The sequence below is a fragment of the Arvicanthis niloticus genome, chromosome Y (assembly GCF_011762505.2).
Source record: "Arvicanthis niloticus isolate mArvNil1 chromosome Y, mArvNil1.pat.X, whole genome shotgun sequence".
NCBI lineage: Eukaryota > Metazoa > Chordata > Mammalia > Rodentia > Muridae > Arvicanthis > Arvicanthis niloticus.
In genome coordinates this window covers 7,251,040-7,395,218 of record NC_133431.1, presented here as the reverse complement: position 1 = coordinate 7,395,218, position 144,179 = coordinate 7,251,040, and the positions used below count along the sequence as shown (strand labels likewise).

The window sequence follows — 144,179 nt, the reverse complement described above, 5'->3', positions numbered from 1 at the left end:
CAACTGCACACAAGAAATATAGCTCAACATCGAGAATAAGCATTAATTCAAGGTAAAGGAATGTAAAAAGATATTCCAAGCAAATGGACCAAAGGAGCAAGCTGGTGTAGTCATCTTAAAATATAGCAAAATTGATATTAAACAATTAATCAAAAGAATCAGATAAAGACACTAGAAATTCCTTAAAGAAAAAAAATAATCACCAAAGATGACATTTCAAGTTTTAACATCTATGCCTTAAACACATGGTTGCTAACCTTCGTTAAAGAAAGTGTTTTAAACCTAAAATCACATAACACTCATTCACTTATATTCCAAGATTTAAATACCCCATTCTCACCAGTGGACAAACTCTCCAGACACACACCCCCCCAAAAAAGAGAAATATTCCAGCTCACTGACAACATGAACATGAGTCCAGCTGATACTTAGAGAACATTCTACCAAAATATAGGAGAATATGCCTTCTGCTCAGCACGTCATGAAACTTAGTTGTAAACTGAACACATATTCAGACACACTGCCAACCGCAATACATACAAGAAAATTGAAATAACACTATGAATCCTATCAGACCACCATGGATTATAGCTGTATATCAACAAAACCAGAAAGAACACAAAGCTTGAAACCTCATGTAACCTGAACACCTCACTACTGAATGAAAAACAGCTTAAGACAAACATAGAGGAAGACATTAGAGACTTTCTAGAATTCAGTACAAATGAATATGAAACATGTACAATTTTACAGAATACAAAGAAAATGAAACAGGTTCTAAGATGAAGGTTCATAGTACAAAATGCCTACATGAAAAATTTGGAGAGCTCTCATACTGGCAATTCAACAGCATGCTTTAAATTCTAGAACAGAAACAAGTGAGCAATGAAACAAAAAGGATTAGACATCAGTAAATTATCAAGTTGGGGGCTGAAATCAACAAAATAGAAAGAGAAGAATGCAAAAAAAATTAATGAAACATGGAATTGGTTCTTTGAGCCTTTTATTATTAGATAAGATAGTCAAACCCTTAATAAAGGATGGAAATATCCAAATTAATGCAATCTAAAATGAAAATGGGGACAAAATAATAGACAATGAAGAAATCTAAAGAATGGTAATGACATAGTTTTAAAAAGCCTCAACTTCATCTAACTGGAATTACTAAAAATAATGGAAATTTACAATGTAATGTTAACTAGTCCTATATTGCAATTTACAATTTAATACTAGCTAGCCTTGTATGGCAATTTACAGTTTAATGTTAACTAGTCCTATATTCCAAGTCCTATATTGCAATTTACAATTTAATGTTAAGTAAGTTAACATTAAATTGTAAATTTAAGGAAGAAGTAAAATTATCTTTATCTGCAGATGATATTATAGTAAGCACAAGTGAACTAAAACTTCCCAAAGGCAATCCCCAGAGCTGGTAAACACTTTCAGCAAAGTTGTTGGATACATGATTAACTAAAAAAGAAAAAGAAAAACCAGTGGCCTTTGTATGTACAAATGAGTTTACCAGTGTAAACAAAATAGACATTGTAAAGTTTGAACTGATGGTTGACGCTTGTCAAATTTTTTTCTACATAATGAACAACCTTGAGTAACTCAATGTGTGTTGAGTAAGATCATACAAATTAGTTGTAGTCACAGATTACTTTTGATACTATTGAAGGTGCTCAAAGACCATTGTAAAATACAAAGTCTTTAATAGATTGATTACTTACTAAAGAGTTTAGTCTTCTATAAAGATATCAGAAAGCACAAGACTTTGACACATTGACTTCATTTATAATATTTCTCTGCATTATGGCTTAATCTCATGGTTTCTATGACGACTGCCACATGCAAAGGCTTTACCACATTGCTTATTCAGTGTTTTTCTCCAGGATGTATTTTTCTATGTTCATAGATGACTATGTTGTGAAAACGTTTTATCTCATTGATTACATTTGTAAGATATGTCTTCAATATGTGTTCTGCAATGTATTCAAATATGTCTATAATATACAAATGTTGGGAAGAAGCAAAAGAAACTTGCTCTAAGGACTGCCTTTTTGTTACCTACCTCAATTTAATCATAAATTCAAACTAAGTTTTAGGTCATAGGGGACTTGTGTAGTTAACAATATTGACCAGCTTTCATCAATCATGTTTTGTTACCTAAAACATAACAACATTTCCTAACCATGATTTCTGTTACTCATGTTTTATTCCTCAAAATATAATGCATGTTCCTAACCACAAATGAACAAATGGATGTGATACAGTAGACCATAGAACCTATATTCTGTATCATTTGACATAAAGTAAAACAAACAAAAGAAAACATGATTGGGAGAAAAATGTAACTGTAACTTGGCACAGGACTTTGTGGTTTTGACTTTTGGAAGCTATATAACTTTCTGCTTCAGGGTGGGGCTGAGGCTGGGATATTGAAGCTGAGCTTCTGAGTGTAATTTTGTGGCCCTGATTTATCAGCAGTGACTTGATTACAATAAATTCTTATCATTGGCCTTGTCCTGTGTTTGAGTTGTGTCGGATCTCAGTGGATCCCATGACATAAAGGCTTTAGCACAGGATGTAACCACTGTCCAGTATGAATAGTTTCATAATGATAAAGACTACAGAGGTGTGCAATGCTTCATTATACTAAACATGTCCATTAGGACTCTGTGGGTGTGTCCTGAGTCACAGAGGGCATGTTTAAGTCTCAGTGGGCATGTCCTGAGACACAGAGTGCAGGTTTAGCACTCAGGAGGCAAGTCCAGAGTCACAGGGGGAATGTTTAAGACTAAGGGGGCATGTCCTGTGCCACAGGGGGCGTGCTTAGACTCTAGCATGTATTCTTTCATGATAATGAAGACTAGAGAATTGTGCACAGTCTTTACTGTATTAAATACACTCACAGGGTGTCTGTCTTAGTGTTCCATTGTTATGAAGAAAAATCATGAACAAGGCAACTCCTGTAAAAGCAACAGTTTAATTGGGACTGGCTGACACTTTCAGAGATTTAGTCCTTTTTCATCATAGCAGGAAGAAAGGCAGGTATGAAAGAAAACATGATGCTGGTGAAGAAGCTGAGAGTTCTGCATCTTGATCCAAAGGCAGCCAGGAAGAGATGGTCTGCCAGGGAGCTAGTAGAAGGGCCCATTCTGCACTGGGTGGAACGTCAAAGCCTTCAGTGATGCACTTCCTCCAAGGCCACATCTCATAATAACTTCCTCCCACTCCCTGAGCCAAGCATATTTATACTACCACATTCCACTGCCTGGTCCCCAGATTGTACAAACACACGAGTGTATGGGAACTATATTTTAAAATAGCATAATACAAAATATTTGAGGTTCAAATTAAAAAGTCCCATCATCTATAGAAGTCTCATAAATGTTAAAAGTCCAAATTTCAAAGTCTCTTCTGAGATTCATTCAATCATGTAACTATGATCCCCTATACTTTCAAAAAATAGCACATAATATCCATCCAAATTCACAGGATATAGGTCACCATTCCTAATCACCATTGTGTGGAAATACTGGACAAAAAGATGACCAAAAGCCAGCAAGGCAATCTTCAAACTCTGCATCTGCATGTCTGATGTCAAAGTGTTCTTCAGATCTCCAACTCCTTCCTGCCCTGCTCACTGCAGCACAATTCTTTCTCTTTGGCTGATTTTATTTCCTGAAAGTAGTTTTCCTGAGAAGGTATCCTACAGCTCTGGATCCTAAAACTCTTGAGGTCTGAAAAGTAACTTCAAAATTACAGCTTCTTGTTCCAGTATCTGGGATCCACAGATTATCTTCTGCGCTCCTCAAAAGAAGCTGGGTCTCTTTCCAGCTCATCCCTCTATAGTACACTAGGTTCTGCTTGACTCCACTCAACTGCTGCTGCTGTTCTTTCTGCTCATCCCACAGGACTGACATCATCAACATGCTGGGTTCTTCTGTGACAGTCTTGACTGCGTTCCTCTCATGCTCCCTTCATGGTGCGAAGCCTCAGCTGCGCTGCATGAAACATTCATGCCTTAAAACCAGTGCCACCTGGGTAAGTCTTACCCAGGACTGAGACAAGCTGCACCACAAGGTACAATCTTGGCTACCTCTGGAATATAACTTCTTCTCTCAGAAAACACTTAGCAGAAGATTTCACCTAAGTGATGCTGGTTTCTTCTTTGTCACCACTAATTTTCTAACTACAGCCAACCAGCATCAATTGTCTCAGTCGTCCCTTCTATTCTTTCCTCTAAAAGCATAGCCACATGGACAAAGCTTCTGAGTTCCTCTGCTTGCTGGCGCCCAAACATGGACCCTTCTATTACATCATCACCAGCTTTCTATTTTTCAACAACTTCACTGCCTAAGCTTCGCTGTTCTTGAACTAGCTCTGTAGATGAACTTTGAATTCAAAGATCTGCATGGCTCTGTCTTCTGAACGCTGGGTAATACGTGTGTAACACTTTGCCCATACCTAAGCTTTTTATTACATAAAACTTTTTCTGTACCAGGATGACTTGAATCAGAGATCTGCTTCATGTTCATCTCCTAGGATTTAAGGTGTGTACCACCATGCATGAACCTAAGAATATCATATATCCTTTTAGATTTTAAATTGAAAAAACAGTATAGTAATCACAATCTGTCAATTGTCAATTTGACACATACTTGTATCTCCTCATGTCCACATAAAAACAATAATCAGTTAATAATAATGCCTAACATTATACAATTCTCATTCATAAAACTTCACATCCATATGTTTAGGTCAATGGAATCTTGCCATAATATCACCATTTATTTAATACCACTGTGTATCTTTGATCACAGGATTTAGCTTCATTCAACTTTCTGGTGAGATTTTCTCTTTGAACCTAACATTTTATATTTTTTCTTTTCTAAGATTACTAAGCATGAACAAAACAATCACCATGAGAGTAAACAGAGTCTAAAGGCTATGCCTGGCTTTCCTGAGACTTCCTTTGTCAATGCAATAAACAAAATAAACCTCTTTACCTTCAGATGAGAGCAAAACACAGCAACATTCTTCAGAAAAACATTATAACAATTATATACAAAATTCAAACCACCCTTATTACATATATGTTCTACTAGGATGGCCCATGAAGTTCCACTTAATGCACGTACAAACCCTGAAGAGCCCCATACTCGGGAGACCCTCAAGTCTCAGGAAATCACGACCACCCAAAGATCACAAGAAACCATATCTGGATGCAATCAGCAGAGGCTTTATTAGGGAAGTTAGCCAGCGTCAAACTACAAGCTCTCTCTCTAGAACAAGGTTTGGCCCCCAAGTGGTGGTCTAAGCAGTCTTTTAAAGAGGAAAACCACAAACCAGGGGAGTGGGGAGGGGGTGAGGAGTTGCCAAGGATACATAACATAAGAATAAAGAAACATTCCAGAGAAACCCACACTGAATGGTTTACCATGTCACTGTGTCCCACCCTGTCATTTACCAACTATTTCAGATTAACTATCTTCACTTCTTCCAGCTATAGCCCCACCTAGGTGGCAGCATCTTTATCTGTAATCAGGAATGTGTCTTTCTGCCTTGGGCCCCTTCTACACATAGGTGGGCCTACTGCTTGAGGCTTGAGGAATGTAATTCATCCAGCAAGTGTCCTAGGGTATAAAGGCCTGAAATCTTATTTTTAGTTCCACGTTCTGGGACCTGCATTTTTCTGCTCAGGACTAAGGGCAAAGAAATCTACACATATTTCATAAAATGTCCTTTATAATTTTTCACTCTACAACCCAAAGTCTAAAAACCCACATTTCTTCCAACAAAAGCATGGTCAGGCCTACCAATAAGAATACTTAAGCCTGGGGTACCAACTTCTGTCTTAGATAGAATTTCCATTGCAAAGAAGAAACACTGTGACCAAGGCAACTGTGTTAAAGGCAAATAGTTAATTGGGTCTGTCTTACACTTTCACGTTTTTAGTTCATGACCAACATAGCAGGAAGAATGTCAGCATGCAGGCAGCCATGATGTTGGAGAAGGAGCTGAGGGTTTTCCATTTTCATGGAAGGCATCCAGAAAGAGACTGTCTTCCAGCTACGTGGTAGGAGAGTCTGTTTTTTATTGGCCGGAGCTCCAAAGACCACCACCCTAGGAGTTCACTTCCTTCAAAACAGTAATATCTACTCCCACAAGGCCAAACATACTAATATTGTCACTTCTTAGGAATAAGCATATTCAAATCACCACAGTTTATTTCTACTATAAATTCTTTCATGCATTTAAATATGATTATGACATGCAGACTCTTTACCACATTGATTACTCTCAGGAGGTCTCTCACTAGTATGTGTTGATGTTTGTATTCAGAGAATACTGTGGCATGTAAAGGATTTTCCAACTTGAGTACATTCACAAGATTTCTGTCCAATTTGTGGTCTTTTATGTCTTTGGAGACTACAGTGATACACACAGGTTTCTCCATGTTTGTTACATTTGTAAGGTTTCTCTAAAAATTGTGTTACTTGAAGTATTTGGAGAGGGCATTGTTATGCAAAGACTTTACCTCATTCATGGCATTCATGCAGTTTCTCTACAGTATGTGTTCTTTTATGTATCAGGCAATGCCTGTGCCATGCAAGGGCTTAGCACCTTGATGACACTGAGTCACTCTCTTGGATGTGTTCTATTATGTAGTCACAGATAAAAGTGAATCGTCAGTTTTTCCACTCATTACATTAATGAGGCTTCTCTCCAGTGTGATTTCTTTGTGTATGTGTAAAGAACTCTGACATGCAAAGGCTTTACCACATTGTCAAAACTCAAGCAGGTTTCTCTCTGGTATGTGATCTCTCCTGTCACTGCAGATGACTATGACTTGCAAATGTTTTACAACACTGATTACATTCATAAAGTTTCTCTCCAGTATGTGTTCTTTTATGATATTGGAGATGATGGGGTCTTGCAAAGGCTTTACCACATTGATTACATTCATATGGTTTCTCTCCAGTATGTGTTCTTTTATGTATTTGGAGATGACTTTGTTGGGTAAAGCATTTACCACATTGATTACAATCATAAGGTCTCTCTCCAGTATGTGTTCTTTTATGATATTGGAGATGATGGGGTCTTGCAAAGGCTTTACCACATTGATTACATTCATATGGTTTCTCTCCAGTATGTGTTCTTTTGTGTTTTTGGAGATTACTGTTACATGAAAAGACTTTACCACATTGATTACATTCATAAGGTCTCTCTCCAGTATGTGTTCTTTTATGATATTGGAGACTACTGTGACTTGAAAAGGCTTTACCACATTGATTACATTCATGGGGTTTCTCTCCAGTATGTGTTCTTTCATGGATTTGGAGATGACTTTGTTGTGTAAAGGCTTTACCACATTGATTACATTTATAAGGTTTCTCTCTAATATGTGTTCTTTTATGTATTTGGTGATTACTGTGACTTGAAAAGGCTTTAGTACATTGATTGCATTCATAAGGTTTCTCTCCGATATGTGTTTTTTTATGTCTTCGGAGATTACTGTGACTTGAAAAGGCTTTACCACATTGATTACATTCATAAGGTTTCTCTCCAGTATGTGTTTTTTCATGATATTGGAGATGACTGTGACTTGAAAAGGCTTTACAACTTTGGTTACATTCATAAGGTTTCTCTTCAATATAACTTTTTTCATGCCTGCAACAGTAATGGACACATGTGAAAGGTTTACATTTCATTAGCCTGATGAATCATTTTACCAATATGAATAAATTTTACAGTTGGTCTAATAAAGAACACTTAAATCTTAAGGTTTTATCACTTTGATGTTCATGGTTGTACTTCCTCACTGTGGGTTGCTTTACCTCTTTGAAAATACCTGTGACGGTAAGAATATTTATTACATGGCTCACATTTACAGAATACTTCATCTATATGAAATTTCTATATGATGTTTTTAACATGGTATAAGAAATATGGGATAACTCAGAGCATTAAAATACTGATTGAATTCTGAGTTTTTCCTACAGTGTACATCACACAACAGCAGCACTGTGAACCAAGGTTTAACAAAAGAATTTACATATTTCTAGTACCCAGAGAGATTTTGTGCAGTGTGACTTTGGGGATATTCCTAGTAAAGCAGAAAACCAATTAATTGCAAATGTCTATCATATTCAGAAAGTCTACCAAAGGCAGAATAGTACATATCTTCTCATTTTTCTGAAGTAGACAGAGGTAGGTTGTTCCTTTTAGTATCTCTATGCTCACAGGGTTTCATTCATTCTGACAGTTGATACACCCATTAAAAAGGAAGAACAAATGAAAGGTTTCCACATTGAATTCACACACATTGACTTTTTGTTCATTGTAGACATGATTAATGTTCCTCCACGACAACATTCTTGACTCTCATAAACTGACTGCACAATAAACTTAAAAGTTTCACTACAAGAATATGAGTATCACCAACTTTATCATGGTGTATTTGCTTATTAGAAGGTTATGGATACATGGTTATCACTATTCAATATTATGAGACTATACAAATTGGTAGTTCCATAATATGGTTTTAATGGAGGTACAAATCAAATAAAGGAATCATTTAAGGCATTGTTTTTTTCTCCTCTTTCTTATGGAATTGCCTTGCAAACACCAATCAGATAACTGACATTGAGGTACATAGTTTTTGGAGAATATTAAAATTATAGCTACAATAAATGGACTAATAGTTTACACACTTGCTTTCCTTTAAAGCTTCCAGATCATAGTAAAATTTTCTCACAGGCATATTTGTATTTGCTTAAATATTAAAATTACCTTTCATGACTTCTAGAAGTTTGAGGTTGTTGTTCTTCAAAATGATGGTCTTCCAAATTATAGCCTGAAACCAAGGTACCAGAAAATGAATGATATGGTATTGAAATTAGGCAAAATTCAAGTTACACTGAATTTTCACAGCAATGAACCTGATATATTCAACTCAATATTACTTGTTCTCTATTGAAATAAGAGATGATTGTCAGTAATACAGAAACATTTTTTTCTTTTACATTGAAAAGCAAAAGAAAATGCACAGACTGACCTATAGCAGTGAGGTTCCAGTAGGTCTCGAGCATCACATCTTTGTAAAGATTCTTCTGGGAAGGATCCAGCAAATTCCACTCTTCTGCAGTGAAGTTCACATGCACATCATCGAAACTCACAGCTTCCTAAAATATCACACACATGTGTACAACACAAAGCCTGATACTGACATCACTACAAAGTAAAGGTATGCTTCCTAGACAATATAATCATATAATTCACGCGATTTCTCCACTTATTTGCTGACACACAAATTATAATATAATCACCATGTCAGTTTAGAAGAAATTTGAAATATTGACACTTGTACCCTTCACAATGTGTTCACCTGTGTCATTCCTGAACACTTTGAATAGGATATAGGCTTGCAACACAAATAACAATTGAGAGAGATATGCAGGGGGAAACAGATCAACTGTACTGAGCACACATCTGAAAAGCTGTATGAACAATTACTAACCACAAAAGTGGTGGGCAAAGCTGCATATATTTGCTCATGTCTTTAATCACAGAGGTACAGGCAGCTTTCAACATTAGCAAGCATTCCCTCCTGAGCATAACCAACAGGTCAGTAAAAAAGGCAACACTCAGCCAAGGCTCTCTGCAAATCCATACATTAAACAATAACCCAGGAACAAAACTCCGACCCAAACAAGACAAACCCAAAAATCAGTACATAAATCAATAATCACTTCAAACCCAGAGAGCTAGACACCACAATTGGAATATTATAAATAACAATCAGGAAAGTATGTCACCAAGAAGTCCAAGCTATCCTATCACAGCAGGTCCTGAGAAATTCAAACATGCAACAGATAGGGTACAAAAGAGGTTGTTTGGGTGCAGGGAGATGAGTGAGAATATAGGGAAGGGATAGATATGCACAAGAGGACATGCAGACAGGCAGACAGACAGGGAGCAGAGAGAGAGACCTGAGAGTAGAGAAATAGAATAGAGAGGGTACTGTGCAGAGAACAGAGACAGGGAACAAACAGAGAGAGCTGTGTAGCTGGTGGTCCGTCTATATAAAGCACACATCACAATAGCAGCATGTGATGGAGGCAGGGAATGACTTAAGCAGTTGATAAGTCCCTGAGAGAAGAGCATTGAAATTGCGTGTGCACTGACAACTACAGAGACAAGGTTCACTCAGGGAACAGGAAAGAAAGAGAGGGTCTCAGACATTAAAGATGAATAAAACAAAATGGATACTTTGGTCAAAAATTGTAAAATCAAAAAGTTTCCTGGACCTAAACAACCAGGAATTCTGCAACATATGAGAAGGAAAAACTACAGATGATTGTAATAGAAAAAAAATTCAGCCCAAAGGTCTAGAAAATATTTTCAATGAAATCATAAAGGAAAATACTCCTAAACCAAAGAAGATGCCTGTTAATGTACAAGAAGCATCCATAAAACCCAACAGATTGGAGAAAAAAAGTCCCTTTACCACATAATAAAGAAACACTAAACGTAAAAAATAAAGCAACATAAAAAACTGAAACAAAAACTTAACAAAAATTAAACAAAGCAAGAACAAGTAATGTATGAAAGCAGATATGTTTGATTTATGCCTGTCTTCATTAAAAACAGGTTTTGTTTGTTTGTTTGTTTGTTTGTTTGTTTGTTTTTGAGACAGGGTTTCTCTGTGTAGCACTGGCTGTCCTAGAACTCACTCTGTAGACCAGGCTGGGTTCAAACTCAGAAATCAGCCTGCCTTTGCCTCCCAAGTGCTGGGATTAAAGGCGTGTGCCACCACTGCCCAGTTATGCCTGTCTTCTTAATGTATTCTATAAAAGACAAAAGGGTTTGAACACATGTGCTGCAGAGTCAGAGAAATCACTCATTTCTACAAGAAAGCAACTGGTCCAAATGTTTTGGGCAGATTCAGAATCAGCCATGACAGTGACTCAGAGGTCACCTCCTAATCTAACACATGAAGAGCATCACCAGGGACCTCACAGGTGGTCACATCTGGCTGATTCTTTCCATGTAGCCCCAGAGAGGACCCAGCACTCCATCTCCCACTGCTCACCCGCCTGCCCGTGCCCATTGTGGGCAGTGATCCTGTGCTCACCATGACTCGATTTCAGAGCTTCCCTGAGGTCTCCACACAGCACCCACAGCAGGGCTCAGAGCAGGACACAGAGAGCCACTTAAGACTGCACAGGAACAGTGAACTTGCAGACTGGAATCCAGAACAATCCGCCTCCTTGTCTGATTGGCAGGTCTGCTTGGAAGCATTGATGGGCCAGTGAGTCTTACCACTCCTCAAGGTTAAAGTGTGCTTTTGATCATGAAAGACAGCATTCAAACAACAAAACAAAAGCAGAGAATTAACACACGTGAGCATCAAGCAACAAAATAAAAACAGAGAGTTGAGTTCAGGCTCACTTATTTCTTGCCATATTTTCATTAACATGACTTACCTTTCTCGGTGCAGCAGATTCCAGTGGTGATCACCTTCATTTCACTTCTGAATTTTTGCCAGATCCTTCTTCCAGCAAGGTCCCTCACTGGGTCTCTCTTCTTCTCTCGAAGTCCCAAGTTCTAAGTTCCTAGTCTCTAGTGCCTCCAAGTTCCAAGTTACTTCTTCCAAGTTCTCTTCCAAGTGCCTGATACCTAATGCCTAATTCCTACTCCAAGTTGTACTCTCTGAAGTGTCTGATTCACTGCCATCTGCCTCTGCCTTTTATATGTCTCACTTATAAGCCATGCCTCTAAGTCACACCTTTAATCATGCCCTTAGGTCTTGTGTCTAAATCTGATCTCTAATTCACACTCTTAAGTCACACACCTTTAATCTCACACACCTTTAATCTAACACACCTTTAATCTTACACACCCAAGGAAAGTCCTGGGTATCTGAAGCAAGATGTTATCAGAGTGTGCTCAGCTGTTGTAGGCTATTGTAATATAAGTCTCATGTCAGGGTATATGGCTCAAGATGGCTGCAAAGCTTTCTTTCTAACCCCATCATGAGGCATTTTTTATTCTCCCAGAAGAACTGCAACTTGAGTTTTCATCACTAAAAAGCATCAGTGTTGTAGTCATAGTGAAAATTCAGATTTTTTTTGTTTTGTTTTCGAGACAGAGTTTCTCTGTATAGGCCTGGCTGTCCAGGAACTCACTCTGTAGACCAGGCTGGCCTCAAACTCAGAAATCCACCTGCCTCTGCCTCCAAGTGCTGGGATTAAAGGTGTATGCCACCACCACCTGGCTTGAAAATTCAGATTTTTTAATCGTTGAGCTTCCGACCTTCTTTGGGATTGTGGCATTTAGAGTTTTGCTTTTTTATGTTCAAGTCCTGCATTTTTCTGAAATCTTACCAAAATCATTGGGATTTAGACCCCTGAGCTATTAGACTGGAGTCCCTAAATTAGCCCCCTACTCCCACACAGTTTATAATAGTCTCCCAAGCCATAGCCTGACTGCAACTTCTTTTGGTTTCATTCCCTGAGACTGGTAAAGTCGCCCAGGAGCCTGTTTCCAAAGAAACTTGCCTATTTACTTAAAATTGGCTGAATTGGCTCATCTCTTTGGTGGAGAAAAAAAAATGAGAATCATCTTGGTGCAGAAATACAGGAAAAGTTGAGTCCCCAGCAGGTGGCCCGGATCCTTCCTGGTCACATGAGGATCAATTTCTCTCCCCCCCCTTTTTTTTCTTAACTGGAAACATCAAATTTTGGACTTGATAAGTAACCTGTCCTTAGCTTCTGCTTAATTCTGGGTCCAGGACCTCACTGGCTCTCTCTGCTGAGTCTCCAACGTGCCAGAGTTAACCCTCATCAGAACAAAGACTAAGTTTTGTTTTGGGGAACCTCTTATAAGATGTATTGAGGTTACTTCCCCTGCATAAACAGTCCTTTCTAGCACAGGGTATCAATTGGGACCCCAATCTCAGTCTCGAGAGCTCCAGCAAACTCTGGGAAGATGGGTACTACGGGATCCAAAATTGATACCTCTTGGATGTGTGCTGTGAAAATTATCCAAACTGGGGTTCTCTCAGAACTTGCCCTCCTAAACGCTGCCTGATCCTATTTTCATCTTTGGCTTGGTCCTAATGCACTATAGATCATTGGTCTATATGGCCACTAGAGGGCACAATAGACTTTAATGCTCAGTGGGTTGTTTGTTTGTTTGTTTGAACTGTGCTCCTGCCCCATTCTCTGTAGTCAGTGCTCAATGGCTCAATTCTTTTTCTTTTCTTTTTTTTTTTTTGTTTTTTTTTTTTTTTGTTTTTGTTTTTGTTTTTCGAGACAGGGTTTCTCTGTGTAGTCCTGGCTGTCCTGGAACTCACTTTGTAGACCAGGCTGGCCTCGAACTCAGAAATCCGCCTGCCTCTGCCTCCCAAGTGCTGGGATTAAAGGCGTGCACCACCACCACCCGGCTCAATGGCTCAATTCTTGTTGGCCAGGGTTACAACACCCGTGAATCCTCTTTTATCTGGGGATTTAGATCTGGAGTCATCTCCATGACTGAACCACAGGAGTCATTGCCCCACCCCTTCCTTGATCCCAATCTACTTCTGTCTTCTGAGACACAGGCCAAGGCCCAGCCTCTGCCCCCTTACCCTCTTCCTCTGTCTCTCTTCTCACTGTCCCTCCCTCTTCCTCATTGCTATAGGTTTCATTTGATAATCAACTGCCTCCTCTTTACCCATTATCTTCCTATCCTCTTCCCTCCTCAATGCTCACTCTGCCCTCTTCCTCTTCTACAACCCTACAACCCACACCCTGGTCTCTGTCCACACATTGGCTTGCCCCACAAGAATTCTCTCCTGTGGCATCTTACATGCAGGCCTTTGATCTCTGCTCACTGTATTCCAGGTGGCAAGAGCTGAGGGGCTTGTTAGAGTCCACATTCCTTTCTCCATGTAGGACCTCTTCCAGATTGAAAAATGGCTAGGTTCCTTCTCTGCCAAAACATCCACCTATATTAAAGAGTTCTGCTACCTTTGCCAGGCCTATAACCTAACTTAGCATGACCTTTATGCCATACAAGCTTCTGCCCTGACTCCTGAGGAATGTGGATGGGTTCAGGCAGCCACTAGGCAGTATGCAGACCAGACCCATCTAGTGGACAATACAGCCCCTGTGGGTAATGTGGCAGTGCCCATGAGAGAACACAACAGGAATTACCAGCCAGATTAAAATGACAACCTCAAGGTCTACTGCCTCCTTCAGGGTGTTGAATCAGTCCCAAAGAAATTTGTTGACTTTAATAAGCTCTGTGAAATCACACAACAAGCAGATGAAAATCCAGTCATTTTTCTAAATTGATTATGGGAAACTATGATCCGATATACCTAACTGGACTTTGTCTCTTCCTCAGTGGAAGCCACAGTTCTTGCTACTCCTTTTATTTCTCAGCCATGGCCAGATATTCGAAAAAAAGCTAAAATAGGCTGAGGATTGTCTCCAACCCCCCATGCAGGTGTTGGTAAAAATGGCTTTTAAATTCTTTAGCCCCTGGCTGATTCTTCCCAACATGATGGGCTACAGCAGACGGCTACACCCCAAGCCCAAGCCTTAGCAGCTGTTCTGAGGCCAACAGAGGGAACTAGGGAGGTCTGTATGCCCAATCCTTCTAGGGTCAAGCCTAAGTCAACTATGCCAGGGATGTGTTACAAGAGCAGCTGAGACGTACATGGGTATCTCAGCTGGTCAACCCAAGGCAGCCCACCAAGTCACACCCTGCCTGCTGGCAGCCTGGCTACTGGAAGTCAGAGCTCCCAGTTTTGGCTTGTCTTTTTTGCCCAGCCATGGAGGCCTAGCCCATCCCAGTGTAACACTACAGGTAGCTGGTAAGTCCATCTCATTTCTGGTGGACTGTGGGACTACTTTCTTTGTTTTAACTCTCCATTCAGGTCCATTGGTCCCATCACCCAACTCTGTTATGGGTTGGGGTGGCAGGGTGTTGATAGGAACCCCTCATTTCCACCTAAGATTCTGCCATTCCCCTGTCTTCTTGCAGGATGATTTATTTCACTGTCTTTTCTGGTCTTGCTTGACTGCCAGGTTCTTTTATTTGGCTGTGACACCCTTAGCTGTTTTATAGACACCCTCTCTCTGGACCCCACAACCTCTCCTGACTCCCATCTTCTTCTATCTCTAGTTGCCTCTCAGATCCCCACCTCAGACTGCCCTGTCCCTACCCTGTCAGATCTGGTTGACCCAGAAGTGTGCACACCAGTGATTGCTACCCACCACCAGCCTCTTCATCCACCTGAAGGACCTCTCTTCTTTCTTCCCCAGACCTCAGTTTTCCATCCCTGAAACCTACTACCAAAGTCTCAAGACTATCATTACCCACCTCCTACTTCCTCATAATTGTTACTGACTCCCATTGCTTAAGCCTTCTGGTGCTTACTGTTTAGTTCAGAATCTCTGCCTCATTAATGAGGTAAGTATCCCAACCACCCTGTGGTTACCAACCCTTACACCCTCCTCTCTAACATTCCTCCTACAACCTTACTGTTCTGGAACTAAAGGATACCTTGTCTTTTTTGTTTTTTGTTTTTTTTGTTTTTTGTTTTTTGTTTTTTTGTTTTTTGTTTTTTGTTTTTTGAGACAGAGTTTCTCTGTGTAGCCCTGGCTGTGCTGGAACTCACTCTGTAGACCGGGCTGGCTAAAAGATACCTTTTTTTACTGCCCCCCCCCCAACCTTGTAGGAAAAAGGGGCTGGGGAACCCAGGGTTCCTCCCGCCATGCTGTGTGCAGTTGGCTGGGAATGTCCTGGGTTCCTCCAACTGGAAGTTAGGCCCGGCTGCTCACTAAAGGCCTCTCCACAGTTCCTCACGGCATGGCCACAACACATGAGGAAGTCTTGGGGTTTCCAAAACGGGTTTATTGGCATGGCAGATGGTTGATGGATCTAGATACACACCCCATAAAACCCAGGGCAGACCTGAGTTAAATAGGGAAAGAGAGAGGGAGAGGGTTTGGGGAAGAATGCTTAATTGGCTCCACCCTCTCTCTTTCAGGTACCTCATTAGTATGTAAATCTCTCTAGGGCCTGGGGCCTGCTCACACCCTCTACCTGTGTCCTATGTGACTGAAGGGTGCAGGTTAAATAGACATTAGACTTCATGTCAGGCCCGACACACTCTGACTGATATTTTCACTTTGCCTAAACCAGGGAGGACCCTGATACATGGGCTGCAAGACAGTTCACATGGACAGTTCTCCCTCAAGGTTTCCTCATTCCCTCCCCCGCAAGCTTCGGCTCGAGAACTCTCCTCCTTAGACCTTAATCCTCACACACTTTATTATGTAGCTGACATTTTACTCTGCAATTCTTTGTCTCTGGCCATCCCCCAAACCCTGCTTTACTCCTAAACGATCTTCTTTCTCTGGGTGACCATGTCTCTCTGTCTAACGATCAGCTGTGCTCTCCAACTGTTATATACTTGGGCGTCCAACTCACCCCAGTGTCTAAGACCTTCACCTGAGACAGAGTCTGGACTTTGCTGAACTTGCATACCATGGCTGACTAGGTTCTATCATTCTTGGGTCTACTGGGATTCTTCAGACAATGAATCACCAGTTTTGCCAATACGGCTAAGCCATTATATCAGGACACTCATGGGGTCCCTCACCCACCCAGCCATGGTCTGTTTTCACTTCTCTTTACTGTGGGATGCCCTCTTACTGGGCCTTGCACTGGCCCTGCCAGACTCTACCTGCCCCATCACCTCTTTACAAATGAAAAGATACAGGTGGCCATAACTGCTTTACCTCAATTGTTGGGCCCTCTCATCAGGTCATAGTTTTTTTTTCTTTTGTCATCCAAACAACTAGGCCCCACCATATATTAATAGCAGCCATGTTTGGGACCCCTAGCATCATCAACAATGGAACTCACCCAGGAAGCTCTCAAGATCACCCTGTTCCAGCCCATCATGATATACTCTATCCATTGCCTTTCTGACCTGGGTCATTCCTCTCTTTCCCTCTTTGGACCCTTGAGAGTCCAAGCCTTTCATCTACATTTACTGTTCCTGGAAAACTCCCAAATTACTTTGGCCTCCACACCTGCCCTCAGCCTGGCAACCTTCCTGCATGTCCCATCATCCTGATACCCCTTCTCATTCCTGCTTAGGGGCAGTGGAGACCCTGTGCCCACCCCAGCCCAGTCTCCTAGAGCAACCTTTCACAGACCCTCCAACTCACCCTCTTTATGAACTCGAGCTCTCTCATAGACGATGATCATTGCCACTAAAACAGTTGAGGCAAACCACCTCCCTGTGGTGGCCTCTTCCCAAAAGGCTGAGTTAATTGCTTTAACCAGGGCACTGCAAACAGCCAAAAACCCAATGGGCTAACATGTATGCTTCTTAGTAGTTTATACCCACTACTCCCTTTGGAAGGAAAGGGGTTTTCTCACCACCAAGGGCACACTTATTGTCAATTGTTCCCTTATAGCAAAACTTTTGAAGCCTCTCCAACTCCCAAAGGAGGTGGTCATAATTCACTGCCAAGGGCAGCAGACCTCTCGAGACCCAGTGGCTTTGGGTTGTGCCAGAACTGACTCAGTCACTCCGGGTTTGGCTTCCAGCTCCTCTACATTGAAATGCACATCCTCTTTCTGACATATTCCTACAAAACTCAACACATCAATTGTAAGTGGGGATGAATTAGGTGACCCAATGTACCAAATTTTCTACAATTTGGGAGAAAAATCAGAAAATGATGTTTGTTGACTTGTGCGCTTAGTATTTCTGGAAAAATTGTTTGAAGAAAAGAATGAGTTATATGATAAAACTGAACAGCTGCAAATGCAAATAAACATTCTAAAGGTTTCTAAGTGTGCCCCCAAAGAGAATCTTCTCTCCTGTAGTCATAGAGCTCTAGTTGCAGGAAATCAGGCTGAAGCCATCACTTTATATTTTTGCTGAATTACAGGGAAAATTCAAGTCTCAGCATCAGAGGGTGTCAGCCGCTAAAGAAAGTAAGGGTGTTCTGAGTTCCAGGACAGCCAGGGCTACATAGAGAAACCATGTCTCGAAAAACCAGAAAAAAAAAATGGCAAAGACTGAGATCCTACAATGTGGGATGTGGATGTGTGGGTGGACCCTATTGAAGCTGAGAAGTAAATTAAAATAGAAAATAACATAAATTATAAAATAAAATATAAAATAAACAAATAAAATAAAAGTGTAAAACAAAATATAAAATATAATGTAAATGTAAATATAAAATGAGAAATAAAAATGAAATAAATAAAAATAAAACAAAATATAAAATATAAAATAAAACAAAATTTAAACTTTAAAATATATAAAAAAATAAAATGTAAAACATGAAACAAATTCAAAATATAACATAAATATAAATATAAAATACATCAAATATAAAATATAAAATATAAAATTTAATCCCTCAGAGTCTGATAAACCAGCAGTGATTTTCTCTGAAGAAAATGTCAGACAATACTGATGTTCCTCAAGGCCCACCAATAGTTTCTACAACCAGACTCAAGGCAAAACAAGCCCCTACAGGGAGGTGGGGTGGGGGGGCAGAAAGTGTAGTCCATGAGGAAATGTGCTATTCTACTAAGGAGGTTAATGAGTTTGCTGATTCATTCAAGCAGAAGTCTGGGGAATATGTGTGGGATAATGGTGGAGGGCAGATAAAACTAGATCAGGCTGAGTTTATTGACCTGGGCCCTCTGAGTGAAGATTAATATAGAAGTTTAATTAGTATAGAAATTTAATTAATATAGAAGTTTAATATAGAAGTTAATTAATTAGTTAAATAATTAATATAGAAGTTTAATTAATATAGAAGTTTAATTAATATAAAAGTTTAATATACAAGCTCACACAGTTAAAAAAAAGGAAAGAAAGAAAAGGTGTCAGAAGTTTGTTTGAATGATTGACTGAAACATTGATCAGAAGATGGCCTACTGAAAAGGAGTTGGACACACCTGATATGCCTTGGCTTAGTGTCGAGAAAGGGATTTTAAGGATCAGGGTAATTGCAATGCTAGAGTGGGTACGTTGTGGAAAACTTATTTCTCTACATTAGAAAAGCCTGAAATACGCTCTTCTTGAATCCTATAAGGAAAAAACTGGTGAGAGGGGCACCAGCACATTTGAAGTGTTTTGTTCTTGCCTTTTCCCTTGCACCAGATCTTAGGGTTGGAGATGCTGCTGTTCAATTAGATTAATTAAATGCAGTGGGCTTAATCGAGCCCTGAGGTAGCAAGGACCAGGTGGCAGCATTGAATCACTGGAGACAATGCCCCGGCCACGGGAATTCTATGAGACCCTAGGGAAGGTGTCGAAAGAATGATAGAACAAGAGACATGAAGAAGAAGCACAGGTCTGAATGTCTGATCAAGTGCTTGAATTTTATTGTTCAGGCTGCAGTTATAAAGGCAAGCAGGCAGGAGGGTCATCTGACAGTCAGGGTCCAGGGTCATCCCATAATTGCAGAGTTCTCTAAGCCCACAAGAATTCCTAGCCCTGCTGAGCAGTGGTGGCTCATGTTTTTATTCCCAGCACTCTAGAGGCAGAGGCAGGTGAATTTCTGAGTTTGAGTCCAGCCTGGTCTACAGAGTGAGTTCCAGGACAGCCAGGGCTATATAGAGAAACCCAGTCTCAAAAAACCAAAAAAAAAAAAAAAAGAATTCCTAGCCCAAATTACTTACATAAATATTTTCTCACAAGCAATAAGGCAATTAAAACATTTCTCAGCTCGAGTTGCTTATCTGATTAATATTTTCTCCCTGGCAGGAGCACAATGAAGTATTCCTTAACTCGAGTTATTTACCTAACTGAAATTTGCTCCCAGGCAGAAGGGAATATCGGCTCCCAGCAAGACAAGGTGAGTCATGGCTATCAGAATGGACAGCTTAGACAGAATGACGTTTATAATGACCTAGTCCATAATGGTCAGCACAAGAGAGGGGAAATAAATATATTTATTTATTTTATATTTTATTTATTATATATGTAATTATTATTTATTTATTATTTATTTATATATATTTATTATTTATATATTTATATATCTATTTATTCATTTATTTATTTTTGGGTTTTTTGAGACAGGGTTTCTCTGTGTAGCCCTGGCTGTCCTGGAACTCACTCTGTAGACCAGGCTGTCCTGGAACTCAGAAATCCGCCTCCCACTCCCTCCCAAGTGCTGGGATTAAAGGCGTGTGCCATCAATTATTTATCATTATTGGTTATCAATTAATATTGATGATTATTGATTACCATTTATTGATTATTGATTATTGATCAGCATTGATTATTGATCATTATTCCATCGCCGTGATCCCCCTGCCACCATTGCCCTGCAATTTATTTATTTATTTATTTATTTATTTATTCATTTATTCATTTATTCATTTATTCATTTATTCAATGTCTGCGTGTGCCCTGTCACTCTCTTCAGATGCACCAGAAGAGGGCATCAGATCTTATTACAGATGGTTGTGATCCACCATGTGGTGGCTGGGAACTAAACTCAGGTTGATCCACTCCACTGCTGCTGCTGTTCTTGGTGATCATCTCATGGCACTAGCATCTCCAATACACTGGGTTTTTCTGCTGCAACTCGGCTTCACCAATAGCCTCTCATAGGCTCTCTTCATGGTGCCAAGACTCAGCTCCTTGGCATGACCCCTTCAGTTCTGGGCCATCAACTGCAACTGAGGCTGCACCTTCACCAGTGGTCATCCCCCTGCCTCACATGGTCACTCATGGTCACAGATTCTCTGTGCTCTCAGAAAACACTTCCCAGAAGACTTCACTTCAGTGATGCTGGTCTCTTCCTAATCACCACAAATTTCTTAGCTCCAGCTAACAAGTATCAGTTTTCCCTGTAATCCCTTCTATTCTGAGCCACACAGCCCAAGCTGCTGAGTTCTACTGCTTGCTGGGGCCGGAACATTCCCCCATCCCCTTATTCTATTACCAGCTTTCTGTTTTCTGACTCCCTGTCTGCCTAAGCTCGGCTTTCCTGGAACTCACTCTGTAGCTTGACCTTGAACTCAGAGATCTGCAGGTGTTTCTCCTGAGCACTGGGACTAAAGGTGTGATCCACCAAGGTTGGATTTAAGTAGTGGACTAATTGTAACCAGGAGCTCTCATTTAAAAAAATCAGAAAATCCACAGATTGGGAGGTGAAATTCATAGTGTACATAAAACTACACAGAATCAACATTCAGAAAATATAAGTGCTTTGTAAGTCAGGAAGAAAGATCTAGGTAACTCATAAGTTATCAAAATAATAGTAGCCAACACGGAAGAAGAAACCAAGTAATGCACAAAATCTGTCTGGCTGAAATCAGAGGAAGGCAAAGGAAAACAGTGCACGCCTCAGGGTGCAAACAGGCAAAGCCCACTGGCATTAGAGCTTAACTATAGAGCCATCCATCTGCAGCAGGATAGAAACTGAAGTGACTAGTTTCACTATTATTGTGTTGTAGTTAATCTGTGGTTCCAAATCTAGCAGTGGGGAGCAGGAGAGATGGTCCAGTGATAAGAGCATGCCAATCAATAATCAATAATCAATGCCAATAAATGACCTTCAATCAATGTTAATCAATAATCAATAACCAGTGCAAATCAATAATCAATGCTAATCAATGACCAATAATGATCAATAATTGATGCCACATGCCTTTGATCCCAGCACTTGAGAGGCATAGGCAGAGAGATGACAATGAAGAAATAATGATCAATAAACAATACTAATCAATAATCAATAAACAATTCAAATTAGTAATTGATAACCAATACTAATAAATGACCTATGATCAAGCCTAATCAATAATCAAAAATCAATAATAATCAACAATCAATACTAATTAATGACTAATAATGATGCAAGTCTTAGGGTTTGTATTGCTATGGTGAAATACCATGGCAAAAGCAACTTGGGGAGGAAAAGGGTTCATTCAGCTGACATTTCCATGTCACTGTTCATCGTTAAAACCAGTCGGGATAGGAACTCATGCAGAGCAGGATCCTGGAGACAGAAGCAGACGTAGAGGCAGTGGAGGGATGCTGCTCACTGGCTCGCTCCCCATGGCTTCCTCAGCCTGCTTTCTTATAGAGCCCAGGATCACCAGCCCAGGTATCCCAGCACTCCCAATGGGCTGGACCCTCCTCCATCAATCTCTGATTAAGAAAATTAACTACAGGCTTTGTAAGAAAGAATTTTTAATTTTTTAAATTGATGACACATACCTTTAATCCCAGCACTTGGGAGGCACAGGCAGGGGGATGATGGTGATGGGATAATGATAAAAAAATCAATACTAATCAATAATCAACACCAATAAATAATCAATGCTAATCAATAATCAATAGCCAATACTAATCAATAACCAATACTGATAACAAATTGATGACACGTGACTTTAATCCCAAAAATTGGGAGGAACAAGCAGGGGGACGATGGTGATGGGATAAAGCTTAAAAATTAACACTAATCAATAATCAATACTAATCAATAATCAGCACCAATCAATAATCAATAATCGATGCTAATCAAAATAGGTGCTAATCAATAATCAATAGCCAGTGCTAATTGATAACCAATATTGATAAGAAATTGATGATGCATGCCTTTAATCCCAGCACTTGGGAGGCACAGGCAGGGGGATGATGCTGATGGGATAATGATCAATAACCAATGGTAATCAATAATCAATCAATGGTAATCAATAATTTATAAGCAATATTAATCAATAACCAATAATAACTCCTGACTCCTCAATTTCGCAGCTGTGTGCCGATAAAAAATTCACTCGTTCTTGCACAGGACCCAGGTTCAGTTCCCAGCACCCGCAATAGTGGCCCACAACCATCTGCAGCAGCCGTTCCAGAGGATCTGATGCCTTTTCCTGTTCTCTCTGGGAGCAATGTGTGCACACGGCAAAGCTTCATACATGTAACACAATAAACACTAAGACCGGTGATAGGCTGCAGGATGTAGATGAACCATCCAGACCCATCCACCACACCTGTATTCCTTTTTGGCACACAGCTGGGAAATTGAGGAGTCAGGAGTCATTATTGGTTATTGATTAGTGTTGCTTATCAATCATTGATCACCGTTGGCTGCTTATTTATTAGTATTGATTATTGATTAGTATTGATTATTTATTGGTATTGGTCATGGATTATTGATTAGTATTGCTTATAAATTATTGATTGCCATTGATTATTGATCAGCATTGGTTATTGATCATCAACCCATCACCATCATCTCCTCTCCCTGCCTTGCCTCCCAAGTGCTGGGATTAAAGGGATGCATCCTCAATTTTTTATGGTTATTGGTTATTGATTAGAATTGGCTATTGATTATTCATTAGCATTGAATTCTGCAGAGGTGGGTAGGAGCAAAGCAATGATTTTAAAAAGCCCCAGTTCACTCCTAAAATGAAGACAGTATTCAAGGATGCCGATGGTATAGGCTTGTGATAGAGAGCGGACATAAAATACCTAACGTATGTGCTTAATAAGTGACTTTCTTCCTTTCCTTTCTTTTCTTATCTTTTTCTTTCTTTTTTTTTCAGAAATGGTTTACCTGTGTCCCCCTGGCCGATCATTATTAATTTTTTATTAGTGCTGATTATTAATCATTGATTACCATTTATTGATTATTGATATTGATATTATTGATTATTGATCATTATTCCATCACTGTCATTCCCCTGCCTGTGTCCTGGAACTCACTCCTTAAACCAGGCTGGCCTTGAACTCACAGAAGTCTGTCTCCTTCTGTCTCTTGAATGCTGGAATTAGACGTACGTCACCACCACCTGGCAATAAACAATCATTTCTACATTATTTCTTGTTATATGAAGCTGATGCTTTGATTTTTAGAGACTTTGTCTCACAGATTTCTGTGTCATATTTTACTCTCACTCGATCAAGACGTTTTCATTTTTTTCTCTTTTCCCTCTCAACTCTTTTTTTCCTTTTCCATTTTATTGGATATTTTCTTTATTTACATTGCAAATGTTATCCCCTTTCCCAATTTCTCCCACCGGAAACTCCCTATCCCCTCCCCTCCCCCTGCTTCTATGAGAGTGTTCCCCCACCCACCCACTCATGTCTCCCCGCCCTCAAGGAGAGGCCCTTGATCCAGTTTTTCTTTTTAATCTTTGTTGAGTAAGAAAAAGATGTTTTATATAATGTTATATATCATATTTTACCTTCCTTTATTTTTATAATCTGTTACCTTCGGCTTTAATACTTTATTTTTTATTATTTATTTATTTATTTATTTATGGTTTTATTTATTTATTTATTTATTTATTTATTTATTTATTTATGGTTTTTTTGAGACAGGGTTTCTCTGTGTAGCCCTGGCTGTCCTGGAACTCACTCTGAAGACCAGGCTGGCCTCGAACTCAAAAATCCTTCTGCCTCTGCCTCCCGAGTGCTGGGATGGGCATGCACGACCACCTTGTTGGTTATCAATTAGTATTGATAATTAATTATTGATTACCATTTATTGATTATTGATTTTTTTTGGCTTTTTCGAGACAGGGTTTCTCTGTGTAGTCCTGGCTGTCCTGGAACTCACTCTGTAGACCAGGCTGGCCTCGAACTCAGAAATCCGCCTGCCTCTGCCTCCCAAGTGCTGAGATTAAAGGCATGCGCCACCACCGCCTGGCCGATTATTGATTATTAATTAGCATTGATTATTGATTGCTATTCCATTACCGTCATCCTCCTGCTTGTGTCTCCTGAGTGCTGGGATTAAAGGCGTGTGCCATCAATTATTGATCATTATTGGTTATCAATTAGTATTGATAATTATTGATCACCATTTATTGATTATTGATTAGCATTGTTTATTGACCGTTATTTCATCATCATCATCCCCTTGCCTGTGTCTCCCGAGTGCTGGGATTAAATGCATGCACCACCACTGCCCAGCGGCTTTAATACTTTAAAAAATCGCCTTTAAACCTGCTAATCTAAATTGCTACCATTTAGGAAAGCCCTCCCCATCGAGGTCATCCTAAGTAAATACAGTAAAACACGCTTCTATTTCTGTGGTCTGCTTAAAGCTGCCTTTCCTTCCTTCCTTCTTTTCTTCCCTCCCTCTCTCCTCTCTCTCTCTTCTCTCTTTTCTCCTTCCCTTCTTCAATTTATTTATTTTCATATGTGTAAATGTTTTGCCCGAATGCATGCATGCATGTGCCTAGTGTCCACGGAGGTCAGAATAGTGGGCAGATTCCTAGCTAAGGGCTAAGACAGAACTCTAGTGTGTGTCCTAAGCTTTTAAGTGGAAACTCCTGAGTTATGGAGACCAGACAAGTTAACAATATAAAATATCTATTATAAGATGATGTTATTAACAAACTTTCCAAAGCACCAACACAGTTAACACTCCTTATATACCACCCCACTTTAATGCATTTGTGCACAGGAGTCATCGTAAACACAGAGACCTTCCCTATAGAAAAGTCACAAGATTTGGAGTCCTGGGATGTAGGCCTTCATCTCCACAATCACTGCATGGATTTATCCGGCCACTTCCAAAGAGCAAGGGTTACAAAGCATTGCTCTTAGGACTTGTCTGAGACCCTGCAATGCTGATGTATATTCGGATTTACAAGCAGTGACACAGGCTGGAGAGATGGCTCAGCAGTTAAGAACACCAACTGCTCTTTCACAGGTCCTAAGTTCAATTCCCAGGAACAAGCAACCACATGGTAGCTCACAACCATCTGTGAGTCTGGTGCCCTCTTCTGGTGTGTCTGAAGAGAGCAATTGTGGTGTACTCATATCAGATATAATATATATATTATATATATTATATTATACATTATTATATATTATATATTATATATTTTGAACCTTTACAAAAAAGAAGTGACTCTAGCCTCTTAAGACCAGTCTGTGGCAGACCCATCTTCCAGTATTCTGCAACGCTACAGTGTTCCATTGAATATTGTTGAAAATGCTGGTCTGTGGCACAAGTAAATTTGGTATGTATTTTTACATCCTCTCATTGCATTGAAACAATCATCTCTCATTGAAACAACCCATTGAGAGAATTTCTTATGTTACCCTCAAGCTGAGTCTGAGAGCAACAGCATAGCTCACCTAAAGTCAGAAAGTACTGGAGTGAGGGCAGAGCCAATAGTTAGGGTGACTGTGGGAAAATTTTGTTCAAACTCATATACCGTTGAGGGAAGGGCTCTAAAATTCACTGTGTGGCTGTGACCTTAGTGTGTTTGGTGGGGGGATGCCGCGGTGTACATGTGATGGCCAGAGGGCAAGCTGCAGATGTCAGTTCCCCTTCTACCCTGTGGAACCCGGGAATTGGTGAAACCCAGGTCATCAGGTTTGGCAACAGATGCTTCATTTATCTCTCACCAGACCTTAGTTTTTGAAATATTTATTTTTCCGGCCTCAAGTAGAATTTTACTGTATTGTCATATAAAATATATTTTCAAAAATGAACTTTTGAGCTGGACAGTGGTGGCTCAAACCTTTAATCCCAGCACTTGGGAGGCAGAGACAATCAGATTTCTGAGTTCAAGTCCAGCCTGGTCTACAGAGTGAGTTCCAGGACGGCCAGGGCTATACAGAGAAACCCTGTCTCGAGAAACCAAAAAAAAGAAATTTTGTCTTCATTTGTGATTTCTGTTGGATCTCTCTTTCTTCGTCCCTTATGACCATTTTTTTTTTTTTTACTGAAGTGTCAGAACACTGAGACTAATACCTGATGTGATCTGGCAGGTACACGCTGGAACAAAAACCACAGCCCAGTTCTGCCAGTACTCTTGTTCTTTCTATTTTGAGTCTGGGAATGAAAAGTTATTTTAGAAAGAAGTATGTGGTACTCTGGTACATCTTCACCTGCATCCCACAGGTTGGGTCAAGGGATATTTGTATAAACAATGCCCATTTCTGAAGGAGTTGGTGTGCGTGTGAAATACAGTAAGAAATAACTGTATCTGTCTTGGTACCGGATTCATAGCAGTTTATTCAATCGATGATGATTAAGTCTTGACTGGAGGGGTCTATGAAACACAATGGAGATGAGATAAGAAAGAAAGACACCAAGTTCTGAAATTACAGCCTTAGGAAACCACTGTTGGTCACCCCAGAGCTAGAACAGCTTGTCTGGATTGAGGCTCAGCCCAGTGGACTTGATGGATGGGCAAGAATGTTCTATGTAGAGAAGGGGGGGGGTTAGAAAATTCTAGGCAAAGCTGAGCAAAGGCTCCGAGTAGTGAATATGTGGCCAGCATGTGCTGTACTCCATCACTACAGGGCATATTCTAGAGACACACTACCTGGTTTGGGATCACAACTCTACTGCTTTACATCTGAAATCTTATGTGGTACTTTGTTCCTCCACTTTCTCAACAGAAAAAAAATAGTACGACAATAGTAGTTACTCTTAAAGTTGTAAGGCTTAATTGCCACATCCAAAACACCAGAGCTTACAATTATAGCTGATGAGAGAAAAGACATGAAATAACACTGCTGTGAACACAGCAGTAAACACTGCTGACCATGATGGTAGAGAAGGATGGGAGTATAGCAACTACATTTGGCAGTCGTGCTGTCCTTATCTGCCTCAACTGCAAAACAATCCATCTAAGTTGAGTGACAGATCCTGGTGTTGAGAAGGCAGTCACTCACTTCCTGGATGAATAAGCAGCTAAGACAAACTTGAGAGCATAGGACAAAATGGCGGTGGCATGGGCATGGGGCACATGGCAAAGTCTGCCTCATCCCTTGGTTTCCTTCCATATCTAGCATCCTGTTCCAAAATGTTTCTTTTTTCATTTATCCTATTTTACCTTCTACATGAAGCTTTAAGACAGACGTTGGGGCAAGGTTAACTATTTCATGCCATTTATGGGTCATTTTCTCTTTCTCAATTTCTCTTTTTATAGGAAAGAACAACTGGAAGCAGCAGCCAGGTACATTTTTTTTTTATTATGAATACCCTCCCCATTTCACCATTGTTTTGCGGGGAGGATTCAGTTCTGCATGGTGGAAAGCTGCTAGGTAGCCATGTTGGTCACAAGTTAGTCTTTGGGGCTTACTCTGTTGCTGACCTTCAATTCCTCTGTCATTTTCATGTGAATTTAGTCAAGGACAACTTTATATGGATAATAGAAACAGCTATGATGTACTGAATATCTATCTCCTCAGAGCTAAGCTCCATAAAGGTTATCACAGCTGATCTGCACAGTCACCATGTAAGAGAAGTCCTAGTATCCTCCTTTGTCTATAAAGAGACCAAGGTTCAGAATGGTTCCTCTACCCCTTCTGAATTCTCACAGGAATTAAGTAGCAAAATGAAAAATCAAAGTCAGACCTGAATGTTAAAAGAATGTTTATCGTTGTACATTTTTCTGTTTCTTCATTGGGCTCCTAGATGGCATTTCTGAAAGCAAATCCTTACTGCAATTCATGATCCCCATACACCAGAGGCTTTTCAATAAATCATAAACACTGCAGACTGCTGCAGAGGCAAGAAGAGGTTCAGGCTTGTGTATGACTACTTTTCTCAGCTTCCTATCCTGATGTCAAAGGTGCCCAAGGTCTGGACCCTTTCTAGTTTATAAAGCAAGACTGATGATTCATTTTGACAAAATAGTGTGAGGTGATAAGAGGTGACAACATACAGCTAAGATATGCCTTAAAATTTCTGATTCTAGTTCAATTGGTAACCAAACTAAACTCTGCTCCTCTGCAAGAACAGCAAGCACTCTTAACAACTGTGCCACCTCTTTAGCCCCAGTTTATTCTGAAAGTAGAACTTAATAGATCCCTTGCCCTTTTCCCCTAAATAACAAGTAAAACAACTCAATTGCTATACACTCCACAGGTGACCTCACCAAGTAATACTAAGATTGTCTAAGTGAAATTGCCCTTTACTGGTTAATTGATTGCTAATTCTAATGGCTAATTTAGATGGCTTTTTTTCTGCAGGTACCCTTGCATGCCAGCAGAGGGCATCAGATCTATTTATCATGAACCACCATGTCTTTGCTGGGAATTGAACACTGGTGTTCTGAGCCATCTCACCACTATCTGTTTACTGGTTAACTGTTTCAAAAGCAAGGACTTAAAAATTGGATCAACTAGTTAATCAAAAAATAGTTGAAAAAGTGACATGGCAAGACCACATTTTTGTGAGGAATGGGTTGCAGAGTGCTTTCTACATGATCCTGAATCATTTAGGTTTGGGCTCCTCTGGAATGTTCCACTATTTTTATGTTATGTATCCTTGACAAACCCTCAACACCACCCAACCTTCTCACTCCCCTGGTTTATGGTTTTTAAAAAGCCCCTCAGCTTGCTGGTCTTTGTCAAACTCTACTCCTGCGAGAGTGAGCTGTTTGACTGTTGGTTGCCAACTCTCCTCCCCAATAAACCTCTGCTGATTGCATCCAGGTATGGTGTCTTGTGAGTTTGTGGGTGGCTGTTACTTCCCGAGACTAGAGTAAGGGTCTCCCAAGTTTGGGGGTCTTCATTCCTAACAATAATCTGTTATTCATATTTTATTTCTCAAAATATAATGCATGTTCCTAACCACAAAAGAACAAATGGCTGTGATAATGTTGATCATACAACATACATTCTGTATCATTTGACATAAAGTAACAACAACAAAAAACCAAATGTGATTGGGAGAAAAATGTAGCTGTAACATGGCACAGGACTTTGTGGTTTTGAGTTTTGGAAGTTATATAACTTTCTGGTTCAGGGTGGGGCTGAGGCAGGGGTATTGCAGCTAAGCTTCTGAGTATAATTTTGTGGCTCTGATTTATCAGTAGTGACTTGATTACAATTAATTCTTATCATTTTCCTTGTCCTGTGGTTGAGTTGTGTTGGATCTCAGTGGACCCCGTGATGTAAAGGCTTTAGCACAGTATGACCACTGTCCAGTATGAACAGTTTCATAATGATGAAGACTACAGAGGTGTACAAAGGCTTCATTATACTAAACATGTCCATTAGGACTCTGTGGGTGTGTCCTGAGTCACAGAAGGTGTGTTTAAGACTCAAGGGTGTGTCCTGAGACACAGGGGGATGGGTGTAAAACTCAGTGGGCATGTCCTGAGTAACAGGGTGCATGTTTAGCACTCAGGAGGTAAGTCAAGTGTCACAGGGGGCAAGCTTAAGACTCAGGGGAATGTCCTGAGTCACAGAGGGTATGTTTAAGATTGAGGGGCCAAGTCCTGAGTCACAGTGGGTATGCTTAAAACTCAGGGGGGTGTGTCTTGATACATAGGGGGTGTGCTTAAGACTCAGGAGGTGTGTCGTGAGTCACAGGGGGCGTGTCCTGAGTCACAGGGGTCAAGCTTAAGAATCAGAGGATGTTTCCAGAGTCACAGAGAGTTAGCTTAAGACTCAGGGAGGTGTGTCCTATGACACAGGGAGCCTGTTTAGAACTCTGTCCAGAGTCACAGGGGTGTGTTTAAGACTCAAGGAGAATGTCCTGAGTCACTGGAGGCATGTCCTGAGTCACAGGGAGCATGTTCAGGACTCTGCGGGCATGTTTAAGATTCAGGAGGCATGTCCTGTGTCACAGGGGGTATGCTTAGACTCTAGCACATATTGTTTCATGATAATGAAGACTAGAGAATTGTGCAAAGGCTTGACCGTATTAAATACACTCACAGGGTTTCTGTCTTAGTGTTTCCATTGCTATGAAGAGAAATCATGAAAAAGGCAACTTCTATAAAAGCAACAGGATAATTGGGACTGGCTTACAGTTTCAGAGATTATGATTTTTCATCATAGCAGGAAGGAAAACAGGCATGAAAGAAAACATGATGCTGGTGAAGAAGCTGAGAGTTTTGCTTCTTGATCCAAAGGCAGCCAGGAAGAGAATGTCTGACAGAGAGCTAGTAGGAGGGCCCATTCTGCACTGGGTGGAACTTCAAAGCCTTCAGTGATGCACTTTCTCCAAGGCCACATCTCATAACTTCCTCCCACTCCCTTAGACAAGCATATTTATACTACCACATTCCACTGCCTGGCCCACATATGATTGTGCAAACGCATGAGTGTCTGGGGACCATATTTAAAAATAGCATAATACAAAATATGAGAGGTTCAAATTAAAAAGTCTTCATCATCTATAGAAGTCTCATAAATGTTAAAAGTCTAAAGTTCAAAGTCTCTTCTGAGATTATTCCAATCATGTAACTGTAATCTCCTATATGTTCATAAATATAGCACATAATATCATTCCAAATTCACAGGATATAGGTCACCATTCTTATTCACCATTGTAAGGAAATACTGGGCCAAAAGAAGACCAAAAGCCAGCAAGGCAATCTCCAAACTTTGCATCTCCATGTCTGATGTCAAAGCGTTCTTCAGATCTCCATCTCCTTCCTGCTTTGCTCACTACAACACAATACTTTCTCTTTGGCTGATTATATTTCCTGAAACTAGTTTTTCTGAGAATGTATCCCACAGCTCTGGAATCTAAAACTCTTGAGGTCTCCAAAATAACTTCAAAATTACAGCTTCTTGTTCCAGTATCTGGGATCCACAGATGATCTGCGCTCCTCAAAAGAAGCTGGGTCTCATCTCCAGCTCTTCCCTCTAGGTTCTGCTTGACTCCACTCAACTGCTGCTGCTGTTCTTTCTGCTCATCCTACAGGACTGACATCTTCAACATGCTGGGTTCTTCTGTGACAAACAGACTTGACTGCATTCCTCTCATGCTCCTTTCATGGTGCCAAGCCTCACCTGTACTGCATGAAACATCCATGCCTTAAAACCCGTGCCACTTGGGTGAGTCTTACACAGGACTGAATCAAGCTGCACCACAATGGACAACCTTGGCTACCTCTGGAATACAACTTCTTTGGCCTCTCAGAAAACACTTAACAGAATATGTCACTTCAGTGGTGCTGGTTTCTTCTTCATCCCCGCTAATTTTCTAACTACAGCCAACAAGCATCAATTGTCTCAGTCGTCCCTTCTATTCTTTCCTCTAAAAGCAGAGCCACATGGACAAAGTTCCTGAGTTCCTTTGCCTGCTGGGGCCCAAACATCGCCCCTTCTATTACATCATCACCAGCTTTCTAGTTTTCAACAACTTAACTGCCTAATCTAGGCTGTCCTTGAACTTGTTCTGTAGATGAACCTTGAACTCAGATCTGCATGGCTCTGTCTTCTGAATGTTGAGTAATATGTGTGTAACACTCTGCCCATATCTAAACTTTTCATTACCTAAACTTGTTCTGTACCAGGATGACTTGAATCAGACATCTGCTTGACGTTCATCTCCTGGGATTTAAGGTGTGTACCACCATGCCTGGACCTAAGTATATCCTATATCCTTTTAGATTTTAAATTGAAATCCCAGTATAGTAATCACAATCCATCAATTCTCAATTTGACATGTACTTTTATCATCTTATGTCCACATAAAAACAATAACCAGTTAATAATAACGCCTAACATTATACAGTTCTCATCCATACAACTTCACCTCCATATGTTTAGGTGGATGGAATCTTGCCATAATATCACCATTTCTTTAATGCCATTGTGTATCTTTGATCATAGGATTTAGCTTCATTCAACTTCCTGGTGAGATTTTCTCTTTGAAGCTAACATTTCATATTTTTCCTTTCTAAGATTACTAAGCATGATCAAAACAATCACCATGAGAGTAAACACAGGCCAAAAGCTATGCTTGGCTTTCCTGAGACTTCCTTTGTCAATCCAGTTAACAAAATAAACCTGTTTACCTTCAGATGAGAGCAAAACACAGAAGCATTCTTCAGCAAAACATTATAAAAATTCTATGTAAAGTTCAAACCACCCTTAGGTCATATGTGTTCTACTAGGACGGCCCATGAAGTTCCACTTAATGCATGTAGAAATCCAAAGTCTAAAAATCCACATTGCTTCCAACAAAAGCATGGTCAGGCCTACCAATAAGAATACTTAAGTCTGGGGTTCCAAGTTCTGTCTTAGAATTTCCATTGCTAAGAAGAGACACTGTGACCAAGGCAACTGTTTTAAAGGCAAATAGTTAATTCAATCTGTATTACACTTTCAAATGTTTAGTCCATTGCCATCATAGCAGGCAGAATGTCAGCATGCAGGCAGTCATGATGCTGGAGAAGGAGCTGAGAGTTCTGCATCTTCATGAGAAGGCATCCAAGAAGAGACTGTCTTCCAGCCAAGTGGTAGGAGGGTCTGTTTTTTACTGGCATGAGCTCCAGAGACCACAACCATAGTAATTCACTTCCTTCAAAAAGGTAACATCTACTCCTACAAGGCACATCTCTTAATATTGCCACTTTTTAGGGTCAAGAATATTTAAATCACCACATTTTACTTCAACTATGAATTCTTTCATGCATTTAAATATGATTAGGACGTGCAGAGGCTTTAACATGTTAATTACTTTCAGATGGTTTCACTCTCATATGTGTTCATTTCTGTATTCAGAAACCACTGTGGCATGTAAACGATTTTCCAACTTTAGAACAATCAAAAGGTTTCTGCTCAGTTTGTGTTCTTTTATGTCTTTGGAGACTACAGAGATATGTACAGGCTTTACCACGTTCATTACATCTGTAAGGTTTCTCTAAAGTGTATGTTCCTTTAAGTGTTTAGAGAGTACAGTGACATGCAAAGTCTTTATCACATTGACTACATTCATAAATTTCACTCTGCACATTTTCTTTTGTGTATTCAGAGATGACTGTGTCCTGGAAAGGCTTTACCTCTTTCATGACATTCAGTTTCTCTCCAGTATGTGTTCTTTTATGTAATGGGTGATGACTGTGCAGTGCAAGGGCTTAGCACCTTGATGACACTGAGTCACTCTCTTGAATGTGTTCTATTATGTAGTCACAGATAAAAGTGAATTGTCAGTTTTTCCCCAGTGATTACATTAATGAGGATTCTCTCCACTGTGATTTCTTTGTGTATGTGTAAAGAACTATGACATGCAAAAGCTTTACCACATTGTTAATATTCCATTAGGTTTTTAATCATAAAAACTTAACTATTCATAGGCCTGTTCCCACCCCACTTCTAACATAAATTTTTAGAAATTTTAAACTTCAGTATCATCATAACTTTTGTTTTCCTGACCTAAAGTTCGATATCGATGGCGTAACACTAAAATCTGAACAGCATTTACCCTTTCTCTAACAAAAGTTCACCAGCCCAGATGAAGAAAAACCAATGTAAGAAAGACCCCTACAGATATCAGGGCCCCCAGTGTCATGGCCCCCATCAGTATTGTCTTTACTGACATCCAGTTTCCTTCCTGTAGACACCATGTCTTTTTCAGGGCCCTGTTCCCATACAGGGCTGTGAACTCCGTCCAGCCGCCATTGTTGTGGATCCAGTCAGCCAGGTGTATTTCTAGATAGGCCACCATCCAATCCTGTATCTGCCTCACCAATGGCTCTAAGTTTTTGTCGATACTCTCAGCACACAGGGCTGCCCAAAAGACAAAGAATGCCACAAGACGGCCCCAATTGGGGCCTCCTTGGAATAGTTCCTCGGAAACCTGGATGAAGCATTGTTGGGCTGAGCCTGGGGTCATGTGTAGTTGAGCAACCAGGTCAGAGAGGGTGTGCCAGAAGCGGGTCTCAAATTCATCTCCAGCTGCCAGTAGGGCTTGGTGTAGCAGGTCAGCGGTTGGGCCTTCTCCTGGGCCAGCTCCTCGGACATAACCCTTCTGCCTTAGCTTGTAGCCTACAAAGTCAGCCACTAGAGCCCGTGTATCTGGGGTTGAGGCTGGGGTCGTCATCAGGTGCATTCAGCTGGGTTCCAAGTTTCCAGCTCAGTGATGTCAGACTGCATTTCCTGCTTGAAACTGTTGCTCAGGCCTCTGGTCTCATTTGTTGAGCCACCTCGAACACTTTCATGCGGGCAAACAGGAATTTAGAAAGAACAATATTAGGACTGAGTGCCCTGAAGAAAAAAGAAAATAGACAAAAAAAAAAAAAAGAAAAACAAGAAAACAAACAAAAAAGAAAAAAGAAAAAAAGAAAGAAAAAAGGCAAAAAGAATAAAAAGAAAGAAAAAAGAAAAAAGAAAGAGAAAAAAGAAAAAATAGAAAAAAGAAAAAGAAAAAAGGAAAAAGAAAAAAGAGAAAAAAAGAAAAAGAAGTCTCTGTGTAGCCCTGGCTGGCTGAAAACTCACAGATATCTGCCTGTCTCTGCCTCCCGAGTGCTGGGATTATGGCGTGAACCACAGCCACCACCACCCAGCTAACAGCTCTTCTTTTTCTTGTAAGTTAATGAGCAGTGGGAATCTATAGGAAACTGTACAACAATTGTCTTGACTAGACTCCAGTGAGAAGTTGCTCCTTCTAGATTCCGTGATGGCATTGTTCTTGCCCCCAGATATGTCCGTTTGTTTTCTTCTCTCACACTGTAGGTTTTTCTCTTGGAGTAGTCAAAGTTTGTCTTTTGTCCGGCGTTCATTTTCTATTTGGAGTTGAAAGTTTTCTATCCGTTATTAAAACCTCAGACTGGACATATATCTCGGTGGCACAGCGCTTGAGTGCGGAGGCCCTGGATTTGGGTGGCACAACAAAGCCTGTGCCAGTTGGCTTCGTTTAGTGGCTCCTGGGTATTCCGGGAGTTACTGGTTAAATGGTCTAGTCTAATGCTTCAGTGTCAGTTTGGATCCAGTATTACTTAGCTGTGGGACTTAATATAATATAATTTCAACAGTTCAGTAGCTGGCTGGCATAATATTTAAAATACTATAGGCGCCATACCCTAAGTGCTCTCCTGTTTGCCACTTTGTGGTGACAATTTAATGCTTATTACAGTACTTTGAATGAGTTGTTTTTGTTTTATGTATGAGGAGTTTCTTGAAAAGTAGAATAAGCTATGGTGGTGGTTCATGCCTTTAATCATAGCAGCTGGGAGGCAGAGACGGGAATCTGTGAGTTCCAGGTCAGCCAGAGCTACATAGTCAAACTGTCTCAAGAAACAAACACAAAAAGTAAGGCAAGAGAGCAGGCAGGGTCATTTCTCTGCAGAAGATACTTTGAGAACTCTACTGACCATCCAGCTTGAAGTCCTGTCAGTAGATCACTGGCTGCCTGCTAAGTGGTGGATGTGGATGCTCTTATTGAAAAGAAATGAATGCAGCTAGTGCTGTATCAAGAGTTGAGACATGGCTCTTGGCAGCATGGCATGTTAAAGTGCCTCGGATGTGGCTGGAAGCTTGTGTTAACTGGATCCAAGAAGAAAATAATAATGCTAATTTGAGTCAGGCACAAATAAATAAACAGGTGTTAGAACAATGGCTTCTTACTGACCTGAGTGACTTGGAACATCCTCTCTTACCTGATGACATTTTAGAAATTCCAAAGGGAGAACTGAATGGATTTTATGCTCCACAGATCAATTCGTTGGTTGATGTAAGTCAACCTGCGTATTCCCAGATACAAAAGCTGAGAGGAAAGAATACAACTGATGATCTAGTTTCAGCTGAAACACAGAGTACTCCAAAACCATGGGAAGTAAGGCCTTCACGGATGCTAATGCTGCAGCTCACTGATGGGGTCACACAAATTCAGGGAATGGAATATCAGTCTATTCCAGCTCTCCATAGTGCTCTTCCTCCGGGTACAAAAATTTTAGTTCATGGACACATTTTGTTCCATCTTGGCATTCTCTTACTGAAACCAGAAAATGTGAAGGTGTTAGGAGGTGAGGTAGATGGTCTTTCAGAAGAATATGCCCAAGAAAAAGTACTTGCAAGATTAATTGGTGAACTTGATCCTACAGTTTCAGTCATTCCAAATCACTCCAATCACAGTGTACCCAGAGTTTCAGGGGGTTTAGATGCTGTTTTGGGGCCTTCGGATGAAGAACTCTTGGCAAGTCTTGATGAAAATGAAGAGCCTGCAGCAAATAATGATGTGACTATGGAAAGAAGCTGTTTCAGCACAGGCAGTTCCTCAAACACTATTTGGACAAATCAGTCTAGTTTTGAGCCAGGATGTAATATTTCTTCAAGGCCAAAGGAAAAACCACCAAACCAGCCTATGCATTTCACTGATGGAGAATTTGATGACTTCTCACTAGAAGAGGCCTTGCTTTTGGAAGAAACTGTCCAGAAAGAACAGATGGAAACAAAAGCATCACAGCCACTAACTTTGAAGGAAAACATAAACATACGTAAATGTGTGGAGATCTTTTCACATAAACCTTGTAGTCTAAACCACACGACTTTGATTCATAAACAAGAAAACAGCAATTTCGATGAAAAAATATCTGAACTAATGATTCATGAAGACAATTTTTTGACTGTTCATCTACTAGAGACAATCATAAGAGACTCTTAGCTCATGATCTTACAAATGAAAGTAAGATTTCAGAAGTAGATGATATAGCACAACAAACCATCAGCAGTTCAGATGAACATTGCTTAAGTAATAAAATATTAAACAGAAAGCTGGACATATCAGAAAAGAGTTCACAAATTTCTAAAGAAAATGGCTTCCCTTTCCAGGCTTGTTCTTCAAGATCATTTGAGAATAATACTTGTCTTTCTATTGGCATGGACTTACATTCTCCACCCTTTATCTATTTGTCTGTTCTAATGGCCAGAAAGCCAAAGGAAGTTACCACTGTGAAAGTTAAAGCATTTATTGTCACTTTAACTGGAAATCTCTCAAGTTCTGGTGGCTCTTGGTGTGTAACTGCAAAGGTTTCTGATGGTACTGCATATCTAGATGTAAATTTTATAGATTAAATACTTACCAGTATGATAGGGTATTCAGTACCAGAAATGAAACAATTAAGAAAGGACCCTCTTAAATATAAAAAATTCCTAGAAGGGTTACAAAAATGTCAGCGAGATCTGATAGATTTGTGTTGCCTAATGACTATTTCATTTAATCCTTCTTCATGTAAAGGCATGGTATTGGAATTTCAAGATGTTGGTATGGAACACCTTGAGGACCTAAAGAAACGGTTGAATAAATAATTTGCCACAATGCTATTGGAGCACACTTTAAAACAGGCAACTATTTGGAATCAAATTTGCTTATTCTCAATTTTGGAATTCTGTAAAAGAGCTTCAGAGCTTAAGAATGGCTGAGACTGCTCAGTGGTTGATGGACTTTCTGCCAAGTGTGGTGACCTCAGTTTGATCATCTCCTGGTCTCTTGAGGCAAAAGGAGAGACCCAGCTTCCAGAATCTATTGTTAGTCTACTACACAGGTAGCATGGGACACACACACACACACACACACACACACACACTGTAAATGATATTTTAAAAATAAAGATATTTCATCAAAAAAAGAAAAGAATAGAAAAAGAAAAAAGAAAGAAAATAGAAAAAATGAAAAAAGAAAAAAAGAAAAAAGAACAAAAAAAAGAAAAAAGAGAAAAAAGGAATAAGAAAAGAAAAAAGAAAAATAAAGAAAAGGATTGAGTGCCCCCCCCTGTCTCAGTGAGCAGTGGCAGCTCCCACACAGGATTTAACCAGTCCCGGGGGTGTTCTGAACCTGGAATGAGGCAAAGGGAGGGAGTACTGTCTAATCACTCCTGCCAGTCTTTAAGGCCAAGTCAGTCCAGGTCTCTGTTAGAGTTCTATTCATTTTCTCTACCTGTCCTAAAATCTGGGGCCTAAATGCACAATTTCTAATTCATCCCCAGCTGGGCAGCCAGTTCCTGTCTTACCTGGGCAACAAAGACGGGTCCATTATCGGGTCTATTACCTTATTAGGTATTGCATACTGGGGAAAGTTTTTTTCTAAGATATTAGAAATATAAAATCTAAAATTAAAAATAAAATATAAAATTTAAAATATTATTATACTTATACTTTATATTTACATTTTATTTTTATATTATTTTATATTTTACTTTTTTATTTTATATTTTATTCTTTATATTTTATATTTGATGTATTTTATATTTTATTGTATCTTATTTTTGTATTTTAAATTTAAGTTTTATATTTTACATTTCATATTTTTATAATATATTTTGAATTTTAAACTTTATTTTATACTTTATATTTTACTTTATTTTATTAATTTATATTTTAAATTTGTATTTATATTATATTTTATATTTATGTTTTATATTTTACATTTTATTTTATTACATATTTTAAATTTTAAACTTTATTTTATTTCATACTTTATATTTTATTTTATTTATTTTATTTTTAATTTATATTTTAAATTTGTCCTGCCAGGACTGAGTTAGCATCAGTGATGCCTTCTTCAGTTGGTCCCTATTACCTGCTATGTTGGTCATGAACTAAACACTTGAAAGTGTAAGACAGACCCAACTATTTGCCTTTAAAACAGGAAGTTCATAAGAAGACCATCAGAGTTAACTAACCTGGGCCCTAGGAGACTCTCAGAGTCACCCACCAAAGAGTATACACTGGATGGACAGAGGTTCCCAGTATATATGTACTCTATGTGCTACTCAGTCTTCACATGGGTTCCCCAACAACTGAAGTAGGGGATGTCCCTTAAGGTGTTGCCTGTCTGTCCACACTGTTCCCCATACTTGGCTGGCATGTCTGACCTCAGTAGGAGAGGATGTGCTTAACCCTGCAGAGAAACTTGACATGCCATGACTGGGGGATACTCAAGTGGACCCCAACCCTCCCTGGGGAGAAAAAAGGAGTCAGGGATGAGGTACTGTGGAAGATGGAATGGGGAGGGGTTAGTAACTGAGATATAAGGAAATATATAAATAAATGGGAAGAGCAAACAATACATATAAATAAAATAAAAATATACAAATCAGCATATTAGTTTTAAATTTTACCCTACTCAATGTCTCAGGGCATAAGCCAAAGTAGGGAAGATTTTTGACAAAAGTATCACACAAATGATCTCTAACTAAAGTTTTCTCAGAGTCTATTTTCCACTGAACAAGCATGACCTCAACTACCTTTGGCTGCACTACTGTCAATATCCCAAGCTTCCATGTCCTATGAGAACAACTGATTAGGATCCATGTACAGCTCTCTATGACTTTGCCATCTCAGTTTGTGATAGTCTCCCCATTCCTTCAAAAGAGAACATAGATTCTGTCCAGCAGCATAATCATATCTGGATACCATTTTGTTGTTGTTGTTCTAACTTGCTACTCTGCTGCTGTGATTGAATCATCTGAGCAAAAGGATCGAAGGTAATAAATGGTTGTTGTACATGGTTCTGTCAGATCACAGTCCATCATTTTGGGAGCTTAGATTAGAAACTGAAGGCAAAAATTATGGACAAACACTGTCTCCTGGTGTGCTCTCTTGCTTGGTCAATGTCTCCTGCTCAGCCTGCTCTCTTACCCAGCCCAGGACCACTTGCTTAGAGATATTGCCACCCTCAGTAGAAGAGGGTATCACAGACATAGCAACCAGCCATTCTGATGTGGGCACACCCTCGATTGAGGGTCCCTCAGATGACTGTAGATCTGAAATGCTGAGAACTTAAGACAACTATGTCACAAACACAAAAATGAGAAAGTTGTTATAAAACAAAATGAATTATTTAACCATATCAATTACTGGAGCCCCTGCCACCAATGAGGGACTTGGAGTTGTGGCTGAGCCAGGACAAAATAGGGAGGGCATCTGGCTCAGAGCAGGGAAGGATACACTAGAATGGGGAGTTCAGAGGCTGTGCTGACCTGGGGTGAGGTGTCTTTAACCCTGGGTTCCCAGGCCAGCACTACCAAAGATGTGGCTAAAACAGCTGGAAGGTGGAGAGAGAAGCAGATAGTCTCACAGACCTGGAAATGGCCTCCCCAAAGGACAGGATCTCTGGTCCAAGAAAGATATGCTAACTCTGTTGGAATGAAGAACAACCTTCCATCTAATGACAACTCCAAAACTAGAGTCACATATGGACTGGGCAGAGGGTAGAATGGAAGGAGAGGGAAAATGAGGTCTTTGTCATTTCCACCCTGTAAAACAAGATAGAAAGAAAGCAGTTGTGCCCTGGATGCTGTCTTGAAGAGTTTTCTGTCATGGACTAGTCAATGGGTATTAGTTTTGTTGGTAAGAAGGATTTAACCCAAGGTGAGGGGTCAGTAACTAAATCAACTGGAATGGAAACAGTCTCATTTCCTCAGTCACAGAATAATAAAGTGCTACACACATATCAGACAGCCACAAGGGGGCGGTAAAGGCTACCCAGCAGATTCCTCCACTTGTACAGAGGAGAAAATGAAAACAGGATGGCATAGGCCAGCCTGGTCTACAGAATGAGTTCCAGGACAGCCTGGGCTACACAGAGAAACCCTGTCTCAAAAAAACAAACAAACAAACAAACAAACAAAAAAATAAAAATAAATCATTAAAAAAGAAGAAAAAAAAAGAAAACAGGATGGCAGCAGCTTTGAGCCCTGTAGCAGGGTTCAAAGACTGCTCTAACCTTCCCAGAAATTTAGACCAGAGGCACACTGTCCAGAATACTAGTCTCTGGAACATCTTTGAAGCACTTTGGGGCTATGACTCTCCAGTGTATCCACTGTAGCAGGGTTTCACATTCAATTTAGTCATCTCTCTCCACATATACTCAAGAAAAACCTGAAAACCAAGGCACACAGAAACAAATCTGGCAGTCAAGCCAATGACCCAAAAACAACAATGGTGCACGTTAACAAACAGCCTTTCAATTTTTTAGGGGTGCTGGGTATTTTTTATAGTTACAGAAAGATTGAGACATTAACATACAGTTCATCAACTTAATATTTTAAAAACAACATGTCCCGCATAATCTGCAGGAACCAATCAAGGGGGCAAAACCATCTGACAACCATGATGTGTAAACTAACTTTTTCTCTGTAAGGTGAATTAGTTATCTACATGAAGCTTAACCCTGCAGTTGTACCTTGACTGGCTGTTGACAAGGGGGATTGTCATAGGATGTCTGCTCAAATGGACTTCGTGCACTCTCTAAAACAGAATCGATTGGGCTTTACAAACCCATCTTTGTGCCTGAGGCCCTTATTATTGAAAGATGCTCCTGTTCAACCACAAGCCATGCACTGCAGTAGAAAAGGTACTTTATCCAAAGACCTACCTCACTATCTGTTACTGCAGATCCTAATATCACTTGCACTTACTCTGAGACAGAATGCCAGTGGAAGTTGCCTCTCCCCCATGAATGCCTCTTATAAGTAAGATAGACAATCCCCACCTGCCCTTCCTTTCCTGCCTCATCCCTGTGTCTCAGCCCTTCTTGGGCAGACAGTCCCTATTCAACCACATGCTTTACCTGCCAGGACACAAGGTAAGCTTTCTATAAATCTACCACACTGTCTGTTATCCCAGATGCAATGATCACAGTTTCCTCTAGTACTGTACTAAACACCAGAGGCAGCTTTACCTCTGTCCTGACTATGTCTTCCTGTGGATGCTAAGATCATCTCTTCCTGCCCAACTTTTCTCCCTGCTCCCAACATTAACCAGCATTCCCTATTGAGCATACCCACCAAACATGTCAGTAAAAGAAGCAATATTCAGGCAACTCTCTTTGTAAATCCAGGCATCAAACAGCAACCTAGGAACAAAATTTCCAACCAAGCAAGACAAATCCAGAAACCAGTACGTAAATCTATATTCACTTTAAACCCAGAGGCCTAGACACCAGCATAGGAATATAATAAATAATAACCAGAAAAATATGTCACCAAAATATCCAAGCTATCCTATCACAGCAGGTCCTGAGAAATAAAAACATTCAACAGATATGGTACAAAAGACATTGTTTAGCCAGGCGGTGGTATCACATGCCTTTAGTCCCAGCACTTGGGAGGCAGAGGCAGGTGGATTTCTGAGTTTGAGGCCAGCCTGGTCTACAGAGTGAGTTCCAGGACAGCCAGGCCTACACAGAGAAACCCTGTCTCAAAAACCGAAAAAAAAATAAAGACGTTGTTTGGGGGAAGGGAGATGAGTGAGAACCTGGGGAAGGGATAGAGGCACAGAAGAGGACCTGCAGACAGGAACTCAGACAGGAAGCAGAAAGAGAGCCCTGAGAGTAGAGAAAGAGAATAGAGGGGGCATGTGCAGAGAACAGAGACAGGGAACAAACAGAGAGAGCTGTGTAGCAGGTGGTCCATGTATATAAAGCACACATGACAATAGCAGCAGGTGATGGAGGCAGGGAATAACTTAAGCAGTTGCTAAGTCCCTGAGAGCAGAGCATTGAAATTACCTGTGCACTGACAACTGCAGAGGCAAGGTTCACCCAGGGAAAAGGAAAGAAGAGTCTCAGACATTAAAGAAGAATAGGACAAAATGAATACATTGGTCAACAAAAAAAAGTGGATTCTAAAACTTTCCTAACCCTATACAACCAGGAATTCTGAAACATATGAGAAGGGAAAACTACAGATGATTGGAATAGAGAAAGAAGAATCTCAGCACAAAGGTCTAGAAAATATTTTCAATGAAATAATAATGCAAATTTTCCTAAACCAAAGAACATGCATGTTAATGTACAAGAAGCATCCAAAAGACCCAAGAGATTGGAGGGGAAAAAAGTCTTTTTACCTCATAATAATCAAACACTAATCATAAAAGTAAAGAAACATAAAAATCTGCAATGGAAAAAATTAAGAAAAACTAAACAAAACTAAAACAAGTAATGTATAAAAGCAGATCTATTAGATTTCTGCCTGTCTTCTTAAAAACAGGTTTTGTTTGTTTGTTTTTGAGACAGGGTTTCTCTGTGTAGTTCTGTCTGTCCTGGAACTCACTCTGTAGAAAGGCTGGGTTCAAACTCAGGAATCCACCTGCCTCTGCTTCCCAAGTTCTGGGATTAAATGCGTGAGCCACCACTGCTCAGCTGTGCCTGTCTTCTTAATGTATACTATAAAAGACAGAAGGGTATGGACACATGTGCTGCATAGTCAGAGAAACCATCCAGGTTTTTATAATAAAGCAACTGGTCCAAATGTTTGGGGCAGATTCAGAATCAGCCATGACAGCTGATTTTACATGAAGTTACTCAGAGGTCACCTCCTGATCTAACACATGAGGGGCATCACCAGGGACCTCACAGGTGGTCACATCTGGCTGATGCTTCCCATGCAGCTCCAGAGAGGACCCAGCACCCCAGCTCCCACTGCTCACCCACCTGCTCCTACCCATTGTGGGCAGTGATCCTGTGCTCACCATGACTCAATTTCAGAGCTTCCCTGAGGTCTCCACACAGCACCCACAGCAGAGCTCAGAGCAGGGCACAGATGACCACTCAAGCCTGCACAGGCACAGCAAAGTTGTAAAATAACACCGGGAAGAACCCGCCTCCTTGTCTGATTGGCAGGTCTGCCTGGGAGCCTTGATTGGCCAGTGAGTCTTACCAGTCCTCAAGGTTAAAGTGTGCCTCTGGGCCAGGATCAGACCTTTTCAAGAGCTCCGGAGTGGTTTACACCCAATTAGCATTTGTTTTTGTCTTCATAGAGGAATTTCACCCCACCAAGCCCTGGGGGAGAACCCAGCATTCCAGCTCTGGCTGTTAAGCTGCCTGCTGTTCTGTCTCAAGAACAATGATCCTGCAGTTACCAGGACCTGACTCCAGATGTTACCTAAGCTTTCCTCACAGCACTTGCCTTCTTCTTCGTGTAATCAAGGTGAACAGTTTCCGTAGCCCAGTAGTCAGTGTGCAGTGAAGGTATCAATTTGAACCACAAGTGGAAGGATGCCCCAGTTTTTTCTTAGCATTCTGTCTAAACTTCACCCCAGTTACCTGGCAACAGCCAGGTGTGCTCCTCCCCACGGTTACCTAGCAACAGCCAAGTAAGCCTGACCCCCCTGTAAAGGTGGCTGCTTACCCCTTCCTCTCTTTTGATCTCTTGACCTTTTGTTCTCTTTCTCTTGCCCTCTTGGGCTCTTCCCTTCCCCCCTCTCTCTCCACATGCTCATGCCTGGCCTCTACTTCTCTACTCTCTGCCTCTCTCTGCCTTTTTCTGCCTCTACTACCCTCTTAACTCCCCTCCCAATGTCCTAAATAAACTATATTCTATACTATACTTATACTGTCTTGTGGCTGGTTCCTTAGGGAGAAGAGATATCTCAGCCTGAGGCAAGAGTCTGCTGAGACATCCCTTTACCCCACACCCATAGAACACATTCAATCTCTCTTTAAAGAGAGAAAGCTGTGGGGAGGATACCTGGCTGTCACCAGGTAACAGTGAGGTAGAGTTGTAGACAGAATGTTAACACCATTAACATTAAAGAGGGATTTTAGGAAACAAGAGTCTTGTTTTGTGGCTTCATGCTGGGCTCAGGAAAATTGCAGCTTCCTTCCACCAGATGACAGGTATCAATCAACCCTGGAGAAAAGCCAGAAACATAAGAGAAACACAGTTGAGCACTATTGGTAGCCAGCACATCTTCATTAGTGGAAAAGTGGACAAAAACAACAGTTGTATTAGTACACATTTTGTAGATTAACATAGCTCAAATCATAGAGAGAATGAATCTTTGTATACAGAAAGCTTATGTAACAGAATGTCCCAATAAAGGCTGTTGGACAAGGTAAATTAGAAACCTCAAGGGCTGGTTAATTTCATGTTGCAGGATATTACAGCTGATCTGTGAATACCAGAATTTTGAAGAAATACTTACTGATACTAGTTTTAAAACACAAATAAACAAACAAATCACCTTTGTTTTGTTAAAAAGTAGGGCAAATACTAAAAACAAAACCAAAAACACCACCTGTCCAATGTCCTTTATATATGTAGGTTGTCAAAAGAATCTGTAGCCCAGATTAAAGGTGGATCTGAACATCTCAAAAGAGCAAGATTAATAAAGGGTTTCTCACTTCAAAAGATGTAATAAAGAAATATGCCCCACAGCACACAGGGTTTGAGTTAGAGTTAAAGGATTATACAGCCATATTTTAAAATTAAAGATGTGGATGAAGAGGTGCACAGAAGCATGTGCTTATTTTATTGTATTGATATTGATAGAGTCAATGCATAGGGAATGTGGCAATACCTCGCTGTTACAATAGCTTTAGCATTGGTGAAAATATATTGTTTGTTGTGCATTATTAAAGAGCAATTAAATATCAAACCTCTGTCTCTAGCATAGTCTCTGCCCTCTCGGGGAACTGACCATCTCACATTCAATCCTGTATACGATTCCTGAGTGGAGACGACCTGTCCCTCCTCTTCCCACGGGGACCCTAAACCCTTATCACAACCTGCTCACGACAGATAACATACTGGGCTCCAGACAGATTGTTTGTTGTTTTAATCCTCTACCTCTTCTGCTACTAGAACCTTTAAAATTTTAAGGTTTAATGTATTTTCATAATATTAATTCTTAACACAGTTCACAACTGAAGTGACCCATTGGTTTAAACATTTTTTTGTTTGTTTATGTTTTGTTTGTTTAAACTAATGTAAGTTTTAAGCCTACAATGTAAATTGGCTCCTGAAAGTTGCAGAATGCCACAGTTTCTGGCAGCTCCAGGCACTAAGAACTTCAGAAAGGATTACCTCAACCTTCTTATGTTCTGAAAGTGTTTTTATTCTTTAAACGTGTTTGTGACAAGCTGAACTCCTCATTATCTATTTGCCCAAAGTAGCAGTAAATCTGTCTGAGATTCCCATTCACAGCAAATTGAGTGGACCAAGGCTGGGTGGGACTTCTCAGAGCTGTCAGCTTGAGCTGGACCTGTGCTGCTTCTTAGGCAGAGTGTATACACATCAACACCTTACCTGGTATTGGACAACAGAGTCAAGTTCTTTTGTATCCTTGTGTCCAGACAACTGGCTACATGCCCAAAGAGGACCTTGAACTCTTGGTTCTCCTACATCTGGGACCCCCCCAATTGTTGAGATTACAGTCATGTATAGCCACAAACAATTTCATGCTTTTTTCACTTGAAGATGAAGTGAATAAGAGTAGAAGTAATACTTTCCCAACTCTTATTTTCCAACAGAAAATGTGATTTAAAAATAAATGATCCAGGTAGTGGTGGTGCATGCCTTTAATCCCAGCACTTGGGGGGCAGAGACAGGCAGTTTTCTGAGTTCAAGGCCAGCCTGGTCTACAGAGTGAGTTCCAGGACAGCCAGGACTACACAGAGAAACACTGTCTTGAAAAAAACAAAACAAAAAAAAAATGACACTTCAGGTGACCACTATTTCATGAACAACCATCTAACTTTGTATTTTACAGGTATATTTCATTCCTCTGAGGACTATTTGGCTTATCTTTCTTAATAGAATGAAGGACAGATAACATTGCATTGAGTGCATGCTTTTACAAACATTTTCTTTTCTTTTCTTTTCTTTTCTTGTTTGTTTGTTTGTTTGTTTATTTTGAGACAGGCTTTCTCTGTATAGCCATGGCTGTCCTGGAACTCACTCTGTAGACCAGGCTGGCCTCAAACTCTGCCTCTGCCTCCCAAGTACTGAGATTAAAGGTGTGCATCACCACTGCCTGACCCAAACATTTTCAAGTGCCAGGCCTGGTGCATTTCTTGCCATTCATGTCATCATCTGCCAGTATTATCAGGGCACATAGCAGCTCTGGGGAGGAGAAAACTAGCAGGCTTTGCTGGCTTATGAGAGCCACTTGCTTTGTTATATTAGTCATGTAGAACTCTTTGGGAGATGGAAGGACAGTTAAAACTTTTGGTGAATGTCTCTTAGTACATTGACCCTGAAGGCATATGTCAAGTTTTGGTACAGAGGTGCTACAATAGACACCTTGTCTAATTCCAAGCCTGGGCTGCTACTTGTATGTTTTTTGCCACATGTATCGAGCCAACGTTTGTCTGAGGTTGCTGGTTAAAACTCATTTCTCCTGATGTAGTACTTCAGTTTATCACATGATGATGATGACTGCTGCCAACCCCAAGACTAAAGAATCAAATCCATGATTTTAGGTATCCCCATTTTCCTATCACATGCAAGGCTCTGGATTCATAGTTCCATAGTAGAGTTTTTGCCTGAAAAGTTTAAACTCTAGGATTGCAAAAATTTGGTATGCTCTTTCATATCTTTGAGAATTAGAATCAGGAGAATCAGAAGGTCAAGGACATCCTCAGCTGTATAATAAATCTAAGCCGAGTCTTACTTATGTGAGAGCTTATCCCCAACAAACACAGCAAGACTGAAAGACCATCAGTATACAGATCCAAGAATAAGAATGCACTGGTTTCAGTGTGTAGAATGTTAACCACAGAAGAAAAGGGAAGCCTGTCTCATTCAAGTACTGCTGCATGTGGAGTAGTGGCCACTCTCCAGGGAGCCTACCTGTGTAAACTGTGAGGACACAGTGTTCTTTTCTTTAGTTTGTAAATGAAAGATCAGATATGTGTCACACAGCAAGTTAGCAGGAGCTAGACACTGGACCCTTCACCTCATGATTTTTTTCTTTTCCCCCTGCCAATAAATTGAAGCCCAGGTTTGTATATTTTGGGAAATACCTTCAGACTCATCATTAGGGAGGTCGAGGCATTCTCTTAAAGTTTGTATTCTGGTCTGGAGGTTGTGCTCCAGATTTCAAAAAGCTGTTGGACATGGAGGTGATGACATCATCAACATTTTTCATCCTGTGCTCTGGCTTGCATTTGCTTTCATTTGAGGTAAATAGGAGGTTAAATATCCAATTTTCAGACTTTCAATTTTTTGATCAACAAAACTAAATTTTATAATGTCTGTTTTATCTAACTCTTCCCTGAAGTGATCCAATAGCTAGCATGTCTCTAATTTTATATTTTTTATTATTTTATAATCATCAGATAAGACATATTAATGTATTAGTTGTGGCTCTTCAGAACTGCTCAAAAAATTACTTGTCAAGCCTCTGTACATGTGGAAGCCAAATTATGCCTCTGTCAGAGTCCAAAGAGTAAAGCTATAGAGTTTTTGCCTTTTTTCCAAGGGAGCACAACAGTGTGAACCCATGCGTTCATGTGACATGAATCAAGTCCCTGCATATGTGTGGCCTCCATGAGAACTGCTGTTTGGCATGATAAGCTTCTCCTAAATCCATTGTGCTGTGACACTGTGACTCATCTGTGTACATATGTTACATTTTTTAAAACATGCTGCTTGTACCTTATAATAAGGCTGGCTGAGTGCAGTGGTTTAAAGTAGGATGGAAGCTGAGTTGCTCAGAGACATAACTACATGTAATGTGCACAAAACACCTCCCCTATTTTTCTATTTTAATCACATTGTCTTGTTTTCTAAATAGAAAGAAATTCTGTCATCTGCTTAAACCGCAGCTAATGAAATGTGTTACCTTAGAAGCTTCTTCTGGGATGATACCCCCTGTGATGGTTAAACCTGCTTGTCACTTTAAGCAGTTTGAAACACACTTGAACTATTTCCCATGAGTCTGTGAGGGAATTTTCAGAAGCATTTAGAACATGGCTCAGGAAGTAGTGGGATGGTACCCACCCCATAGTCACCATTTATGGAAGGAGCGGATACAGAATGAGTGGAGAAGCTTGCATAGGAGTCTAAGTTCTGTTAACCTGCACTGTGGTCTGGGTCTGCTGCTCCATACACAGACACCTGACCTGAGTATGTAGCAGAGCCTTTCAAGAGACAGCTATATCAGGATCCTTTCAGCTACCATTTCTTGGCATCCACAATAGTGTCTGGGTTTGATGATTGCATATGGAATGGATCCCCAGGTGGGGCAGTCTCTGGATGACCTTTGCTTCAGTCTCTGCTCCACACTTTGTTTCCATATTTCCTCCCGTGAGTATTTTGTTACTCCTAAGAAGGACTGAAGCATCCACACTTTGGTCTTTCTTCTTCGTGAGCTTCATATAGTCTGTGAATTGTATCTTGGGTATTCTGAGCTTTTGGGCTAATATCCACTTACCAGTGAGTGCATACCATGTGTGTTCTTTTGTGACTGGGTTACCTCACTCAGCATGATATTTTCTAGTTTCATCCACTTGCCTAAGAATTTTACAAAGTCATTGTTTTTAAGAGCTGAGTAGAAATCCATTGTATAAATGTACCACATTTTCTTTATCCATTCCTCTGTTGAAGGACATCTGTGTTCTTTCTAGCTTCTGGCTATAATAAATAAGGCTGCTATGAACATATTGGAATGTGTGCTTGTTATATGTTGGAGCATCTTTTGGGTATATGCCCAGGAGTGGTATAGCTGGGTCCTCAGTTCATACTATGTCCATTTTTCTGAGAAACCACCAGATTGATTTCCAGAGTGCTTGTACCAGCTTGCAATCCCAGCAACAATAGCGGAGTGGTCCTGTTTCTCCACATAATCCCCAGCATCTGCTATCACCTGATTTTTTGCTCTTAGCCATTCTGATGTCTGTGAGGTGGAATCTCAGGGTTGTTTTGATTTGCATTTCCCTGATGACTAAGGATGTTGAACATTTCTTTAGGTGATTCTTGGCCCTTCAATATTCCTCAGTTGAGAATTCTTTTTTTAGCTCTGTTCCCCATTTTAAAAGATTTATTTATTTATTTATTTATTTATTTTATATGAGTACACTATAGCTGTCTTCAGACACACCAGAAGAGGGCATCAGATCCCATTACAGATGGTTGTGAGCCACCATGTGGTGGCTGGGAATTGAACTCAGGACCTCTGGAAGAGCAGTCAGTGCTCTTAACTGCTGAGCCATCTCTCCAGCCCCTGTTCCCCATTTTTAATAGGGTTATTTGGTTCTTTAGAGTCTAACTTCTTGAATTCTTTGTATATATTGAATATTTTTCCTCTATCAGATATAGGATTGGTAGAAATCTTTTCCCAATCTGTTGATTGCTGTTTTGTCTTATTGACAGTGTCCTTTGCCTTACAGAAGCTTTGCAATTTTATGACGTCTGATTTGTTGATTCTTGATCATAGAGTATAAGACATTGGTGTTCTGTTCAGGAAATTTTCCCCCTGTGCCCATGTGTTTGAGGCTTTTCTCCATTTTCTATTCTATTAGTTTTAGTGTATATGGTTTTATGTGCAGGTCTTTGATCCACTTGGACATGAGCTTTGTACAAGGAGATAAGAATGGATTGATGTGCATTCTTCTATATGCTGACCATCAGTTGAACTAGCATCAGTTTTGAAAATGTTATCTTTTTTTTCCACTGAATGGTTTTAGCTCCTTTGTCAAAGATCAAGTGACCACAGGTGTGTGGGTTTATTTCAGACCCAGTCCTTCAAATAACTATGATTACAAACTGATTTTAGATGATTAATCAATATGAGTTAAAGGCCAAAAGACAACCTCATGTTTATGTTACATTCTGATTTAATTATAAAAGGGTGCTTTTGACATATTTCAATTAGAATGAGCTAAGAATAGTTAAGGTATATATATATATATATATATATATATATATATATATATATATATTCTTCAAAGACACCAGAAACCCACAGGATGTGACATTTAATGTTATTTAACTACTTGACAATGAGCGATACCTGCCCCTGATAGGTCGCTTTTCTTGGTTCAAAGAAGATACTGGAGCCGGGCAGTGGTGGTGCATGCCTTTAATCCCAGCACTTGGGAGGCAGAGGCAGGCGGATTTCTGAGTTCAAGGCCAGCCTGGTCTACAGAGTGAGTTCCAGGATAGCCAGGACTACACAGAGAAACCCTGTCTCGAAAAAAAAAGATACTGGGTATCTTCACTTTCAGGTTGCTTATCATGGCAGGGCGGCCACTGGGCAAAAACTGCCTGTTTCATCTGCAGATAGGTTGCTGTCCAGAAAAAGGATACATCGTGCAGAATAGTAGTCTGTTGGCACTGCCAATACAGGGTAAGCAGTTCTTAATAGTTCTGCTCTGCAAAGGTCTGACAGATGATCCTGGGCCAGAAGACTGAAGACTGATGCTCCAGGGTTTTGAGGAATTGGAGAGCTGTTCAGGTAGTCAGCTGTCTCTAAAATTGTTTAAGTTTGAGAAGCTATAGTTAGCGCTTCTTATATACCCAGGTAACTTTTAAATCATTTTTAGATTTCTGATTTGGTTGAAGATTAGTTTCAGTTTCATAATCAAACTCAAATTGTTTAACATTGAGAGAGAGGTTATAGAGTGGAGGACATGGTTTTCAGAGCTAAAATCTAAACATAATGTAGGGATAGGGTCATAATTCAGTTAGTAAAACCGGGTGGTGGTGGCGCACGCTTTTAATCCCAGCACTTGGGAGGCAGAGGCAGGCGGATTTCTGAGTTCGAGGCCAGCCTGGTCTCCAGAGTGAGTTCCAGGACAGCCAGGGCTACACAGGAAACCTTGTCTCGAAAAACCAAAAAAAAAAAAAAAAAATGATGGTAAAATACTTTATTGACAAATATGGCTGGGCAGTGGTGGCACACGCCTTTAATCCCAGACTTGGGATGCAGAGGCAGGTGGACTTCTGAGTTCGAGCCCAGCCTGGTCTACAGAGTGAATTCCAGGACAGCCAGGGCTACACAGAGAAATCCTGTCTTGAAAGAAAAAAAAAACTAAAAAAGACAAATATGATAGACTAGATGTTATTTGTACATCACACTGTGTAATTTACATGATTTTTATAATTGTGTTCAATTTATGTTGGGGAGATGAGTCTTTTTTTTTATTGGACAGAAAAGGTGAGGGGTAGGGGTGGTTTTAGGTGTTACATTCCTGTTGCTCAATTGGTTTTTGATTTGTCAATAAGGAAAGCCATGGGCCAATTGCTGAGTGGAAAGTACAAGTGAGACTTCCAGGTTCCTGTAGGCAGGCAGGGAGACAGAAGGATGGAGAAGGAGCTATGCCATTCTTTGGATGGTGAAGAACCCAGCAGGTATGTGAGGTTTTGGGAGAAGCCTGGGCCTGTGTCCACTACTACAGGGGGTTGGTCAGATATGTTTGGCAGGGGCTAGATGGGACTAGCTACTGAAGTTGAGGGCAGGTGGGAGGAGCAGAGCTAAGAGCAATGGTAAGGGCAGGTTTTCCAGGCACGAGATAGTAGAATCCAGCAATACTGTTCAAAGGCATGTTGAAAAGGAACAACTGTGTAAGTGTCTTTTATCTGCCAATTCAAGTGAAGCCGGGTAGGGGCTGGTAGTGTGGCCACTTCCTGGAGCAAAGACAGGTAGTGAAAAACTATACACAACAGCATGCTACATTGGATCTATCCCTAGAGAAATTACTAATACATTCTTCCTCGGATGCCCAATGACTTCAGAGGACATTATTACCTGGTTGAGGACAGGTCTTGGGATCCAGTAACACTCAACCTATCCCTAGCATAGAGTAGGCATTTGTGGTGCATGGTATTTAGATGAAATCAAGTTCACATCACTGAATTTGTTATAAACCCACTCACAAATTTCTCTTTTCACCATCAATGTGTTGCTCATGTTGTTATGCCCAGGTCTCCTGGTTTCTAAGAGATCTCAAAGAATTGTGATATCCACAGTAGAGAAACATAAGAGCCTTTAATTCAAACCCAGGTTTGGACCACAAATTGCAGGAAGCAAAGTTGCGATCCTGCATCTAGGGGTTTAGGGAATTTATACAAGCAGGTTCAGGGCTTCAGGGTTACACAGCAAATAAGACAAGCTATAATTTTATCTGTTTGGGCAGTAGACAGGGTCAGTGGGCAGGGTTACATGATTGGGGGAGGCTGTTCCTTTGGCTTTTATGGTGTTGTCAGGGTTAAATGTTTCTACTGGTTGTCACAGCTGCTTGGGAATGCTTCATTGACTTGATTTCTCTCTAAGGATGTGTGGTTTTTGCTTTCCTCAAGACCATAAGCCACATGTGTTGGGGAGTGCTTGGCCATCTATCAGAGAGGGTGCCAGCTTCTGGCGGCATGGAGGCTGAAGGCTGCATTAGTTTATCTGTTCTCAGGATGTTCTCAGGCTTAGGGAGTTGCTATTGGAATGAGGATTTGTAGGCCCTTGGCACTGGCTGTGTCTTGTGGGAGAGTCAAGTGGCTGGAAGGAACAAGGGGGCCTTCTGTGTGCACGGGGGTAAGAGGGAAGTGCTAAGGCGAGCACCAGCTGCTCGGCTTCTTCAATGTTAACATTGATTTCCTACAAGATAGTGGTAGCAAGAAGTCTTCATAAATGAAAGCTTTGGACATTAAAAATATGCTAACATATTACATACACTTTACTTCCAGAAAATTAGTATTAAGTGAGGGAAAGTTGTTGTGGTACTGTCCATCCAACAATTTAGTGTCATATACTAGCTTTTCTGCTTCTGTAAGAATTAGTAATAGTCACCAAAATAACTTATATAAATTCTTTCTTCTGGGTTCTATTACAACTCTTGAAAAGCACTTTTTCATAGTCATCATTTTAGTATGTAAGCTTGCTCAACCTCTGGTTTCCATCTGCACCCCAGAGCTGACCCTGTGCCACAGTGCTCCATACCCAAATTCATCCCAGAGAGAACTGGTCTCCCAGGAGTGCTGACACACAGGCTTGCAGGAGGGACAAGGCATAGTCAGAGACAGCAAGACCAGCTAACACCAGAGATATCCAGATGGCCAGAGGCAAGGGCAAGGACATAAGCGACAGAAACCAAGGATACTTGGCTTCTGGGTTCATCAGAACCCAGTTCTCTCACCACAGTCCTGGATACCCCAACACACTGGAAGAGGAAAACTGGTTTAAAATCACATCTCATGATGATGATAGAGGACTTTAAGAAGGACATAAATAACTCACTTAAAGAAATACAGGAGAACATAGGTAAATAGTTAGAAGCTCTTAAAGAGGAAACACAAAAATTCCTTAAAGAATTACAGGAAAACAACCAAACAGGTGAAGGAATTGAACAAAACCATCCAGGATTTAAAAATGGAAATAGAAATAATAAAGAAATAACAAAGGGAGACAAACCTGGAGATAGAAAACCTAGGGAAGAGATCAGGAGTCATAGACACAAGCATCACCAGCAGAATACAAGAGATAGAAGAGAGAATCTCAATGTGCAGAAGATACCATAGAAAATATTGACACAACAGTCAAAGAAAATGCAAAATTCAAAAAGCCCCTAATCCAATACGTCAAGGAAATCCAAGACACAATGAGAAGACCAAACTTAAAGATAATAGGTATAGAACAGAGTGACAACTTAAAGGGCCAGTAAATATCTTAACAAAATTATAGAAGAAAACTTCCCTACCCTAAAGAAAGAGATCCACATAAACATATAAGAAGTCTTACACAAGTCAAATAGATTAGACCAGAAAAGAAATTCTTCCTGTCATATAATAGTCAGAACACCAAATGCACCAAAGAAAGAAAGAATATTAAAAGCAGTAAGGGAAAAAGGTCAAGTAACATATAAAGGCAGACCTATCAGAATTACACCAGATTTCTCACCAGAGACTATGAAAGCTAGAAGATCCTGGGAAGATGTTATACAGACCCTAAGAGAACACAAATGCCAGCCCAGGCTACTATACCCAGCAAATCTCTCAATTACCATAGATGGAGAAACCAAGATATTCCATGACAAAACCAAATTTACACAATATCTTTCCACAAATCTAGCCCTACAAAGGATAATAGAGAGAAAACGCCAACATAAGGAGGGAAACTACACCCCAGAAAAAGCAAGAAAGTAATCTTCTCTCAACAAACCCAAAAGAAGATAGCCAAACAAACATAAAAATAACAGGAAGCAACAACCACTATTCCTTAATGTCTCTAAACAGCAATGGACTCAATTTCCCAATAAAAAGACATAGACTAGCAGACTGGATAAACAGTGCCCATCATTTTGCTGCATACAGGAAATGCACCTCAGTGTCAAAGACAGACACCACATCACAGTAAAGGGCTGGAAAACAATTTTCCAAGCAAATGGTCCCAAGAAACAAGCTGGGGTAGCCATTCTAATATCAAAACAAATTGACTTTCAACCTAAAGTTATCAAAAAAGATAAGGAAAGACATTTCATACTTATTAAAGGAAAAATCTCCCAAGAAGAACTCTCAATTCTGAACATCTATGCTCCAAATGCAAGGGCACCCACATTCATAAAGCTAAAAAAAAAGCACACATTGCACACTAAAGCTCAAAGTACACATTGCACCTGACACAAAAATAGTGGGAGACTTCAACACCCCAGTGTCAGCAGTGGACAGATCATGTAAACACAAACTATACAGAGACACATTGAAACTAACACAAGTTATGGACCAAATGGATTTAACATATGTCTATAAAACATTTCATCCTAAAACAAAAGAATAGACCTTTTTCTCAGCACCTCATGGTACCTTCTTCAAAACTGACCATATAATCAGTCACAAAACAGGCCTCAACAGATACAAGAAGATTGAAATAATGTCATCAAAATGATTTCTTTTTTTATTGGATATTTTATTTACATTTCAGATGCCATCCATTGTCCCCATTTCCCCTCCCTAGAAAACCCCTATCCCTTGCCCACTTTTCCTATCAAAATGGGTTCTTGAGTCACTGTCTCCAGTCACTTATTTAGCAATCTGACTTCTCAGCTTCTCTGGAAATCCTGACTGTACATCATGAGAGCTGGGACTGCAGGCAAGCACACACCCCTTTCCTGCATTTATGTGAGTGCTACAGATCTAGATTCAGATGCTCATGGTTGTGTAGCAAGTTCTTGACCTACCAACCCTTCCCTGCAGCCCTGATATCTGATGACTTCAATGTATACAGAGATGAACCATCTCTGCTCTGAACTTTCATATATTTAAACTTCTTTAAAATGACTTTGTCCTTTATTTTATTATCTCTCATGGCTGCAGCCAGAGTGAATTTCTAAGCTATTTTTATTGTTTAAATCTTTCATTGATTTCTCATCCTGAGCATAGGCAAAATAGATCTGCAAACCTTATAAGACCTTCATTCTCCCGTCCTCCATTTGCCTCCCCAGCTTTTTTTTTTTTGGTCTGGATATACTGGTCCTGACAGCCTGTGCCACTCTCTGCTTCATGCTTCACAGTTTCTAGAATGTTCCCTGATGTCCAATCTCTGCCCGTGCACATGCTACTCTGGTGTTTCCCTACCTAACAACTAATTATTCAGCTCACATTATTACTTTTTTGACTTGTTCTAGCTATGCCCCACCTCCAAAGATTACTCTCAGATGGTAGCTCTGAACTTATCCTGCAGCCATTGCCTCTCTCAGCATACTAAAAGTATTTTTGAACACAGAAAATCAATGTGTTCATCCACTGGCACAAAGGCATGGTACAGTGAGTGTGGTATAATTAATTATTGGGTTATAATGAATTTTGTGAACGGTGTTGGAACATGTGCATTTTTCAGTCTCAAAAATAAACTTTGTCAGTTTTCTTAGTGGAAACAACTGCTGTGTAGACACAATTTTAAAAATAACAATTTTCCAAATCTTCTGTTTCCTTTTTTTGTTCTTCCCTTTGGCATTTCTTGACATGACCTGCTGGTGGTACATCTAGGACCTCTGTAACTCCTGAAATTAAGCTGTATCTTTTCCGTGTGGGTCCAGAGAAACATGCAGCTTTCTAGGGATGGGGATGGAATACCGAAGTTGAATTTATGAAGGAGAGTGGGAAAGAGGGAGAATGGGAGTGATTTTATTTGAATATCTCCTGTCTTTCTGGGGGGTGGAAATATCAGGTTTGCAAAGTCAGTTTTGAAAAGAGTACTGATTGTTTAAGTGTTTGCAAATGCTTTTCAAATGTCTAAGGTGGAGGAAGGAAAGTGTTGAACTTTGGAAGAGGAGTTGGTTTGGCTTCGTGTTTGAGTATTCCAACAATAAAGATTATTGCAATAACAATGGAGTCTCAGATTGGATCCCAGAGAGGCCTGCTTTGCCAGCCAGCTGATTTTATTTTGTGAGCCCATGATTACTCAAATATCCAATCAATATAAAGACTCAGCTACAAAAAAGAATTACAGACCATTTTCCCTTAAAACCACAGAGGCAAAAAATATTTAATAAAATAAAATAGATTAAATAAAATAGAAAACACTTCAAAACATAATCTTCCATGATCAATGAGGCAGGCTCCATTAAAAAGATCCAGGAATGGTTTAATATAATGTGCTTCATATGTAAGAAAATAAAACAAGTGGTCATCGCATTAGATGATGAATAATTCTCTGACAATATTTAATCCCACTTTATGATAAAATTCCTAGAGTGATTAAGGATACAAGGGACACACCTAAACATAATAATGTCACTTTACTGCAAACCTATAGCCAACATTAAATTAAATGGAGAGACATTCATATTAGTTCCACTAATTCACGAACAAGACGAGGTGATTCATTCTCTCCACATCTATTTAAAATACTATCAAAAAGTTTAGCAAGAGCAATAAAACTGGCTGTCCTGGAACTTCCCAAATGTAATTCCTAGAGCTGATAAGCCCTCTCAGCAACATTGTTGGATACATGATTAACTAACTAAAAAATACAAAGAAAATGCAGTGGCATTACAATTGAATTTGCAAGTGCAAACAAAATAGACAGAGATCGTAAAGTTTGACTTGATTGTTGACACTTGTCACATGTTTTTCCTCATAATAAACAAACTTGAGTAACTCTATGTAAGTGTGTTACAAATGAGTTTGCAAGTCCAAACAAAATAGAGAGACATCATAAAGTTTGAACTGATTGTTGGCGCTTATCACATACTTTTCCTCATAATAAATAACCTTGAGTAACTCACTGTACATGTATTGGGTAAGATCTTACCAAATTCTTTGTAGTCACAGATTACTTTCGGTATTCTTGAGGGTCCTCAAAGACTACTGTGATACACAAAGGCTTTAATAGATTGATTTCATTCTGAAGAGTTTACTCTTATATAAAGATACCAGAAAGTACACAACTTTAACACACTGACTACATTTATGGAGTTTCTCTGCATTACGACTTTATCTCATGGTTTCTAAGACTACTGCCACATGCAAAGGCTTTACCACATTACTTATTCATAGCGTTTCTCTCCAGATGTGTTCTTTTATGTTCATAGATGACTGTGTTTTGAAAAGCTTTTATCTCATTGATAAAATTTGTAAGATATGTCTTCAATATGTGCTCTGTTATATATTCAAATATGTCTATAATATACAAATGTTGGGAAGAAGCAAAAGAAACTTGCCCTAAGGACTGCCTTTTTGTTACCAACCTCCATTTAATCATAAATTCAAACTAAGATTTAGGTCATAGGGGATCTGTGTACTTAACAATATCTGACCAGCTTTCATCACTCATGTTTTGTTCCCTAAAACATAACAACTGTTCCTAACCATGATTTCTGTTATTCATGTTTTATTCCTCAAAATATAATGCATGTTCCTAACCACAAAAGAACAAATGGCTGTGATAATGTTGATCATACAACATACATTCTGTATCATTTGACATAGAGTAAAACAACAACAAAAAACATGATTGGGAGAAAAATGAAGCTGTAACTTGGCATAGGACTTTGTGGTTTTGACTTTTGGAAGCTATATAACTTTCTGGTTCAGGGTGGGGCTGAGGCTGGGGTATTGTAGCTAAGCTTCTGACTGTAATTTTGTGGCCATGATTTATCAGCAGTGACTTGATTACAATAAATTCTTATCATTTGCCTTGTCCTGTGCTTGAGTTGTGTTGGATCTCAGTGGACCCCATGATGTAAAGGCTTTAGCACAGTATGTAACCACTGTCCAGTATGAATAGTTTCATAATGATGAAGACTACAGAGGTGTGCAAAGGCTTCATTATACTAAACATGTCCATTAGGACTCTGTGGGTGTGTCCTGAGTCACAGGGGGGTGTGCTGAGAATTCAGAGGGCATGTTTAGCACTCATCTGGTAAGTTCAGAGACATAGGGGGCATGCTTAAGAGTCAGGGGCATGTCCTGAGTCACAGGAGGGCATGTGTAAGACTGAGCGGGTGTGTCCTGAGTTACAGAGGGTGGGTTTAAAACTGAGGGGCCATGTCCTGAGTCACAGGGGCCATACTTAAGACTCAGGGGGCATGTTCTGAGACACAGAGGGCATGTTTAAGACTCAGTGGCATATCCTGAGTCTCAGGGAGCATGTTCAGGACTCTGGGGTGCATTTAAGACTCTGGGGGCATGTCCTGAGACACAGGGGGCATGCTTAGACTCTAGCATGTATTCTTTCATGATAATGAAGACTAGAGAATTGTGCAAAGGTTTGACCGTATTAAATACACTCACAGGGTTTCTGTCTTTGTGTTTCCATTGCTATGAAGAAAAATCATGAACAAGGCAACTCCTGTAAAAGAAACAGTTTAATTGGGACTGGCATACAGTTTCAGAGAGTTTGCCCTTTTTTATCATAGCAGGAAGCATGGCAGGAATGAAAGAAAACATGATGCTGGAAAAGAAGCTGAGAGTTCTGCATCTTGATCCAAAGGCAGCCAGGAAGAGACTGTCTGCAGGGAGCTAATAGGAGGGCCCATTCTGCACTGGGTGGAACTTCAAAGACCACCTCATAGGGATGCACTTGCTCCAACAAGGCCACATCTCATAATAACTTCATCTCACTCCCTGAGCTAATCATATTTATACTATCACATTCCACTGCCTGGCCCCCATAAGAGTGTATGGAGACCATATTTAAAAATAGCATAATACAAAATATGTGAGGTTCAAATTAAAAAGTTCCATCTATAAAAGTCTCATAAATGTTAAGAGTCCAAAGTTCAAAGTCTCTGCTGAGATTATTTCAATCATGTAATTATAATCCCCTATACTTTAAAAAATAGCACATAATATCCATCCAAATTCACAGGATATATACTTTACCATTCCTAATCACAATTGTGAGGAAATACTGGGCCAAAAGAAGACCAAAAGCCAGCAAGAAAATCTCCAATCTCTGTATCTCTATGTCTGATGTCAAAGTGTTCTTCAGATCTCCAACTCCTTTCTGCCTTGCTCACTGCAGCACAATTCTTTGTCTTTGGCTGATTTTATCTCCTGAAAGTAGTTTTCCTGAGAAGGTATCCTACAGCTCAGGAATCTAAACCTCTTGGGTTCTCCAAAGTAACTTCAAAATTACAGCTTCTTGTTCCAGTATCTGGGATCCACAGATGATTTTCTGTGCTCCTTGAAAGAAGCTGAATCTGGTCTCCAGCTCTTCCCTCTATAGGACACTAGGTTCTGCTTGACTCCACTCAACTGCTGCTGCTGTTCTTTCTGCTCATTCCACGGTACTGACATCTTCAATATGCTGGGTTCTTCTGTGACAAACAGTCTTCACTGTGTTCCTCTCATGCTCCCATCATGGTGCCAAGCCATAGCTGCACTGCATGAAGTATTCATGCCTTAAAACCAGTGCCACCTGGGTGAGTCTTACACAGGACTGAGTCAAGCTGCACCACAAGGGACAACCTTGGCTACCTCTGGAATACAACTTCTTTCTCCTCTTTGAAAACACCAGAAGATTTCATCTCAGTGATGCTGGTCCCCACTATTTATCAGTGATTCGTCCCCACTAATTTTCTAACTACAGCCAACCAGCATCAATTGTCTCAGGTGTGCCTTCTATTCTTTCTTCTAAAGCCAGAGCCACATGGACAAAGTTTCTTAGTTCCTCTGCTTGCTGGGGCTGAAACATGGCCCCTTCTATTACATCATCAACAGCTTTTTATTTTTCTACAACTTCACTGCCTAAGCTCAGCTGTCCTTGAACTTGCTCTGTAGATGAATCTTGAATTCAGAGATCTGCATGACTGTGTTTGCTGAATGTTGAGTAATACATGTGTAACACTTTGCCCATACCTAAGCTTTTCATTAACTAAAACTTGTTCTGTACCAGGATGACTTGGATCAGAGATCTGCTTGATGTTCATCTCCTGGGATCTAAGGTGTGTACCACCATGCCTGGACCTAAGTATATCCTATATCCTTTTAGATTTTAAATTGAAAACACAGTATAGTAATCACAATTCATCAATTGTCAGTTTGACACATACTTGTATCTCCTCATGTCCACATAAAAACAATAACTAGTTAATAATAATGCCTAACATTATACAGTTCTCATCCATACAACTTCACATCCATATGTTTAGATGGATGGAATCTTGCCATAATATCACCATTTCTTTAATAACACTGTGTATCTTTGATCACAAGATATACCGTCATTCAACTTCCTGGTGGGATTTTCTCTTTGAAGCTAACATTTCATATTTTTCCTTTCTAAGATTACTAAGCGTGATCAAAACAATCACCATAAGAGTAAACACAGGCCAAAGGCTATGCTTGGCTTTCCTAAGACTTCCTCAATTCAGTTAACAAAATAAACCTTTTTACCTTCAGATGACAGCAAAAGACAGCAACATTCTTCAGCAAACATTACAAAAACTATATACAAAATTCAAACCACCCTTGGTACATATGTGTTCTACTAGCATGGCCCATGAAGTTCCACTTAATGCATGTACAAACCCAAAGTCTAAAAACCCACATTGCTTCAGACAAAAGCATGGTCAGGCCTACCAATAAGAATACTTAAGCCTGGGGTACCAACTTCTGTCTCAGATAGAAATTCCATTGCTAAGAAGAGACACTGTGACCGAGGCAACTGTTTTAAAGGCAAATAGTTAATTGGGTCTGTCTTTCACTTTCAAGTGTTTAGTTCATGACCAACATAGCATGAAGAATGTCAGCATGCAGGCAGCCATGATGCTGGAGAAGGAGCTGAGGGTTTTGCATTTTGATGAGAGGGCATCCAGGAAGAGACTGTCTTCCAGCCAGGTTATAGGAGAGTCTGTTTTTTCACTGGCCGGAGATCCAAAGACCACCACTCTAGGAGTTCACTTCCTTCAAAACAGTAATATCTACTGCCACAAGGCAAAACAAACTAACATTGTCACTTCTTAGGGACAAGCATATTCAAATCACCACACTTTATTCTTAATATAAATTCTTTCATGCATTTAATTATGATTAGGACATGCAGACGCTTTACCACATTGATTATTTTCAGAAGGTTTCTCTCTAGTATGTGTTGATTTTGTATTCAGAGAATACTGTGGCATGTAAAGGATTTTTCAACTTGAGGACATTCACAAGATTTCTGTCCAATTTGTGGTCTTTTATGCCTTTGGAGACTAGTGATAGGCACAAGCTTCTCCATGTTTGTTACATTCGTAAGGTTTCTCTAAAATATGTGTTACTTGAAGTATTTGGAGAGTACATTGTCATGCAAAGACTTTACTTCATTCATGGCATTCATGCAGTTTCTCTACAGTATTGGTGTTGATTATCGATTACTATCAATTATTGGTTAGCATTGATTATTGATCAGTTTCTCTACAGCATGTATTTTTTAATGTATTGGGCGATGCCTGTGACATGCAAGGGCTTAGCATCTTGATGACACTGAGTCACTCTCTTGAATGTGTTCTATTATGTAGTCACAGATAAAAGTGAATTGTCAGTTTTTCCACAGTGATTACATTAATGAGGCTTCTCTCCAGTGTGATTTCTTTGTGTATGTGAAAAGAACTATGACATGCAAAGGCTTTACCACATTGTTAATGTTCAAGCAGGTTTCTCTCTTGTATGTGATCTCTCCTGTCCCTGCAGATGACTGTGACTTGCAAATGCTTTACAACACTGATTACATTCATGAGGTTTCTCTCCTGTACCTGTTCTTTTATAATAATGGAGATGCTAAAGTTGTGAAAAGTCTTTACCATGTTGATCACATTCATGAGGTTTCTTCCAATATGAGATCTTTTATGTTTTCAAGATTAGTGGGACATGCAAAGGATTTAGCACAATGACTACATTCTTAATTCTGTCCAATATGGGTTCTTTTATGTTTTGGGAAAAAATCCTTATGGAACGGCTTTTACCACAATGATCACATTCATTGGTTTCTTTCCAATATGGGGTCTTTTATGCTTTTGGAAACAAAATTTTGTGAAAAGGCTTTTACTATATGAATTATATTCATACATTTTCTCTCCAATATGTGATCATTTATGTCTTTGGAACCTTTTTACTTATAAATGGTGTTTTCCACGTTGATTACATAACTAAGGTTTCTCTCTGGTATGTTTTCTTTTATGATATTGGAGATGACTTTGTTGTGTAAAGCCTTTACCACATTGATTACATTCATAAGGTTTCTCTCCAGTATGTGTTCTTCTATGTCTTTGGAGATGACTGTGATGTGAAAAGGCTTTACCACATTGATTACATTCATGAGGTTTCTCTCCAGTATGTGTTCTTTTATGTCTTTGGAGATTACTTTGTTGTGTAAAGCCTTTACCACATTGATTACATTCATAAAGTTTGTCTCCAGTATGTGTTTTTTTATGTCTTTGGAGATTACTGTGACATGAAAAGGCTTTACCACATTGAATACATTCATGAGGTTTCTCTCCAGTATGTATTCTTTCATGGATTTGGAGATGACTTTGTTGTGTAAAGGCTTTACCACATTGATTACATCCATAAGGTTTCTCTCCAGTATGTGTTCTTTTATGTATTTGGAGATGATTGTGACTTGAAAAGGCTTTACCACATTGTATACATTCATAAGGTTTCTCTCCAGTATGTGTTCTTTTATGTCTTTGGAGACAACTGTGAAATGAAAAGGTTTTACCACATTCATTACATTCATAAGGTTTCTCTCCAGTATGTGTTCTTTTATGTGCTTGGAGACTACCGTGACATGAAAATGCTTTACCACATTGATCACATTCATAAGGTTTCTCTCCAGTATGTGTTCTTTTATGGACTTGGAGGTGACTTTGTTGTGTAAAGCTTTTACCACATTGATTACATTCATAAGGTTTCTCTCCAGTATGTGTCCTTTTATGTCTTTGGAGATGATCACCATATGAAAAGGCTTTACCACATTGTTTACATTCATATGGTTTCTCTCCAGTATAACTTCTTTCATGCCTGCAACAATAATGGGCACATGTGAAAGCTTTCCCACATTCATTACGCTGATCAATCCTTTTATCAATATGAATAAATTTTACAATTGGTCTAAAAATAAAGAACACTCAGATCTTAAGTTTTTATCACTTTGATCTTCACGGTTGTACTTGCTCACTCTGGGTTGCTTTACCTCTTTGAAAATACCTGTGACGGTAAGAGCATTTACTACATGGCTCACATTTATAACATCCTTTTTCTATATGAGATTTCTATATCAAGTACTTCACGTTTCTGAAGATATGAGGGTATTACAACACTGATTGCTTTCTTAGTTTTTCCTGTAGTGTGAATCACACCACAGCAGCACTGTGAGCCAGGACAAACAGAAGAATTTCCAAACTTCTAGTACCCATACAGATTTTCTGCAGTGTGACTTGGGGATGTTCCCAGTACTGTCAGAAAACCAACTAATTGCAAATGTCTATCATATTCAGAAAGTCTACCAAAGGCAGAATACATTGTATCTTCTCATTTTTCTGGAGCAGAAAGAAGTATGTTGCTTCTTTCAACAACCCCATGCTCACAAGGTTTTATCCATTACGACAACTGATATACCCATTAAAAGAAGAAGAACAAGTGAAAGGTTTCCATATAGAATTCATACAATTTGACATTTTGTTCTTTGTAGACATGTGGTATATGAATTAAGTTTTCTCCTCAACTTTCTTCACTCTCACTAACTGACAACTCAATAAACCTAAAAATGTCAGTACAAGAATATGAGTATCACCAAACTTACTATGGACTATTTGCTTATTGGATGGCTGTGGATATATATTCATCACTATTCAATGTGCAACATCTAAGTACTATGAGACTATTCTGATTGGTAGTTCCACAGCATAGTTCTAATGGAGCTACAAATCAATTAAAGGTATCTCTTAAGGTATTGTTTCCATGTCTTCTTCCTTAGAGGAATGGCTTACAAACATAAATCAGATAATTGACATTGAGAAACATGGCTATATGAGAATATTCTAATAATAGCTATACTTAAAGGACTGATTTTTTTACACACTTGCTTTCCTTTAGAGCTTCCAGAACACATTAAAATTTCATCACATGCATATTTGTATCAGCTTGCAAATGAAAACTACCTTTCATGCCTTCTAGAACTTTGACGTTGTTCTTCAATATGATGATCTTCCCAACTGTAACCTAAAACACAGTACCAGAAAATGAATGATACAGCATTGGAAATTAGGTAAAACTCAAGTTACTGTGAATTTTGACAGCACTGAACTTGATTTATTCAGCTCAATCTTCCTTGTTCTCAATTGAAATAACAGAGGATCATCAATAACCAAGAATCACTTGTTCCATTATTTCGAAAAGCAAAACAAAATTCACAGTGTTACCTATAGCAGTGAGGTTCCAGTAGGTCTCCAGCATCACATCTTTGTAGAGATTCTTCTGGGAAGGATCCAGCAAATTCCACTCTTCTGCAGTGAAGTTCACATGCACATCATCATAAGTCACTGCATCCTAAAATATCACACATGTGTACAACAGAATGCATGATCGTGACATCACTGTAAATAAATGGATACTTTCTAGACAACATAATAATATCATTCTGGTGATTTCTCCACTTATTTCCTGAAACAGAATTATAATATAATCATTCTGTCATTTTAGAAGGAAATTGAATTATAAGTTTCACCTGTGTTACTTCTGATGCCTTAGAATAGGCTATAGCCTTGCAACACAAATGGCAACTGAGAGGGATATGCAGGGGTAAACAGATCAACTGTACTGAGCAAACATCTGAAAAGCTGTATGAACAATTACTAACTACAAAAATGATGGGCAAGCTTTGTGTGTTTGCTCACATCTTTAAAAACAGAGATACATGCAGGTGTATGTCATTGAGATGGACACTGGCATGGTCTGTGTGATGTGTTGCAGAACAGCAAAATTTACATATTAAGACCCTCACTCCCCTGTAAAAATCTACCAAGGAAACAAAAATGATAGAGAGAACTCACAGTTCTTTACTGAGGTTTATACAAAGACTTATACGTTCACTGTAGTTCTGTATTCATCTTGCAAAAACATGAAGTGAACCAGTTTAAACAACAACATTAATAAATTTTACTAAAAGGGAATGAATGTTTAAACAGTTGAAAATGGACAGATGAAAATATTAGTAATTCATATGCTGATCAGAAATAAGGAACATAGGGCAGGAAAGATAGCTCAGGAGTGGAAAGCTCTTGCTGGTCTTCTACATAATTGTGGTCAATTTCTAGTATTTACATGGGGATCAACAACTACCCATTTCTTCAAAGATCAATAGGACTGAAGCCATCTTCTGACAACAGTAAAGATGAGGCACAGATGACATTCATATTCATGCACACAGGCACAATAGTTTTATTTATTCCAAAATTTTCAGAATAAACACAAGAGAAAGGTAAAACAACATACACCTGGAATCCAATGACTCTGAAGCCTCAGGCAGTATTGATATCATTAACATATGTCATCCAGAGAAATATAACCCATATATTTGGCTAAATTTTAAAATTAAAGATGTGAATGAAGAGGTGCACAGAAGCATGTGCTTATTTTACAAAAACATGTCAGGTGGCTTCTGTGGTTTCTATATCTACTATCAGCACAGTAAGGGCTTCACAGAGAAATTTGGTCTTGAAAACAATAAACAAAGGATATAAAGTTAAAAATATAAAACCACCAGGCTCGCAAAATAGCTTAGCATTGAATAGCAAATGTTTATACTGTATCTTATGTGACTTAGGGACTGAGAGCAAATGGGGAGTGTAGGGGAGCATGAGAAGAAAGCTGAAGAATCAGTTTCAAGTACAACACAGTAGACACATAGAATAAAATATGTCCTGTCTAAAAGAAATGCAGGGGTAAAGCTGGAGCAGCAAATGAGGGAATTGTTAATGAAAACTTGCCCAGCTGGAGACCCTCCTTATGAAGGAGCACTTATCCATGACATTATTAGGGATACTCTGTTATGCTCCCACATAGGAACCTTGCATAATTGTCCATTAAGAGGCTCCACACAGCAGCTGACTTGAAACAGATGCAGAGAACCACAGTCAAACATTGAATGGTCCTTGGGGACTGTTATGGAAGAGTTGGGATTGATGGCCCTGAAGAGGATAGGAACTCCTCCATTGGAAGACCAGCAGACTCAACTAACTCGGACCCTTGAAGACACTCAGAGACTGACCCACAAACCAACAGCACACACAGTCTAGACTAAGGCCCCTGGAACATATGTAGCAGATGTGTAGCTCAGTCTTCATGATGATCCTCCAACAAGTGTAGCAGGAGCTTTCCCTAAAGCTGCTGTCTATCTTTGGAATCTGTTCCTTGAACTGGGCTGCCATGTTTGGCTTCAATGGAAAGGATAAACTTAACCCAGCAGAGACTCAATGCACCATGGTGTGGAGATACCCAGGGCTCCACACCTTCTCAAATGAGAAACAAAGGATATTGGAGGGAGGGACTCTGTGTGGGCTGGGGAACTAGAGTAGGGACTTCACAAAGTTCATAGCCATATTATTTATAACAGTTTGAAACTGGGAGAATACAGATGTCCCTCTTATTTATAACAGCTTGAAACTGGGAGAATACAGATGTCCCTCAAGCAAAATATGGATATAAAAATGTAGTTTATTTACAAAATGAAACATTATTTAGCTACTAAATACAAGGACATCATGAATTTTGCAGGCAAATGGATACAGCTATAAACTATCATCCTGAGTGATGTAACCCAGACCTAAAAGCACACACATGTATGTACTCACTTACAAGTGAATCATAATAATCATAAAATACAGGAAACCCACATTGCACTCCATAGACCCAAAGCAACTGAACAAGATGGAAGGCCCAAATGAGCATGGTTGAATCCCACTCAGAAGTGGGAATAAAACAGTCATAGGAGAATCATGGCCCCTTCTATTACATCATCACCAGCTTTCTATTTTTCAACAACTTCACTGCCTAAGGTCGGTTGTCCTGGATCTTACCCAGTTGATGAACCTTGAACTCAGAGATCTGCATGGCTCTGTCTCCTGAATTCTGGGTAATACATGTGTAATACTTTGCCTGTATCTAAGCTTTTCTTTACCTAAAACTTGTTCTGTACCAGGAAGACTTGAATCAGAGAACTGCTTGGTGCTCATCTCCTGGGATTTAAGGCATGTACCTCCATGCTTGTACGTAAGTACTTTACTTTAGATCTTAAATGAAAGCCCAGGATAGTAATTTCAGTCCATTGATGGTCAGTTTCACACATACTGGTGACCCTTGTGTCCTCATGAAAATGATGACCAGGTGACAATTGAAAAATATAAAAATTTATAAAGGGTATGGAAAGTTTGTATGAACCCCCCCTAGAGCTGAGCCAAGAATGTAGGCCAGCCAGTTCACTAGCTCCAGGTTCCAGGAACTGGCTGACCACAAAGAAAGCAGAACTAAAACTACAGGTCAGCTGGGTCATTCCAGGAACTGGCTGACCACAAAGTAGATGGTTGAGTAAGATTGAATTCCTGAGAAAAACATGGACAAGATGTTTTCCACATGACCGACTGAATGATGGGCTGGGACTGTCCACTATTTTTATGATATCCTTCCTTGGTTTCCCCCTAACCCCCCTGGTTTGTGGTTTTTTCCATTAAATACCATTCTTTCCCCCAGGCCTCCAGGTTGACACTCCTTGCTCTGAGTCTGGACCTCAGCTGGATGATTTCTGAAATAAAGCCTCTTGCTGTCTTGCCAGTTATTGGAGACTAGAGTGAGGGTCTCCCCTCCTGGGGGTCTTTCAATAACAACGCCCAAGGTGATATAGTTCTTTTTCCTACAAGTCTGGGGGCGTGTCCATAGGTCTCCCAGCCACACTACCTGGAAGCAGCTCCGGTCATGCTCCTGCCTCAGATTCACAGGCACCGCCACCCACTCATGGGCAGTCCAGGGCCTCCGCTTCCACCCGCCGGCCAAGGTACAGGAAGCTCCGGTCATCTCCCCGGTCTGTGGCGGGCGATAGGATTGCCTTGCGCGGTCTGTGACATCAGAAGGTGCCCGCCGATGCCACCGGGACCAAGGTGATCCTCCCTGACTGAGGCGGTGGCAGCAGCGGCATGGTAGTGCAGTCACTCTGTCCCTTGGTGAAGTCAATCACATCTGGCGGGGATTTCCAAACATCATGCCTGTGCGCCGGACCAGAGGCTTCATGGGAAATGTAGTCTTCGGCCGGACGCCATCTTGCTTTTCCTCGCGGCATCATGGGATATGTAGTTTGAATACCAGCCGCCATCTTGAATTACATTTACTGCGCATAAGCAGTTAGTTTTCTGACCACAATCTTGGCACAAGTCCTTATGGGAAATGTAGTCTCAGGCTGCTATCTCTGTGTAGCCCTGGCAGTCCAGGAACTCACTCTCTAGACCAGGCTGACCTTGAACTCAGAAATCTGCCTGCCTTTGACGCCCAAGTGCTGGGATTAAAGGTGTGTGCCATCAATTATTGATCATTATTGGCCATTGATTAGTATTGATTACTGATTAGCATTGGCTGCCGATTATTGATTATTATGATTATTGAGCACTTTTGGTTATTGACTAGTATTGATAATTGGCCATAGATTAATATTGATTATTGATTAACATGATTATTGATCATTGTTCCATCACCGTCATCCCCTGCCTCTGCCTCCGAGTGCTGGGATTAAAAGCATGTGCCACCACTGCCCAGCTATACCTGTCTTCTTAATGTATTCTATAAAAGACAAAAGGGTTTGAACACATGTGCTGCAGAGTCAGAGAAACAACCCATGTTTCTACAAAAAAGCAACTTGTCCAAATGTTTTGGGCAGAATCAGCCATGATAGTGACATTACTCAGAGGTCAACTCCTGATCTAACACATGAGGAGCATCACCAGGGACCTCACAGGAGGTTACATCTGGCTGTTGCTTCCCTTGCAGCCCTAGAGAGGACCCAGCACCCCAGTTCCCACTGCTCAGCCGCCTGCCCTTACCTATTGTGGGCAGTGATCCTGTGCTCACCATGACTTGATTTTAGAGCTTCCCTGAGGTCTCCACCCAGCACCTGACAGCAGACCTCAGAGCAAGGCACAGATGACCATTCAACCCTGCACAGCCACCTGGAACTCGCAGAATGTCACCCGGAAGAACCCGCCTTCTTGTCTGATTGACAGGTCTGCCTGGAAGCCTTGATAGGCCAGTGAGTGTTACCACTCCTCAAGGTAAAAGTGTGCTTCTGGGCCAGGGTCAGACCTTTTTCCAGATCTCAGGAGTGGTTTGCACTCCATTAGCATTTGTTTCTGTCTGCAAAGAGAAATCTCATCCCACCCAGCCCTGGGAAAGAACCCACCATTCCAGCTCTGGCTGTTCAGAATCCTGCTCCTACCCTCTGAGAGCAATGATCCTGCACCTACCAGGACCTGACTTCAGACCTTACCTGAGCTTTCCTCACAGCACTTGCCTTCTTCTTCCTGTAATCAAGGTGAACAGCTTCCATAGCCCAGTACTCAGTGTGCAGTGGAGGTATCAATCTGACCCACAAGAGGAAGGATACCCTAGCTATTTCTTAGCATTCTGTCTAAACTCCACCCAGTTACCTGGCAACAGCCAGGTGTGCTCCTCCCCATGGTTACCTGGCAACAGCTGGGTACGCCTGACCCCCTGTAAAGGTGGCTGCTTGCTCTTTTCTCTCTCTTTTGATCCCTTGCTTTCTTGCTCTCTTTCTCTCTTGCCCACTTGGGCTCTTCTTTCCCCCTCCCACATGCTCATGCCTGGCCTCTACTTCTCTACTCTCTGCCTCTCTCTGCCTCTACTACCCACATAACTCTCCTCCCCATGTCCTGAATAAACTATATTCTTTTTTTTTGTTTGTTTGTTTTTCGAGACAGGGTTTCTTTGTGTAGTCCTGGCTGTCCTGGAACTCACTCTGTAGACCAGGCTGGCCTCAAACTCAGAAATCCTCCTGCCTCTGCCTCCCAAGCTGGGATTAAAGGTATGCGCCACCACCGCCTGGCAATAAACTATATTCTATACTATACTGTCTTGTGGTGGGTTGCTCCTGCGGAAGAGCTGTCTCAGCATGAGGCATTGCACCCCCCCCCCCCCCGGGAAGAAATATCTCAGGAGGAGGCATAAGCCTGCTGAGACATCCCCTTCCTCCATACCTCCCCACACACCTATAGAACCTATTCCATCTGTCTTTAAAGTGAGGTAGTGAAAGACCCCCCAAAGGCAGATCCCCACTCAAGTCTCAGGATGGTGCACACCCAAGGACTCACGAGAGACAAGCTTGATGTAAACACATGAGGCAGTTTAATATCAGAGCTCTGGGTCAGCACATATCTTACTCAGGAGAAAGTGGAGCTGACCCCAAGGCTCAAAGGATTAGGGATTTTATAGGCAATGGGTGGGGGAAGTGGTAGATTTTCATGTAGGTACATATGATTGGTTGCTTTATATTTTTGAACATCAGCAGGCTGTGCATGCCAAGCGGGCCCAAAAGGGGGAAGGGTGGAAGAACACCAGATGGCCCATTACTCATTTGGACATATCTCTGTTCTTTTAAAAATGTCCTTGCATGCTTTTTATCTTTCATGCCCAGCCAGTTTCTTGGATGATTCAACAGGCCTTTGTCTTGTAACTCCACATCCTCTGTAACTAATTAACTGGGCCCAAAACTGCTGACAGGCATTTTTAACTATTTAGGTTAGGGAAAATGAGTCACGGGGCCCTGCTATTCTTATTAGTTTGGGCCTATTTCAAAATATTTTTCAGTAGCTATGGGGAGGAGGATACCTGGCTGTCACCAGATAACTGTGAGGTAGAGTTTTAGACAGAATGTTAACACCATTAATATTAAAGAGGGATTTTAGAAAACAAATATCATGCTGGACTTGGGGAATCTACAGCTCACTTTCACCAGATGATAGTATCAATCAACCCTGGAGAAAATCCAGAATCATAAGGGAAACATAGTTGAGCATGAAAGGGTTAAAAAATTTTAATTACATACAGGCTCTTAGAGAATAGCCAATACAAAATTTTCCCCATGGTACTGGTACTTTCCACAGGTGTTCTCCAATAGCCCTCCTTTACTCCCCTTGGGTTGTAGTTTCCCCATTGAGTTGTGGTTTTTGGCTTTAAATTCTCTCTGTCTCCAAAGCCCTGGGGGTCAGACCCCACTGCCCCTGCGTGGGTCATGGGTCTTGACCTCAGTATACTGATTAAAATATACATCTGCCGATTACATCAAGTTCGGTGTCTTGTGAGTTAATTGGTGGCCACGAATTCCCGGGGCTTGGGTAAGGTTCTCCCTTTGTTTGGGCCTTACAAGCACTATTGTCTGCAAGTACATCTTCATCAATGGCAAAGTGAAGAAAAAACAAAGTTGGATTACTATAGGATCTGTAGATAAACATATCTCAAATCATAGAGAGAATGAATCTTTGTATACAGAAAGGCTATTTAATAGAATGTCCCAATAAAGGCTGTTAGACAAGGTAAATTAGAAAAAAAGGACTGGTTCTTTTCATGTCGTAGGATATTACAGCTGATAATCAGTGTATACCAGGATTCTAAAGAGATAAGTCCTTACTAATGCCAGTTTTAAAACACAAAGAAACAAACAAATTACCTTTGTTTTGTAAAAATGTAGGGCAAGTACAAAAAACAAAATCACTGTCCTGTCCAATGTCCTTTATATATGTAGGTTGTCAAAGAATTTGTAGCCCAGATTAAAAGTGGATCTGAACATCACAAAAGATCAAGATTAATAAAGGCTTTCTCCTGTCAAAAGTTGTAATTGAAAAATATGCCCCACAGCAAGCAGGGTTTGAGTTAGGGTTAGGGGATGACACAGTCATGGTTAGGATTAGGATAAGGATTTTTAGAATTAGGTTTTGGAGGTTAGGAAATTCAGAAGTGAGGGTTAGGATAGGGTTAGGCTCAGCATTAAGGTTAAGGTGGCCACCATTATTCTCAATGGTCCCGCTGAATCAATATTATCCCTATTACACAAAGAAGAAATATCAAGCCTACAAGATATTCATTTTATATCTTAATGGTTTGTTTTATTCTTATTCTGATAGCTTCTCTCTTACTTATAAAAAGGCTTCTCAAAATAACCTAAAAGTTTTTTCCAGCCATTTGCCTCCAAAACTAGCATACTAACAAAGGATGCAAAGACTTTGATATTCACAGAACACTACAGATAATCAAAGGGTAAGTTGCTAAGAGCCAGACTGACTGCTGCCATCGAAGAACATTTATGCTACCCTATGCTGGGTCTCACTGTCAGCTATTGCTGCAGTTAATTTTCCTCTGAGATAAAATGCCCTCAGTACTATTCTGCTCTAAACATGTCTGGTTTATTTTCTTCCCATCCTAAAAATATGCTTACTAAAGATTTTTTTTGTTTCTCAAGACAGTGTTTCTCTGTGTAGTCCTGGCTGTCCTGGAACTCACTCTGTAGACCAGGCTGGCCTCGAATTCAGAAATCCGAATGCCTCTGCCTCACAACTGCTGTGATTAAAGGCGTGCACCACCACCGCCCTGCTACATAATCACCGCCCTGCTACATATTTTAAATTTTATAGAGGCATAAACATGTTAATAATTTAAAAGATATTTATATTTAGCAAAACCTCTTTAAAAACAAATAAATATACAAAGATAGGAAGATGCAGCACTGGGCTTAACTTCTAAATTAAACCACAAACATTTTCATATCTTTGGCTCTGTTGAATTAAAATAATCACAGCAGGGCTTTTTAAATATTGCTAAACCCCTGAAGGGCAGGGAGAGAGAGAGAGAGAGAGAGAGAGAGAGAGAGAGAGAGAGAGAGAGAGAGAGAGAGAACACATGTTTGGCCAGTATTTGAACAATATGGAAGTGGAATAACTATTTAGGTAATGTGAATTTGCCTCCTGACATACTAAGTAAAATATTTTTGATGTGACCAATCATTTCTTTCAGTGCTTTATTCTTGTGAAGATCTCTAGAAAGAATCTGATTTCTGAGCGTGACAGTGAACCAACGAGTCAGTATGTGGGACAAGAAATTGTATGGGTTCCAGACTGGTGCTGTAAAATCAAGGATTCAAAGAATCTCCTGTCACCTGATCTTGATGTGAGTAGGGGTGCCAGGTCTTGGCCTACAGAAGCTAAGATGTCTGGTTTCCCATTCCTCACTTAATCTTGAATCTCTCTATCTGAGGTCCTCATATAATTGTATTATTTGTGTTACAATTGTGATACGTTTGCTACTGAGTTTTTTTTCCAAATAGATGTAACAGTCCAGCATTAAAGCATCACCTGAACAAAAGGTTAAGGGAAGGTGGTCATTTTGAATTTGTATCTGAACTGAGATGGCTGTGAGGCCCAAACTGTTCTAAAAGTATTTAGTACGTCTAGTATATTAGTCAAAGTTCTATAGACTACTAAACTAATAGAATAAATTTCTCTTTATTAAGGGTATTGTTTAGAATGACTTAGGGCTGTGATGGTCTGGCTAATTCAACAATAACTAACTATAAAGGCCCAGTGCAAGGATCCAGTAGTTGCTCAGTCCACAAGGATTGATGTCTCAGCTTAGAAGTTTAGAATAAGCTGGAATTCCAAACAAGGTGGCCCTCCCTAATGTCAGTGAAGGAATGGACTTGCTATCAAGGTGAGAGCAAGCAGCTAAAGAGCGAACACCTTCTGTTGTAGTAATTATTTTAAAAAAGTGTCCACTGGTTAAGCCAACTGGCTAAGCTGCAGCATCTCAGTCTAGCTCAGTCGCCATGTTGCATGGCCAGCTAAAAACGGTCAGCCAGAAACACCAGCCCTGCCACCCATGAGATACCAGTTTGGGAGGTGGCTCTACATTCTTCCACTCTGTCTCCACAAGGCATGGCATTGCCCAGACCATCCCATCAACCAGGCAGGCTCCATAAAGATGAGACTATAATGCTTAGATTATCCAAAGGCTTATATATTTGGTAATTATCAACAAGATGCCCTTATGATCAAAGGTGTAACCCAATACCCAACCTAGATATACCAACTACCTTTAGTGCTACAGACAAGGGAACATCAGCCTCCATATCCCCCCCCCTCATTCTCTGTCTCACCCTTAGCTCCTCCTCTTCCTTCTCCTCCTCCCTTTACTCCTCCTCTTCCTCTCCTTACTCCTCCCACCTTAGCTTCTCCCACAACCTTCTCCTCCCATGCCATTATATAGACTTGCAGTACAAGTCATGGATCAGATAAGATCTGGGGCTTTGCAGCTCAAACATCTGGATTAAAGCTGTGTCTTCCACTATCAAGACTCAGATTAAAGTCACTTTTGGAATTTTATTTAATTCCAGATGTAATAGAGTTAACAATCAAGAAAGCAGTCTCAACTCTACCCCATAACAACTTCACACAATCATATCTTCTTATGTCTTGGTTATTTCCAAATGAAAAAAAAATCATGTCATAATAATGTTTAAATGTTAAAATTTCAGCAAAAAGAAAAACCATTATGTATTGGACCAGGTAATAATTATGCATAAAATGATTGAACTACTCCTTGTACAAGCACAGACACATAAAAAATTATAACACATCGTGGGAACATTTTTCAGTGTAGCAACTTTAAGTGTGATAAACATTGATATTCTCTTAATTTCCTGAAATTGAGAAAAGAAATCACAACTGTCTGTAGAAATACAGCATTAACAAAATATGACAGGAACACTCACATCACTTATAATCCTCATTTCTGCAATCAGTGATGTGGCCTTTGTTTATATTTATAATGACCTTCCCCGACTACCCATGCTGTATTTTCCCCAACCTTGGTAATACCCTCAGCAGATCTGGAACTTTTCCTGGAGGAGTGATTCATACCTACATTTTTAATGGGTCTGTGCCCTTTGTCATCCTGTCTGGGTAAGGCTGTTATAGGTTCCCATTGCTTTTAATTATAAGACATTGAATCATCAAGAGATATCATAAAACACTAGTTCTCAACATGTGGGTCACACTCCCTGTGGGAATCTAAGAACCTTTTCTCAAGTGTTGCCTGTGACCAACTGCAAATCAAATATTCATATTACAGTTCATCACAGTTGCAACATTACAATTAGGAAGCAGCAATATAATTCATTTTATGCTTTGTGTGTCTCCATAATATGAGGAACTGTATTCAAGGGTCCCAGCATCAGGAAGGTTGAGAACCACCACAGGAGATTCTGCAGTCTAGACATAAGCCTTTGTAACTCCATTTGGAGAAGCAATTTCACTTCCCCATGGAGATTAGTCAGCCTTTCTAACACTGTTATTGCTTTCTTATCTTGTTGGGTTAAGGGCCTCAGATGCCCCAATTGACCACTGGGAAGACTGAAGGTTTGCTGTAGTTCCTGGAAGGAGAGCTCACCTCTCTATAACTACTACTTGCAGGCCAACAGAACTTAAGATCAGAGGAATAGGAAGCATTTTTTTCCTACTGGGCCACTAAGGGTGGTAGCTTTGGTGTGGGTCTTCTTTATTCTTGGGTGGTTGTTAGCCACCAAACAGTGAGGACAAATGGAACAGCCATGGCAATCTGTCTTGAGATGGCTGTGAGTTTTATAAAATTAACTCCTGAGACCAGCACAGTGAGTCAAAACTACTTTATTGTTCCAGAAATAAGATGTATGAGGGCTTTTATGGCTACAGGTGGAGAGGATTAATTGGTCATAATAGTATACATAATTATCATGTGGGCAGGGAAGGCAGAATGGAACTTGTGTGCTGAGTTTAAGTAGCTCCACACAGGGACATTCTTTTGATAAGGTCTGTTGAAGTGAATATTTAAAAAGTGGCCACTGGTCAGGCTGACCGTCTAGGATGCAGTGGCTCTACCTAGCTCAGCCACCGTGTTCCATGGCCAGAGGCCACGTGCACACTGCAGATAGAAATGGCCATCCAGTGACACCAGCCCTACCACCCACGAGACGCCAGAGTGGGAGATGTCTCTGCCAATCTTCCATGCTGTCTTTGCAAGACTGGGCAGTGCCCAGACCATCCGGCCATTCATGTGGGCCTGGTAAGAAAATGAGACTAATGCTTAAGATTAATCAAAGGCTTTAGTAATACTCAATAAAAATTTGCCCAAAGAGAGTTGTTTCCCAATTACCTTACCTAAATAAAATTTGTTACCCACGACTGCTCTCCATACCCTCATGGCTCTCCATGATTCCTACATCTCCACCCTCCATAGTTCCTCCTCTTTTTTTTCCTCTTCTTCCTTTCCTCTCCCTCTTCCTCTACCTCTTCACTCACCTTAGCTCCTCCTACAAAGACTGCCACCTATGTTCAGGGACATTGTCTAGAAAAATTGAGGCAGAAAATTGAAGCCCTTCTAATAAAGGGAGTCCTCCATTTTGAGCTGAGTTCCACTCAGATTTGGGGGAATGCAACCTTCACACATGTTTCCAACAACCTTGATTTTTTAAACCATTGATCTTGGCGATGAGTGAAACTGTACCAAATACTGGAAGCTGATTCAAAATACATACAGCCTAGGACCCTGCCCAGCTCTCCAGGTGGCTGTCCCATAATTGGCTGTGTAAAGGGGCCTTCTAAAGGTCATTCTATTTTACTATCAGTTAAGCATTTTTATGGTAACAAGGACTATGGTATTAATGGTAATTAATACCATTAGAATCCATGATCATTGGCCCACTGTCTCACATCTCTGCTGTGAAATGAGTTCCTTCGTCAGAAGTAATACTGTGTGGAATGTGATTGTGGTGAATAAGACACTCAGTGTCCATGGATCGTGGATTTGGCAGAAGCAATATGTGCATGAAAGTCAAAATCATAAGCAGAATATGTATCTATTCCAGGAAGTAGAAAGCTTTGTCCTTTGCCAAAGAGAAATGATCCGATGTAGTCAACCTGCCACCAAGTCACTGGTTGGGCAACCCAGGATATAGTTCCATATTTAGGGCTCAGTGTTGGTCTCTACTGCTGGTAGATCTGGAACTCACCAGCAGATGTGGCCATGTCAGGCTTGGTGAGAGGACAACACTACTGTTGTATCCATGAATAAACCCCATTGTGTCCACCATCGCCACTATGTTCATGGTCCCATTGGAAAATGACAGATATAGCTGAGGACACAGCTGACTTCTCAGAGAATAGATCACCCTAACTACTTCATTAGTGAGTGTATACTAAGCTGAACTTACCTTTTGATCAGCATTTACATGGGACATAAGTATCTTTACATCCTTTGACCATTGTGACAGATCTATCCACATACTTCTTCCTTTTATGTCTTTCTCAACAATATTCTAATTGTTCTGTCTCCAAGTCTCTGACAGTTAAGCCACCCCACTGTTTATAGCTGATGATTCAGTGAATAATCACACATTTCCAAACAAATGCATGAGCATGACTACTGAATGAAGCTCTGAACTGTGGTGATTTTCCTTTACTCATGCTTTTCAGGATTTCCCAGAATCATGTTTTCATGCTACAGTTGTTCATTTTTGGATGGGGTCTGCATAACAGGCAGAACCCTTAGTAAAGCAGGGCCTAGTTATTTCTTCCTCAATCACTTGATGATAGGACCTGTACCAGGAAGTCCTAGGTGCATGTATAATGCCAGGGGCATTGTACAGGAATAGAAACTGTGAGGAGCGTGTGCGCTCAAGCTCTGCTTCTTGGCAGTTTGCATGCCGTGCGTTTTCCCTAACTGAGCCACAATGTGCAAACTCGCTGCTACACAGGATCTGGCTGTTTCAAGTGCACCAATGAGGCATGCCCACATGGCAGGTGCTGATTGGGACAGGCAGGGGTATAAAAAGGGTGACCATTAAGAGAGTTAACAGAAGTGCCCCCCCACCTGAGAGATAACACAAGAGCCTCCCAAGAAAGATAGGAGAGTAGGACCACCCAGGGAGATAACAGAAGACCACCCAGTGAGATAAGAGTAGGGCATCCAGAGTGAGGAGAGGACAGAAGGGCATCCAGAGAAAGAATGATAAGAGAAGGGCTTCGATAGAGAGAGGATAATAAAGGATTCTGAATAAAACTGTGTTGAGAAGAACTCCGAGTTGCGTCATTCCTGTCTGCTGGTCAGAAAGAGAAGCGACAAGAAACTACAGGCTTTTGGGGAACTCAGGTACCTAGCATAAGTTTCCAAGTTCACCCCCAACAAAACCCAAGCCTAGGTTCACTCTCTAGGCTAATCCCAAACAAGACTAGAGTTTCCAAGTTACACCTTCAACAATACCAGGATCTCCAGTTTATTCCCCCAACAAACCTGCACCTCCAGTTACAAGACCATGCCTAACAACCACTAATGCAGAGAGGAGGTGAAGTTAAGTTTATGAGGTGACTCCCAGCACCAGCCAATTATGTTAAAGGCCACAGAAGATTTTCAATTAGATGCTTGCACACATACTCCCCACTTGCTGCTTACAATAAAGCCTTTTCCCACAGACATTTGGGGCTCCACCACCACCAAAACAGTCTTGGCTGATGCTGGTGCATTGTGGATAAGGACAAGTTAGCTCAAATAGAATAAAAACCCTGTTGTGAGTTGCATCAGATCAGCTCCTGTGTGTGTCTTTTTGTGGATCACTAACATTTCCCTGGCACAACATGTTCAATTTCTACTAAGATGGAATAGCAGGACAAGATTTTTTTTAATAGAAAACAGTTGGATAGAGTTAATGGTAGAGCCTTGCTCTAATATTCATAATCTATTACTCACAATAATCACCTGCCAAAGGCTCCAAACAACATTCCTATCTAACCATGAAACTGGTAGAACAGCCTGCACAGCAGCCTGGTCCTGTTACAGAGCCTTCTCCTGGTTTTTGGCCCCAACAGAAAGCTAGCAGCTTTCTGAGATACTTGGTATAATGGCTGGTGTAACACACCCAAGTGAGGAGTGTGCTGTCTTCAGAATCCTAATCGGTCAGTAAATGTTGTGCTTCTCTCTTTCCAGTGGGATTGGCCAGGTGCACTGACTTATCTTTCACCTTAGAATTAATATCTCTGAATACCCTATGGCAGTAGATTCCTACGCAGTTCACTAAATTATAAGATTACTAAATTTTGGTTGGATTTATTTTCTGTCCTCTGGTGCCCTTATGGGTTTGCAATGAGTCCAATTTGGTCGACATCTCATGTGCCCTAGGTCAGTTCTACATAAAGTGCACTTTAGAGCACTAATATATTTTATGGAAGACACAGATGATCAAGTCCCTTCTAACTAAGTTAGTGACACAGAAAATGATGAAATAAAAAACCCAACGGCTGAAGTAAACTTTTTTCCCCATACAGAGAATTATTTTAATAGTTTATTGTTGATTTTACTTGTTTTCCCAATGCTGTTATACATAGCATTGTATTAATATTATATTAATATTGTATTCATATATTAATATAAAAATATTAATTACAAAGGTATATTTATATACGAATGGATGCATATAACATATTTTTACATCTTTGGATAAACATATTTGAGGTGGAAGTGATACTGGGTTTAATTTAGCTTAGGCTAGTGTCAAATTCATTACATAGCTGAGCTATGTCTTGGCCTTATGATCATCAAGCCTTGTCTGTTGGGTTCTGAGATTTTAGGCATGGGTACCACAGGGAGCAGCCCCTTGTATTTCAGCTTCAACATCTAATAATGGTTGCTGGAACAATCCCTTCCTTTCATCTTCTTTGAGGAAAAGGTGTCTGAAAGCACAGCATGACATTTTATAGAAAGAACCAGAGCCAGGACTACTGAATATCCTCTATCATCTTACTTTCCATTCCATCTCAATCACTGGACACAAACCATAATAACAGCCATTTTGTTGTGATGAAAATTATTTGGGAGTTTCTCAACCCACTTAAATCATAGAGGTACCAAATAAAAGACACAAAAGACTTTGTATTTACAAAAAGCAGTATTGAGTTGGGCAAATATCAACCCTCTATTCCTATTTTGTCTATTTCCATGTTAATATCTGTGAGATACCACGTGCCATGTTCTCCCTAGGCTGCTCATACTTCCAGGCCAGACCTACTGGCCATGCACTCACAATCCACCTTCCCCATGGTGCCTTCTTCCTTCTCCCTCCTCTCTCTCCTTCATGGTTTCTTCCCCAGACACTAAGTCTGGGACCTGAAGCACCATCTACCTTTCTTCTCTCCAGCTTTAGGCTTTAGGTATCTTTATTAAGCAATCATAGAAGGCAGGAAAGAAATATAGAAATGATGAAATTATAGTCCCAAATATTATTGTACAAAGTTGAACTAGGCTTTATGGCCATATGTCCAGAGTCTACGATCCTGTATTAAAGCACATCAAATATTATTTTTACTTTTTGTCTCAGGCTGAACATTTTAAACATAGAAAATAATAGTCTTTTAAAACAGGGCATCTTCATGATTCCCAGATTTTCTATTTTGGTTGACCTAGTGTAACTAGTGTAAACTGATTTAACATAAATTCAGTCTTTTTATTAAGATTCTTTTGTTGTTTTTTTTTTTTTTTTTTTTTTGACAGGGTTTCTCTGTGTAGCCTTGGCTGTCCTGGAACTTACTCTGTAAACCAGGCTGGCCTCGAACTCAGAAATCCACCTGCCTCTGCCTCTTAAATGCTGGGATTAAAGGTGTGTGCCAACACTGCCCAGCCTTTATCCAGACTCTTGATTGCCTAGTGTGCAGACACAAGAAATTACCAATCAGGACATTTGCTGATCATCTAAAATTAATTACCTCACAACTCCTTGCTAATATCAACCACTGTCAATTCAGGGAAGCTTTTACCCTCTTTTTCCATCCATTTTTGTGCTGTGAGTAACTCTGCTTCAAAATTGGTCATAGGACTTGATTCTTGAACAGGCCTCTCTTTATTTTAAGACCCAATGAAACCAGAGAGGTTAGAGGAAACTCACTCAGTGTTTTATTTTTGTTTTGCACTAAGGGCCAGTCAGGCAGAGTTGCAAGACACTCTTTTCAGCACTGAGCATCAGAGAAAGGATTGGGTGCTCATAACAATTGCAATCACATACAAAGAGGCAAGCCTCAACTACAGGCAACATTCCTATGAACAAAAATAAATAATCAGCAGAAATTGAAATAAATGGAAAGAAATTCTTAATGACTTGAAATTGAAGGGGAATGAAAACAAGAGAATATAGCAGTGTTGTGTTTGAAATCAATAATTAACTTTTAAAACAAATAAACATATAATGAATTAGGTAGTCTTCCTTCTGTTTCTATTTTGTGGAAAAGTAAAAGCTGAATAGGTCTGAGGACCTACAAAGTTACAAAGTACAGAAACTTCCCCAACAGCCAAGGTCAGGAGCAGCACTCAGCTTACAGCTGGGCTTGCTCACTGCCCTGTGAATACTGAAAGAAGGGTCTTCTGAAAATTCAACAGTGAAACAAAAGTTATTGTAGCCAGACCAGTAGGTCATTTAAATTAAAAAGTTAAAAAATTAAATAAAAAAAGTGAATAGACACAGATAAATAGATGTAAAAGGTTTTAAGGTTTCGAGGAGTAAATTGCAGGCTGCTCTGAGTCAAGAGAGCCAAACAGATAAATAGAAAGGTTATAGTAATGAATTGTAAGGAGGGACTGGTGATCCTAGAACATAACTGCCTGCGAAAACTGTAATTTTCGGGTAGAAACAGTGAATTGAGGGCTCCAGACTAGATAATTTTTTAATATAAAAAAAGAAACATATTTTGATACTTAAAGATGACAAAAACAATGGATATCTTTTGGGCTTTATATTATGATATTTCAAATGGTTTGACAGAAATTAGCTTAGGGAACACTTTATTATTTATCAGTATTGTTATATTTACTTTTTTTGATATTCTATGTCTTCTCAAAAGACAGAGCTCTAGATAAAAAATTCTTTGCCTTAGAAAAGATGATCAAACAGAGCATGCAACAGCTCACAGATCAGATGGAAAAACAGATAGAAAATAATGAGGAATGCAAACAATTACAATATAAAGAAACATATGAAGCATGTATACAAACCTTAAGGGAGTTGGGAAGTTGGCAGTTGGTGGAAGCAGAGGGCAGTTGGTGGAGAGAGAGAAGACGAAGAAGACCTTGACCAAGGAAACCACAAGTTGTTAAGAGCTCTCTTAGCCGGGGAATAGTGTAATTTAATGGTAAATCTTCCCAATCTAGGCATGCAGCATTCATTTGATATTTATTGACTTGTGTCTTTATTCTATGGACTCCCTATGGGCAGGAGATTTACCGCAACAGAAAAGTCCAAGGTGTATTGGTCTTAGCTCTTCTTTGAAGGTCTGGTAGAATTCTGCACTAATATTACCTATCCCTTGCCTTCTCTTGGAAAGGAGGTTTATAATGCCTGCTTTGATTTCCTAAGGGGTTATACTACAGTTTGGATAATTTACCTGATCTTGATTTAATTTTGGTTTATGGTATCTGTCTAGATATTTATCCATTTCTCTAAATACATATTTTATCTAGATTCTACAGTTTGTAGAAAGAACTAATGATTTTCAAAAGTTTTCTCAGTTTCTCTTGTTATGTCTCCCTTTTCATTTCTGATTTTGTTAATTTGGATACTGTCTCTGTGCCCTCTGGTTAGTCTGGCTAAGGATTTTTCTATGTTGTTGATTTTGTCAAAGAACCAGCTCTTGGTTTTATTAAGTCTCTGTACTGTCCTCTTTGTTTCTAATGGTTGATTTCTAGCGAGTTTGATTATTTCATGCTGTCTATGTCTCTTAGGTGTGTTTGCTTCTTTTTAGTAAGTTTGCTTCTTCACTTAGTGCTATGAATTTTTGTCTTACTACTGCTTTTATTGTGTCTTATAAGTTTGGGTATGCTGTGTCTTCATTCTCATTAAATTCTAAAAAGTCTTTTATTTCTTTGTTTCTTCCCTGAACAAGTTATCATTGTGAAGAAAGTTGTTCAGTATGTGGCTTTCTGATGTTTTTGTTATTATTGAAGTCCAGATTAGTTTGTAGTGATTTCATAGGATGCATGAGAATATTTCAGTATTCTTGTATCTGTTGAGCCTTGATTTGTGACAGATTATATGACCCACTTTGGAGAAGATACCATGAGGTGCTGGGAAAAAAAAATATATATATATATTAGTTTGGCTAAATGTTTATCTATCTTGTTGATTCTATCTATCTATCTATCTATCTATCTATAAATATATATGTATTATTGTAGGTTGCAATGTTCCATGTGGAAGAATCAGAAGAAGGACTTAAGGAGGTGAAGAGGATGGCAACCCCATAGGAAAAACAACAATGTCAACTAACCTGGACACTTCAGGGCTTCCAGAATCTAAGTAAAAAACCAAGAAGCATATAGGGGATGGTTCATGGCCCCAGGCATGTGTGTAGCAGAGGACTCCCTTGTCTGCCCAAAATGGGAGTGGATGCACTTAACCCAGTAGAAACTTGATGCCCCAGGGAAAAGGGAAGCTGGTGGAGGTGAGGTCCTGATGGGTGGGTGGGCGGGTGGGAGAGAAACCTCTCAGAGGCAGCAGGGAGAAAAATGGGAAGAAGACCTCAGGGAAGACGGACCAGGAAAGGTGACAATTTGGAATGTAAAAAAAATTAAATTTAAATACAAAAGGAAAAAATAAACATAATCAAAAAATATACATCTACATTGAATTTGAAAAAGAGCAGATGGTTTTTTTGTCAGAAAATGTGGTATTAATACAGTAATCTTTGACCTGGCTGCTATGTCCAATGTTAGCTTCTGTGATTTGTAACATGATACACACAGCTACAGCCAATGGACTGTGTCTCAATCATCTGGCCAGACTTAACTCTGAACGTGCATTGGACATATCTCTAAAGTGGGAAATTCAATATTCCTAGGATTATGCTAATGTTCCCAAATTATATACATATTAATCTAGTTTGTCTTCATTAACCTGACATAAATAAATACATGTTGGCAAATTAGAAAACTATTACTCTGTCACCATCAGGTCTTTTTTTGGTAATGGTGACTCCAGGGTTAGTGATCGGAAGTGATGTTATTAAATCCATCATCTCAACAAAGTAACTTATTTAAAAAGTGCTTCCTTTCCTTCCTGTCCAATTTAAGGAGAAAAAACAACCATGGCGTTAATGAAACATTGGGTTAAATATAAGCTGAATACTTCATGGAATCTGTCATGGAGCCTATGGTGGGTTCCACCGTAAATTTCATTGAGTGAACACAAACTACTGTATATAAAGTACATTGACATAAAATGGACCTTTTCACTCCCAGAAGTTACAGCCACATTCCATTCCCTGATGTTGGTACTTGATTCTGTAATAAGGACTAACATTTATCACCCTCTGGTGAATGAGCATGAGACCATTTATATTGCCAAAGAAGGTCTTAAATATTCTAACATAGCTGAAGTAAAAGAAAAGGGCTTTGAAACCAACTGTCTGAAGATGATAGAGACGCTTAAAGTGGAAATGACTAAATCACTTAAAGAAATACAGGAAAACACAAACAATTGGAGGAAATCAATAAATACCTCAAAGACAGCCAGGAAAACACAAACAGAAAAATGGAGGAAACCAACAAATCTTATAAATAAAGCCAAGAAAAACAAACCAAGAGTAAAAGGAAACAAAACTGTTTAATACCTAAAAGTGGAAATAGAAACAATAACAAAAGCACAAACTGAGGGCATGATAAAAACAAAACTTTAGGACTGCAAAAAGAAACTGCTGAGGCAAAATTCATAAACAGAATACAAACATGGAAGACAAATCTCAAGCATTGAAGATACAATAGAAATGATGGAAATATCACACAAAAAAATGTTAAATCTAAGCCTTCCTGATATAAAATATCTAAAAAATCTAAAGCATTGTGAAAGGATAAAACATAAATATACTAGGGCTAGAGGAAGAATATTAGATCAAATTCTCAGAAAATATTGATGACAAAATCTTAGAAGAAAAATTTCCTAACATAAGGAGGGAGGTGTCTATCACAATAAAAAATCATGAAGACACCAAAGAGAATGGACCCTAAAATGAAGTCTCCTGTATAATAATCAGAACATCCAGTACAAGAAAAGAATACTAAACGCTGCAAAGATCAAAAGCCAAGAAACATATCAATGAGGATCTATTAAAACTGCAGATGACTGGAGTCTGTAAACATCAGATGGCCTTAGACATATATGCTGCAGAAACTATAGATGCCCAGATTATTATATGTAGTAAAAGCTGGCCGGGCAGTGGTGGCACATGCTTTGATTCCAACACTTGGGAGGCAGAGGCAGGCAAGGATTTCTGAGTTAGAGGCCAACCTGGTCTACAGAGTGAGTTCCAGGACAACCAGGGCTACACAGAAAAACCCTGTCTCCAAAAACTGGAAAAAAAAAAACTTAATCACTATTAATGGAAAAAATCAGATAGTCCATGCTAAAGTCAAATTTAAACAATATGTATATACACATACAAACTTACACAAAGTTATATACAAAGAATCCAACTCAAGGAAGTTAACAATACACATAAAAACACAGGTAGTAAATAACCTTGTATTATCTGCAAAAGAAAAGAAAGCACACAAATACCCCAACACCAGCACCAGCAGCAACAACAATAAAATACAGGGAGTTAACAATCACTGTTCATTGACTCTCTCAGTATCAATGACCTCAGTTCACCAATAAAAAGATGAAGGCTAACAGAATAGATACTAATAAAATCTATCCTTCAATTGCAGACAAGAAATGTAGCTCAACATTGAGAATAGCATTAACTCAAGGTAAAGAAATGTAAAAAGATATTCCAAGCAAGTGGATTAAAGGAGCAAACTGGTGTAGTCATTTTGAAATGTAGCAAAATAGATATTAAACAAAATTAATAAAAAGGACTGGAGAAAAACACTACAAATTTCTTAAAGGAAAAAAAGTCACCAAAATGACATTTCAACTTTTAACATCTATGCCTTAAACACATGGTCGTCAACCTTCATTAAAGAAAGTGTTTTAAAGCTAATATCACATAACACGCATTCACTTATATTCCATGATTTCAATACCTCATTCTCACCAGTAGACAAATTCTCCAGACCAATAAAAAATTGAGAAATATTCCAGCTAACTGACAACATGAACATGAGTCCAGCTGACACTTAGAGAACATTCTACTGAAATACAGGAGAATCTGCCCTCTGCTCAGCACCTCATGAAACTTACTTGTAAACTGAACACATATTCACACACACTTCCAACCTCAATACATACAAGAAAATTGAAATAACACCAGGTATCCTATCAGACCACCATGGATTACAGCTGGATATAAACAAAACCAGAAAGAACACAAAGCTTAAAAACTCATGGAAGCTGAACACCTCACTACTGAATGAAAAATAGCTTAAGACAAACATAGAGGAAGACATTAGAGACTTTCTAGAATTCAATACAAATGAACATAAAACATGCACAATTTTACAGAATACAAAGAAAATGAAACTGGTTCTAAGATAAAGGTTCATAGCACAAAATGCGTACATGAAAAATCTGGAGAGCTCTCATGCTGGCAATTCAACAGCATGTTTTAAATTCTAGAACAGAAACAAGTGAGCAATGAAAAAAAAGGATTAGAGATCAGTAAATTATCAAGTTGGGGGCTGAAATCAACAAAATAGAGAAGAATGCAAAGAATTAATGAAACAATGAGTTGCTCCTTTGAGCCTTTTATTAGATAAGATAGTTAAACCCTTATTAAAAGATGGAGAATATACAAATTAATGAAATCTAAAATGAAAATGGGGACAAAATAATAGACAATGAAGAAATCTAAAGAATGGTAATGACATAGTTTTAAAAAGCTTCAACTCCATCTAACTGGAATTACTAAAAATAATGGAAAATGTCCTCAATAGGTTCCTCTTACCAAAGTTAAATCAAACTAAGGGGAAACAACTCAAACTGCCTAAACATCTAGAAAAATAGAAGTCATTACAAGTCTGCCACCAAAAAGAGCCCAGGGCCATGAATTTTAGGGTAGAATCCCACCAGACTTCCAAAGAGGAGTTCATGAGAATACTCCTCAAAGTATTCAACAATATAGAAAAAGAAGAAACCTTAGCCAATTTGGTTTGTGAACCCATGGTTACTCAAATACCCAGTCGATGTAAAGACTCAGTAACAAACAAGAATTATAGACCAATTTTTCCTTATAACCAAATTTAATGTTAATTTAATAAAACAGAAAAAATAAAATAAAATAGAAACCACATCAAAAGATCATTCACCATGATCAATGAGGTAGTGTTCGTTAAAGAGGTGCAGGGATGGTTCAACATAATGTGATTAAAGTGTAAGAAAAAAAGTTGTAACCTCTTAGATGATGAAAAATTCTCTGACAATATTTAACTGCACTATATGATATAGTTCTTGGAGTGATTAAGGATACAAGGAACATATCTAAACATAATAATGTTGCTTTACTGCAAACCTATAGCTGACATTAAATTATGGATAGAAATTCTAATTAATTCGACTAATTCACAAAGAAGAGAAGGTGATCCATTCTCTCCATATCTATTCAAAATACTATCTAAAATTTTAATGTTAACTAGTCCTATATTGAAATTACAATTTAATGTTAACTAGTTGTTTACTGCAATTTGCAATGTAATGTTAACTAGTCCTATATTGGAATTTACAATTTAATACTAACTAGCCCTGTATGCAACATACAGTTTAATGTTAACTAATCCTATATTCCAAGTCCTATATTGCAATTTACAATTTAATGTTAAATAAGTTAACACTCAATTATAAATTTAAAGAGGAAGTAAAATTATCTTTATCTGCAGATGATACTATAGTAAGCACAAGTGAACTAAAACTTCCCAAAGGCAATTCCCAGAGTTGATAAACACTTTCAGCAAAGTTGCTGGATACACGATTAACTAAAAAAGAAAAACCAGTGGCCTTTGTATGTACAAATGAGTTTACCAGTGTAAACAAAATAGAGAGACATCATAAAGTTTGAACTGATGGTTGATGCCTGTCGAATTTTGTTTCTACATAATGAATAACCTTGAGTAACTCAACATGTGTTGGGTAAGATCATACAAATTATTTGTAGTCACAGATTACTTTTGATATTATTGAAGGTGCTCAAAGACTATTGTAATATACAAAGACTTTAATAGATTGATTACTTACTAAGGAGTTTAGTCTTCTATAAAGATATCAGAACGTACAAGAATTTAACACATTGGGCAGGTTTATGGGGTTTTTCTTGCTGTATGACTTTTTCTCATGGTTTCTGGGATGACTGCCACATGCAAAGGCTTTACCACATTGCTTATTCATAGCGTTTCTCCCCAGGATGTGTTCTTCTATGTTCATAGATGACTGTGTTGTGAAAAGGTTTTATCTCATTGATTACATTTGTAAGATATGTCTTCAATGTGTTCTGCTGTGTATTCGAAGATGACTGTGATATCTAAATGGGAATAAGCAAAAGAAACTTGCCCTAAGGACTGCCTTTTTGTTACCAACCTCGACTTAATCTTGAACTGAGACTAAGTTCAAGTCCCAGGTCATGGGGGACCTGTGTACTTAACAATGTCTGACCAGATTTCATCACTCATGTTTTGTTATCTAAAACATAACAACTGTTCGTAACCATGATTTCTGTTATTCATGTTTTATTTCTCAAACTTTAATCCATGTTTCTATTCACAAAAGAACAAATGGCTGTAATAATGTAGAACATACAACCTAAATTCTGTATCCTTTGACATAGAGTAGAACAAATGCTCGGCTGTCTTTGAACTTGCTCTGTAGATTAACCTTGAACTCAGATCTGCATGGTCTCCTGAATGTTGAGTAACACATGTGTAACACTTTGCCCATACCTAAGCTTTTTATTACCTAAAACTTGTTCTGTACCAGAATGACTTGAATCAGAGATCTGCTTGATGTTCATCTCCTGGGATTTAAGGTGTATACCACCATGCCTGGACCTAAGTATATCCTTTATCCTTTTAGATTTTAAATTGAAACCCAGTATAGTAATCACAATCTGTCCATTGTCAATTTGACACATACTTGTATCTCCTTATGTCCACATAAAAACAATAACCAGTTAATAATAATGCCTAACATTATACAGTTCTCATCCATACAACTTCACACCCATATGTTTAGGTGGATGGTATGTTATCATATCAACATTTCTTTAATAACACTGTGTATCTTTGATCACAAGATATACCTTCATTCAACTTCCTGGTGAGATTTTCTCTTTGAAACTAACATTTATATTTTTCTTTTCTAAGATTACTAAGCATGATCAAAACAATCACCATGAGAGTAAATAGAGGCTAAAGGCTGTACTTGGTTTCCTGAGACTTCCTTTGTCAATGCAATTAACCAAATAAACCTCTTTACCTTCAGACAAGGCTAAAAGGCAGCAACATTCTTCAACAAAGCATTATAAAAACTATATACAAAGTTGAAATTACCCTTAGTACATATGTGTTATACTAGCATGGCCCATGAAGTTCCACTTAATGCATGTACAAACCCAAAGTCTAAAAATCCACATTGCTTCCAACAAAAGCATGGTCAGGCCTACCAATAAGAATACTTAAGGTGGGGGTACCAACTTCTGTCTTAGATAGAATTTCTGTTGCTAAGAAGAGACACTGTGACAAAGGCAACTGTTTTAAAGGCAAGTAGTTACCTGGGTCTGTCTTACACTTTCAAGTGTTTAGTTCATGACCAACATAGCAGGAAGAATGTCAGCATGCAGGCAGCCATGATGCTGGAGAAGGAGCTGAGAATTTTGCATTTTCATGAGAAGGCAGCCAGTAAGAGACTGTCATCCAGCAAAATAATAGCAGAGACTGTTTTGTACTGGCCAGAGCTCCAAAGACCACCACCATAGGAATTTACTTCTTTCAAAACAGTAATATCTAACTAGGCCAAACATACTAACATTGCCACTTCTTAGGGACAAGCAAAAATCATGGACACACACTGTTTCCTGGCTTGCTCTCTTGCTTGCTCACTATCTCATGCTCAGCCTGCTCTCTCATCCAGCCCAGGACCACTTGCTTAGAAATATTGCCACCCTCAGTGGAAGAGCCTTCCTAATCAATCATCAACACTATCTCTCACAGATATAGCAACCAGCCATTATGATAAGGGCACGTCCTCGATTGAGGTTCCTTCAGATGACCGTGGCTCTGAAATGCTGAGAACTGAAAACAACTATGACACAGACACAATAATAAATGAGGAAGTTGTACAACACAAAACCAATGATTTAACCATATCAATTACAGGAAACTCTGACACCACAAGGGGGAGTTGGAGTTGTGGCTGAGCAAGGACAAATAGGGAGGGCACCTGGCTCAGAGCAGGGAAGGATTCACTGGAATGGGGAGCTCAGAGGCTGAGCTGACCTGGGATGAGCATCTTTAACACTGGGTTCTCAGGCCAGTACTACCAAACAGGGGGATAAAACAGCTGGAAGGTGGTCAGAAAAGCAGATTATACCACACAACTGGAAATGGCCACCAACAAAAGATAAGACCTCTTTTCCAAGGAAGATATGCTAAATTTGTGAGAATCGATGAAGAACAACATTCCATCTTATGACAGCTCCAAGTTCAAAACTACAGAGTCACAGATGAACTGGGTAGAGGGTAGTTCAGGATGTGGGAAATGAGGTCTTTGTCTTTCTACCCTGTAAAACAAGGTAGGCAGAGCCTGATTTTGCCCTGGGTGGTGTCTCAAAGAGCTCTCTGTCATGGACTAGTCAATGGGTCTAGGTTGTTAAGAAGGATTTAACCGAAGGTGTGGGGCTAGTAACTAAATCCATTAGGATGGAGTCTGCCTCATTTCCTCAGTAACAGAATAATAAAGTGCCACACACATAACAGACAGCAACTAGGGGACGGTAAAGGCTACCCAGCAGATTCCTTCACTTGGACAGAGGAGAAAATGAAGACAGGATGGCAGCTGTGAGCCCTGTAGCAGGGTTCCAATTCTGCTCTAACCTTCCCAGAAATTAAGACCATGGACACACCACCCCCTACACCAGGCTCTGAAACATCTTCCAAGCCCTTTGTGGCTTCAACTCTCCAGGGCATCCACTATACTGTGCTTCTACAGTCACTTTAGTCATCTCGCTCTGCAAATACTCAAGAAAAATCTAAAATCCAAGGCACACAGACACAAATATGACAGATAAGCCACTGAAACAAAGAACAGCAATGACACATCTTAACAGGTAGCCTTTCAACCCTTCAGTTGGGATTCTTGAGGGTTTTGGGGTTCCAGTCCATGCACCAAGATGTTGTGTCGAAGTCACTGGGACTCCAGAGACCACCAAGAACCTATTGCAATGCAAATATACAAAGGTCTGTACTATGAGCTCAGGCACAAGGACTCTCACCAGTCAATCTCACATCAGGTCCAAACTGAGAGACCGAGTCTAGGGGTGCTGACTATTTATTGTAGTTAGAGCAAGATTGGGGCATTAACATACAGGTAAGAAACTTAATATTTTTTAGAAATTGTATTTCTGGCATAATTGGCAAGAACAAATCAAGGGGACAAAACCATCTGACAACTATGATGGGTAGGATAACGATTTATTTTTACTCTTTAATGTTTATTAGTTATCTATATGTTGCTAAACCCTGCTGTTGTACCATGACTGGAGGGTTTTGTCATAGGATGTCTGCTCATGTGGACTTTGTGCAATCTCAAAAACAGAGTTGGATGGACTTCATAAACTCATCTTTTTGACTAAGCCCCTTATTATCAAAAGATACTACTGTTTATCTGCAAGCCATGCCTGACAGTAGAACAGGTACTTTATCCAAAGGCCTACCTCACTGTCTGTTACTGCAAACCCTAATATCAGTTGCCCTTACAACTAGAAGCGAGTACTAGTGGCCCTCACCATTGGAAAAGAATATTAGTGAAAATTACCTCTCCCACTGTGTATGCCTCCTGAAGATACTGCAGCAGTCCCCACTTGCCATTCCTTTCCTGCCTCATCCCTGTAACATATCCTCCACTTGGGCAGACAGTTCCTGTTCACCCACATGCCATGCCTGAAAGGACACAAGGTAACTTTTCCATAGATCTACCACACTGTCTGTTATCTCAAAAGCAATTTTCACAGTTCCCTCTACTACTGTACTAAACACCAGAAGCAGCCTAACCCTGCTAATGACAAAGTCTCCTTGTAGATTACTAAGATCATCTCTTCCTGCCCTCCTCTTCTCCCAGCTTTCAACATTAGCAAGCATTCCCTTCTGAACATAACAAACAAACAGGTCAGTAAAAGAGGCAACACTCAGCCAAGGCTTTCTGCAAATCCATACATTAAACAGTAATTCAGGAACCAAACTCCCACCCAAACAAGGCAAATCAAACATCAGTACCCAAATGAATAATCACTTCAAATCCAGAGGCCTAGACACCACCACTGGAATATAATAAATAACAATCAGGAAAATATGTCACCAAGAAATCCAGCCTATCTTATCACAGCACGTCCTGAGAAATTAAAAAATGCAACAGATAAGGTACAAAAGAGGTTGTTTGGGAGAAGGGATAGAGATGCACAAGAGGACCTGCAGACAGGCAGACAGACAGGGATCCTAGAGAGAGCCCTGTGAGTAGAGAAAGAGAATAGAGAGGGGCATGTGCAGAGAACAGAGACAGGGAACAAACAGAGAGAGCTGTGTAGCTGGAGGTCCATGTATATAAAGCACACCTGACAACAGCAGCAGGTGATGGAGGCAGGGAATGACTTAAGCAGTTGCTAAGTCCCTGAGAGCAGAGCATTGAAATTGCCTGTGCACTGACAACTACAGAGACAAGGTTCACCCACAGAATAGGAAGGAAGAATCTCAGGCATTAAAGATGAATATGACAAAATGTATACATCATCAAAAAATGTGGATTCTAAAAGTTTCCTAACACTAAAAAACCAGGAATTCTTCAACATATGAGAAGGGAAGACTACAGATGACTGGAACAGAGGAAAAAGAATATAAACCCAAAGGTCTAGAAAATATTTTCAATGAAATCATATAGAAAGTTTTTTCTAAACCAAAGAAGATGACAGATTGGAGGGAAAAAAAGTCCCTTTACCACATAATAATCGAACACTAAATGTAAAAAGTAAAGCAACATAAAAAACTGCAACAAAAAAAATTAACAAAATCTAAACAAAACAAAAACAAGTAACGTATGAAAGCAGATCTATCAGGTTTATACCTGTCTTCTTAAAAACAGGTTTTGTTTGTTTGGTTTTTTTTTGTTTGTTTGTTTTCGAGACAGGGTTTCTCTGTGTAGCCTTGGCTGTCCTGGAACACACTCTGTAGACCAGGCTGGCCTTGAACTCAGAAATCCAAATGCCTCTCCCTCCCAAATGCTGGGATTAAAGGTGTGCACGACCACTGCCCAGCTATACCTGTCTTCCAAATGTATACTATAAAAGACAAAAGAATTTGGACACATGTGCTGCAGAGTCAGAGAAACCACCTGTGTTTCTACAGAAAAGCAACTGGTCCAAATGTTTTGTGCAGATTCAGAATCAGTCATGATAGTGACTTTACTCAGAGGTCACCTCCCAATCTAACAAGTGAAGGGCATCACCAGAGACCTCACAGGTGGTCATATCTGGCTGATGCTTCCCATGCAGCCCCAGAAAGGACCCAGCACCCCAGCTCCCACTGCTCAGCCACCTGCCCCTACCTATTGTGGGCAGTGATCCTGTGCTCACCATGACTCGATTTCAGAGTTTCCCTGAGGTCTCCACACAGCACCCACAGCAGAGCTCAGAGCAGGGCACAGATGACCATTCAAGCCTGCACAGGCACAGCAAACTTGCAAAATGGCACCCAGAAGAACCCACCTCCTTGTCTGATTGGCAGGTCTGCCTGGGAGCCTTGATTGGCCAGTGGGTCTTACCACTCCTCAAGGTTAAAGTGTGCTTCTTTAATTGGGTAGGAGAGTCAGACCTTTTCCAGATCTCAGGAGAGGTTTGCACTCTGTTAGCATTTGTTTCTGTCTTCAAAGAGGAATCTCACCCCACCCAGCCCTCGGGAAGAACCCAGGATTCCAGCTCTGGCTGTTCAGCCTCCTGCTCCTCCCCTCTGAGAGCAATGATCTTGCACCTACCAGGACCTGACTCCTGACCTTACCTGAGCTTTCCTCACAGCACTTGCCTTCTTCTTCTTGTAATCAGGGTGAACAGCTTCCATAGCCCAGTACTCAGTGTGCAGTGGAGGTATCAATCTGACCCACAAGAGGAAGGATACCTTGGTTATTTCTTAGCATTCTATCTAAACTCCACCCCAGTTACCTGGCAATAGCCAGGTATGCTCCTCCCCATGGTTACCTGGCAATAGCTGGGTAGGCCTGACTCCCTGCAAAGGTAGCCACCTCCTCTCTTTTGATCTTTTTTTTTTCCTTTTTGAGACAGGGTTTCTCTGTGTAGCCCTGTCTGTCCTGGAACTCACTCTGGAGACCAGGCTGGCCTCAACCTCAGAAATCCACCTGCCTCTGCCTCCCAAGTGCTGGGATTAAAGACATGTGCCACCACCACTGGGCTCTTTTGATCTCTTGATCTCTTGTTCTCTCTTTCTCTGGCATTCTTGGGCTCTTCCCTTCCCCCTTCTCTCTCCACATGCTTATTCCCGGCCTCTACTTCTCTACTCTGCCTCTCTTACACAATTAACTCCCTTACCCATCTCCTGAATAAATTATATTCTATACTATACAGTCTTGTTGTGGTTTGCTCCTGGGGAAGAGCTGTCTTAGCATGAGGCATGGTCCCACCAGGGAAGAAATATCTCAGCAGGAGGCATGAGCCTGCTGAGACATCCCCTTCCCCCACACCTTCCCACAGACCCATAGAACATATTTCATCTCTCTTTAAAGAGAGGTAACTATGGGGAGGAGGATACCTGGCTGTCACCAGGTAACTGTGAGGTAGAGTTTTAGACAGAATGCTAAAACATTAAAGAGGGATTTTAGGAAACAAGAGTCTTGTTTTGTGGCTTCATGCTGGGCTCTGGGAAACTGCAGTTCCCTTTTACCAGATGACAGATATCAATCAACTCTGCAGAAAAGCCAGAAACATAAGGGAAACATAGTTGAGCACGATTGTTAGCCAGCACATCTTCATCAGTAAAAAAGTGGAGAAAAACAACAGTTGTATTAGTACAGGTTCTGTAGATAAACACATCTAAAATTATAAAGAGAATGAATCTATGTATGTAGAAAGGGGATTTAATAGAATGACACAATAAAGGTTGTTGGACAATGGAAATTAGAAAAACAAGGACTGGTTGATTTCATGCTGCAGGATATTACAGCTGATCTTCAGTGAATACCAGAATTCTGAAGAATTAAGAACTTACTAATACCAGTTTTAAAAACAAACAAATCACCTTTGTTTTGTAAAAAAAAAAAAAAAGTAGGGCAAGTACAAAAGAAAAAAACACCGCCCTGTTCAATGTCCTTTATAAATGTAGGTTGTCAAAAGAATCTGTAGCCCAGATTAAAGGTGGATCTGAACATTTCAAAACATCAAGATTAATAAATGGTTTCTCATTTCAAAAGTTGTAATTAAGAAATATGCCCCACAGCAAGCAGGGTTTGAGTTAGGGTTAGGAGATTAGACAGTCATGGTTAGGATTAGAATAAGGGTTTTTAGAATTAGGTTTAAAAGGTTTAAAAGGAAATTCAGAAGTGAGGGTTAGGATAGGGTTGGGCTCAGGGTTAAGGTTAAGGTGACCACCATTATTCTTGATGGTCCCACTGTGTCAATATTATCCCTATTACACAAAGAAATATTAGGCCTACACGGTAATCACTTCATATCTTAATGGTTTCTTTTATTCTTATTCTGAGAGCTTCTCTCTTACTTAGAGAAAGGCTTTTCAAAAGAACCTAAAAGTTTTTCTAGCCATTTACCTCCAAAACTAGCCTACCAACAAAGGAATCAAAATTTGAAATTCACAGAACCCCACAGATAATCAAAGGATAAGTTTCTGAGAGTTACAGAGCTTGCTGCCAGCAAAGAACATTTATGTTACCCTATCCTGTGTTTCACCATCACTTATTTCTGCAGTTAATTTCCCTCTGAGATAAAATGTGCTTCAGTACTCTTTTGCTCTAGACATGTCTGGTTTAATTTGTAACCAACCTAAACATATTCTTACTAAAGATTTCTATGTGAACTTTTCACTTGACAATGAAAATTCTGAAACAGGAATCCCAGACAAGCAATAGACACAAAGTCATGGCTTATAAATTTTGACTTTTTATTAATTACATCTAGAATATACACAAGACATGGTTTGTTATTCACATGATGTACTTAATAGCAAATGAATTACAAGTAAATTAAACTTGTTAACTTGATCCTAGTTTTTTTTGTTCCTAATGAAAATAAACTTAAAAATTGATATGAAAGGACAAAGATATATTTAATTCTTATATCTACACAGGTAGAATAAATATAAACTGATAATATGATTCTGAATCTTTCCTTGGAATATGTAACATGTATTAAAGAGTTTACTACTCCTAGATCAGAAGATGTTATTAATATTAGACATTCTCCCCACTCAAACAAGACTAACACATCTATGTTTTTTAAATATGATATATACATATTTTAAATTTTATGCAGCCATAAACATGTTAATAATTTAAAAAATATTTACATCCAGTAAAACCTCATTGAAAACAGATAAATATACAAAAATAGGCAGATATAGCACAGTGCTTGTCTTATCTTCTAAATTAAACCACAGACATTTTCATACCTTCAGCTTTGTTGAATTAAAATAGTCACACCAGGGCTTTTTAAATGTTACTGAACCTCTATCAAAAAAAAAATGACCTGGCTGGCCAGTATTTGTAATAATTGGAAGGGTAATAACTATTTAGGTAATGTAAATTTGTCTCCAGATGTACTGAGTAAAGTATTTTTAATGTGACTGATTGAAGGATGTCTACAGTCTCAGAAGAAACACTTTGTCAATTTTTTGCATGTAATATGTATTATTTCACTGTTATCCTAGAGTGAACTATGATAATTTTGAAATGCAGTGCCACTGAGAACTTGGAAAGAGGGGATATATATCGCTTATTTCCCACCCCTGAATAAATATTCTCACACTAGATTGTGAATTTTTTTGTTTTTTTTTTTCTTTTTCGAGACAGGGTTTCTCCATGTAGCCCTGGCTGTCCTGGAATTCACTCTGTAGACCAGGCTGGCCTCAAACTCAGAAATCCACCTGCCTCGGCGTCCCAAGTGCTGGGATTAAAGGCATGAGCCACCACTGCCCGGCTTTGTGAATTTTTTGTTAAGCATATTGTATGTTATGTTATAAACATTTATATAATGTTAGAATGATCTAAAAATGTAAATTGTTTCAATAAAGAAGGAGTTATATATATACATTATGATGGCAATTTTCTAAATGAGAAGAAAAGCAAATCTACAAAGCCACTGGAAGTTCTGAAAAAATAAATGAGGTATTAAGGCACTTAGATCATAAAGTTTTTGGGAAATACCTATGAGATTAAAGTATCTGTCTTCAGATCAACATTTATGACAAACTGGGTGTCATCTAAGTTTTAGCCTGTGTCCAGTGTGCATTGAGAAGAGTCAAAATACAGGGATGATTCCCTCAGAGCTTCCAAGGAAAGTCATACCCAATCCGAGCAAGATTATGGAGTAACGTTCACTAAGAGAAAAATAGTACAAAGAAAAGCTTGAATACACAGAGATTCTTCAGAAGGTCAAGTGATAACATAGACAAGAAATTTTGATAGACCTTAACAGAATGTCAACAAGAAGTTGATTTTTCTAAACATGTAATCTTAAGCAGGCATATGTAAAGATGACCACTTTCAAAATGCAATGTGTCTCTTTAGTAATTGAAGGGACAAGAGTCCTCAAAAATTATGTTTGATTTTGTGAAATGTTATTTAAAAAATAAATTCTCACTCTTGATTCTCTTTGTCATATATAGATGCATCTCAATATCCCAGATGAAAGAAAAGTCCATGGAATACTTCAGCATGGCAGGGTCTATATACAGCTGAGAAAAACTGAACAACCTTATTAAATACTGAGGTCAAATCTAAAACCTATATTTACCAAATATAAAACACCATCTCATTATCAAAGAGAACTTCTCACTAATAGATTGTGCTATTTTTTACACTAACCATGCATGCTCCCTGATTTAAATGATGGCAGGAGTTTTTGCCATCAAATGCCCAGATTTATAGAATTATTCAAATATCCTATCTCACGCCCTTGAACTTCAACTGTCTTTTCTTAGAATGCAGCAGATACATGTGCTTCATGTGCACACGGAATCCAGAATTCGACTTGTGTGCTGAGTTTAAGCAGCTCTGCAAAAAGATATTTATTAGATGAGGACAGCCACCTGTGTTCAGGGACATTATCCAGACAAAATCAGGCAGAGAAATTGAAGTCCTGCTGATGAAGGGAGCCCTGCATTTGGAGCTGAGTTCCACTGAGACTTGTGGCCTGTGACCTTCACACAGGTTTCCAAAACCTTGATTCCTGAAATCATGCATCTTGGCTGTGAAAGAAACTGTACCAAAGACTGGAAGCTGATTCAAAACACATACAGCCTAGGACCCTGCCCAGCTCTCCAGGTGGCTGTCCCATAATTGGCTGTGTAAAATGTGCCTTCTAAAGGTTATTCTATTTTACTATCAGTTTATCACTTTTATGGTAACAAGGACTATGGTATTAATGGTAATTAATACCATTAGAATCCATGATCATTGTCCCACTGTCTCACATCTCTGCTGTGAAATGAGTTCCTTGGTCAGAAGTAATACTGTGTGGAATGCCATTGTGGTGAATGAGACACTCAGTGTGTCCATGGATTGTGGATTTGGCAGAAGCAATATGTGCATGAAAGTCAAAATCATAAGCAGAATATGTATCTATTCCAGGAAGTAGAAAGCTTTGTCCTTTGCCCGAGAGCAATGATACAATGTAGTCAACCTGCCACCAAGTCACTGGCTGGTCAACCCAGGATATAGTTCCATATCTAGGGCTCAGTGTTGGTTTCTACTGCTGGTAGATCTGGAACTCACCAGCAGATGTGGCCATGTCAGGCTTGGTGAGAGGATGACTCTACTGTTGTATCCATGAATAAACCCTGCTGCGTCCACCATGGCCACTATGTTCATGGTCCCATTGGAAAATGACAGATATAGCTGGGGACACGGTTGACGTCCCACAGAATAGATCACCCTAACTACTTGGTTACTGAATGTAGGCTCAGCTGAACTTAACCTTTACATCAGTATTTACATGGGACATAAGTATCTTTACATCTTTTGACCATTGTGAGAGATCTATTCACATACTTCTTCCTTTTATGTCTTTCTCAACAATATTCTAATTGTTCTGTTTCCAAGTCTCTGACAGTTAAGCCGTCCCACTGTTTATAGCTGATGATTCAGTGAATGATCACACATTTCCAAACAAATGCATGAGCATGACTACTGAATGAAGCTCTGAACTGTGGTGATTTTCCTTTACTCATGCTTTTCAGGATTTCCCAGAATCATGTTTTCATGCTACAGTTGTTCATTTTTGGATGGGGCATGCATAACAGGCAGAACCCTTAGTAAAGCAGGGCCTAGTTATTTCTTCCTTAGTCACTTGATGATAGGGCCTGTACCAGAAATTCCTAGGTGCATGTATAATACCAGGGGCATTGTACAGGAATAGAAACTAGGCTTCTAGGCAACTCAGGTACCTAGCATTAGTTTCCAAGTTGCCCTCTCCCAAGCAATACCCAAGCCTAACTTCACTCTCTAGGCTAATCCCAAACAAAACTAGAGTTTCCAAGTTACACCCTCAACAATACCAGGGTCTCCAGGTTATTCCCCCAACAACCCTGCATTCAGGTTACAAGACCGTGTCTAACAACCACTAATGCAGATGTGATGTTAAGTTTATTAGGTGACTCCCAGCACCACGCAATTATGTTAAAGGCCACAGCAGCTTTCCAATTAGATGCTTGCACACAACCTTCCTATTCCAAGAGACATTTAAAATGGCAGCAATCAGGCTTTTCTTAATCCCATGCCATGTTCTTGACTAGCCTAGGCCTGTGGCGAGAATTGGCTGTGGCTGTACCCCCCACTGCACAGCTCAAGCAGTCTGCTCAGGTGGTCAGAGACACCAGCCCTGCTACCCACAGGATGCCAGCATGGGAGATGGCTCTTCCAATGCTTAGGTTATCCAAAGGCTCTCTATGTTTGGCAATGCTCAATAACAAGATGCCTATACAATAAGAGGTGTAATCCAGTACCCAATCTAGATATACCAACTCCCTTTTTGGTGCTAGAGACACAGGCACTTCTGCTTCTATGTTCCCCCTCTCTCATGTCACCTTCCCCTAGCTCTTCCTCTTCCTCTTCTGACTCCACCCACCTTAGCTCCTCCTACAATTCCCCACTTGCTGCTTACAATAAATCCTTTTCCCCTAGACATATGGGGTTCCACCATCACCAAAACAGTCTTGGTTGATGCTGGTGCATTGGGGAATTGGGGATGGGGGCAAGCTAGGTCAAATAGAATAAAGACCCTCCTGTGATTTGCATCAGATTGGCTCCTGTGTGTGTCTTTTGGGGGATCACTAACATTTCCTTGGCACTACATGTTCAATTTCTACTAAGATGGTGTTGCTGACCTCTCCACTCCATGCTTGGCAGCCAAAGCTGCCGCTCTGGTCTGCAGGTCAGGGTCTAGCGAGAGAGAGAGAGAGAGAGAGAGAGAGAGAGAGAGAGAGGATAAAGGGGAAGAGATGCGAAGAATGGAGACAAGACAAAGGTTCTGATCAAGTCTCTAGTCTCCTTTATTGAAGGGAAATCTGGGGTATTTATACACTTTTGCCACGTGCCTTGTAGGCTAGTGGATATCACGTGCCTTGCAGGTGTTGATATGACGTAAGCCTTACAGGCATGGCTACCACGTGCACCTTGCAGCTGGGGGCAGTAAACAGCAGAACAAAATATGTGGGATATCAGAGTGTGCTTCAGCTGTTGTAGGCTGTTGAAAAACAAGTCTCATGTCAGGGTATATGGCTCAAGATGGCTGCAAAGCTGATAGCTGCTTTCTGCTAAAAGTCAGCTCCCAACAAGATGGAGTAGCAGGTGAAGATATTTTTTTCCAAGGAAAAATAGTTGGATAGAGTTGATGGTAGAGCCTTGCTCCAATATTCAAAATCTATGATTCACAATAAACACCTGCCAAAGGCTCCAAACAACATTCCTATCTAACCATGAAACTGGTAGAACAGCCTGCACAGCAGCCTGGTCCTGTTACAGAGCCTTCTCCTGGTTTTGGCACCCAACAAAAAGCTAGCAGCTTTCTGAGCTACTTGATATACTGTCTGGTGTAACACACACAAGTGAGGAGTGTGCTGTCTCCAGGATCCTAATTGGTCAGTAAATGTTCTGCTTCTTTCTATGCAGTGGGATTGGCCAGGTGCACTGACTCATCTTTCAAATTAGAATTAGTATCTCTGAAAAACCTATGGCACTAGATTCCTAAGCAATTCAATAAATTAGAAGACTACTTCCCAGCAGTGGTGGCTCACACCTTTAATCCCAACACTTGGGAGGCAGAGGCAGGTAAATTTCTGAGGTTGAGGCCAGCCTGGTCTACAGAGTGAGGTCCAGGACAGCCAGGCTTACACAGAAAAACCCTGTCTCGAAAAACCAAAAAAGAAAAAAAAAAGAATACTAAGTTTTGGTTGGATTTATTTTCTGTCCTCTGGGGCCCTTATTGGTTTGCAGTGAGTATAATTTGGTTGACACCTCATGTGCCCTAGGTCAGTTCTACATAATGTGCACTTTAGAGAACTAATATCATATTTTATGGAAGACATAGATGATCAAGATTCTTTCTAACTAAGTTAATGACACAGAAAATGATGAAATACAGATGCAAATAGAAAACTCAAAGGCTAAAGTAAACTATATTTTCTCCACACAGAGAGTTATTTTAATATATTATTATTGATTCTACATATTTCTCAATGCTGTTATACACAGCATTGTATTAATATTGTATTAATATTGTATTCATATAGTAATGTGAAAATATTAATTAGAAAGGTATATGTACATATGAATGGATGCATATAACATATTTTTACATCTCCTTTGGATGAACATATTTGAGGTGGAAGTGAGACTGGGTTTAATTTAGCTTAGGCTAGCCTCAAATTCATTACGTAGCTGAGGTATGTCTTGGCCTTATGATCATCTAGCCTTGTCTGTTGGGTTCTGAGATCTTAGGCATGGCGACCCCAGGGAGCAGCCCCTTGTGTTTCAGCTTCAACATCTAATAATGGTTACTGGAACAATCCCTTCCTTTCATCTTCTTTGAGGAAAAGGTGTCTGAAAGCACAGTGTGACATTTTCCAGAAAGAACCAGAGCCAGGACTACTGAGTATCCTCTATCATCTTATTTTCCATTCCATTTCAATCAGTGGACACAAACCATAATAACAGCCATTTTGTTGTGGTAAATATTATTTGGGAGTTTCTTACCCCACTAAAATCATAGAGTTACCAAATAAAAGACACAAAAGACTTTGTATTTACAATAAGCAGTAAAGCAACAGATTTGGGCAGATATCAACCCTCTATTCCTATTTTGTCTATTTCCCTGTTAATATCTGTGAGATATCATGGGCCATGTTCTCCCTAGGCTGCTCATACTTCCAGGCCAGACCTACTTGCCATGCACTCACACTCCACCTGCCCCATGGTGCCTTCTTTCTTCTCCCTCCTCTCTCTCCTTCATGGTCTCTTCCCCAGACACTCAGTCTGGGACCTGAAGCACCATCTACCTTTCTTCTCCCCAGCTTCAGGCTTTGGCATCTTTATTAAGCAATCATGGAAGTCAGGAAAAAAATGTAGAAATGATTAAATTACAGTCCCAAAAATTATTGTACAAAGTTGAACCAGGCTTTATGGCCATGTGTCCAGAGTCTAGGATCTTGTATTAGAGCACATCAAATATTATTTTACCTTTTTCTCTCAGGCTGAACATTTTAAACGTAGAAAAAAATAGTCTTTGTAAACAGGGCCATATCATGATACCCAGATTTCCTATTTCGGTTGAACTAGTGTAACTAGTGTAAATTGATTTAATATAAGTTCAGTTTTTTAATCCAGATTCTTGATTGCCTAGTGTGCAAACACAAGAAATTACCAATCAGGGCATTTATTGATCATCTAAAATTAATTGACTCACAACTCCTTGCTAATATCAATCACTGTCACTTCAGGGAAGCTTTCACCCTCTTTTTCCACCCCTTTGTATACTGTGACTAATCCTGCTTCAAAGGTGGTCATAGAACTAGATTCTTGCACAGGCCTCTCTTCATTTCAAGACCCAAGAAAAGCGAGAGAGGTTGTAGGAAACTCACTCAGTGTTTTATTTTTGTTTTGCAGTGACCAGTCAAGGATCAGTCTGGAAGAGTTGGAAGACACTCTTTTCATGACTGAGAAGCAGAGAAAGAATTGATGCTCAAAATAATTCTCAATCACATACAAAGAGGCAGGCCTCAGCTACAGGCAACATTCCTATGGCAAAAAATAAATAATCAGCAGGAGTTGAAAAAAATGAAAAGAAATTCTTAATGACTTGGAATTGAACGGGAATGAAAACAAAAAGGAGAATATAGCAGTGTTGCATTTGAAATCAATAATTGACGTTTAAAACAAATACATATAGAATGAATTAGGTAGTCTTCTTTCTGTTTCTATTTTGTGGAATAATCCAACGTGGTCTTAGCTCTTCTTTAAAAGTCTGGTAGCATGCTGCACTAAAACTACCTAGCCCTTGCCTTTTTTGGGATAGCAGGTTTATAATATCTGCTTTGATTTCATTAGGGGTTATACTACAGTTTATATAATTTACCTGATCTTGATTTAATTTGGGTTTATAGCATCTGTCTAGATAATTATCCATTTTGCTGGCTACAAATTTCATTTAGATTTTCCAGTTTCTAGAAAGAACTAATGATTTTTACAAGTTTCCTGAGTTTCTCTTGTTATGTCTCCCTTTTCCTTTCTGATTTTGTTAATTTGGATACTGTCTCTGTGCCCTCTGGTTAGTCTGGCTAAGTGTTTTTCTATCTTATTGATTTTGGCAAAGAACCAACTCTTGGTTTTGTTGAGTCTCTGTACTGTCCTCTTTGTTTGTAATTGGTTCATTTCTGCCCTGAGTTTGATTATTTCCTGGTGTCTATGTCTCCTAGGTGTGTTTGCTTCTTTTTGTTCTAGAGCTTTCTGGTGTGCTGTTAAGTTGCTTGTTTAGGATCTCTCTGGTATGTTTATGAGGCCACTTAGAGCTGTGAATTTTTGTCTCACCACTGTTTTCACTGTGTCCCATAAGTTTGGGTATGCTGTGTCTTCATTCTCATTGAATTCTAGAGTATAGTCTTTTATTTCTTTCTTTCTTTATTTCCTGAGCAAGTTATCATTGTATAGGAAGTTGTTCAATATGTGGCTTTCTGTTTCTGATGTTTTTGTTATTATTGAAGTCCAGATTATTCTGTACTGATTTCATAGTATGCATGAGAATATGTCAGTTTTCTTGTATCTGTTGAGGCTTCATTTGTGACAGATTTTTTTTTGTTGTTGTTTTTTTTAGAGACAGTGTTTCTCTGTGTAGCCCTGGCTGTCCTGGAACTCACTCTGTAAACCAGGCTGGCTGGAACTCAGGAATCCACCTGCCTCTGCCTCCCAAGTGCTGGGATTAAAAAAGTGTTCCAGCATTGCCCGACGATTTGTGACAGATTACATGGTCAATTTTGGAGAAGATACCATGAGGTATCTTCTTAATATCTATCTATCTATCTGTCTATCTATCTATCTATCTATCTATCTATCATCTATCATCTATCTATATTATTGTAGGATAAAATGTTTCATATGGAAGAGTCAGAGGAAAAACTTAAGGAGTTGAGAGGATGGCAACCCCATTGGAAGAACAACAGTGTCAACTAACCTGGACACATCAGGGCTTTCAGAGTCTTAGCCAAAAACCAAGGGGCACAGAGGGGATAATTCAGGGCCTTGGGCATATCTGCAGCCAAAATGGGAGAGGATGAACTTAACCCTGTAAAAACTTGATGCCCTAGGGAAAAGGGAAGCTAGTTGAGGTGAGATCCTGGAGGGTGGGTGGATAGGAGAGAAACCTCTCAAAGTCAACAGAGAAGAACATGGGGAGAAGACCTCAGGGAAGAGGGACCAGGAAAGGGGGCAATGTTGGAATGTAAAACATTTTTTAAAATTTAATTAAAAATTTTTTTAAAAAGTAATTGAAAAAATATACATCTACATTGAGTTTGAAAAAGACCAGATAGATTGTTTCCTGGCAGAAAAATTGGCATTAATTTATTATTCTTTGACCTGGCTGCTATGTGCAATGTTAGCTTCTGTGATGTGTAACATGACACACACAGCTACAGCCAATGGCCTATGTTTCAATCATCTGACCTGACTTAACATTGAAAGTGCATTGGACATGTCTTCAAAGATGGAAATTCAATATTCCTTGGATTATGCAAAAGTTCATAAATTATAAACATATTAATCTAGTTTGTCTTCAATCATTCACCTGACATAAATAAATTAGAAAATTTATTCAATTTTAATTTAGAAAATTATTACCCTATCACCATCTGGTCTTTCTTTTTGTAATGGTGACTCCAGGGTTAGTGATTGGAAGCAATGTTATTAAAACCATCTCAACAAAGTAACTTATTTAAAAAGTGCTTCATTTGCCTCCCTGCCCAATTTAAGGAGAAAAAACAACCATGGCATTAATCAAACATTGGGTTAAAAGTAAGCTGAATACTTCATGGAATCTATCATGGAGCCTATGGTGGGTCCCACCATAAATTTCACTGTGTGAACACAAACTATAGTATATAAAGTACATTGACATAAAATAGACCTTTCCTCTTCCAGAAGTTATAGGCATATTCCATTCCGTGATGTTGGTACTTGATTCAGTAATAAGGACTAACATTTATCACGCTCTGGTGAATGATCATGAGCACATTTATATTGCCAAAGAAGGTCTTAAATATTCTAACATAGCTGAAGTACTAGAAAAAGGTTTTGAAACCAACTGTATGAAGATAATAGAGGTCCTTAAAGTAGAATTGATGAAATCACTTTAAAAAATTGAGGAAAGCACAAACAATTGGAGGAAATCAATAAATACCTCAAGGACAGCCAGGAAAATACAAACAAAAAAGTGGAGGAAACCAACCAATCTTATAAATAAGGCCAAAAAAAACAAACCAAGATTAAAAGGAAACAAAACTGTGTAATACCTAAAAGTACAAACAGAAACAATAACAAAAACACAAAGTGAAGGAATGATGAAAACAAAAGTTTAGGACAGGAAAAAAAAAACTATGGAGGCAAAATTCACAAACACAATACAGAGATGGAAGAAAAATCTCAAGCATTGAAGATTACAATAAAAGGGACGGAAATATCACACAATGAAAATGTTAAATCTAACACTTTCTGACATAAAATATCCAGAAAATCTAGGACATTGTTAAAGGGTAAAACATAAGACTACTAGGACTAAAGAAAGGAAAATATTAGATCAAATGCTCATATTTGAAAACATTGATGGCAAAATCTTAGAAGAAAAATTTTCTAACATAAGGAGGGAGGAACCTATCAAAGTAAAAGGATCATCAAAACACCAACAGAATGGACCATAAAATGATCTGTCTTTCCTGTATAATAATCAAATCATCCAGTACAAAGAAAGAATACTAAAAGCTGCAAAGATCAAAAGCCAAGATCCATATCAATAAGGATCTATTAAAACTGTAGATGGCCTCTCACTGGATTCTGTCAACATAAGAAGGGCTTGGACATATATGCAGCAGAAGCTACAGATGCCCAGATGATTATATGTAGAAAAAAAGCTGGCCAGGCAGTGGTGGTGCATGCCTTTGATTCCAGCACTTGGGAGGCAGAGGCAGGCAAGGATTTCTGAGTTGGAGGCCAGCCTGGTCTACAGAGTGAGTTCCAGGCAACCAGGGCTACACAGAGAATCCCTGTCTAAAAAAAAAATGGAAAAAAAAACCTTAATCGCTATTAATGAAAAAAATCATATAATCAATGCTAAAGTCAAATTTAAACAATATCTATCTACACATACAAACTTACACAAAGTTATATACAAAGAATTCAACCCAAAGAAGTCAACAATACACATGAAAACACAGGTAGTAAATAATCTTGTATTATCTGCAAAAGAAAGAAAAGCACACAAATACCCCAACACCAGCACCAGCAGCAGCAACAACAACAATAAAATACAATAAGTTAACAATCACTGTTCATTGACTCCCTCAGTATCAATCAATGACCACAGTTCACCAATAAAAAGACAAAGGCTAACCAAAGATGCTAATAAAATCTATCCTTCAATTGCTGACAAGAAATACAGCTCAACATCAAGAATAGGCATTAATTCAAGGTAAAGAAATGTAAAAATATATTTCAAGCAAATGGACCAAAGGAGCAAGCTGGTGTGGTCATTTTAAAATGTAGCAAAATAAATATTAAACAAAATTAATCAAAAAAAATTGGAGAAAGACACTACAAATTCCTTAAAGGAAAAAACAATCACCATAGATGCCATTTCAAGTTTTAACATCTATGCCTTAAACACATGGTCGCCAACCTTCGTTAAAGAAAGTGTTTTAATCCTAAAATCACATAACACTTATTCACTTATATTCCAAGATTTAAATACCCCATTCTCGCCAGTGGACAAATTTTCCAGACACCTCTACCCTCCAAAAAAAGAGAAATATTCCAGCTAACTGACAACATGCACATGAGTCCAGCTGATACTTAGAGAACATTCTACTGAAATATAGGAGAATATGCCTTCTGCTCAGCACCTCATAAAACTTACTTGTAAACTGAACACATATTCAGACACACTGCCAACCACAATACATACAAGAAAACTGAAATAACACCATAAATACTATCAGACCACCATGGATTACAGCTGGATATCAACAAAACCAGAAAGATCACAAAGCTTACAAACTCATGGAAGCTGAACACCTCACTGTGAATGAAAAATAGCTTAAGACAAACATAGAGGTAGATATTTGAGACTTTCTAGAATTCAATGCAAGTGAATATGAAACATGCACAATTTTACAAAATATAAAGAAATGAAACTGGTTCTAAGATGAAGGGTCATAGCAAAAATGCCCTACATGAAAAATCTGGAGAGCTCTCATACTGACAATTCAAAAGCATGCTTTAAATTCTAGAACAGAAACAAGTGAGCAATGAAAAAAGGATTAGATATCAGTAAATTATCAAATTGGGGACTGAAATCAACAAAATAGAAAGAGAAGAATGCAAAAAAATTAATGAAACATGGAATTGGTCCTTTGAGCCATTTTTAGATAAGATAGTCAAACCCTTAGTAAGAGATGGAGAATATCCAAATTAATGAAATCTAAAATAAAAGTGGTGACAAAATAACAGACAATGAAGAAATCTAAAGAATGGTAATGACATAGTTTTAAAAAGCCTCAACTCCATCTAACTGGAATTACTAAAAACAATGGAAAATGTCCTCAATAGGTTCCTATTACCAAAGTTAAATCAAACTAAGGGGAAACAACTCAAACTGCCTAAACATCCAGAAAAAGAGAAGTCGTTACAAGTCTGCCACCAAAAAAAGCCCAGGGCCATGAATTTTAGGGTAGAATCCTACCAGACTTCCAAAGAGGAGTTCATGAGAATACTCCTCAAAGTAGTCAATAATATAGAAAAAAAAAAGAAACTTTAGCCAATTTGTTTTGTGAACCCATGGTTACTCAAATATCCAGTCATATAAAGACTCAGTAACAAATGAGAATTATAGACCAAGGATCAGATTCAACCACAACACTGGAGGCACTCATTACAAAACTTATCTTGTCTAAGAGAAATGCAGAGGTAAAGCTGGAGCAGAGACTGAAGGAATAGACAATGAAAACTCTTTAAATTGGAGACACACATTATAGACAAGCTCCAATCTATGACATTATTAAGGATACTCTGTTATGCTCCCACACAGAAGCCTTGCATAATTATCCATTGAGAGGCTCCACCCAGCAGCTGACTGAAGAAGAAGAGGAGATTCACAGTCAAAAATTACATAGAACTTGGTGACTCTGATGGTAGAGTTGGGGAAAGGATTTAAGGTTCTGAAGAGGATAGGAACTTCACAGGAAGACCAAAAGGCACAACTAACCTTGATCCTTGGGGACATTCAGAGACTGAGTCACAAACAATAACATACAGAGACTGGAAAAAATCCATGGTCCATCAGTAGAAGATGTGCAGCTCAGTCTTCATGATGGTCCTCCAACTACTGTAGCAGGAGCTGTCCCTAAAGCTGCTGTCTGTTACTGGAATCTGTTCCTTTAACTGGGCTGCCACATCTGGCCTCAGTGGAGACGATGCACCTAACCCAATAGAGACTTGATACACCATCATGGGTAGCCAGGTGCCCACACCCTCTCAAGGGACAAATAGGCGATATAGGAGGGACTCTTTGAAGGCAGGTGACCTAGAGTAGGGACTCTACTAAGTTCATAGCCATTTTATTTATAAAAACTTGAAAATGGAAAGAATCCAGATGCCCCTCAACCAAAATATGAATATAGAAAATGTGGTTAATTTATAAAAGGAAAAACTATTTAGCTGTTAAATACAAGGACATCTTGAATTTTGCAGGCGTATGGATATAGCTAGAAACTATCATTCAGAGTTAGGTAAACCAGACTTAATAGCACATGCATGTATGTAGTCACCTACAAATGTATAATAACCACTAAGTAGAGGAAACCCACACTACACTTCATAGACCCAAAGAAGCTACACAAGCAAAAAGGCCCAAATGAACATGGTTGAATCTCCCTCAAAAGGGGGAATAAAGCAATAAAAGAAAACAGATGAAAGAGAGAAAACTGGATGTTCGAGCAGATAAGAAAAAGGAATGGGGGAGAACCAGGAACAGGTGTGGTGAGAGACAACAGAGGGCCAGAGGGGGAAAATGAATCAAAATCTGCAGCTGGCTGGGGGGAGGGGGTACATTTAGGATGTGTCAGAGACCACAGATTGGAGGACGACAAGGAGTCTATGGTTGATCTTAGCTGAGATGCATAGCAGTTAGATATGGATGCAGAAGAGACCACATATGCAGTCAGGCAGGACCTCCAGTGGGGAGTTAGAGACACCAACCAATCCAAATACCTTTCTACCCAAAATTTGACCTGTCCACAACAATACAATCTACAACATAGATTCCATACAACAGCAAAATAACGCTTTGATACCATTATGTTGTTGTTGCTGTTCTAACTTGCTACTCTGCTGCTGTGATTGAATAATCTAAGCAAAAGCATCTCAGGTAATAAGTGGTTGTTGTATATGGTTCTGTCAGATCACAGTCCATCATTTGGGAGCTGAGATTAGAAACTGAAGGCAAAAGGCATGGACAAACACTGTCTCCTGGCTTGTTCTCTTGCTTGGTCACTGTCTCATGCTCAGCCTGCTCTCTCATCCAGCACTGGCCTACTTGCTTAAAGATATTGTCAGCCTCAGTGGAAGAGCCTTCCTAATCAATCATCAACACTGTCTCTCACAGACATAGAAACCAGCCATTCAGATGAGGGCACACCCTCTACTGAGGCTCCTTCAGATGACTGTAGCTATGAAATGTTGAAAATTTAAGACAACTATGACACAGACACAATAATAAATGAGAAAGTTGTAACAACCGAAAATGAATGAGCTAACCATATCAATCACAAGGGCTCTGCCACCACAAGAGGGAGTTGGAGTTGTGGCTGAGTAAGGACAAAATAGGAAGGGCACCTGGCTCAGAGCACTGTAATTGGGGGCTCAGAGGATGTGCTGACCTGGGGTGAGTTTCTTTAACCCTGGGTTCCCAGGCCAGTGCTACCAAAGAGGTGGCTAAAACAGCTGGAAGGTAGACAGAAAGGCAGATTGTCCCACACAACTGGAAATGGCCACCAACAAGACAAGACCTCTTGTCCAAGGAAGATATGCTAATTTTGTGAGACTTGATCTTCCATCTTATGACAGCTCCAAGTTCAAAACTATAGTCACCTATGAACTGGGCAGAGGGTAGTTCAGGAGGTGGAAAATGAGGTCTTTGTCTTTCTACCCTTTAAAATAAGGTAGGCAGAGCCTGATTTTTCCCTAGATGCTGTCTTGAAGAGCTCTCTGTCATGGACTAGTCAATGGATCTAGGTCCTGTGGTTAAGGATTTAACCCAAGGTGTGTGGCTAGAAACTAAATTGACTAGGGTGGAGTCTGTCTAATTTCCTCAGTCAGAGAATAACAAATTTCAACACACATAACAGACAGCCACAAGGGGGGCGGTAGAGGCTACCCAGCACATTCCTCCACTTGGACAAAGGAGAAAATGAAGACAGGATGGCAGCTGTGAGCCCTGTAGCAGGACTCCAAGTCTGCTCTAACCTTCCCAGAAATTAAGACCAGAGAAACACCATCCACTATACCAGACTCTGGAACATCTTTGAAGCACTTTGGGGCTGCGACTCTCCAGCGTATCCACTGTAGCAGGGTTCCAGGTTCAATTTAGTCATCTCCCTCCACATATACTCAAGAAAAACCTGAAAACCAAGGCACACAGACTCATATCTGGCAGACAAGCCACTGACACAGAAACAATGGTGGATATTAAAAACCGGCCTTTCATTCCTCAAGTTGGGAGTCCTGGGTGTCTTGGGGTTCTAGTCAATGCACTAAGATGTTATGTCCAAGTCACAGAGACCCCAACAACCAACAAGGAGCCTATTGCAATGCAAACACATGGAGGTCTTTATTATGAGCTCTGTAATAAGGATGCTTGCCAGTCAGCCTCACATGAGATCAAAACTGACTGACCAGGTCTAGGGGTGCTGCGTATTTATTGCAGTTACAGTAAAATTGGGACATTAACATAAAGGTCAGCAGCTTAATATTTTAAAAATTACATGACTGGCATAATCTGCAGGAACCAATCAAAGGGGCAAAATCATCTGACAACCATGATGGGTAGGCTAACTTTTTCACTGTAAGGTATATTAGTTATCTATACCCTTCAGTTCTACCTTGACTGGCTGTTGACAAGGGAGGTTTGTCATAGAATGTTTGTTCAAATGGACTTTGTGCACTCTCTAAAAAAAAAAAAAAACTGATTGGGCTTTACAAACTCATCTTTGTGCCTGAGGTCCTAATTATTGAAAGATGCTCCTGTTCAAGCACAAGCCATGCATGGCAGTAGAAAAGTTAGTTTGTCCAAAGATCTACCTCACTATCTGTTACTGCACTCTCTGGAACTGTTTTCCTGACCCCACAGCTCTGGAATTTCAAAATATTAGGGTTTCAAAGGTAACTTCAATATTACAGCTTCTTGTTCCAGTATCTGGGATCCACACATGATCAATTGCACTCCTCAAAAGAGATTGGGTCTGTCTCCAGCTCTTCCATCTATTCCACTCTAGGTTCTGCATGACTCCACTTTACTGCTTCTGCTGTTCTCTCTGCTCATCCCATGGGACTGACATCTTCAATATGCTGGTTTCTTCCCCTGCAACTAGGATTCACTGCATTCCTGTCATACACTCCCTTCATGGTGCCAAGCCCTTAGCTGCTCTGCATGAGATTCATTTATGCTTAAAAACCAATACCACCTGGGTGATTCTCACACATGATCGACTGCGGGTGTACAACAAAGGAACAACTTTGGCTATCTCTGGAACACAGCTTCTTTGTCCTCTCAGAAAACACTTACCAGAAGATTTCACCTCAGTGGTGCTGGTTTCTTCTTCATTACCACTAATTTTCTAACTACAGCCAACCAGCATCAATTGTCATCCCTTCTATGCTTCCCTCTAAATCAGAGCCACATGAACAAAGCTGCTGAGTTCCTCTGCCTGCTGAGGCTGGAACATGGCCCCTCCTATTACATCATCACCAGATTTCTATTTTTCAACAACTTCACTGCCTAAGCTTGGCTGTCCTTGAACTTGCTCTGTAGATTAACCTTGAATCAGATCTGCATGGCTCTGTCTCCTGAATGCTGGGTAATACCCGTGTAACACTTTGCCTGTACCTAAGCTTTTCATTACCTAAAACTTGTTCTGTACCAGGAAGACCTGAATCAGAGATCTGCTTGATGCTCATCTTTTGGGATTTAAGGTGTGTAGCACCGCGCCTATACTTAAGTATTTTATTTTAGGTTTTAAAATGAAAGCCCAGAATAGTAATCACAGTCCATCGATAGTCAGTTTCACACATACTGGTGACCCTTATGTCCACATGAAAACGATAACCAGGTGATAATTGAAAGATATAAAAATTTATAAAGGGTATGAAAAGTTGTTATGACCCCCTAGAGCTGAGCCAAGAATGTAGGCCAACTAGTTCACTAGCTCCAGCTTCCAGGAACTGGCTGACCACAAAGAATGTAGAACTAAAAATACAGGTCAGCTGGGTCGTTCTGGGAACTGGCTGACCACAAAGTAGATGGTTGAGCAAGATTCAATTCCTGAGACAAACATGTACAAGATGTTTCCCACATGACCTACTGAATGATGGGCTGGAACTTTCCACTATTTTTATGATACCCTTCCTTGGTTTCCCCCTCAACCCCCTGGTTTGTGGTTTTTTCCTTTTAATACCCTTCTCCCCCTGGCCTCGGAGTCAACACTCCTCATTATGAGTCTCGACCTCAGCCCGGCTGATTCATGAAATAAAGCCTCTTGTGTCTTGTGAGTTATTGAGTGGTTGCAATATCCCGAGACTAGAGTGAGGGTCTCTCCTCCTGAGGGTCTTTCAATAATAACACCCAACACGATACAGTTCTCCTTTATACAAGTCTGGGGGTGTGTACATAGGTCCGCCAGCCAGTAACTGGAGGCAGCTCCAGGCATGCCCCTGCCTCAGATTCATGGGCAATCTGGGGCCTCCGCTTCCACCCGCCGGCTACCACCAGCCAGCCATGGTACCTGGAGGCTCCAGTCATCTCCCTGGTCTGCAGCGGCCCAGCGGGCGATCTGATTGCGTCGCACGATCTGTGACGTCAGAAGGAGTTCTCCAATGCCACCGGGACAGCAGTGTGCCTCCCAGATTGCAGTGATGGTGGCAGCAGCTGCAGCAGAGGTCTCCAGGAACAGTCTCTTGGCTCTCCGTGAAGTCAATCTGTGGGGATCTCCAAACACCACAGGAATGAGCCAGGCCCAAGCCTTCATGGGAAATGTAGTCTCTGGCCGGCCGCCATCTTACTTTTTCCTCGCGGCATCATGGGATATGTAGTTTGAAGGCCAGTCGCCATCTTGGCATGAGTCCTTATGGGAAATGTAGTCTCTGGCCGGCCGCCATATCTGCATAGCCCAGGCTGTCCTCACTCTGTACACCAAGCTGGCATCGAACTCAGAAATTTGCCTGCCTCTGCCTCCCAAGTGCTGGGATTAAAGGCATGTGCCATCAATTATTGATCATTATGGCTATTGATTATTATTGCTTATTGATTATTGATCAGCATTGACTGCTGGTTATCGATTATTGATTATCATGTTTATTGATCACTTTTGGTTATTGACTAGTGTTGATTATTGGTACTTGATTAGTATTGATTATTGATTAGCATGATTATTGATCATTATTCCATCACTATCATCCCCCTGCCTCTCCCTTCTAAGTGCCAGGTTTAAAGGCGTGCACTACCACTGCCGGATATGCCTGTCTTCTTAATGTATACTATAAAAGACAAATGGGTTTGGACGCATGTGCTGCAGAGTCAGAAAATCCACCCGTGTTTCTACAGGAAAGCATCTGGTCCAAATGATTTGGGCAGATTCAGAATCAGCCATGACAGTGAAGTTACCCAGAGGTCACCTCCTGATCTAACAAGTGAGGAGCATCACCAGGGACCTCACAGGTGGTCACATCTGGCTGATGCTTCCCATGCAGCCCCAGAGAGGACCAAGCACCCCAGCTCCCACTGCTCAGCCGCCTGCCCCTACCCATTGTGGGCAGTGATCCTGTGCTCACCATGACTCAATTTCAGAGCTTCCCTGAGGTCTCCACACAGCACCAACAGCAGAGCTCAGAGCAGGGCACAGATGACCACTCAAGCCTGCACAACCAACTCCTCGAAGTTGTAGAATGATACCAGGAAGTACTTGCCTCCTTGTCTGATTGGCAGGTCTGTTTGGAAGCATTGATTGGCCAGTGAGTCAAGTTTAAAGTTTAAAGTGAACTTCCAGACCAGGGTCAGATATTTTCCAATGCTCAGGAGGGGTTTACACCCAACTAGCATTTGATTCTGTCTTCAAAGAGGAATTTCACACCACCCAGCCCTGGGGGAGAACCCACCATTCCAGCTCTGGCTGTTCTGCTGCCTGCTCCTCAGCACTTAGAGCAATGATCCTTCACCTACCAGGACCTGACTCCAGACCTTACCTGAGCTTTCCTCACAACACTTGCCTTCTTCTTCCTGTAATCAAGGTGAACAGCTTCCATAGCCCAGTACTCAGTGTGCAGTGGAGGTATTAATTTGCCCACAAGTGGAAGGATTTCCCGGCTATTTCTTAGCATTCTGTCCAAACTCCACCCCAGTTACCTGGCAATAGCCAGGTATGCTCCTCCCCACAGTTACCTGGCAACAGCCTGATCCCCTGTAAATGTGGCTGCTTACCCCTTCCTTTCTTTTGATCTCTTGACCTTTTGTTCTCTCTTTCTCTTGCCCTCTTGAGCCCTTCCCTTCCCCCCTCTATCTGCACATGCTCATGCCCAGCCTCTACTTCTCTATTCTCTGCCTCTCTCTGCATTTCTCTTCCTCTACTACCTTTTTAACTTCCCTCCCCATATCCTGAATAAACTATATTCTATACTATACACTTTTGTGGTAGGTTCCTCAGGGGTAAGAGCTGTCTCAGCATGAGGCATGGTCCCTCCTGGGGAAAAATATCTCAGCAGGAGGCATGAGCTTTCGGTTACATCCCCTTCCCCTGCTGGGAGCCAAAACCCCCTTCTGCCTGAGAGCAAGTGTCAGGTAAGTAAACAGCCTGAGTTAAGGAATACTTTATTTATTGACCTTCTTCCAGGGAGGAAATATTAATCAGATAAGCAACTCGAACTGAGAAATGTTTTTATTGCCTTCTTGCTTGTGAGAAAATATTTAGATAAGTAATTTGGGCTAGGAATTCTTGTGGGCTTAGAGAACTCTGCAATTATGGGATGACCCTAGACTCTGACTGTCAGATGACTTTCCTGCCTGCTTGCCTTTATAAAGGCAGCCTGAACAATAAAATTTAAGCACTAGATCAGACATTCAGACTGGTGCTTCTTCCTTGTGTCTCTTGTCTCTTCGTTCTTTCGCCCCTTTCCCTAGGGTCTTGCCAAATCCCAGATGGCCAGGGAATCTTAGCACCAGACATGTGGTCCTTTGGGTCTGGGTCAATTGAACATTGATTCTACAGTGACGTCCTGTAAGCATAGGATTGATGCTTCTCCAGAGAGAAAAGGGAAGAGAGAAGATCCGAATTGTGATCGCCACAGAGTAGCCCGCCTGTGAGATTGATCCAGTGAAGGTAAGAAAAAGCAACACAGTTATGGAACAAGCATTGAGCAAACATGATTTGTTCTCACAGGGTCTCAAAGAGCGCCTCAAGGCACAAGGAGTAAGGGTTAAGAAAAAGGATCTTAAAAGATTTTTTGAATTGATTGGTGATATTTGTCCATGGTTTCCCCACAAGGGGACTACTGATGAGAAAAGATAGGCTAGGGTATGGAGATTGCTTAAAAGATTTTTCCAAAATCTTTGGTCCTGAGAAAGTCCCTGTTCAGGCTTTTTCCTATTAGAACCTGGTGAACGATATACTTCAAGGCTATATACAATTTCCAGATATTCGAGAGTTAGTGAAAGAAGGGGAAAAGGTCTTACAGCAACACTCTAGACCACCCTCTGTGTGTGAGTCTGTTTCTATTCCCATACCTGATTCAGACATCCCTGCTGCTCCCCTTGAGGCTGCTGCAGCTGAGCCAGTAACTGCAAAAACACCTCCTGCTAAAATTTACCCCTCCCTTGCATCCCTAAAATCCCTGGCCAAGAATGGACCTGACAATCACCTTTCTCCTGCAGAGACATCGTCCCTAGAGGAGAGGGCAGCTAAATACCCTAATCCTGACTTGCTGCCCCAGTGCTCATTCATGCCAGGAAGGCCTCCATATACTATTGCTGCTCCATTTTGTGCCCCATCCTTGACTTGGCCAATATTAACGATCATACCACCAAGGCTAAAGCCCAACTTTCACAAAAAATGGCTTCTCTTAGAAAGTTAATAGAGGATAAACGGGAACATTTGCAGTTAGTAAAAGAACTGTGAGATCTTGATTTAGAATTACCTTCCCTCTCCCCAATGCCTGCTATCTCTAAGAATAAATCTAAACCAAAATCTCAAAAACCTGTACTGGCCTTTCCTGTTACCAGAAGCAAATCTGCTGTCTCTTCCAATAGCAGAAATAAAAACACTGCCTCACCCTCTAAAAGGGGAAATGACTCTCCTGCTGGGGAAGACAATGAGTATGACGTCCCTGCTGGGGAAAACAATAAGGATACACTGTGTTCAGGCAGGAGGCCTCTGATAATGAAAACAAAGCCTCAGGGGACTCAGAAAGTGAGGAAGATGAAATAAAAAGTTAACAGTATCACAAGCTAGGGTTCCCTCAGCTGAAAGACTTAAAAATGGCAGTAACAAATTACTGACCAACAGCTCCCTTTACTTTATCCTTAATTCAAAATTTGAGTGAACGGTGGCTTGTTCCCAATGATTGTTATTTTTTAGCCCGTGCCACTCTGGCTGGAGGCGACTATGTTTTCTTAAGACAGATTTTGTTGAAAACTGCAGAGAAATAGCGCTTCGCAATTCTAAAAGTAAAACCTCTTAAGAAGTGGACCTAAGATAAGCTTTTGGGGCAGAGCCCTTATGATACTAATGAAAAACAGGCTTGGTTCCCTCTTGGCCTTCTAGTCCAAATTGAAAATGCGGGTCTTAAGGCTTGGAAACAACTCCCTCCGAAAGGATCAGCAACCACTTCCCTTGCCCAGGTCCCCCAGGGCCCAGATGAGCCTTATAGTAACTTTATCAGTTGCCTTACTGATGCAGCTGAAAGACTTGTTGGTCATGGGGAAAACAAAAATGCATTTATCAAACACCTTGCATTTGAGAATGCAAATCCTGCCAGCCAGGCTGCAATACGACCCCACCCCACTGTAGTGGTGCTGATATTCCTGATTATATAAAACTGTGTGCAGGTGTTGGTTCAGCTCATGCAATAGGACTTGCCATTGGAGCTGCCCTTAAGGATTTCAAGCAGGATGACCACCAGAAAAAGTGCTTTAACTGTAAACAGCCAGGACATTTTTCTAGGGAGTGCAAAGCCCCTAAGGCCGAAGGTACTCTCCCTGCCTTCTTGTGTCCCCGCTGCCATCGAGGTAGACATTGGGCTTCAGAGTGCCATGCCAAGGTAAAAATACAAAATAATACCTTGCCTCAGAATCAGGGAAACTCCCAGAGGAGCCAGCCCCTGGCCCCAAATCCGAGACAAATCCCTGGAGCTATCAGGTTTGTCCTTCAAACAAGGGGTTAATACCCCTCAGACTGAAACATTACCTCCCTCCAAGGAGCAACTGCAATCAGCACAGGATTGGACCTCTGTTCCTCCATCAATACAATATTAACACCTGAGATGGGGACACAAGTTCTACATTCTGAGGTCTTTGGCCCCTTGCCCCCCCCCTAATACTTTTGGACTTCTTCTTGGGCATACCAGCTCCACACTTGAGGCTTTAAATATCTCCCCAGGAGTGATTGATAATGATTTCACAGGTGAAATAAAGATCCTGGCCTCGCCCACCTCTGGCCCCTTGACTGTTAAATCAGGACAGAAAATTGCTCAATTGCTTTTAGTCCCCCTTTAAATCAGCCCAACTTGTAAAACTTTTTGCAGTAATAAAGATTTTTCAGTTACTAAAAGATTGCCCTTTTAATTTATATACTGACAATGCCTATATTGCTCATCTGGTCCCATTCTTGAAATGGACCCAAACATTAGACCCCCCACAAATGCTGCCCCTCTCTTTTCTCAGCTTCAAAAGCTGGTTGCCTCTAGATGCCACCCCTTTTTTTGTTGGACATCTCCTTGATCATTCTTATCTGCCTGGTCCCCTCTCCAGAGGAAATGCCTGTGCGCAGATGCTGCCACCCACTTGACCTTTCAAGTGTTGTTAGGTTCTGTAGAACAGGCCCAGAAGAGTCATGCTTTACATCATTTAAATGCTCAGTCCCTTCGCCTGCTTTTTAAGATTACTCGTGAACAGGCGGGCCAGATTGTTAAACAATGCCCCGCCTGTGTCACACTTTTGCCCACCCCCCACCTGGGTGTTAACTGCAGAGGTTTGGTCCCAAATGAAATATGGCAAATGGATGTCACACACGTTCCTGAATTTAGAAGTCTTGAATAACTTGATGTGACCATAGACACTTTTAGTGGATTTATTTTTGCTAGCTTACATAATGGAGAGGCTTCAAAAAATGTTATAGCTCTGTCATGGGTAAGCCTAAGATTATTAAGACTGACAGTGGTCCCAGCTACACTGGAAAAAAATTTCAAGAGTTTTGCCACCAATTACAAATCAGACATATTACTGGCATCCCTTATAATCCTCAAAGGCAAGGCATTGTTGAACGTGCCCACCAGACTATCAAGAACACTTTACATAAATTAAAAAGGGGGAAGGTATCTACCCAGAAGGGGTCCCCTAGAAATATTCTTCACCATGCCTTGTTTGTTCTCAATTTTCTAAATCTGGATGCTCATGGCAAGTCTGCCGCTGATCGCCTCTGGCATCCTGAGACCAATAAAAATTATGCCACAGTTATGTGGCAAGAACCCTTTACATCTAGATGGAATGGCCCCGACCCTGTCTTTATCTGGGACAGGGACTCTGCTTTTATTTTTGACACAAAAGAAGGAGGAGCCTGATGGTTCCCTGAATTATTGTTTAAACAAATGGATAATGACAAAAATGCCTTAGATCATGATGACATTTCCAGGGAAGAGAGATCTCCCTGAGAATTCCCTTCTTTTTTTCTTTGCAGATAAAAAGAGGCCACCCTTGGTGTCTGCTGTTGGAAGTTCTAATTCTGATGCCAGCCTTAAGACTTCTACTACTGTAACTTTGAGGGGACATTGAGAAGGACATCGAACAGCTAGAGATTGACATCACTAATCTGGAAAAAATCCCTCGTTTTGCTGTCTGAAGTGGTTCACCAAAAACGCAGAGGGCTAGATCTGGCTTTCCTTCAGCAATGGACTATGTGCTGCCCTCAAGGAGAATGCTGTTTTTATACTAATCACACTGGGGAGAGAATATAGCCAAGATCAGAGAGAGATTAAAATGGCAAAAGAAACAATGAGAACAAGAAAAAGGGTAGCTTAAAAATGGCTTTTCTGTTTCCCCTTGGTCTACCACCCTTCTCCCTTTCATCCTGGGCCCTGTGGTCAGTCTCCTTCTCCTTTTGGCTTTCAGCCCTTGGTCCTTTAACAGCCTTACTGGCTTTGTAAAACAACAAATTGACTCCTTGGCATTTAAACCTCTACAAGTATATTATCACAGACTTGATCTGGCTGATAAAGACATGGCTGAGACTTGTGTTGACATATCTCCTTTAGGAGCTGCATAGAACTCAGATCTATGCACACTGGTTTGCATGGCATGAACACATGGTGGGTACCTGCAAAGGGTGTGTAACAAGGTACCGCAGGGGGAGAACCCAAATTTTCCGAATCTGAGTTCCCATGAAGTAAACCTGATTGCATAGAGGTTGGTGTCAATTTCTTGTGTCTCAAAGCAGCTGACTAGGACCCTCGATATCCTATGAAGCCATGAGACATATAACCCTCTCCTCCCCCAAAAGACACCATTTCTAATGATAATGGGAGGATCAGGTCAATCTTCCCCCCTCTGGCTCATGCCCGATCATTTATCAATGAGATTTGCAAATGTCTGCTTTCTCAGACCAGTCTCTTTAAAAATTGTTAGAAAGGAGGAGATGCTGGGAGCCAAGACCCCCTTCTGCCTGAGAGCAAGTGTCAGTTAAGTAAACAGCCTGAGTTAAGGAATACTTTATTTATTACCCTTCTCCCATGGAGAAAATATTAATCAAATAAGCAACTCAAACTGAGAAATGTTTTAATTGCCTTCTTGCTTGTGAGAAAATATTTAGATAAGTAATTTTGACTAGGAATTCTTGTGGGCTTAGAGAACTCTGCAATTATGGGATGACCCTGGACCCTGACTGTCAGATGACCCTCCTGTCTGCTTGCCTTTATAATGGCATCCTGAGAAATAAAATTTAAGCACTAGATCAGACATTCAGACTGGTGCTTCTTCTTTGTGTCTCTTGTCTCTTCATTCTCCGCCCCCTTCTCTAAGGTCTCCTCCAATTCCCCGTGGGCCTGGGCATTCCTACACACCTTCCTACACACCCATAGAACACATTCCATCTCTCTGTAAAGAGAGGTAACTATGGGGAGGAGGATACCTGGCTGTCACCAGATACTTGTGAGGTAGAGTTTTAGACAGAATGCTAACACCATTAACATTAAAGTGGGATTTTAGGAAACAAGAGTCTTGTTTTGTGTCCTCATGCTGGGTTCAGGGAAACTGCACCTTCCTTCCAGCAGATGACAGGTATCAATCAACCTTGGATAAAAGCCAGTATCATAAGGGAAACACAGTTGAGCACTATTGGTAGCCAGCACATCTTCATTAGTGGAAAGGTGGAGAAAAACAACAGTTGTATTAGTACACATTTTGTAGATAAACATAGCTCAAATCATAGAGAGAATGAATCTATGTATGTAGAAAGGTTATTTAATAAAATGTGCCAATAAAGGCTGTTGGACAAGGTAAATTAGAAAATCAAGGACTGGTTGATTTCATGCTGCAGGATATTACAGCTGATCTTCAGTGTATACCAGAATTCTGAAGAACTAAGTACTTACTAATACCAGTTTTAAAACACAAATAAACAAACAAATAATCTTTGTTTTGTCAAAAAAATAGGGCCAATACAAAAAACAAAAACACCACCCTGCTCAAAGTCCTTTATATATGTAGGTTGTCAAAAGAATCTGTAGCCCAGATTAAAGGTGGATCTGAACATCTAAAAAGAGCAAGATTAATAAAGGGTTTCTCACTTCAAAAGTTTTAATTTAGAAATATGCCCCACAGCGAGCAGGATTTGAGTTAAGGTTAGGGAATTAGACAGTGGTGGTTAGGATAAGGATAAGGGTTCTTAGAATTAGGTTTAGGAAATTAGGAAATTCAGAGGTGAGGGTTAGGATAGGCTTAAGCTCAGGGTTAAGGTTAAGGTGGCCACCATTATTCTTTATGGTCCCAATTATTCAATATTATCCCTATTACACAAAGAAGAAATATCAGGCCTACAAGGTATTCGTTTTATATCTTAATTGTTTGTTTTATTCTTATTCTGATAGCTTCTCTCTTACTTATAGAAAAGCTTCTCAACAGAACCAAAAAGTTTTTCCAGCCATTGCCTCCAAAACTAGCATACTAACAAAGGAAGCAAAGACTTTGATATTCACAGAACCCCACAGATTATCAAAGGATATATGGTAAATGGTTGTCACACACGTTCCTGAATTTAGGAGTCTTAAATATCTTCATGTGAACATAGACACCTTTAGTGGATTTATTTTTGCTAGCTTACATAATGGAGAGGCTTCAAAAAATGTTATAGCCCATGTGTTAAATTGTCTCTCTGTCATGGGTAAGCCTAAGATCATTAAGACTGACAGTGGTCCCAGCTACACTGGAAGAAATTTTCAAGAGTTTTGCCACCAATTACAAATCAGACATATTACTAGCATCCCTTATAATCCTCAAAGGCAAGGCATTGTTGAACATGCCCACCAGACTATTAAGAACACTTTACATAAATTAAAAATGGGGAAGGTATCTACCAGAAGGGGTCCCCAAGAAATATTCTTCACCATGCCTTGTTTGTTCTCAATTTTCTAAATTTGGACGCTCATGGCAAGTCTGCTGCTGATTGCCTCTGTCATACTGAGACCAATAAAAACTATGCCACAGTTATGTGGAGAGACCCCTTTACATCTAGATGGAATGGCCCTGACCCTGTCCTTATCTGGGGCAGGGGCTCTGCTTGTACTTTTGACACAAAAGGAGGAGCCCGATGGTTTCCTGAACGATTGATTAAACAAATAGATAATGACAAAAATGCCTTAGATCATGATGACAGGTCTAGGGAAGAGAGATCTCCCTGAGAATTTCCTTCATTTTTTTCTTTCCAGATAAAAAGAGGCCACCCTTGGTGTCTGCTGTTGGAAGTTCTAATTCTGATGCCAGCCTCAGGACTTCTACTACTGGAACTTCGAGGGGACCTTGACAAGGACATCAAACAGCTAGAGATTGACATCACTAATCTGGAAAAAATCACTCATTTTGCTGTCTGAGTGGTTCACTCAAAAAGCAGAGGGCTAGATCTGGCTTTCCTTCAGCAAGGGACTATGTGCTGCCCTCAAGGAGGAATGCTGTTTTTATACTAAGCACACTGGGGTAGTTAGAGAGAGCATAGCCAAGATCAGAGAGATATTACAATGGCAAAAGAAACAGTGACAACAAGAAGAAGGGTGGCTTAAAAATTGCTTTTCTGTTTCCTTTTGGCCTACCACCCTTCTCCCTTTCATCCTGGGCCCTGTGGTCAGTCTCCTTCTCCTTTTGGCTTTCAGCCCTTGGTCCTTTAACAGCCTTACTGGCTTTGTAAAACAACAAATTGACTCCCTGGCATTTAAACCTCTACAAGTATATTATCACAGACTTGATCTGGCTGATAGAGACATGGCTGAGACTTTTGTTGACATATCCATTTACATCTAGATGGGGCCATTCCATCTAGATATAAAGGGGTCTTGCCACATAACTGTGGCATAGGAGCTGCATAGAAATCAGGTCTATGCACGCTGGTTTGCATGGCATGAACACAGTGTGGGTACCTCCAAAGGGTGTGTAACGAGGTACCGCAGGGGGAGGACCCAAATTTTCCGCATCTGAATTCCCATGAAGTAAACCTGATTGCATAGAGGTTGGCGTTAATTTCTTGTGTCTCAAAGCAGCTGACCATCACCCTCGATATGCTATGAAGCCATGAGACATTTAACCCTCTCCTCCCCCAAAAGACACCATTTCTAATGATAATGGGAGGATCAGGCCAATCTTCCCCCCTCTGGTTCATGCCTGCTCATTTATCAATGAGATTCGCAAATGTCTGCTTTCTCAGACCAGTCTCTTTAAAAATTGTTAGAAAAAAGAAGAAGCTGGGAGCCAAGAACCCCTTCTGCCTGAGAGCAAATGTCAGGTAAGTAAACAGCCTGAGTTAAGGAATACTTTATTTATTACCATTCTCCCATGGAGAAAATATTAATCAGATAAGCAACTCAAACTGAGAAATGTTTTAATTGCTTTCTTGCTTGTGAGAAAATATTTAGATAAGTAATTTGGGCTAGGATTTCTTGTGGGCTTAGAGAACTCTGCAATTATGGGGTGACCCTGGACCCTGACTATCAGATGACCTTCCTGCCTGCTTGCCTTTATAATGGTAGCCTGAACAATAAAATTTAAGCACTAGATCAGACATTCAGACTGGTGCTTCTTCCTTGTGTCTCTTGTCTCTTCATTCTTCGCCCCCTTCTATAGGGTTTCTTCCAAATCCCCATGGACGGGGCATTCCCCCCACCTACCTACATATCCATAGAACACATTTCATCTCTCTTTAAAGAGAGGTAACTATGGGGAGAAGAATACCTGGCTGTTACCAGGTAACTGTGAGGTAGAGTTTTAGACAGAATGCTAACACCATTAACACTAAAGAGGGATTTTAGGAAACAAGAGTCTAGTTTTGTGGCTTCAGGCTGGGCTCAGGGAAACTGCAGCTTCCTTCCATCAGATGACAGGTATCAATCAACCCTGAAGCAAAGCTAGAATCATAAGGGAAACACAGTTGAGCACTATTGGTAGCCAGCACATCTTCATTAGTGGAAAAGTGGAGAAAAGCAACAGTTGTATTAGTACAGGTTCTGTAGATAAACATAGCTCAAATCATAGTGAGAATGAATCTTTTTACACAGAAAGGTTATGTAATAATATGTCCCAATAAAGGCTGTTGGACAAGGGAAATTAGATAAACCAGGGCTGGCTTATTTTATGCTGCAGGATATTACAGCTGATATTCAGTGTATATGGGATTCTGAAGAGATACGTACTTACTAATACCAGTTTTAAAACACAAATAAACAAACAAATCACTTTGTTTTGTAAAAAAGTAGGGCAAGTACAAAAAACAAAACACCACCCTGTTCAATGTCCTTTATATATGTGGGTTGTCAAAAGAATCTGTAGCCCAGATTAAAGGTGGATCTGAACATCTCAAAAGAGCAAGATTAATAAAGGGTTTCTCACTTCAAAAGTTGTAATTAAGAAATATGCCCCACAGCAAGCAGGATTTGAGTTAGGGTTAGGGGATGACATAGTTGTGGTTAGGATTAGGATAAAGGTTTTTAGAATTAGGTTTAGGAGGTTAGGAAATTAAGAGGTGAGGGTTAGGATAGGGTTAGGCTCAGGGTTAAGGTTAAGGTGGCCACCATTATTCTTTATGGTCCCAATTATTCAATATTGTCTCTATTGCACAAAGAAGAAATATCAGGCCTACAAGGTATTCATTTTATATCTTAATAGTTTGTTTTATTCTTATTCTGATAGCTTACCTAAAAGTTTTTCCAGCCATTTGCCTCCAAAACTAGCATACTAACAAAGGAATCAAAGACTTTGATATTCACAGAACCCCACAGATAATCAAAGGACAAGTTGCCAAGAGCCACACAGTCTGCTGCCAGCAAAGAACATTTATGCTACCCTATGCTGGGTCTCACTGTCAGCTATTGCTGCAGTTAATTTTCCTCTGAGATAAAATGTGCTTCAGTATTCTTCTGCACTAGACATGTCTGGTTTACTTTCTTTCCAACCTAAAAATATGCTTACCAAAGATTTCTATGTGAAGTTTTCACTTGACAATGAAAATTCTGAAACAGAAATCACAGACAAGCAATCGACACAAGTTCACGGCTTATTAAAAATTGACTTTTTATTAATTACATGTAGAATATACACCTGAGACATGGCTTGTTATTCACATGATGTACTTAATAGCAAATGAATTACAAGTAAATTAAACTAGTTAACTTGACCCTAGTTCATTTTGTTCCTAATGAAAATAAACTTAAAAATTGATATGAAAGGACAAAAATATATTTAATTTTTATATCTACACAGGTAGAATAAATATAAAATGATAATATGGGTCTGAATCTTTCCTTGGAATAGGTAACATGTTTTAAAGAGTTTACTACTCCTAGTCCAGAAAATGTTATTAATATTAGACATTCTCCTCACTCAAACAAGACTAACACATCTATGTTTGTTAACTATGATATATACATATTTTAAATTTTATGCAGGCATAAACATGTTAATAATTTAAAAGATATTTACATCCAGTAAAACCTCTTTAAAAACAAATAAATATACAAAGATAGGCAGATCTAGCACACGGCTTATATTATCTTCTAAATTAAACCACAGCCATTTTCATACCTTCAACTTTGTTGAATTAAAATAATCACAGCAGGGCTTTTTAAATGTTACTGTTCGTCTACCAAAAAAATGACCTGGCTGGCCAGTATTGGTACAACTTGGAAGGGGACTATTTAGGTAATGTAAATTTGTCTCCAGATATACTGAGTAAAGTATTTTTAATGTGACTGGTTGAAGAATGTCTACAGTCTCAGAAGAAACACTTTGTCAATTGTTTTGTATGTAAAACATACTATTTCACTGTTATCCTAGAGTGAACTATGATAATGTTGAAATGTGGTGCCACTGAGAACTTAGAAAAAGGGTATATAAACTGCTTATTTCCCACCCCTGAATAAATATTCTCACAATAGATTGTGAATTTTTTGTTAAGCCTATTGTATATTATGTTTTAAACATTTATATAATGTTAGAATGATCTAAAAATGTAAATGGTTTCAATAAAGAAGTGAAAGACCCCCGCAAGGGGACCTTCACTCAAGTCTGGACCTGCACATGCCCAAGGACACACGAGAGACCTTCTTCATGCAATTGCAGAGGAGGTTTAATGACGAGAGACCTGGGGCTGGAACATATCTCACGCAGGAGATAGAGGATCCGACCCAGAACCCAGGAAACTTGGGATATTTATGGGTAAGAGTTGGGGAGAGTGGGAAATTTGGCGCAGTTACATATGATTGGATATTTCAAATATCAGCAACTTGCAGAAGTGGCTACGTGTGAGCTGGCAGGATGACTAGTTTCTTTTGACCATGAAACCTTGGACTTCTTGAAAAGAAGGAGAGAAAAGTAAATACCAGATAGCCCACTACTCACTTGGGCTTGTTTGGACTTGTCTGGGCACGTCCTTGCATTCCTTTTCATTTTTGGTCACCCTGCCCCTGGATGGACTTAATATTTTATTATGACTATATTTAACAAATTGTTGGTGCTCTTTGCAGTCCATGAATTTTTGTTATTGTTACAATTCTGCTTTCAAATTTTGTTCTCACATTCCCTACTCCTTTTGTTTGAAATAACTTTAATCTTAAAGTTAAAGATCAGTGTCTTCTATCTTGTCTCTTATAATCTCATCTCTTTTTCTCAACACCATTAGTTGAACAGTATCTATTTTAGTTCTAACAAAAGCTATCAATCTATTTATCACACATGGGCCTAAATCCAAAAGTAAAAAAATAATTATTATCAAGGGACCAGCCACGGCAGAGAGCAGTGTTGTCATCCAAGGAGAGTGGGTGAACCAGGACTCAAACTAACCTTGTTGAGTCCTTCCTTCTTTCTGTCTTTTATCTAACCTTTCTCTAAGCCTCTGCATTGAGTCTTGGACTACCCCAGTGTTATCAGCATAAAAACAACAATCTTCTTTGAGAGTTGCAACTTTAAGAAACAGCAAGTCTAATCTGTTTCTGTTCTGCAGAACAATCTCTGGGAGGGAAGTACTGATTGTTCTAAGGCTCTCAAATCTATATCAATGGCAGCTCTTAGCTATTGGAAATAACGGGGTGTCCGTCTTAGTGTAGCAGTACCTGTTCTCACACCTGTGGCCACTCCAAGTCCCAGTATGATAGCTAAGGTCAAGGAAATAGGCTCTCTGCAGAAGTGTCTAGGGTGTATCTCAAACTCATATTCAAAAGTGCCTGCAGGGTGGTAATAAACTCGGGAGACCAGCTGGACAAGCACACAATAATCTTTGACCACATCAAAGACAGAAGTAGATATATAAAGGGTTAATCTTGAACTGTAAGCTCACCATTTATCAATTTTAGGCACTAAGTATCTGTTAGCAGGGCTTCCTGGGCTCTATTCTATTGATTAGCGGTCTCAAAACATTTCGTTTTTTTTGAAACACACTTTCAAAGTTGTCCTCTGACTTTTACACATTTTGTGGCACATAGCTGTCTACATACACATAAAATCACATATATAATAAAGAGAAATTGTAAAAAGGAACAAATCTATATAACTCCAGATTCACATTTCAATTTCAATCTTGGAATCACAAGTTGTCATTTAACCTTGGGTATACACGCACTAAGTCCCACCCTCCAAGGCAACATTTTCCCTGTGTCTCTGTGGTGGTCTCAAGAGTCAAGGCCTGCTGCTCTTTAGCCTTGTAGAATAGCAGAAGACCTGGAGCTAAAGAGTAGGGGGTTGTTCAGGCATCTGGATCTTCTCCAGTTGGCATCAGTCACAGGTGGTGATGGTGAACTTCAAGGAGGTCGGATGGTCCACAGCACCAGGAACAGTCTCTTAGTAGCCTGAAAAATCATTTCTCACAAAAAATGGACATTCTGGGTATGGAGCAAGGACAAGGGACAATCTCCAGCCAGCGCCAGATCCGGAGGGCAATTGGTTTTAGGGTTCTGTATATTCTCTCTACCTGTCCTGAACTTTGGAAACAGTATAAACAGTGGAGCTTCTAATTAGTCTCTAATATTTCTGACAATTCCTGACTTATCTTAGAAACAAAAGCAAGTCTGTTATCTGATCTAATTATCTCAAGACACTTGAAAGCTTTGGGAAAACTTTTATTCTAGTCTATTCTCTTCTAGGTATTTTCTTATTCACTTTAAGTCTCATAAGCCTTTACTTGCTGGCATATCCTACACTATCTTATTATTTCTCTAGCCCAAAACCTGAGGTCTATTATATACTTTAAATCTCTTAGCTGCTTGGATGCACTCGTATCTTAAGAGTCCATCTGCACATTTATCCTGGTAAGTCTTTTGCTTTCTGGGGAGTATAGTTCTCCCTTCTTGTGTACACCATTGTCTCTTTTCCTCTGGATAGTATCTGGCAGGATGGCTAGCAATCTAAGTTCTGTCTCTTACTCTGTGCTTTAAGTGAGGTCATCTCTTAGGCTCACATCTGAACAGGCTCCCATATCAAGCCACTTGATCTCTCCGATTATAGTCTCAGGCCACTGAGACTCCTCCCTTTTGGTGTCCTGGGCAACGAGTACTCACAGTTGCTGGCTTCATCAGGGTTTCCTCTCTTGGTATATAGTCCTGCAGACATGGGCTGTGGCAAAAGCATACCTGTTGTCCATGCAGATGTTGGTTTTCTTGTCAGCCCCAAGTTCCAAGGTTGTTCTCTGCACCGATGATCCCAGGGTGGGGAGTCACTTCAGATGACAGTTGTATAGCACTGGCTTGTCTCTGACCAGCATGGAGAAAACTGCTCCCGTCTGCAAAGCAGGTTATCTCGGCTCCCGGATGGAGTCAGTAGGAGGAGACTTTCCTCTACCCGTGAATTCTTGTCAGTTAGTTGCAGCCTGTCTGGGCTCCCATCCTGGGGGAGTAAGTGTCAACCCGACAGAGGGTAGGAACAGTCTAGGATGACCATAAATAAATGGGATACCCAGCACATCTCTTAGTCCATTTTTCGGGTAGTCCATAAATATATTTTAGCCCATTGGCCTGGAGGGAGACCCTGTCTATCTTAATCACTGTCTTCACACAGAGCTAATATCTTCGCCATCTGGGATGTTTTTTCAAAGCCTGGGATTTCTTGGCCCTGGCTTCTATTTGTTAGGGCCCTCTTGGACCCAAAGCTGGCTCCTTTATTTGCAATGTGCACACTGGTCTTTTTCAAAAAGTTTCTTATCTCTCTTTGATTGAAGTGTCTCTTTTCTGCTTTCTGTAAATTCTTTCCCTGTCACCTTTCTTTTTCCTTCACCTCTCTCTAGCACAGCAACTTACAGTAAACCTTTTATCTTTTTCACTCCTTTCCTTTGGACTTACACTAAACCTTCTCTCACATGCTATTACCATCAATAATTTTAATCCTGTCTATGATCCCATCTATCTTATTACTTTTCTCTCTTATCACTTATTACTTATTCTCACTTATCACTCTCTTATTACTTTTCTCTCTTATCACTTATTACTTATTCTCACTTATCACTCTCTTATTACTTTTCTATCTTATATCATTTCTCTCTAGCCTCTGAAGCCTTGTCTACACTGACAGAATGTTTCTATGAGCTAGTCTAGAAAGGCTGAGGGTAACTTATCTATCCCTGCTTAACCTCATGTGTCTTTGTGCAACGGGATCTGGCGTGGGCCTTTGGGTGTCCCTTACCTTCTGTAACCCACTGTTGACCACAGCCTGATCAACTGATGGGGTCGCCATGTTTGAGGGAACATTCTTTTTCCGGTGTCCTCTCTTGTTCTTCACTCCTGAAGACCAGAACCTGCAAAGGTCTAGTGGAAGAAAAGCTCTTATCTTATTTATTACTTTGATCACCTATAAAAGCAGTAAATAGTCCTTTAGGACTCTGTACAGACTAATGTATCTGTGAGGCTGCATGACTGCTGTTCACATCACACTAGAGACCACAACCTAATTCAGTCTGCAAACAGTACCTTGTCCACAGGTGTAATGTGAGCTCACCTCTGAAGCTCTAAAAAAGAAACCAAATCAGAATGAATAGCCTTATCCACAGCATTTCACAGCAAGGACTATTAAGATGTTGAAGGTTCACATAGTATTAATAATTTGACACTTAAACTTAACTTTTAACAAAATAGAAACTTTGGGCAAAGTTCTATAAAAACCTTTTAAAGAGTTATTTCTGCTTAGAATATTGTTTTAGAGGTGATTCACAACAAGAACTGGAAAGTAAACATTTTATATCTAACTTCTTTAATTTTATCTTGTCTGAACTCTCATCTTTGAACCAAATCTTGATGAAAATCTCATATAAATAATGAAATTATCTCAGAAAGCAATGGCTAGTGTCGCGTCCCACTTGTCCAGCAAGGAAGACGCGACAAACTGGATCCTTCTCAACAGCCTTTATTGGGGAAGTGCTCTTTTAGATTTCTTGGGAGAGACTGCCTTGAATGCCCAGAACAGGCTGCTTATATACCCCCAGCCCTGGGCGTGGCAAAGCGCATGGAGGTGTCCGATTGGTCAATCTGCAATGCTCCATTAGCATACTCATTAGCATACCCCGCCCGGGAGGGGGTGATTGGTCAGGTTCGTGGTACCCTAGTGGTACCTCATTTGCATGCCCCGTTTGGGAGGGGCTGGAGCTAAATTGAACTGCACATGCACAGGCCTCTGGTAGTTCCTACCAGAGCCTAGGCAGGCGCCATCTTGGATTGCCGCCTCAGAGCGGCTGGCGCACGTAAATGTGCGCCCTTGGCCCGCCGAGTTGAAGCGGCGCAGCGTTGTTTTAGTCAGCCATGTCAACTCTGCGGTGCCGTTTTATTCAGCCGCATAAGGTTGGCGGCCTACATCTCTCCTTTTTTGTTTTATTACAAACCCTGAGTCAATAGAACGGGTACATGATAGTTACCCTATGAGTGTACTTGTACAGTGAGGGAAAGCAGAGGCCTGATCCCCTGTGTAAGATGAGATATTGTAATGGGTTTCTTCTCTTGAATACTGCCCATACCCATCTCGATGCCTTTTGATGGGGAAAGGGAGCCTCCGCCCTGGGGCGCCACCAGGAGAGGAGGTTTTTGGCATCAAACCTTTGTGCAATCAGGCATACTTTCGGGAAATCTATCCATACTCGTGGAACATTCCCTGTCGAGTACCCACTCGAAAACACCTCAAACTGCCAGTAGAGCACTCCTAAAGAGCTCGTATCTATGAAACCCGCTCATATTTCCTTCAGGGTTGTTAGCCAAACATGGGGAGGTTCACCATTCTTGATGGCGGCCAAGGCTTGGTAGACTACAGTTTTGTGCCTGGCATGGTCTCTCTTTCGTTTACAAAGAAGCCACATGCAAAAGACACAACCGGCCAACACCATGGCTCCCCAAACCAGGACCCCCGCCCACTCTTTAAGATGAAACAGCTCCAGCAATCCACGCAGCAAGTCCACTGGTGAGACTAGAGTCTAAGCCAGTGGAATTCACTGTCACAACGGCTATCTGCAACCGCCTCATCAAACTTTCAAGGTCTGCCGACCAATTACCTGTCAAAAAACTAGAGAGCTGATGAGACAGATTAGTAGCTTGAGTATAGTTTTGATATTGAACAGCAGTAACACACAATGCAGCATATTTCCTTTCATATCCAATTTGTCCCAACTGCCACAGTGCATCCACCTGCTCTTGGACAAGGTCAATTATTTGACTGAGTCCTCCCTTTTAGTTGGACATTTAAGGATGCTTGTAACTCAAGGGCAGCAGCTGTATTGGTGGATAAGTCATTAAGGACTGTGGCAGCTTGTACTGTGTGACTCATTGCCACAACAGCAATGGGAAACTTCCAATGGAGATTATATAGCTTGTGGAAGTGAGAACAACTCTCTTTACCTGCCCCCCAAACCATTCCCTTGGAGAATCAACTCAGAATGAAAAGCAAGTAGCTATCAACAAGGTGGAGGTGCCACTGCTAACCCTGCAGCCACTGTGCCCTCACCACAGCTCTCAGGTGAGATTGAGCGCCACATGAGTCAGGGCTATTCCTACCAGGACATTCAGAAAGCTTTGGCCATTGCCCACAACATTGAGATGGCCAAAAACATCCTACGGGAATTTGTTTCTGTTTCTTCTCCTGCCCATGTAGCCACTTAGCACATCTCTCCCTGCCATGGCTTCAGAGGACCCATGAGCCGGGCTCTTACTCAAGGAGCACCTAGGAAAGCAGTGGCTTCTTTTGGGACGTCACAATGAGGTCCTGTCTTTTCTGTGGGGTTTTATTAAATGGTAACCTACCCCAGGAACAGCACAGAAAGCAGTATAAGTGCTGTCCTGTGGCCCTAGTTAAGGACTTAAGACTTTGCTAACAGTTAAGAGTGTGTTAGACAAAGACTGGAAAGAAGATAACACGAATGAATTTGTCAGTGCTGTGTGTTGCTGGGCACTGTCAGATGGGGAGTCCAATGTGCTGATTGCTGCTAACAGGCAGGGTACAATTAAGGTACAGCTGTGCAGAGATGCAAACTTGTGAATGTAACCATTTTTTACAGATGTACGTTCTCTTGGGGTGCGGCCATAGCCAAATCCCCCTTTTGTTTTAAAAAACATTCTTTAAGAGTAGTGTTGGAAGCAATCAGTCTATCCCCAGTATGTCTATCAGTACCGGCAGCTAAAGCAGCAGTGTTAATAGTCTTCCAGATGCATCGGATGGCAAGAGTAAGCTAGACATGATGGATGAACAGTGCCTCAGATTAGATAAAGATCCTGAAACTCAGCGTAACAATTTTGTTGCAGAAATGGAGAAACTTATTAAGAAACACCAAGCTGCTATGGAAAAAGAGGCTAAGGTGATGGCCAATGAGAAGAAAAAATTTTTGTACCCCATGAGATCTGCCCCCAATCATAACAAAGGGTGACAGATCTGTGCAGCTACCTTTCACTCCACAAAGCAATCGCACATCAAAAGGATTAGCAGGCATAGCTATCCTGGCAAGTAAAATTAAGGCCAACATAGGTGGCATAAAAACTTGTACCAATATCTGGTGAAAAAAATCTTTTTTGTTTTATGCTAATAAGTATGACGCTCTGCAGCAGAGCGACCAGTTACATTAAGTTGCTCTCTCAGGGCACTGTCTTTTGAAATGCCCAGGTTTCCCGCAAGTAAATCATGCTTTGGTTCTCTCTATTCCTCTTGCAGCTTGTAGAATGGCAGTTGCTAATCCTGCATTGGACAAAGGGCCTCCTATTTCCCTGCATGCCTTCATCCATGCCTGCAATCCTTTAGCCTTCCATGGAGTGATAGCATTCCTACATTCCTTCGTACACTGCTCATAGATAAGCTGTTCTATCAATGGCATGGCTGTATCTGGGTCACCAAAAATCCTCTCTTCTGCCTCTATCATTCTTGCCACGAAGTCAGAAAATGGCTCCCTGGGCCCCTGGATGACCTTTGTTAGGTTTCCTGATACCTCTCCTTTGTTGGGCAGGGACCTCCATGCCTTAATGGCCATGGCATTAATCTGACTCTAAACTGGTATGGGATAACCTGTCTGATTTGTGGCCCATTGACCCTGACCCATTAACATGTCAAAGGACCATGCATCTTGGCCATCGATTGGTTGGCCCGAGCCTGGCTTTGAGCGTACTCAATATACAGGGCCTTCCAGTTCAAATACTGACCCATAGTTAAGCAGGCTTTAACTGTGCTCATCCAATCGGATGGGGTCATGGCACACAAGGTTAATCTTTCTAACAATGCTTGAGTAAAAGATGCATTAATCCCATACGCCTGGACGGACTCAGCCAAGGCCTTTAGTTGCTTAAACTCTAAAGGCTCATAAAATCTCTGCCGATTATCATCCTCAAAAACAGGAAAGGCCCCCGCGGCCTCCTTCCACGTCTGAGGGCTAAAGGAAGATCCCTTTTCTAATGGTGGGCGCTGTAGAACTTCCGCATGAGGCGGCGTTCCTGCAGGCGGCACACTAGGTGCCGCCCAGGGCGGTGGCTTAAGCCCACTCCCATCTTTTCTCCCCTCTTCCTCTTTCTTTCTTGAAAGAGTCATTGATCTCATTTCGGCTAGGAACTCTTTCAGCTCCTCCTCCATTTTGTCTAACTTATTCTCTTCCTGTTTATCCTTGGCCTTACTGATGTTTCCCCGATCAAGATCATATCTTTTTTGTATATACTTAGGGGCTCCCCTTTCCAGCTCCGCTTCTTCCTCAGAAGCTAACCCCGACTCATCTGAAGTTTCTAATTCTTTCAAAGAGGGGTAAATCCCTGTGGATCCCTCTTCCTTTTTCTCCTTTTTCTCCTTTTCAGGCCGTTTAGGCCTGTCTTTGGCTCTGCTGTCTTCTCCCTTTTCTTTATCTTTGTACCCCTTATCCTCTTTTTTCTCCTTAAAGGCCCTTTCCTCTTCTGACATGCTCTCCTGATGCTCTTGAAGCAATATCTGTCCTGCTTTCACACCCTCAACACATCTTTTATCCTCCAAGCAGGCGCGTATTATGCGCCAAAGAGGCTTCACCCCGGGTTTCACTGACCCTTCCTCAGCCTCCTTATCAAGCTCTCGACCCAATTTCTCCCATGAGCTAATGGTTAGAGACCCTGTGAGCACAAACCATGGGGCTACTCGTTCTATTTCATGTAGAAAGCCCTCTAGGACTTTTCTTTTTATATCAAGGTGTCGTTGCTCAAGGAGCTCTTGCAGCACGCTCAAGAATTGGCTGGAGTGACTATTCCCCATGTTACTCAATTAGCTACGTGAGATTTACACACGGGTGGAAAGGCGGAGTTGTCTGGCCCCGTCTGTCTTAATCAAACATTGGGCTTATATTATCCCGTTCCCTCAGAAACTTTCCTGCGGACTTCTAAGCTGCCTCTTTACCGAGGTCTTCTAAGCTGCCTCTTTTTCCGAGGTCTGCCTCTTTACTGAGGTCTTCTAAGCTGCCTCTTTACTGAGGTCATCTGAACTGCCTCTTTCCCGAGGTCTGCCTCTTTTCCGAGGTCTTCTGAGGTGCCTCTTTACTGTGGTCTTCTAAGCTGCCTCTTTTCCGAGGTCTTCTGAGGTGCCTCTTTACTGAGGTCTTTCCGCCTCTTTACCGAGGTCTTTGAATCCGCAGATTTTCGAATCCTCTCTTTCTGAGGACCTTATTATCCCATTTGACCTGGGAACTTACCGGTACCGCCGCTTCTCAGGGTGAATAGTTCTGAATCTGTGAGAATTTCTCCTTGGGTCCCCCGTTCTCAGGTGCCTTCTTTTTTCTTTCTTCTGTCCCAGATTTCTTCTTTCTTCGTTTCTTCTTTCTTCGTTTCTTCTTTTCTTCCTTCTTCGTTCCCAGGTTTCGCACCACTTTGTCGCGCCCCGCTTGTCCAGCAAGGAAGACGCGACAAACCAGATCCTTCTCAACAGCCTTTATTGTGGAAGCGCTCTTTTAGATTTCTTGGGAGAGACTGCCTCGAATGCCCAGAACAGGCTGCTTATATACCCCCAGCCCTGGGTGTGACAAAGCGCATGGAGGTGTCTGATTGGTCAATTTGCAATGCCTCATTAGCATACTCATTAGCATACACCGCCCAGGAGTGGGTGATTGGTCAGGTTCGTGGTACCCTAGTGGTACCTCATTTGCATGCCCCGTTCGGGAGGGGCTGGAGCCAAATTGAACTGCACATGCACAGGCCTCTGGTAGTTCCTACCAGAGCCTAGGCAGGCACCATCTTGGATTGCCGCCTCAGAGTAGCTGGCCCACGTAAATGTGCGCCCTTGGCCCACAGAGTTGAAGTGGCGCAGCGTTTAGTCAGCTGTGTCAACTCTGCAGTGCGCCGTTTTATTCAGCTGCATAAGGTTGGTGGCCTACAGGCTAGAAAGTCTATCAAAACTGAAGCCTATATAAATATATATATTTTTTTTCTGACTCAGGACAGCCTGTAACTTTTTAGCTGTAATTTAAGAAAAAAGCACTCCTTCACTTATTAAACTGGGAAAAACCACTATCAACTTTCTTATTACAGAATCCAAAAAACTGCTGCCTCCCTTCCAAGGGCTGCTTATGAAAACAGTCTGTTCTTTTCAAGGTTCTTTCTACTGGTGCCCTTCTCCTGGCCACAGAGTAGGGTGAATTATCAGTTTTTCTTGTGTAAATTAAGACTGTCTCACAAGTAAGTTTTAAACTAAATTAAGTAAGCAGTTTTAACCAGTTCTTTTCTCTCTTTTTAAAAAATAATTATAACTCTCAGGTGAATAATCTTGCTGAGGCTGTTTTGTCCAGCATGGCTCAAGGAAGATGTCTCTCTCCTCCGCCAGGTTTTTTATCACCTGGGCTCTACCTATCTTCATAGGCAGCAGGTGGAAAGCTGCCAATTTGTTACAGCAGCGACCTCAGGGTCCCCTGCACAGCCACACACACCCAATTAGGTAGCTGTTGCACCCTACCTCTTCTATAGCCTCTGCTAACATCAGAGGAACAGAGTTTTCTCTTGGCTACAAGCTGTGGAACAGGACCTACCTGTCTCACTGCTCTGCAGCAGGACTCACCAGCTGCTCCATCTCTTTTTCTGCTGATGGTCATGTTATCTCTTTTTAACTCAGGATGTTTTACACAGTAGTTTCAGTCCAGAAGAAAAGAAAAGAAACGGCGATCGTCAGTCAAAGTCCAAGAGCATATAAACCAAATAACACAGATAACTCACCCCTGCCACGTGTGGCACAGAGAACACAGATAGCTCACCCCTGCCACGGGTGGCATAAACAACACAGATATCGCACCCCTGCCACGGGTGGCACAGAAAACACAGACAAACACACCCAGCCACGTCTGGTCTGATAACACCAGCCAAACCAAACCTCAGATGGAGAAGCACACCATGTCTTCTCCTCCAGAAGGAGCACTCCGTCTCCCAGATTCAGAAACTCAACGGTTGAATCCCTCAACTGCCTGGCCAAATCCCTCGACCTTCAGATGGTCAAATCCCTTGACCTAGTTGGCTCTCTCAGCTCTTCTAGGGCGTCCCTCAGGGTTGCAGCCTGCGGCCTGATACGCGCGTCTGCTACCGCTGGCCACTAAGTCCTGATGGCCTGTAGTGGTGGCTGCCCGAAACCGAAACCATGGCACAAACACAGAAACCAAAACAGAGACAAAAACAGCAGCAGAAACCAAAACACAGAGACAGACAGCAGCGCTGCACTCAGACACACTCCACTCATACAGACCTACCTCCAAGGGGTTGTCGTGAGTCCTGGGGTCGCACATTTCCCGGCCAATGCACCAAAATGAAAGACCCCAAAAGGGGACCCTCACCCAAGTCCGGACCTGCACGCCCCAAGGACACACAAAGAGACCTTCTTGATGCAATTGCAGAGGAGGTTTAATGACGAGGGCCCTCCGGCCAGAATATATCTCATGCAGAAGATAGAGGTTCCGGCCCAGAACCCAGGAAATTTGGGATATTAATGGGTAGGGATTGGGGGGAGTGGGAAAATTTGGCGCGCTTACATATGATTGGATATTTCAAACATCAGCAACTTCCAGAAGTGGCTACGTGCGACCTGGCAGATGACTAGTTACTTTTGACCATGAAACCTTGGACTTCTCAAAAAGGGGGAGAGAAAAGTAAACACCAGATGGCCCATTACTCACTTGGGCTTGTCTGGGTACGTCTTAGCATGCCATTTCATTTGGGTCACCCTGCCCCTGCAGGGGCTTAATATTTTTATTATGACTATATTTAACAAATTGTTGGTGGTCTTTGCTGACCATGAATTTTTGTTATTGTTACAATGCTGAATTCAAATTGTGTCCTCACAGTTTCATTAACCTTTCTTAAATCTTGTAACAACTGCCACTTTCCAGATTTTTTCCTTATAACAAATATTGGAGTGTTCCAAGGCGACTGAGATTCTACTATATGTCCTCCTCTATTTGCTCCTGCATAAGCAATGAAGCAGCTTCTATTTTTTCTTTAGACCATGACCACTGATCAACCCACACGGGGACATTATTAAGCCATTGAATTTTATCAGCATGGGATTCAGGCAAGACCGTGGCCATTATGAAAAATACCACAAACCTCTATTATCAGAATGAGGCTCAGGTCCTTCAAAAGTCTTAATACCTTGCCCTTCTTTTCCTAGTACTTAGCCAGGCAGAAATCCTTCAGTAAAACACTGAAACAGAGGGCTATAAACTATTATAAACAGAGAGCATTTGTTGAAATCTACCAGCCTGAGTAGTCACAGACGTTGTATTTAATCCCTGTCAACCAGCAGTTGGATTAGATTCTAAAACATTTCCACTTTTTTTCTACATGGCTTAGATAATCATGTTGCTGTTAACTTTTGAAACTTATATCTCAAGCAGATAGGTTGCCTTCAAACAAGATCTCTCTCAGTGAGCATTGGAAACTTCCAATGGAGATTATATAGCTTGTGGAAGTGAGAACAACTCCCTCTACCAATACCATAAAGGACTTTCTAAGACTTTGCTAACTTTTCAGTTTGATACACTTTAGAGTGTGTTAGACAAAGACCAGAAAGAAGATGACACGAATGAATTTGTCAGTGCTGCGTGTTGGCGGGCACAGTCAGACGGGAAGTCCAATGTGATGATTGCTGCTAACAGCCAGGGTACAAGTAAGGTGTTAGAATTGGTATAAAGAGTTTCCTAATGTCATTGTGTTTGATCCTCCCAAAAGCCATCTGCAGCTGATGATGAGAAGAAAAAGAAATGGCATGTGATGTCTCTCTCAGCATCATTTGGATGTGTTCTGAGTACCTTTTCCCTTCTTTATGCCTTTGGGACATTGGGGATATCCAGAGAATTCTCTACCATCAGTGTCACTATGAACTTTGCTGTTGGCAGTGTGGCTATCTAATTTCTATGATAGGGAGACTTGTCACTCTCCCAGCACATGCTATGAAAGCAATCAAGATTACTACAAACTAGTTGGCTCCTATAAAGCTGAGTAGAATTGCTAACAGTAAACACAAAAGGTGCCCAAACACAAACAGAAGTAGGATTAAAGGTCATGTTTCTTCCAAACCTTTTTCCTACAACTGTCTCATAAAAGGATAGTCTATAATCAATGCCTTCATGGGTCACCCACCTCAAGTGTCTCGTCACAAGTCACATTATTGTAATAGAGAACACTTTGCAACTATATGAACAGCATCACTGGTTACAAGACAGATGCAAGAACATGATCAAGACTCTGAACTTAGAGAACAGATGTGTGGTTATAAGCGGATCAGGCGACAGCATCAAAAAGAGCTGATGACTCTGGAAAATAAACTGAAGGCAGAGATGGACGAACACCGTCTCAGATTGGATAAAGATCTTGAAATTCAGCATAACAATTTTGCTGCAGAAATGGAGAAACTTATTAAGAAACACCAAGCTGCTATGGAAAAAGAGGCTAAGGTGATTGTACCCCCCTCTCTCACAGCTGTGCAGAGATGCAAACTTGTGAATGTCAACATTTTCCTCCCTTCCAGAGAACTACAGGCTGCTGCCAGCCTTCCCCAGCTCAGATGTGCCCTGCTTCCCACACACAAGGCTGCCAGGCTTCCTGTCAGCCACAGCTAGCCCCTGGTTTCTCCCATTGTTTACAGATGTAGTTCTTGTGCACAGGTGCCACTACTGGTACCCTAGGCCTAGTCCCCAACCCAGAGGAGGTGGAATAGGAAAAAAAATTTGTACTCCATGAGATCCTCCCCCAATCATAACAAAGGGTGACAGATCTGTGCAGCTACCATTCACCCTTCCTCCAAGGGTCATATTAATGAAAAAAACTTTGTAGGCCTTGCTTCCAATGGAGATTATATAGCTTGTGGAAGTGAGAACAACTCCCTCTACCGACACCATAAAGGACTTTCTAAGACTTTGCTAACTTTTCAGTTTGATACACTTTAGAGTGTGTTAGACAAAGACCGGAAAGAAGATGACACGAATGAATTTGTCAGTGCTGCGTGTTGGCGGGCACTGTCAGACGGGGAGTCCAATGTGATGATTGCTGCTAACAGCCAGGGTACAAGTAAGGTGTTAGAATTGGTATAAAGAGTTTCCTCATGTCATTGTGTTTGATCCTCCCAAAAGCCATCTGCAGCTGATGATGAGAAGAAAAAGAAACGGCATGTGATGTCTCTCTCAGCATCATTTGGATGTGTTCTGAGTACCTTTTCCCTTCTTTATGCCTTTGGGACATTGGGGATATAGAGGATTCTCTACCATCAGTGTCACTATGAACTTGGCTGTTGGCAGTGTGGCTATCTAATTTCTGTGATAGGGAAACTTGTCACTCTCCCAGCACATGCTATGAAAGCAATCAAGATTACTACAAACTAGTTGTCTCCTATAAAGCTGAGTAGAATTGCTAACAGTAAACACAAAAGGTGCCCCAACACAAACAGGAGTAGGACTAAAGGTCATGTTTCTTCCAAACCCTTTTCCTACAACTGTCTCATAAAAGGATAGTCTATAATCAATGCCTTCATGGGTCACCCACCTCAAGTGTCTCGTCACAAGTCACATTATCGTAATAGAGAACACTTTGCAACTATATGAACAGCATCACTGATTACAAGACAGATGCAAGAACATGAGCAAGACTCTGAACTTAGAGAACAGATGTGTGGTTATAAGCGGATCAGGCGACAACATCAAAAAGAGCTGATGACTCTGGAAAATAAACTTAAGGCAGAGAAGGACGAACACTGCCTCAGATTAGATAAAGATCTTGAAATTCAGCATAACAATTTTGTTGCAGAAATGGAGAAACTTATTAAGAAACACCAAGCTGCTATGGAAAAAGAGGCTAAGGTGATCGCGCCCCTCTCTCACAGCTATGCAGAGATGCAAACTTGTGAATGTAACCATTTTCCTCCCTTCCAGAGAACTACAGGCTGCTG

General features: G+C 40.4%; 1 protein-coding gene and 2 pseudogenes across 2 annotated transcripts; 1 reads left to right on the top strand and 2 right to left on the bottom strand.

Annotated features, from left to right (window-relative positions):
* Positions 1-34,223: 34,223 nt before the first annotated feature.
* LOC143437279 (bcl-2-like protein 2 pseudogene) lies at positions 34,224-34,823 on the bottom strand (annotated as a pseudogene).
* Positions 34,824-35,184: 361 nt separating this feature from the next.
* Positions 35,185-38,316, top strand: LOC143437387 (recQ-mediated genome instability protein 1-like; annotated as a pseudogene). Its single transcript, XR_013106878.1, has 2 exons — positions 35,185-35,307; positions 36,053-38,316. The product of XR_013106878.1 is annotated as a recQ-mediated genome instability protein 1-like (transcript).
* A 26,666-nt stretch (positions 38,317-64,982) lies between these two features.
* LOC143437278 (zinc finger protein 44-like) lies at positions 64,983-116,391 on the bottom strand. Its single transcript, XM_076922095.1, has 3 exons — positions 116,149-116,391; positions 66,279-66,405; positions 64,983-66,078 (listed from the first exon to the last, which is right to left on the bottom strand). The coding sequence occupies exons 1-3, from the start codon at positions 116,389-116,391 to the stop codon at positions 66,014-66,016; spliced, it is 435 nt and encodes a 144-aa protein (XP_076778210.1). The 3' UTR covers positions 64,983-66,013.
* Between the last annotated feature and the right edge of the window lie 27,788 nt (positions 116,392-144,179).

Bases quoted from the DNA above. Each gene is read 5' to 3' on its own strand.
- LOC143437278 (XM_076922095.1), bottom strand. From the start codon at position 116,391: ATGAAGGCTTGGGCCTGGCTCATTCCTGTGGTGTTTGGAGATCCCCAC. The intron at 66,406-116,148 runs GTACCATGGCTG...GTGATATTTTAG, and splicing joins GAGATGACTGGAGCCTCCAG to GATGCAGTGACTTATGATGA. The intron at 66,079-66,278 runs GTAACACTGTGA...ACTGTGTTTTAG, and splicing joins CTGGAACCTCACTGCTATAG to GTTACAGTTGGGAAGATCAT.